We start from the raw sequence: 122,946 nt of genomic DNA, 5'->3' as shown, positions 1-122,946 counted from the left end.
GCCCCTCCGCCGGCACCGCGGCGTCCCTAACCTCCCTCCTGCCGCTGCCGGCGCCGCTGCCGCCGCAGGCGTTCGCCCCAGACACGCCCACCGCCACGCGGTCGGGCCTCCTTCTGGGTCATCTTTTGGGCTCCCGTTGGAGCACACTTTAATAAGGTTGATTTGGCTAGCCGTCTGGCTGGAGAATTTCACGGACAAAAATCATGTCTTGGAGCGATCGGAAAACTGCCCCCGGACTCCCCGTTGCACATCGTTGGGGCAGCTCGGAACGTGAGAAATCGCTGAAGTTGGCACCATTCGAGAGCAGGGTTAACAAATGCTAGAGCAGGGACCTTTTCTCCCAGGGTTTGCAGCTAATTGTTAAGAAGAAGTACGGCAGATACATGCATCTGCGAAGCCAAGAGAGCGGTGCAGGGAAAGGGCTAAGTCCCAAGGAGGTGAATTGCTGTTATTCCTAAACCCATTTTTCAGCGTAACGCCCTTATGGTTTGTTTTCTGTCCTTGCCTCGGTGCAAACCTCTCTCCTCCCACAATCTTCCCAGCTGACTTCTGTAGGGCCAGCTGTTCCCCACACCGACATACAATGCCCTAGCCCTCTTAGGGGGACTGGAGGAAGGTCAAGTAGTGGTCTATAGGATTTCCAGATACACTGGAGGATCATTTAAGCTTCCCAGAACCTATCAGCCCCAAATTAATTATTAAAAGCATACTATGGAAGTGCCTGGATGGCGCCTCTGGTTAGGCACTTTGATTTTTGGCTCAGGTGGTGATCTAGGTGGTGGGATAGAGCCCTGCCTTGGGCTCTGCGCTCAGCAGGGAGTCTGCTTGAGATGCTGTCTCTTCCTCTCCCTCTGCCTCTCCTGTTCCTGCTCTCTCTGTCAAATAAATCTTTTTTTTTAAGATTTTATTTATTTATTTGACAGAGAGAGATCACAAGTAGATGGAGAGGCAGGCAGAGAGAGAGGGGGGGAAGCAGGCTCCCCGCTGAGCAGAGAGCCCGATGCGGGACTCGATCCCAGGACCCTGAGATCATGACCTGAGCCGAAGGCAGCGGTTTAACCCACTGAGCCACCCAGGCGCCCCAAATAAATCTTTTTTAAAAAACCTACTGTGCGCTCAGTACTGAGCTAAATGGCTCAGTGGATCCAAGTGTTGTAATAAGGGTTGTAAAACTTACACAAATGCTGGGATCTTTTTTGGAAGTGATATAAAATGATAAATACAAATTGAGGAACAGAATCTTGGAAGGGCATGGTACAAATGAGAGACCTCAAGGCTTGAACTTTATTAGCCTCTAGCTCAAGAATTCTTTTTTTTTTTTTTTTTTTTTTTTGACAGAGGGAGACAAAGGGAGAAAGGGAACACAAGCATGGGCAGTGGGAGAGGGAGAAGCAGGCCTCCTGCAGGTGAGGGAGCCTAACCCAGGGCTCGATCCCAGGACCCTGGGATCATGACCTGAGCCAAAGGCAGACGCTTAACGACTGAGCCACCCAGGTGTCCCTAACTCAAGAATTAACATTTTTGGTGCTATTTGGTAAGGGCTATGGATCTATTCTAGATTTTAAATAAAATACATAGCATTACAAAAGAAAATTTATATTGAAATACAGTTAGGAAATATATGAGTGTGTGTTTGTTTTTTGACAGAGAAAGAGAGAGAACAAGCAGGGAGACAGGCAGGAAGAGGGAGAATGAGAAGCAGGTGCCCCAGAAGCAGGGAGCCCAACGTGGGGCTGAATACACAACCTGTTGGTTATTGACCTGAGTAGAAGGCAGATGCTTAACAGGCTGAGCCACCCTGGCACCCCGGGAAATAGATATATATTTTTAAAGATTTTATTTATTTGAGAGAGAGATTGCTAGAATGAGTGGAAGGCATGGCAGAGGGAGAAGCCGACTCCCTGTGGGGCTGGGAGCTGGAGGCGGGGCTTGATCCCAGGACGCTGGAACCATGACCTGAGCCTAAGGCAGATGTCTAATTGACTGAGCCACCCTGGCGCCCTAGGAAAAATATTTTAAGAGCAAATTTGTGGTGTAAATCTGTTTATCGGGCGCCTGAGTGGCTCAGTCAGTTAAGTGTCTGCCTTCGGCTGGAGTCATGATCTTGGAGTCCCCGGATGGAGTCTGTGTGGGGCTCCCTGCTCCATGGGGAGTCTGCTTCTCCCTCTGCCCTTCACGCCACTCTTGTGCTCTCTCTCCCACTCTCTCTCTCTCTCTCAAATAAATAAATAACATCTTTAAAGAAATAAATGTTTTTATTTATTAAGACATTAAGTATCAAGCTCTTGCAGCAGGTCAAATAACGACAGAAATTTTAAAGCGGTGATGAGAAGATATTCAAGAAGTCCATGATAACTATAATGTGATATGGGAGCGCCTGGGTGGTTCAGTCATTAAGCATCTGTCTTTGGCTGGGGTTATGATCCCAGGGTCACGGGATCAAGCCCTGCATCACACTACCTGCTCAGCAGGAAGCCTGCTTCTCCCTCTCCCACTTCTCCTGCTTGTATTCCCTCTCTCCCTGTCTTTCTCTCCGTCAAATATTTATTTGACAGAGAGAGATTGATATCACAAGTAGGCAGAGAGGCAGGCAGAGAAAGAGGGCGAGGCAGGCAGAGAAAGAGGGCGAAGCAGGCTCCCCGCCGAGCAGAGAGCCCGATGCGGGGCTTGATCTCAGGACAATGGGAGATCATGACCTGAGCCGAAGGCAGAGGCTTAGCCCACTGAGCCGCCCGGGGCACCCCAATAATAAATAAAATCTTAAAAAGAAAATCCAAAACTCTAATGTGATATGAAAATGCCTTTGATATATATTGGTGACAGAGTGAAAGTTATGGCTAATTCTACTGTGGTTTGTTGCCTGCATTCACAATGGGGGATAATGCTAAGTTTCAGTTTGACATTCATGAAAATAAAAATGTTTATTTTGGGGGGGCACCTTGGTGGCTCAATCAGTTAAGCCTCTAGCTTTAGCTCAGGTCATGATCTTGGGGTCCTGAGATGGAGCCCTGCGTCAGGCTCCCCACTCAGCAGAGAGTCTGCTTCTCCCTCTCCCCCTGCTCATGCATGTGAGCTCTTGCTGTCTCTCAAATAAATAAATAAAATCTCCCTCTCCCCCTGCTCATGCATGTGAGCTCTTGCTGTCTCTCAAATAAATAAATAAAATCTTTTTTTAAAGTGTTATCTTTTTTCATCTAACTTGAAAGACCATGCACTTCCATCTGGAGACTCCTTTAAATTCACTGACCACAGGATAAAAGCCCTTGGGCTGAATACCATAATTAAAGTGATTCCATCACCCAGTATTTTCTGGGATAACATTTCAAGTATTTTGGCCATATAGTCCTAAGAAATATACTCCACCTTTTCAAACCATTTATTGTGATTTTTTTTAATTTTGGAAAATATGGTCATTGGAGCTTTGCATCCCCCCCCCCAAAAAAGTGTGTGTGTGTGTGTGTGTGTGTGCATTTGATATTCCACAAACATCTATTGTATACCCTCTGCAGACAAATCACTGTGTTAAAAGTAGGGAGTATAAAATGAATGGAACACAATCTCTGTCCTCTAAGAGCTTACATTCAAGCTAACAACACAGGCCAAATATATAAATAGACATTATAAAAATGAGGTGTTAGGGAGCATTCTAGCTATATCCCTAATCTTTTGAGATTAGCACAGTGCAGCCAAGCCACCTTACAACCCTTACCTGTCACAGACCAAACCTGGGGTCTGAGCGGGTATGTTAATGAACATGCTTTTGCTTCTTAAAAACAATTAAGGACAGCAGAATACTCAAATTGAAGCTTTGACTTTTACTACTTACACCTTGAAGTTAACAGAGAATTTTTTAAGTCATCAACCCTTCTTACTGGATCCATAGATCAATATTCATCATGCTTTTTCCCCTTTTATAACACTGAGTATCTCCTTCAGACTTCGAACACGATGACATCAATTCAAAGTGCCTTCTCTTGCCACTAACAAGGACAAGCTATGCAGCCACAATCCAAAGGCACAGGCAGGGGCGAGGTAGAAAAAGACAATATAGAAAGAAAGAAAGAGGAGAGAAAAATGGAAAATAAATGCCACATGTAGCATGTTGTGGAAAGGACCTCACCAGCCAACCCTTGTTAACATTAGGTGCCAAGAGTCCTCTACTCCGCTTTACCTGAAAACTTCAAGCTTCACTTTCTTCATCAAACTTTAATTTTTTTATTATTATTCTAAGGTGCTTTCCAACACTGTGGTGCTCCAGTCAAACTGACCAGAGCTGAAAGCTGTTTCTCATTTATACTTCCTAGGATTATGCTTCTTTTAAAAAAGAACGTGCCAAGGGCGCCTGGGTGGGTCAGCTGGTTAAGCACCCAACTCTTGATTTTGGTTCATGTCATGATGGAGCTCTACTCTCTCTAAAATAAATAAATATCTCTTTAAAAGGGTGAGGGCACCTGGGTGGCTCAGTAGGTTAATTGTCTGCCTTCAGGTCTGGTCATGATTCCAGGATCCTGGGATGAAGTCCTGCGTCTTGCTCCCTGCCCAGGGGGGCGCCTGCTTCTCCATCTCCCACTCCCCTAGTCTGTGCTGTCTGTCAAGTAAATAAATAAAATATTTAAGAAGGAAGAGGAGGAGGAGGAGGAGGAGAAGGTGGTTATTTTTGCACTAGCTCGTTGAATTCTCTTCTAATTCTCAAATTCATCAAAGCCACTTTAAAATGGAAAGCATGGGGCACCTGGGTGGCTCAGTGGGTTAAAGCCTCTGCCTTCAGCTCAGGTCATGTTCCCAGGGTCCTGGGATAGAGCCCCGCATCGGGCTCTCTGCTCAGCGGGGAGCCTGCTTCCTCCTCTCTGCCTGCCTCTCTGCCTACTTGTGATCTCTGTCTGTCAAATAAATTTTAAAAAAAAACTTTAAAAAAATATGGAAAGCATATCTCCACCTTAGCAACAAGACATTTTACTGTGATTTGAACTTCTACTGTATATTGGGTGTTTCACATATACTACTGCTGATCTTTAAATGAAACCTTAAGGATAAGTGATATTTTCCCATTTTATTGAGGAAACAAGTCTCAGAGAGGTTAAAACATTTTCTCAAAGCCACACAGCTGAAACCAAGACTGGAACACAGTTCCACGTGATTCCAAAAGCCACCTCGCCAAGCTACTTCTCAATTAAGGTCTCAGCATCGACAGGTTCTTCGCTTGCAGAGGTACACATTTTTCCCAGTCAAAAAAAAAATCATCAATGTCAACCTGACAAGTTAGAAGATACTGTTTAGAGTCCCAAGCAAATCATAATATAAGATAATGACATTTTCCTTATGTGGCTTCATAATGCAATTGGAACTTGTTCTGAGAACTAACCATATCTAAAAACTGTGGCCTCATAGGGTCTCAACATTGGGAAGCAGCAGTCCTTCGGATAGGTTTGCTAGAAAAGAAAATGACTCATGAAGATTATACCTATATGGTCTTCATAATACCAGGGCACCTGGGTGGCTCAGTGGGTTAAAGCCTCTGCTTTTGGGTCCTGGGATCGAGCCCCGCATCAAGCTCTCTGCTGGGCAGGGAGCCTGCTTCCCCCATCTCTCTGCCTGTCTCTCTGCCTACTTGTGATCTGTGTCTGTCAAATAAATAAATAATATCTTTTAAAAAAATTCCAATTTAAAAAATACTAGTTAACACTTGTTAAGTACTTAAGAGATTATCTCATTAAGTGCTTGCTGTATTAGAGGCAAATATCAAAATGTATCCTCTCCCTTTTGCAGATGTAGAAACTCAGGCTCAAGCTAGAGCTGAGACTCAAACTCTGACATAACTCCAAATTCTAGTCACTCCCACTGAGTGTGGGGCCATGTGGGGCTTGAGCTCACAACCCTGAAATCAAGAGTCGGATGCTAATTGTCTGAGCCACATAGGCACCCCCAAATTCTAGTCTCTTAATCATTATGTTACACGGTCAGAAGAGAAGAATCAAAACCAATAAGGTTAAACCGCCCTCTTTTTAAGCCTTCATATTCCCAAACCTTATGTTGGAAGTCTCTGATTTTGAAGTTCTTTTTGTCCTTATTACTCTTTTTTTTTCATGGATTCTCTCTTATCCTCGGGTTCTGTTGAGGGAATATGGCAAAACTGAAAAAAGTGAGCTCTCCTTTCCAGTGCCCCAGTCAAACCCAAGAAAACAAGAATCAACTTTTTAAAAATTTATTTCCTAAATAATTAGGATTATTAGATCCGACTTAAGAGCGATAAATGCTTGGTCTCATGGAAGAATTTAACAGACTCGGCAACAACAAGATTCCTTGGCGACTCACCACCAGGAACTTCATGTATCTATCCGTTGACACTGACCTCTGTAGCCATTTAGAGAGAGAGGCACAGGCAACAGCCACACCTGCCACCCAAAGTCCAGAAATCAAATTCTAGGAGACCATTGAACATAACATTTGGTCCACTGAGTTCTAACTATTTTAAGGCTTCCCTATAGACAGGTAGAAGAGCTCTATCTGCAAGTCTTTTATGAAAGTGTTACTATAAGCTTTTAACCCAAATCAGGGGAATTCAGAGAATTCTAAGAATTATTACCCATATTTAAATATACAAGTTAAACACACCGTTAGCCAAGTTAAGAGTCAACAGGGATTGTGAATTCTGCTCCTTCAGCGTAACTTACATATGTCTTCTTTTAAAACCCAATAAAGCAGTAGGAATTGATTATAAATAGACTATGTGCATGTAACAAAATTCTCATTACCCTTAAACTGAAATATCCATTAGAAGGGGGCAAGCGTTCTCTAACTATCATTAATAATAACAAGGCTGGGGGCACCTGGGTGGCTCAGTGGGTTAAAGCCTCTGCCTTCGGCTCAGGTCATGGTCCCAGGGTCCTGGGATCGAGCCCCACATTGGGCTCTCTGCTCAGCGGGGAGCCTGCTTCCTCCTCTCTGCCTGCCTCTCTGCCTACTTGTGATCTCTGTCTGTCGAATAAATAAATAAAACCTTTAAAAAAATAATAATAATAACAAGGCTGTAATACCCTCCACTCACTTTCAAACATAGTATTTCACTAGACATCGTCACTGTCTGGACACCTTGAAATGTGCCCCGTGCTTGGCCCTGTGACTCTCCTCTCCTGATTTTCTGGGTTCTTCCTTCTAGGTCCTCTCCTCTACCCATCATTACCTACTGGTGTTCCCAGGATTCCATCCTTGATGCTATTCTCACGCTCTAGGAGGGACACCCATTCCCACGCATGGTTTACACTATCATCTCCAGGCTAGCTATTCCCATTTCTTTACCTACGGCCCAACTTTTGGTCCTGGGCTCTGGACTCATATTTTCAACTACTTGCTGGGCTTGGATCTAACAGGTTCTTCAAACTCAACATCTAGTCTCTAAAGATGGTTTTTATCTCCCACCTTTTGCCCCCTTCCTCAATGAGTTCCACCCCCCACCAATCTGGTGGCTGTTCCTCCAGTATGCCTGCCAATCATGGCCTCACTACCTTACATCGCTCTTCAGTAAATTAAGGATTTAGAACATTTTCCCCAGATATCCTGATGACTCATCCAGGGTCTTTCTCTAATGTCACCTCTTTAGCAGGGCTTTCCTTGACCACTCTCTCTAAAATAGCAGTCCCCTTCACTCTGTTCTTTGTTTTTCTTGTTATCACCAGATGCAACGTATGTCTTTGTTTATTGTCCATCACTCCCCCGCCCCCCCACCCGCCGCCAACCAGAATATAAATTCTACAACGGCAGAGTTTTCATCTCATTCAGTCTTATGCCAGGTACATAAACTGGTGCTCAGCAAATTTTTGTTAAATGACTTAACTTGTAATCTTTTTAAAAGAATTTTTATTTATTTATTTATTTGACAGAGAGAGAGAGAAAGCACAAGCAGGTGGAGCAGCAGGGAGAGGGAGGGAGAAGCAGGCTCCCCGCTGAGCAAGGAGCCAGATGTGGGACTCGACACCAGGACCCTGGGATCATGAGCTGAGCCAAAGGCAGATGCTTAACCCACTGAGCCACCCAGGGGCCCTTTAACTTGTAATCTTGATACCCATCCCAGATTCCTCCTCTTTTATGTGTTCTGGCTCCATTCGTAGCATACTCACCCACTCAACGAATCACTTACCTCAGAAATCTGGAATTTCAGAGTTCTGACTCCTCCTCACAAGTCACTCATGAAAAAATTTTTTTAAGTAGGCTCTACTTTCAATGTGGGGCCCAAACTCACAACCCCAAGATCTAGAAGAGTTACTTGCTCTACTACTGAGCCAGCCAGGCACGCCCAAATTGTTTTTTTTTTAATTATTTATTTTAGTAATCTCTATACCCAACGTGAGACTCAAACTCATGACCTGGAGCTCAAGAGTCACCTGCTCTTCCTACACAGCCAGCCAGGTGTCCCAGAAATTTTTGATAGCATACCTGGAACCAGAAAAGGAATAGAGTACAAACAGAGGCCTGCCCCCACTTCTTTTCCCATTCTGTCTGCCCTGTTCTAGAAGGGCCCTAGTGTCCACATGTGGGAGGCTACCTAACCTGCAGGTATAAGTCTATCCTATAAGCCTAGTATAAGTATATCCTATAGACCTAGGCCTAGGGTTACACACACAAAGTTTGATTTGCCCTCAAGAAAACAACCTGGAGGGCACCTGGGTGGCTCAGTGGGTTAAGCCGCTGCCTTCGGCTCAGGTCATGATCTCAGGGTCCTGGGATCGAGTCCCGCATCGGGTTCTCTGCTCCGCGGGGAGCCTGCTTCCTCCTCTCTCTCTCTCTGCCTGCCTCTCTGCCTACTTGTGATCTCTCTGTGTCAAATGAATAAATAAAATCTTAAAAAAAAGAAAAGAAAGGAAAAGAAAACAACCTGGAGAAGAAGCTTGGAAGTGAGCTGTTTGGGCAAAGAATTGCAAGGTCCTAAATACTTGGAGTTTGTGATCTAGAGAAGGGGAGAGGCGTGTGAGCTCTGGGTGGGCTTGTCCCCTTTACCCCATGAAGAAATGTGCAACTGGAGGAGAGCCAGATCAGGCCCTTTAAAGAGCCGGACTCAGGAGGCTCTCCCTGTTGTCCTGGTCTAATGGCAGTACGACCTAGGCTAAAACCCAAACTCCACTAGAGGGGATATAACTCAACAAGAATGAAGTTCAGAAAGTGTGCTTCTTCCTGCCCTCGCTAAAAACCAGATTTAAGTGCTACGATTCAAGAGCTATCCATGTGGAGATCCAGAGAAGGAAATCTTGGATCAAAAGCCTATCGGAAAATGAACATCAAAATTTAAAACTGGTTCTTCGAAAGACACTATTAAGAGAATGAAAAGACAAGTCAAAGATGGGGAGAAATTTTTGCAAATCCTATGTCTGATAGAGGCCTTGTATCCAAAACATACAAAGAATTCTTAAAACTCCATAAAAGCAAATGTTGCAAAACTTTCATGAGATTCGCAAAAGAATCTGGAGTCTCCCTGCAAAAGATTAATCACCTTTGGTTTATGTGATCTGCTTGGAGAATTCAGAGTTTGACCAAATACCAAACTTAGAGCAGGGGTCTTAAAATCCTGCCCACGCTTCCTGCATTGACAGCCTGCCGTGAACACAGCTCCAAAGTTGCCATAAAGAGTCTATTCCTAGTTAACCCTCCAAAGATGACAAAGTCTCATTAAACACAGGAACCATCAGGGGTGGTGTCTTCATGATCCCAGCTTTATCTGGGGGAGGGGAGAGGAGACATCTTAAATGGAGGACATCACCTGGGGGAGCTTTCGCCCTCTTGCATAAGGCCCCATCAGGTATGCAATGACAGAATTTCTACAGTTCTTTCATGAGTAGCCTGTGTGATGGCAAATCAGACCTGAAGCCACCAGCCTTGCTGAGGGGAAGGAAGTGTACACATACTCTCCTCTCATTTACCCAACAGATATCTGATGTCTGCCTACTCTGTACCTGAAGTCAAACATTTGCTAGCAGCTGAAGATTCAATGATGAGCAAGACACAATGACTTCAAGGGTAACAGTCTAATGGAGGAGACAAAAAAGTAAACAGGCAATTATGAAACAGGGATAAAGTGCTTTGATTGGAATAAACCCATGGAACACTGACAAGGAACATCAGATCCAGTCTTGTGGGATCGGGAAAGGGTTCCTAGAACAAGTGAGGTATGAGACCTGAAGGTGAGGAGGAGTTGGCTGGAATAGTGGAAAGAACTATTCTCCAGAACAGGTTGGAGAGTGTAGTGCAGAGAACTGAATCTGAGGGCAGCGGAGGGCAGCAGAGGCCAGAGCAAAGATGGTCTCCTAAAAAATGAACACAGGAGTTTCACTGTATGCAGCTGGCAATGGGAGGCATGAGAAGGTTTTACACAGAACAGTGGCAGGAAAGGATTTGCCCTTCAGAAAGTCCTAGTTTGGGCGCTTGGGTGGCCCAGTCTGTTGAGCAGCTGCCTTCGGCTCAGGTCATGATCCCAGGGTGCTGGGACGGAGTCCTGCATCTGGGTTCCCAGCTCGGCAGGGAGTTTGCTTCTCCTCTGCCCCTCCCGCTACTTGTGCGTGCGCGGGCTCTCTCTTTTGCTCTCTCTTGCAAAAATAAAATCTTTTTTTAAAAAATGAAAAGCACATTAGGAGGTGGTTTCAGTAAGCAAGATGTGGGGTGCCTGGCTGGCTCAGTCAGAGGAACTTGCAACTCTTGATCTTGGGGGTTGTGAGTTTGAGTACCAAGGTGGGTGTAAAAATTACTTAAAAGTAAAATCTTTAGGGGCACCTCGTTTGGTAAGGTGCCAACTCGGTTTCAGCTCAAGTCATGATCTCAGGGTCCTGGGATGGGACCCACTCTGGGCTCTGTGTTCAGCAGGCAGTCAGCTTCAGGATTCTCCCTCTCCCTCTGCCCCACCCACTGCTTGCTCACCCTAAAAATAAAATAAAATCTTTCTTTAAAAATATTTTATTTATTGGGGCACCTGGGTGGCTCAGTGGGTTAAGCCGCTGCCTTCGGCTCAGGTCATGATCTCGGGGTCTTGGGATCGAGCCCCGCGTTGGGCTCTCTGCTTGGTGGGAAGCATGCTTCCCCCTCTCTCTCTGCCTGCCTCTCTGCCTACTTGTGATCTCTCTCTGTCAAATAAATAAATAAAATCTTAAAAATATATTTATTTATTTACTTATTTGAGAGAGAGAGAGCGTGCGCAGAGAGCAGAGAGAGACAGAGAAAACGCAAGCTGGGGGAAGAATGGGAGAAGCAGACTCCCCACTGAGCAGGGAGCCCAGCGTGGGGCTCGACCCCAGGGGCCAGGGACCACAACCCGAGCTGAAGGGAGATGCCCAACTGACGGAGCCACCCAGGTGCCCTCCCCCAAAATAAAATCTTTCAAAGTATTTGCAACGACAAGACGAGCTAGAGTGTATTAATGCTAAGTGAAAAAAGTCAGAGAAATACAAATACTATATGATTCATGATCTCACTCATATGTGGAATTTAAGAAAACAGATGAACATATGGGAAGGGGACGAAGGGGGAAAAAAAGGAGAGAGGGAAACAAGCCATAGGAGACTCTTAAAGATAGAAAACAGGCAGGATTGATGGAGGGAGGTAGGTGGGGGGTGGGTTAAACGGGTGATGGGTATTAAGGAGGGCATCTGTTGTGATGAGCACTGGGAGGTGTATGTAATGAATCACTGAATTTTACTCCAGAAACCAATATTGCGCTGTATGTTAACTAAGGAAAATTTAAAAGAAGAAACACTGTAAGCAAGATGTGGCCTGGTGATGGTCTGAATGACTGCAGCCGAGCCCATTACCTTGCTTCTATCTTTGCAACTCCACGAGGCAGATAGAACTAACCCATTTTATGGATGGGAAATCCAAGGAGCAGGAAAATTAATTAACGTGCCCAAGGTCACATGGTAAGTCGTGAGAGAGCAAGTAGAGAAAGGAAGGTTGGTCATGACTGAATGACTAGTCTGCTAATATTTATTGGTTTGGGGAGGGTGCCAAAAGGAGCAGGAGCTGTTGAGTACGATATGCAAGTGTCCAGCTTGGATAACCGGGCAATGACTGAGTTAAGAAATACAGGAGGGGTGCCTGGGTGGTTCAGTCGGTTAAGCATTCTACTTTTGGTTTCAGCTCAGGTTGTGATCTCATGGGTCATGGGATGTAGCCTCATGTCACATTCCCCATTCAGCAGTGAGTTGGCTAGATTTTCTCCCTCTCTCCGCCCCTCTCCTCACTTTCTCTCACGCGCCCCCCTCGCTATCTCAAATGGATAAGTAAACCTAAAGGAAGGAAAAAGGAGGAAGGAAAGAAGGGAGGGAGGAGTAAAGGGAGGGATAGAGGGAGGGAAATAATTATAGGAGAGGCAGCTGGGAGGTGGTGGAGGAAAATGCTAAGGTCAGTTGGGGCATTGATTTTAAGGTGCCTGTGTAATTTCCAGATGGAGGGGTCTCCAAGGCAGTTAGGTGCAAGGGCTACTGTGAAACTCAGAGTGAGATCTTGAGGTTATCAGCCTCAATCTCCCCCCAGAAGGAAAAACAAAACCACCTTTGGAGATGCTGAAAATGATACAAACTTTGGGGGCGCCTGGGTGGCTCAGTGGTTTAAGCCGCTGCCTTCGGCTCAGGTCATGATCTCAGGGTCCTGGGATCGGGTCCCGCATCGGGCTCTCTGCTCGGCAGAGAGCCTGCTTCCCTCTCTCTCTCTGCCTGCCTCTCCATCTACTTGTGATTTCTCTCTGTCAAATAAATAAATAAAAATCTTTAAAAAAAAAATGATACAAACTTTGAACATGAAGCATTTAGGAAAACAGATTTTAAAATGGGATTAACTATGAAACAATTTTAGGTCACAACAAGGTAATTTTCTTCTGTTAGTTTCACTCCTCAGTGGTTTTCACTAATGACCTTTTATCTTGGAGTCCCCAACAGAGAAGCGGTAGCCCAGGCTATCATAGAGATGCGTATCTAACCAATGCTTCAAAGAATCCATTTATCCCAGGGCACAGGAACTCCTTTTCAAATAATACCAACTTTTGAAACAGTAGGGAACCACTTAGCAAATTATCATTTCAGTGCGTTCATCATCGGTATCCTAGCGGCCTGGAAGCAAAGCCCTAACCTAGCCTCTTAGAGAACAGATCCCACAGAAGGTAATCTCCTTTACAATAATGGCGAAGCATTAACATATCAAATACCTTTAGAGCAGAGGCTCCGGATGAGCCCGGGTTTTCCTTTTAGGTTTCCTCCCAGAAATAAAAACTGTTGATCACGTAGAGGGAAAAATAGAATTTTAAAAAGGGTTTTAATAAAACCTCTTTCCATTTCCAAGTTTTGGCAATAGGTATAGTTACAATTTTACTTCCGCATTTGTGTTTTTCCTCAATTTAAAGCACTTCTACTCCCTCCCTCTGCCTAGCCTGGTCCTCCCTTTAAAGAAGGTATTCATCAAAGAAAATTGCTTGTAAGTGATTTGAAAACATAGCCACACCCTAGTAATACATAATCACTGCCTTAGGCAAACTAACTGTCGTGAACAGAGAGCCTTTGACTGTTTCTGAGAGGTTATCTGTTCTGGGATCCCAATACTGGTTCAGTAGAAATTGTTTCAGCATTCTCAACAGGTACCCAAAAATATCTCCTTAAAGCAACAAAGGCCTCCTCTCATTTCTGCTTTTGGATGTGTTTGTTTTTTTCCCTCTCCAAGGCTAATGGCCACTCATAACCAAATTATTTCCATGCTCTTTTGCTATCAGCCCAATCTTTATAGGAAACTACCCAGATTTTTGCATCTTCCCAAATTTTGGCAATATCCAGAGGGCTCACCCATGTGTGAAAACAACGTACACCCCCATTTCCATGAGAACATCTGTACAAATGCATTAATGTAAAGACAGTCATGCCCATTTTAATGAATCTGATGAAATGCCATCTTAGGAATCAGTGGTGGATGACTAAAATAATTCTCAGTGTTTTGATTTTTAAAAATTATACTTTTAATTATAGAATATTGTTAGAATACAGATGTAGACACTAGCATAACTGCGACCAATACCGTACGAAAAACTGCTCTACACACTTACTTATTCACTCACTCTCCACAACCATAGAAAACAGGCACAAAGTGTTCAGGGTATGTGCAGAAGCAGCCAGAGACTGGGGAGCAGAAGACATGCAAAAAGCATTAGCAAAGAGAGTCTGATGCATAAGTTCTACACAAAGTTCAACATGGCAAATGGGCAGCAGTTGGGAAAAAAGAGAGGAAACAGGTGGTCTTGGCCCTTGCCCTTCTAATTTCCCAGCTGGAGTGTAGGCATATGGAGAGAAGGCTGGGGCACTTAGAAGCCTCTTCTTGAGCCACTCACCTCTAAGAAGCTAAAAGCAGCAGCAGGAACAGCTTGGGGTGAGGCAGAAGAGTGGGGGAAGTACTTGGGTCATGAGGATGCTGTCTTCTGGGGCCACTCCAAAGCTGATGCCCACTGTGGCTCACAGAAACAACAGGAGAACTTTGCTAGTCATTAAAACCATTAGCAACACTGACACGGGAAAAGACATACTCGAGTTGAGTCATCAAGAACATGTAAGTCATTCAACAATTAAAATATGAATACCCACCATCAGCTAGATTTTTGTATAGAACACAAAACATGCTCCCTGCCCCAGTTTATATTTCAGTAGGGGAGGCAACATAATAAAGAAACCTCCTTCAGGGAGTGGTGGTGTTACTTTCAAGGCTTTGTCACTCACTGCAGAGGATGCAGGCCCACACAGCTGTGGGTCCTCATGACTCATTTTAGCAGACTCCCCGAGAGACCACTGGCTCCCTTAACACACCAAGTCCCAAAGACCTACGGCAGAAGTATTTTTCAAATGTTACAACACTCACGATAAAGCACAGTAGGAAGAACTTGGGGGCACTCTCAAAAATATATATTCCTTACTCTAGTCCCCTCACACTGCCATCCCCAAAAGCCTGGGTAAGCATCAACATCTGGGGTATTTCTTAATTCCTATGGTGAGCTGGGATGAGAGGATCTGACACTAACAGGTTTAAATTAGGTCAACTCTCATTTTAACTACATGTTTCTGTAGACTGAGAGGATGGACATACATTCCTATCTAGGTTTATTAATTCCTTGTGACTAGGCCAAAGAGAAGATAATTCAGTCTGAGAACAGGACAGTCAACCTCTCTATCCGGTCATTGTCTCCCCCAATTGGCTGATACACAGAAACAAGTGCTTAGTTCTGTACAAAGACAGATCTTACAGGAGAGTGCACACTAGAGCACTAGTGTTTAAGTTTTTTTCCTTAGAAAATAATGAAAACAAAAGGACATTTCTCACACTGAAGTTGTCTGCAGCTCTGTCACATGATCAACATCACCCAAGAACATGCTAATTCTGTGTGAATACCGTTTCCGTTACTGGAAGAATTACAAGAATACACGTTTTACTGTACATTACACATGCCCTTATGCAAGCCAAGATGAACACTGGGATGTGGCCCTTATCAAATTCTAGAGTTAGCAGTATAAGGAGAATTGATCTTAAAGGGCAGAGGGGGAAGAACACAGAAAGGACCAGTGGTATTCCTTGGGGAGGAATTCTGTGTTTCCTTCCCTGAAGTGGTCAATTTCACTTGCTCCTTACACTCCACCATCAGTATGGTCCTAGCTTTCCTTGAAGATATTTTCCCTACAATGTTCCCTACAGTGATTCCCAAAGAAAATGAATACATTCTGATTAATGGCGAGAACAACAGTGGGCATCTCTTTTGCTAAAGTCACCACCACTGATGAGTTCCTTGGTCCCCAAACCTGTGTCTCATTTTTCCTTTCAATCTGTATCTTCAGTCAGCTTCTCCAAAGATGCAAGCTTTAGTAAAGTTAAATTAGAAACAATGAGAAAAGTTTTGATCATTGCCTTCATCGTGCAGAATCCTGCTCTCAGGAAGATGGAAAGAGACAAATGCATGAGCAACTCAAGGAAAAAGCCTTTTGAAGGGGAAGATGTGTGTGCCCAACTACTACAGAGAATGAATAGGTGTGGCAATTTGGGCAGTCTCTGGTTGTCTTTTTCTGAAGCAGCTGTGACCACCCTATTACAGTCCAACATTTCCCCTAGCATAGTTCTTTGGGCCAAGGACGAGAGAAATAACTTTTAAAGTTTTACTCCATTTCCAGGCCTGAGTATTTACCAGCATTTATCCCCTGGTCTTCCGATTCCCAGTTATTTGTGGGGTTGATTTTGATGAAGTATTTCATTAATATCGAATGAATAAAAATCATTACTTTGGAGGAGGAGATAATATTCCCAGAGTTGTGGGTCAGAATTGCAAATGGCTTATCCTCTTTGATGTTTTAACCTGTGGCCCACATGGAAATTCAGTATAGTAAAAGAAGCTCAGTCTTGAGAGAGCTCTTGGATATCAAATAAAACTGTACCTTCAAATGAATCATTTCTTGTTAATTACAGGACTTAGTCAGTATGAACTCTCTTATGTTTAATTAGAGCTGAGCTCCGGCTGAAACTCTTCTCACATTCGGTACATTCATACGGCTTCTCTCCCGTATGAACTCTTTGATGTGTGATGAGGTTGGAGCTCTGAGTGAAACCTTTTCCACACTGTACACACTCATAGGGCTTCTCTCCAGTGTGGGTTCTCTGGTGTTTAATTAGATCTGACCTTTCACCAAAGCTTCGCCAACACTCGTTGCACTCGTAGGGCTTCTCTCCAGTGTGAATTTTCTGGTGTGTGATGAGATGAGAGCTCCGGCTGAAGCTTTTCCCACAAGCATTACATTCGTATGGCTTTTCCCCAGTGTGGGTTCTCTGGTGCTGAACCAAGTGTGAGATACGGCTGAAATTCTCCCCACATTCGTTACAGTGGTACGGCTTTTCTCCTGTGTGGGCTCTGCGATGGCGCACTAGGTCGGAGTTCTGACTGAAATTCTTCCCACACTCATCACACTTGTAGGGCCTCTCCCCCGTATGGACTCGATAGTGTTTGATGAGATCAGATCTCTCACTGAAGCCTCGTCCACATTCATTACACTCGTAAGGCTTCTCACCTGTGTGGGTCCTCTGGTGCTGAGCTAGGTGAGAGCTCCGGCTGAAGCTTTTCCCACACTCCTCACACTCATAGGGCTTTTCCCCACTGTGTGTCCTTTGGTGCTGGATTAGGTGAGACAGCCGGCAGAAACTTTTCCCACACTCGTTACATTTGTGGGGCTTTTCTCCCGTGTGGATTGTCTGGTGCTGAATGAGGTGAGAGCTTCTTCCAAAACTTTTCCCACACTCATTACAGTCATAGGGCCTTTCCCCAGTGTGTGTTCTTTGATGCTGAATAAGATGTGAGCTTCGACTGAAGCCCTTTCCACATTCATAACACTTATAGGGTCTGTCTCCAGTGTGGGTTTTCTGATGTCGATTAAGGTCTGAGATCTGACTGAAGGCCTTTCCACAATGAGAGCATATATGATATCGGATGCCTGTGTGGACTTCCTTGTGAACAAGCAGATCAGTGACTTGTTGAAGAGGATAGCTTACCCATTCTTCTGCTGTTAAATCTCCCCACTGTCTTTCTGGTCTATCCCCTCTTTCAAAGGCCTCTTCATTTTCAGGATTTTCCTCAGTATTCCCAACAGGTCTTTCAGAGGCAGTCCCAAATTCTACATCTTCACTAATCTCTTGCTTTGGATTCACCTCATTCTCACTCCTGATCTCAAAATCTGTAATAAAGCACAAATAGTCATAATAATAATACTGGCAAATATACACAAAAAATTTATCTACTGTGTAGCAGGCACTGTGCTAAGTTCTTTATCCCATTATTTCAACCACCCTGAAAGTCTGGCATTATGATGATTTCCACTCTATGATGATTTAAATCCAAGACCCGGAGAAGAGCAACACTTGGTGGCTCAGTTGGTTAAGTGTCTGCCTTCAGCTCAGGCCATGATTCCAGGGCCCTGGGATTGAGTCCCACTTTGGTCTCCTTGCTCAGCAGGGAGCCTGCTTCTCCCTCTGCCTGCTGCTGCCCCTGCTTGTGCACTTGCTCTCTCTGACAAATAAATTAAATCTTAAAAAAAAAAAAAAAACAACCAAGACTTGTGCAGGCTTATAAAGTAGTAAATGGTGGAGCCATGATTGAAACCCAGGTCTATCTAATCACGGTTCATGCTCTGTGCCACTAGAGTTAATGTTTCTTTAAGAAAATTATATATATTCCTGGTGTTTTGAAAGAAAAGAGCCAGAAAGAGAAAACAGAAAATATAAGAGACTCCATATTAGAATCTCTAAAAGCCAAGGGGCTAGATATTTTATGCGTGATTGTATTGTCTGTTATGTTCTTAACTTTTCAAGTCTTCATTATTACCATGTCATAGTTACTAAGAATCTACTGGGTTACTATGGAAAAAACACATTTTTGTCTGGCTATCGCAAGTCTTTAACTGACAGGAGAGGTGACTGCCGAATGTTACTTGCTACTTTCCAGTGGCCTCCTAGTATGAGTAGAGGAGGGAAGGTTGGAGGATGCAAAAACAGCTCAGAACATTCCCGACACTAATGAAATACAGTCTGCAAATGAAAATGAAAATATATAACGACTGTCTACAAGAAACTTTCTACCAGACACTGTATTTTCTAAGTTGTGTTTCTTAGCATACTCTTCAACAAAGAGGTTAGTAGGTATGCTGGAAGAAAAGGGTCCATGGATAAATTCATTTGGTGCATGGTGCATCTAATAGCCTCTTCTTAGAAATTCACATGCCATTTAACACATTAAAGGCTCTGACAAGTCTTGAGGTAAAGAAACCTTGTAAATATTATTAACCCAGTGCCAAATTTATTTGGCAAGTTCCTGGAAAGGAACTTGTTTTTCTGTGTGTGTGCGTGTGTGTGTGTGTGTGTGTGTGTGTGTGTTCTTTCATGCTTCCATTCTTCTAACAAGTGCTACTTGGGCTGGACCATAGCCATATAAATTCACATTTCTTTAAGATTCTCACTTCATTCTTTTGTTGGATTGAGTGGAATATTTGGATTAGAGACTGCAATACATCTAGGTAATTATCTTCATTTCTAGTTACTTTTCTAAAGGAAAGATCCAAGAATCTTGGAACATCAGGAAGAGCCCAAGTTTAAAATGAAACCCCTCATAGTTGTCTTTTGTTCTGGGAAAGGCTACAGAAATAAGGGTTTCCAAAAAAGAATTAGTCTAATGAATGGCAGATGGCCTAGTGAACCATACACAGTTGCTAACTTCTGTCAAGTGTTACCAAGAGACTAAGTGAGTCAAACACCATTCAGCTCAAGAATATATTATTTATTCTAGTTACATCCATACCAAAGGACAGCTAAGAGTAGACAGGTCTGCAGACCATCAAAAAAAATTCACTTCCCTGCCTAATAGAATCTGTGATCATTCTATTCATGATTCTCCTGAACATTTGACACACTCAAAACCTACGATCAACTCTGAATCACCTCTAGACAAGTACCTGCTCCAGATAAATAAAGGATGTCAGCCAAAGCTAGGACTTAAAGCCAAAACAAACACAAAAATGTGGCTTTTTGCCCTCCCATGAACCTTAGGTCAGAACTCCCCTCAATCTTGCAGTAAAATCACCATTTACAGGGGCATTTACATCCTGGCACGCACCATTATGTTAGACCTGTTTGGTCAGTGATCTGTACAAACAGGCTGGAGAAGGGTAGATGACTCAGGGCATAAGAAATCTAAATGTTTCTAAAATGGGCAGAAACAGTTTTTCTTTTTAGACAATATGACCTGATGTTTCTACACTCAAAAGATTTGCCTGTGGACAGAACTCAAGCCAACAACCAATTAACTGCTTTAAAAATCAAACAACTAGGTTGCATTGGAAGAGTTAAGCCATTTTTGAGTCTTGAAAATGTGGGGGTGGAGAGAGAGAGAATCCTTACTTACCTAATGAGACGACGTTTCCATAATTCTCCTGCATAACATCCCTGTAAAGGTCCCTTTGTGTAGGGTCCAGAGGTCTCCATTCTTCCCGAGTGAGGTACATGGCCATATCTTCAAATGTCACAGGTGCCTGAAATCACACAATGCTTCCTCATTACTTGGTATCTGGAGGTTAGTACCAGTTTTTCTTCTTGAAATTAGAGACATGGCTAGAATCGTTGAGAAGGCAAAAGGAATTAACTGAAGAGTGGAGAGAAGAAATAAGCAGACAAAAAAAGAGATGTGGTAGAGAAGGGAGCCATTTACCAGCGGAGTACCCTGCTATTTCCATAGCCAGATGTCCCTGCCTACTCCAGAACTTTATCCTCTAGCGGTACTTTTCTCAGAACACAGGCATCACCTACATCATTCCATACCTTTACTCACAATGTTCCTCTTTTCCTGGAATCTCTTTCTCAGACTAGTGAGATCTTACAATTCTTTAAGGCCCTGTTCCAGTACCAACTGTTCTTCTGTGCCCCCACCCCCTGCTCCGTTCCACTCCTCCCTCGGACTCTCCAGCATTAATCACTCCCACTTCTTGGTTCTCACACCACGGCACTTTGGCACTTAGTTCCTACGACAAATAAAGCTGTTATCACGTCCTATTACAGTTAACCGGATGCGTCGTCTGTCTCCCTAAAGATTGTGAGCAGGCAGGGAGGGCCCGTTTCATCCATCTTTTGTCTCCCCAGTATTTAAAGGCATACAGCTGGTGCTCGATAAATGTTTGTCTGTGGCTATACTGGCCTGGTACTGAGGTTCCTGGAGGCAGAATACCGAAGCGAGTGAATTACTAATCCCAGGGAATTGCCAACAGGGATCTGCAGAGCAAAGAAACGCCGGGACAAGGTGGATAAGCAGAGGCAGGGTCCGAGAAGCCACCCCCGGCTTACCTGGGACCCAGCCATGAGCAGGGTGGCTGCCATCTCGGACTCAAGGATTCGCCTCCAAGAAGAGAGAGCAGGAAAGCAGCTAGCAGACAGCGCTAAAGGAGGCGAAAAGCAGGGCGTGAGGCACAGAAAACAGGCCCTGCCCACTCCCCAGGGCTGGAGTTCTGGCTGCCAGACGGGTGGGGAGGGCCCTGGACCCGGGCCGGGTCACTCTCCTCCCTGACCCTCGAGCGCGACCCGCCCTCTGTGTCTCCGCCACCGTAGGGTGGAGGCACTGCAGGAATTTACTAAGACAGCCCCCTGGCTCGGGCTCTCCCGGGCCGGGGGGTCAAGTCGATGCTGTCTCGGGGAGGAGGCTCTCAGCCCAGCCCACAGAACGCCTCCGCTCTCCCATCTCGAGGCTGGGCCCTTTCCGGCAGCTACCTTAACCAATCAGCGAGCAAGGCTCGCAAAACGCTCTGCCAATTAGATGGCGAACATTAGGCCCGCCTCTTGAGCGCGGCTGAGCACCCTATTACGCCTGCGCCTGTCCCCGTGGCCTGCCGGGAGTTGGAGTTCCATTCTGGCGTACAAAGGCCAGTCAGAGGCCAAAAACCAAGGAGGGAAAAGAACAAAAGGGTGAAGAAAGAAGCACGTCCTCCTAGCCAGGGCGTAGTATCTTCCGCTTTCTTCACTTGGAGACTACAGCCCGATTAAGCCAGAGAGGTTGCCCTGCATCTCCTCACGACCTTAGAAGCTTATCTTGAGTCGGGCCTTAACTTCGACTTCGGGCCTAATTTAGATGCTGGCCTGTGTTGGGTTCTTCTAGGATTGGCCCTCATTTGACAGCCGGGGCCTGAGAGGAAAGCGGCAGCCGCCCACTCCCCAGGGGAGACTCAGCGGCCGCGCTGTAACTTTGAGCTCCGCCCACGCACTACGTCTCCCAGCAGAGCCTGCGGCACTCTCACTGGCTACCCGGACTACAACTCCCAGGAGACCCTGCGCCGCGGGCGCGCTGGCTAGTGCGGTACGCGGCATGGCCAGGGGGTGTCCCGGCTCCACCGCTGTTAACCCTATAGAGGCATCCAACCTTGTCCTTCTAAAGAGGGCGCCCCTTGAGGGGCGGGTTAAGTTGCGCCCAGTAGAGGGGATGCGAAAACCCTGAGGGTATACAGAAGCGACGGTGGGGGATAGGGCGCCGACGGAGGAGCGAGTCCGGCCTCAGGGCTGAGAAGAGTCGTCCTTATCATCCCTGACGGGTTGTCTCCTAAAAGGATTTCTGACGGTTTCCTGCACGGATGAGTTCTTGGGCCTCTGAGCCCTGAGCCGGGCGGACCTTCAGGATGCTAGCAGTCCCTGACCGGCTGAAGGTGGGAAGCCGAAAAACCCAGCTGGGGAAAGAACAGACTTACCTCCTGACCCGCAAAAGATCCACTAGATCGCCGGCTCCAAGATCTGAGAGGCCTCAAACAGATTCCAAATCCGCAGGCAGAGTTCTCTGAGACTTCGGGTGTTTGGAAGGATTCTGGAGATCACTGGCAGATCCCGGATATCTCAGCCCCGCAGGTAGATTTCAAATCCGTAGACTTGGCTGCAGAGCCCAGAGATCCGTAGGCGGATCCCAAAGACTCACAGACTCTCAGGCAGCTCAGAGAAACCACAGACTCATAGGCAGATCCCTGAGACCACAGCAGCTAGCCAAGAAACACCAGCAGCAGCTAAGCTGCATTCAACTGGAGTTCTTCCGAACGGAAGGGCTTGCAGCCTTCCCTTTCCCCAGCCAGGATGAGAAAATTAGACAATGGCAGCAGAGCACTAGGGAAGGCAGGCATTCTGCGTGGGGAAGAGCTCTGAGCTGGCTGTAGCCTTGGAGAGGGAAGTGATGGAAAAAGAATATAGCAGCTTATTAGGGACTCCCACCCTCTTCAAGTTATAAATATCCCCAGAACCTTGGCTACGTGCCCAGAAGCCTGTTGTCTCTAACTTTACAGGAGACTTCTCTGCCTGGGCTGGGAAAGGGGCTTTTCTTTTGTTTTGCAGATATATCCACCCACTGAGTGACTTGAATTCTCCACCCCCCCCCCCACAACCCCCAACATGACTCCAGGCTATGCTTTTATTAGTGAGTGTCCTGTTCCCAGTGCCCAGTTATTTATGGTTAAATTACTCAAGTGTCTAAAAAGAGCTAGGACCCTACCCAGCCCTGAGGCTGGCTCTCCCACTCCCACTCCTCATCCCCAGCTGTGAGGGTAGGAATTCTTTAGATAGCTCAGAATTATACCATCCTACCCCATCTGAAATTTATTTGGGTACCACACACAAAAAAATAAAGAAGAAGAAGAAGAAGAAGAAGAAGAAGAAGAAGAAAGAAAGAGAAAAAGGAATTTTGGAAGGTCCCCAAGAGACGGTGTCCGCAGTGGGAAGAGCGTGGGGTATCGAGGTCAGACAGACCTGAGTTGGAATCCTGGCTGGCTGTCCTTTAGAAAGTGATTCAATCTCCACAGGCCCATTTCCCTTTCTGTAAGACAGAGCAATCGTCCCTCAGTTGGTGGTGAGCACTGAGTGAGGTGACATAAAGCACTACGCAGAAGGAACGCTCACATGATAGCTGTTACTATTATTTATCCTGCCTTTGGTGGCGGGGGTAGGGGGGACACTTCCAGAAAGGCCTGTGGATATTTTCACTGGCTCAGAAAATCTGGGAAGTCAGAGTGGCCCAGGAGCTGTGAGAATCTGCTGGTGGCCTTCCCCTCATGTGGTGTTTCTGCTGGAAATCCAGAGGGGATTGGAAGTTGGGCCGGTGTGGTGGATTCAAGCAAATTGGTAGATTGAGCCCAGTAGAGCAGAGGTATTTGAAGCTGCCAGAACTCAGAAAGTGGAGAAACTTCTCCACAAGGACAAGGAAGGGGGGGGGGGGGGGGCACAGTTCAGACTTTGGTGCAGTAATTGCACATTTCTAATTGGGCCTAAGGTGAGTTGAGCCCCTGAGCCTGTCAGCCCAGCAGGGCTCCCTTTTCATCCCTTCTCTGACAGATTGCTTTGTAAACTTCCTTAGCCCTTTCTCCCCCTTGCTCCAGTGCTCTAAGTCCTTCTTTGTCCTCTCACTGTTTCTTTTATTCCTCAGGCCTGCCTGGGGGCTGGACAACTCTCCCTGGGAGCCCAGCTTGGCTGCTGGCCTCCTTCTGCGAGTAAGTGCTTCTCTCTCTCTTCACCTGGGACCCTTAGAGGGCAGAGGAGAAGAGAGGCTGAGAGCAAAGGGAAAGCCCAACTGCCTTTGGTGCCCTTGGGGAAGAAGGTGGGAAAGACGGTGGGTGAGGGGCTTCCTGCCGCAGCCTTCAGCGGGACTCTGAGGGTTGGGGGGTCACTGGAGAAGGAGGTGGCTTCCTGCCCCATTGTTCAGGACTTCATTGTTTCTCAGGAATACTTATTGTATGAGAATTTTCAATAATTAACTTGGAAAGCTGCACGTGTTCCCATCATTCGGCCAACACTGAGCACCTACTGGGTACAGAGGGGGCAGCAGAGCCCCTCATCACGGAAAGGGGCCAGAAGAACCACTGGGCCAGGGTCTCCAAGTTAGGCTTTTGACATTATCTCCGAATGGGGTTATACATTATGTCAGATCCACTGACCAATTTGATCAAAGACCCTCTTTCTGTGCCCTTAAGCTTGTTTCTTATTAACAAAGACTACTATGCCTGTGGAGCACCCTACATTATTATATTTTAATAAATCCTTTAATCATCTTGTGAGCAGCACAATTATGGTGTGATTTTTTTTGTATTAGAAGCCATTAATGTATTAAACGTGGAAAAATATGCCTCAGTATTTATTTGTGAACTTGTTTTGCCATCTTATTTTCACATGTCCTAGGAGCATCAAGAAAAATCCCAGCGCCCTGGGTTCCCCTTGACCCCTACTCCGAGCAGAGCACAAGGAGTTGGGGACAGGGGGGACACACTGACGCCGGGTCGCTCGTTGCGGTCCAAGTGCCTTAGTATATGATGAGCAAGTCTGTGCAGAGGAGGGGGCGGGCAGACAGCACAGGGCAGGGGAGGAGGCTTCCCAGAGGAGGTGACATCTGAGCTGGCTCGCAGAGACTGTAGGAGTCTTGGAGGTGGAGAACGAGGGAAGGCATCCAGTCTTCAGAACAGCATGTGCGAAGTCAGGGAGGCGTGAAAGGACACAGCTTGTTCCAGGATGGCCGGGACTGTGCTGGGCTAGAGGAAGAGTGTGGGTGGAGTGGCCGGGGGAGGAAGCCGAGCAGGGACAGTCTCTTATGTCCCCTTGCCTGCCTGCCTCAGCCTTTCGCCTGTGGATCAACAGAGCTGGTGATGAGGTGCAGATGGGGGTCAGGGTGGGGGTGGGGTGGCAGACTGGGGCTGGCCTGGGGTGCAGAGAGCAGATCCACTCGCAGGGGGAGGGGGACTGGAGAGGCCTGGGAAGTTCCTTACGAGCTCCAGAGTTTCAGCTGGTTTTCTCCTGAGACAATCAACATTTTCCCCCAAAATGTAAGCAATTGCATTAAAAACGTACAACAAAGTTATCTAGTGTGAGTTAGTCTACTTAAAAGCATTGGATAGGCCCCCGTTCACCGAACGTGCTTCCTGTGTCTCTCTTCGGTATCAGACACTGCAGGGAGACAGGACACAGCCCCTCACAATGACCGTGGGGCTGCTGTGACGATTAAATGCGAGAATGGCGGCAACACAGGGGCACAGAGGAGGGCCTGGGCACACGGGCACCATCCTTGTTATGAGGGAAGTAAAACACACCGCAGATGCTCTTGAGATGAAGCCCTATTTCAAAGTGGCTTAAGAGCATGAACAGCAGCCTGGGTTCAGTCCAGATTGTCCCCTGGAAGCACTCTTTGAACTTTGGTATCCTCAGTTTGTGAAGAGTATGATAATACGGGGCACCTGGGTGACTCAGTCGGTTAAGTGTTCGACTTTGGCTCAGGTTATGATCGCAGGGTCCTGGGATCTGGTCCCACATCAGGGTCCCCACTCACTGGGGAGTCTGCTTCTCCCTCCCCCTCTGCCCCTCCCCTTGCACGTGCACTCTCTCTCTCTCTCTCTCTCTCAAATAAATAAATAAAATCTTTTTTTAAAAGTATAATAATACAATTCGTAGAGATGGAAAGCAGAATAGTTGCCTAGGGCTTGCCTAGGGCTCAGGGAGGAGGGAATGGGAAATTGATTAATAGGTAGAGCGGTGCAATTTTGCAAGATGAAAATGTTCTGGAGATGGGCTGCATAATGATGGGAATGTACTTCACACTACTGAACTATGTGTGTACGGAAAAATGGTTAAGATCGGTGCTCATTTTGGCAGCACATACACCAAAAGTGGATCAATACAAAGAAGATTAGCAAGCCCCCCTGCGCAAGGATGACAAGCAAATCTGTGACGCATTCCATTAAAAAAAAGCCCCCCCAAAAGGTTAAAATAATAAGTTTTATGTTATCTATGTGTTGTCACAATTTTAAAAAGGGGCACCTGGGGGCTCCTGGGTGGCTCAGTCAGTTAAGTGTTGACTATTGATTTCAGCTCAGGTCATGATCTCAGGGTCGTGGGATTAAGCCCTACGTGGCTAGGCATGGAGTCCGCTTCAGATGGTCTCTCTCCTTCTGCCCCTCGCCCACTGCATGTGTGCACACAGGCTCTCTCTCTCTCTAAGTAAATCTTTTTTTTGAAGGGTGCACCTGGTTGGCTCAGTCAGTAAAGCATCTGACTCTTGATCTCGAGGTTGAGAGTTTGAGCCCCAAGTTGGGTGTAGAGATTACTTAAAACTAAACTCTTTTAAAACACAAAACAAGAGAGTATAATCCTAGTAACCCAGTTCATGGGGTCTGAGGGTTAGTGGGGACAATATAAAGTAAGCCCCTCTACTCACAGTAATGACAATCGCTAACATTCACTGATCAAGTACTTCATGTCAGGTATGATTGTAACGAATCCTCACAACCCTTTGGGCCAGGTGCCATTATTTCCACCATCTTCCAGAGGAAAGACAGAGGCATGGAGAAGTTTCATAATGTGCCCAAGATACCTGGCTAGTCAAAAATTAATAGATGTTATCCATACTGTGAAACAAAGAAATCGTCACCATCATCACCATGGTAGAATGCAGCGTAAGTATTCAAGTGTCACCGCGCTGTGGGAGTTCCAAGGACCATCATTTTTTTTTTTTAAGATTTTATTTATTTATTTGATAGAGAGAGAGAGATCACAAGTAGGCAGAGAGATAGGCAGAGAGAGAGGGGAAAGCCGGCTCCCGGCTGAGCAGAGAGCCTGATGCGGGGCTTGATCCCATGACCCTGAGATCATGACCTGAGCTGAAGGCAGAGGCTTTAACCCTCTGAGCCACCCAGGGGCCCCCGGAGGACCATCTCTTATGGCCAGGGGATTAGAGAAGACTTCACAGAAGATGTGCCTCTGGGGAGAGAGGCAGTGGAAGGGTCAACAAAAGGATTAAGAGGATTAAGAGGTACAAACTTCAGTTACAGAATAAGTCATGAAGACAAAAAGTACAGCACAGGGAATATAGTCAATAACATCGTTAATAATGCTGTATGGTGACAAATGGTGACTATACTCACTTGTCAAATCACTAGGCTGTACATGTGACATTAAGAATGTTTGTCAACTTTACTTCAATTAAAAAACAAAACAAAACACGCACCTGAGGTGAGCCTTGAAGGATGGGTAAGATTAGGACAGGGAGAGGGAGGAGGAATCAGAATAGGCAGTCACAGCTGGGAAGGTCCATCGGGTTTTCAAGGACCGGGCAAGCACCTCCCACAGGCTGGAGCAAAGGGGCAGCAGAGGTCAAAGATAAGCCACCTAAGACAGGAGAGGAGCTTTGAAAGTCAAACTAAGGAGTCTGAGTTTTGTTTGGCCGCTGGAGGAAATCCAGGGGAGGAGACTGGGGCGGTGGGGAGAAAGATGCTCAGAGCCAGGCAGGGCACGGGCAGGTAAGGTAGGGATGCTTTGAGCTAGGAGGCCAGTAGAAGGTGTTTGCATCAGTGCAGGAAAAAAGAAACCCTGAAAGAATGTTGCTAGTGTTGGGGGAGGGCAGGGTTGAACAAGGGAGGGACAATAGAATCGGTAACTGACAAAAGAGAAGAGGGCAAGGGGAGGGTCCGAGATGGTTCTAGAAAGCCATCTAGCTGACAAATATACAAGAAGAGGGCACTTACAGAAAGAGAAGATGTGAGTTTAGTTTCAGATTAATTGTATGGAGAGGGCCAGCGTATTGAGAGGAGAAATCCAGATAGGCACTCCGGTGACGTAAGTCTTAAGGGAATCTTAGGGCTAAAGACAGATTTGGTAGTGTGAATGAGCATACGAGGAAAGATTTCTCACTCCATAGTCTTTCACGTTCCTGTAACCTTTAGAAAATATCTTCTAAGTTGGTTCTAAGATCTTGAATGTATTTTGTTTTCAAGGTCTTTTGGCCACGACATTACCGGCCATGCCATTGCCTCTGTGTTTCACCTTCCCTGACCTTGCCTTTTTCCTCCTGTAAGGTAGCAGTCTCCCCTCCCCTGGGAAGCCTTCCCAATGGCAGAAGTTCACACTAAATCCCTTGCCGTTCGCGCCCTCGTCTTGGACATGAAGGAGGCGATGGGGTTAAATCAGGAGTCCCAGCCAACAGGCTTTGTGCAAGAACCGTGTGACACACAGCATGGCCAGTGTGGCTGGAGCACAAAGTATGGGGGCAGGGCAGAGGCCAGCCCTGTGGGACCTGCTCCTGCGAAATGCGGGGGGGGGGGGGGGCGGGGAACGGAAGGCCTAAAAGGCAGTGGGTGTCAGGGGGGGCTATAATGTGATCAGATTTGCAATTTTGAAAAGCCTATTCTGGGCAGTGGAGGGAAGAGCATGGACTGGAGGGACTCCAGAGTGGACACAGGAAGGCCAGTTGGGAGGATATTGATGTCTGCTGATGAACACAGTCTGAGGCCTATTCATGCTTTTCTGTGTCCTTTTGTGAGCCTAGAAGTGTACTGCATAGATGTGCGGACTGGAGCCGACTTGTTCTTGCGCTGTTTTATCTGACTCATCTCCTTTGTAAATAGTAAGGTTACTGAGGGCGGAGAGTCAGGGTTTGTATTTTTTTTCCTGTGCTGTAAGTCCCCACGACACCAGGAGCACAATGGGTATTGAGACCGTGACTACTGTAAGTCACCCCATGGGGCCACCTGAAGCAGCCTGAAGTAACATTTATTGACACAGTTATAGTGATAATTGTTGCTTTTGGTTTCTAGACATTTGGACGGAGGATTCCATCATGCAAAGAAAAAGCTGCGTATCTAAACCCTTTACTACTCAGAGCATGGTTGGTGGACAGCAGCATTAGCAACACCTGGGAGCTTGTAAGAAATGAAAAATCTCTGTGCGACTGGGCGGCTCAGTGGGTTAAGCTGCTGCCTTCGGCTCAGGTTGTGATCCCAGAGTCCTGGGATCAAGCCCTGCATCGGGCTCTCTGCTCAGCAGGGAGCCTGCATCCCCCCCCCCACCCCCACCTACCTGTGATCTCTGTCAAATAAATAAATAACATTAAAAAAAAAAGAAATGAAAATCTCCAAAAAATATAAATAAATAAATAAATAAATGTGAACCCAAAAAAGGCAGGGGGCACCTGGGTGGTTCAGTCGGTTAAGTGTCCGGCCCTTGAGTTCTGCTCAGGTCATGATCTCAGGGTCCTGTGGCTGGGCCCCCCATGGGGCTCCCAGCTGGACGTGAAGTCTGCTTGGGATGCTCTCTCTCCCTTTCCCACGGCCCCCTCTCCCCACCCTGCTCACATATGCATTTTCTCTCTCTCTCTCTTAAAAATAAGTAAATAAAAGTTAAAAAAAAAAAGAAAGAAAAGAAATATCTCAGGCTCCCCTCCCCCAGCCCAGACCCAATGAATCAGAATCTTCATTTTTAACAGGATCCCGAGGGGATCCCGGCCAGTTTTAGAAGCACCTGGCTGTGTAAACAACAGGGTTCCACAGTCCCATGGGGGGTCATACTCGAACCTCAGGTACGGATGACATTTATCCATCCTGTCCAGTGTGGAAGACCGCTTATGGTTTCTTTCCCTGCCAGGCTGGGCATTCCTGGAAGGTAGGGGCTGAGCATTGCATACGGCCCCGAAGCTTCTACAGCTTCGGGTACAATGACAGGAAGCAGAAGACCAAGGTTTTGTTCCTGCTTCTGCCATTGATAATCTGTGTGTGTTTTATCTTCTGAGAGAAGATTTTCCATCCTTCCAAAGGACACGGCCCCCCAGACATGACTCGGGGAGGGCTGAAGACGGTGGCGGATTTCTCTGCACTGTTTCCTTACAGGTTTCATCTATAGGAGGAGGCACGTGATGGGTGGAAGGCGGAAGGCAGAAATCAATCCCAGGGCAGATGAGACTCAGGCATATAAGGAACATGGGCAGAAGTTACTCCTAACAGCTGCCCTGCTGAGGGAACTAAGGCAGACAGAAGCCAGCCGCCTCTGCACCAGCACCCTGTGAGGTGGGCACTCACGCCGCTCCCATAATCACAGGTAAGAAAGTGGCACAGAGAGGTTGAGTGACTTGCCCAAGCTGTCAGGAGTTCACAGGCTTCTGTACTGAGGCCATTTTAGGAAACACAGAATCTAGGAGGCTCAGCCTGGGGCTGTCAGAAGGCTAGGGATAGTCTGGGACTGAGACCCAGGACGTACCCATCAGACCTGCTCATGAGACTTTTCCAGAAGGTTCTAGATTTGCCTAAAGTTCCTCCTATCAGCTTAAAAAGCAAGCCAGTGTCACTGCAGGAGGAGCACGACAAGTCCCCTTGTGCCCTGCAGACTTCCTCTGAAGCTTGGGCCGCAGATGGAGCTGTGAAGAGCGAATCACCAGGGCCTGGGTGGGGTCCTGAGCCCCAGGATCTGCAGAACTTGGGCACTGTGGTACCCTTTGCTCAGAAAGCTTGAGCTCAAGAAGATGTGTTCCCTGCTTAGAGGGACCAGGTCTGGAGTCCTGAAAAGGCCCTGAAGTCAGCTACAAACAGTGGATAGCAGAGAGTCTGGGAAGAGATCTTTCTATACAGCGTGGGAGTCCCATTTGCCGATGCCAAGCTGGGTCCCAGCTGTTCCACACATGTGCCTCTGGGGCGGGAGTGGGGGGTGGGGGTAAGATTTGTGTCTGGCTGGTATTTTTCAACTCAGAAAAAGCTGAGGTCAGGATACGAGGGAAGGGACTCCAAGCAAAGGACTGTCAGCCTACAGTCCAAGACATGACACCTTCCTTAGCCTTGAGGCTCTGAAGTCTGAGCTTCTGCAAGAGCTTTGTCGACACAGACTCTTAACATCATACCCCAAACAGGCTCCTCTATTCGTGGATCAATTTTAATAACAGATTATTAGTTTACAAAAGAATTCTCCCTCTGATCCCTAAGAGCCCAGTCAGAGTTCAGCATTTTTCTTCATCTCAATTTTTATTTTTTCTCCAGCTACAGTGGTTTAGTGCTTTCTCTTTGTTCTTCCTCACCTTGTTCACCGAGATCCTGGCTGGCGGTTCTATCAGCAGAACTACAAAACCAAAAAGGCAATACAATTTTAGGGCTCTCCTTATGTCACCCAAGGAAGCAAGGGGTGTGTGTGAGGGGGGAGACATGAAATAGAAGGTAATATCTGGAGCCACAGAAACCAGAGTCCAAATTCCAGCTCTGCCCTCATTAGCTGTGTGGCCTTGAACCAATCACTCAAGTGGAAAATGGGATCATAACCCTGGCCAATGCAATGCGAGAGGCTAAAAGGTAATAAATAATAGGAAATTTGATGCCGGGCATGTAGTGGGCTTTTAATGCATGGTCAAAAACATCACTGTGATTATTACTAATCAGTTGGCTAGACTCTAGGCCTCCCACATGGCAATGGACACCATGTGACAATGGTGTCAGGAGTCACGTAGCTACCATCTCTAATGGGCCCTGTTGCTCCAACTAGCAGGCATGAAGGGAAAGGAGCTGGATTTGGAGCATGCAGAATGTCCTTTTCCCAACAGTAATAATCACAAGAGCTACTATTTTTTGAGCCCTTATTCTGAGCTGAGCCATACTACATCCTCATGGTCAACCCTATGAGGTAGACACTCTGTATCTCTCCAATTTTCAAAGATAAAGAAGCAATTCAGACAAGTTAAGTGACTTGCTCAAATTCCCATAATACTGGTAGGTAACAAAATCATAATAATAAGAACGGTGGTTTCTATGTGCCAGTCCATATGTGCTCAGGGCTTTTTTGTGGTATGGTTGTAAAGGTTGTGCACTGCACAAGAGAGCCTGGCCCTAATGCAAGTTGGGGCTGAAACTTAGCTCCTGCTCCGTTTGCCTAGCTGGTGCAAGGCTATGTCTACTTGGAGGCAGCGAGACCTTTTTTCAATTTGACAAAGATACCATACGACCTATCAACTGTAAATAATAAAGTTGTTAATGCTTTGTTTATATTACCTTCTCTAATTCCTCAAAACAGCTCTGTAGACTAGATATTAATACTCCCTTTTTATAGATGAGGGAATTCAGGTCTGGAGAGTTCAGATCACTTAGCAAAGTCACTTTGTAAGTTGATAAAGCTAGAATCCGAACCTGATGCCAAAGCCCATGCTCTAAACCACGAGGCCACAAAGCTGGTCCCATCCCTAAGAGCTCAATAAGTGAATAAAGGAAAAGTACACAATCATCTGACTTTTACCTTAAAAAATATGGCAAGTCTAACGAGGCCCCAGGGCTATCAAGGCTCTTAGTAAGGTTGAAAACTCAATCAATCAGGAATTTGGAGTATTGTCTTTCAGTGCTCTGAACTGTGTGGCTTTAGGCTCGCTAAGTGTTTTTCAGGAGCTCAATTTCCTGGCCTGAAAGTGAGAGTAATATTGTAAGGAGCATTTCTCATAATTGTTCGCGAACTGTGTGTGTGCATATGCAATAATCTTCACCTCCACCACGGGAGAAGGCATTACCATCACCCTTTCACTCAGGGAGGTGAGTGACATGCTCAGGGCCACACAGCGAGTAGGGCAGAGTGGGACATACGACCAGGGCTCCCAACTCCCAGCCAGTCTTGGGCTCCTTACTAAATACCTCGGGACTTCTGGAGCCCCTGCCAGCTGCCTGGAGGCCCAGACACCGCACCACGCACGTGCGAGTCAGATGGTACTGGAAACTGACATTAGTCACATGATCACACTGAGTGTTTTCAGAAGACGACGTGGCAGGAAGGAGCACTCTGAGAGGAGTCTTTGTTTGGCTCCCATGCCTGAAAACAAAACCTCTACCTTTGCAGGGGCTGGGACAGCACAGATTACAGTCTTGGGTGACGGAGGGCTCTCCCAGAGCTGCCTTATGCAAGGAGGTGACCCGGGAGGTATTTGGCGGCAAGGCCCCCTGACGGGGCTCAGCCTTCCTCTCACCCCTGGCTGTGGCAGGGTTCAAAGGAAATCCCATCTGTGAAAGCACTCTGCAAAGAGGTACGGTCCGAAGGCAGAGTGCTTTTCCTCCCCTCTGTGGATCTCACGAGGCTGACTGCACCTGTGCTCAAAGGACAGACTTGCCCAGCCTGTGATAAAATGTGGGCTGCAGGGCACCTGGGTGGCTCAGTTGGTTGAGCAACTGCCTTCGGCTCAGGTCATGATCCTGGAGTCCTGGGATTGAGTCCCGCATTGGGTTCCCAGCTCCATGGGGAGTCTGCTTCTCCCTCTGACCTTCTCCCCTCTCATGCTCTATCTCAATTAAATAAAATCAAATCTTAAAAAAAAAAAAAAATGTGGGCTGCGGCTCCCACCCACGCTGGATGCCTTCCGAAACAAAAATATGTACACGCACCGACTACCACCTGCCACTGTCTCCTGCTCTGCAGGCCCACCCTGCAAAGGACAGACAGGCTGCACACCCCCTTCCTGGCTGTGGGTATAGGACTCCTTATGTGGGGCAGCAGCTGTGGATGACAGGGAAGGGAGAAAGTGACAGACATACAGACCTTCCAGCGATTGCCACATTCATTGCATAAGACAAAAGTAGTCATGGGCTCATCAGCACTGCGTGTCTGCACCTGAGAGAGAGAAAAAGCGAGAGTTGGACCACTCCGGAATTCACCCCCATGCTCTAAGACCTGCCACGGCTCCCACTGTCTGCAGCAGTAGGTCCAAATCCCAGAGCTCGGCACTGTTATTCCCGCCCCTCTCATCACTGAGAGCTCCCCAGGGTACCCCTCCCCTCCTCAGGCCCATCAGCTCACCTCCAGTGCCCCACTGGCTCAAGCAGCCCTCTGCCCTTTCGCTTTTGTCCTTTATCCTTCAGATCGAATCACTCTTCTCTCGCCTCAAGGCTCATCTCCCACAGGAGTTATTTCCTGACTCGCCTCTGAAAATACCCCGTTCGTTGGCTGTGCCTCACTGATCAGAACTTTAGGGAGCTAGAAGCGCCCTTAAAGATCATCTAGTTCATTCCTTTATTTGTTTTTTTAAGTGGGCTCCACACCCAGCTCCCAGTGCGGGGCTCAAACTCTCGGCCCAGAGATCAAGATCTGAGCGAGATCGAGCAGGGATGCTTCCCAATGAGCCACCCGGGCGCCCTCCCCCCACCCCACCCCATTCCTTATGATGTCAGAGGTGCAAGACTTGAGGCCCAGAGAGGAAAAGTAAGTTGAAGGTCAGCGGACCCCTGGGACACTCTAATGTCCTGTTTCCCAGTTTCTCACGCCCTTGACCAAACCAGGAATATGCAGGAATCGGGCTTCCCCCAGCAAACCCCTTGCACTTACAGACTGAACAATTACTGTTCTGATTGTCTATAGCCAACCCTGGGCGCACATGAAGTGTTACTTTGCTGACACTGGGCTCTGCTGTAATGTCAGCTGGGAGTCTGTGGGGGTGGGGGACGGTAGTCGCCGGCTCCTGAGTGACCCCTGGGGCGGGCCAGGAGAGCACAGCTCAGCCCAGCCGCCTTACTGCAGAGCAGTAACACTGGAGGGACGATAACACTGGGGTTTCTCTGTGCAGAGCAAACTTGGCTAATGGGTGGTTTACTTCTGGTGGGAGGCAACACACAGGAAACACATCACTCCACATGGAAATGGGCTTGGAAGAAAGCAGGAGGCTTGCACAAACATCTCTGAATTCCTGGATGGGAATGCTTTGAGAGACTCTTCCAGAATGGCAAGGCCGGCTGTATTTCTACAGTGGCCACGAGGGCACACCGAGGGCAAGGTGCTCTTGGTAAGTTTTGCTTGCCCAGCAGATGGTAGAATGAATAGAGTTCTAGAATGACTACGTACAAATTAGAATCCAAGAAGAGTGGTGCCCCAAGCCCATAATATGGACAACCCAGAAACAGAAGGTGGTTCTTGGGTTTTAAGTCCTTCAGAGGAGGGGGTCTCCATAGCCTTCTGCGACGCACCCCCCCCCCATGCCAGGACAGTGGTCTTCAGCCTTAGGACTTGCTACATGCCTTCAACTCAGTGGGCCATGTTGGCTATATTTCAGGCAGGCAGAAGTCTCGATCTGGGTTTGTTATTACCTCTGCCATTTAGGACTGTCTTGACCACCTTGGACAAAGTTGCAAAGCTTGACCCTGTCTGGGCCTCAGTTTCCCTATATAGGAAATGAGGGAACCAAGTTTTCTATTGCTAAGTTTCTTTCCAACCATCTGTGACTCTACAGAAACCCGTGCCTGATAAGTCTGGTTCCTCCTAGTCTTGCTTCAAGGCGGGCCAGAGCTTGCTGGCCAGGCCTCATAGACCCCAGTCTGGGTGATTCTACATGCAGGAGAACATTTTCTAGAAGCCACGGGAACAGCAAGACTTGGCCTTGTCTCTGCAGCCCGGAGTTTTAGTCCTTTCTCCCCCCACTCCTCCTGAAGCTGCCTTTCCACCTCAGCGGCCCCACAGCCCCCGTCCCACACCTGGTTGTAGGTACAATTCTTCTTCTTGCATTTGCTGCACTGGAAAAGGTCAGTGGTGGTACCGCCCGTCTTGGCCATCTGGTGCTCACGGATAGCCTCCTGGGTCATGGCGTTCCTCAACTCCCTCAGCTCATCGCTGGCCATTTCCTGGAGAGAAAGGAGTCTGCCCTTCAGGGCTACAGAGTCCCAGGGACCCTGCCCCCCGCCCCACCCGGTTTCTAGAGAGCTTGACCAGAAGAGAAGGGAACATGCTGGATTGAGATCAAGGAGCTGGAGGGAGGCCTGGACTCCTGGCCTCGCCCCTGCTTGGAAAAGGCTGTACCCAGAGAGTCCACATCCTGCTTTGGGTGGGAAGGCAAACCTGTAGGCTCCGACTGGGCCCAGAGCAGGACGGTGTGTGTGGGAGAGCAGAAGGCAAACAGCTTCCGCCCCAGGGTCAATAGCTTGTGTACATTTCCTCAGATCTGGTGCTCACACCCCCTGCTGGGGCCTTAGGTAGCCACCTGAGCCCTCCTGCTTGAATTGCCTGGATTGTGACCCCCTGATCTGTGCTGTTCCCCTTATCCTTCTGGTCTAGACTTGACCCAGGGCCTATCCAAACTGCAGTCATGGCCTAGTCCATTCTGCCTGCTGGGAACCTTGACGTGCTGCAGTTGCCCTGACCTGCATAGGACCCGAAGCTCCTGGGTTCACACAGCTAACTGCTTCCCTGCGTCACAGAACATCCTTCTCTTCAAGCTCCTACAGAACATTCTCCCATCTCCCGTCCGCTGAGGTTGTTTGGGCAAGGAAGGATGGCCGGAGCTAGTGTTCAAATGAGAACCTGGTGTGGGGTAAACATTTCCATTGTCGCTATCTTTTCCTGACTCCTTATACCGTGGAAAAACGGTTTTGGCACAAAGGTTGGAAACTGCAGTGTGCTGATCGCTGCTTTGTCACCACTTTGGCTCCCTGATGAAATGTAGAGACCTCTGAATGCAAAATCCTAAGGGCAGACCTGGGGAATTTTACTAGTGCCTTTACGCTATTCTGGTCCTTGCCAATGTATAAGTCCAACCATATTCAGTTCAAGGACTAGGTCCTAACTGTGGGCAAGGGTGTACAGAAAAGTCAACCTGGGGCCATGTAAGCAAAAAGCAGCTAACTGGGGTGCCTGGGTGGCTCAGTGGGTTAAAACCTCTGCCTTCGGCTCAGGTTAAAACCTCTGCCTTCAGATCAGGACCCTGATCTCAGGGTCCTGGGAAGGGACCCCGCATCAGGCTCTCTGCTCAGCGGGGACCTTGCTTCCTCCTCTCTCTCTGCCTGCTTGTGATCTCTGTCTGTCAAATAAATAAATAGAATCTTAAAAAAAGAAAAACCCAGCTAACCTTCATTGGGGGGAAATCCAGAACCTAAGGCATTCATTCATTCGAAGCGTACTAGATGTCAATTTACTGAACGCCTTTGACTGCAATTTACAAGCTGGTGAACTGGCCTGGGGCTTACGGGAGCCTGATTTGTCGCGATCGCTAATTTCCATAGTGTAAATCCTCCTTCCATGGCCAATTTCAAGCTGCTCATGTGGGGTAATTGAGCACAGAGCTAGGAATAACCACACAGGACCACCTCTCTTGAGCTGGCTGGCAGGCCCTGACCCCTGAACTGCCCAACCGCTGCTTCTGAGCCCTAAGGATTCAGATATGCAGATGGGCCACCTGCCCCCAGGTAACGCTAATCTGGTAGAGTCGCCAGGTATAGAGCCAGGATTTCGAGATAGCAGAACAGGTGCTTAAGGCAGAGGTACACAAAGCACAGGGGGAAGCCCAGAGTAGGGTGGCTAACTGCTCCGGGGCAGGGAGTCTCATTGAAGAAACTGACACCTTAACTAGTCTTGAAAGATAAGCAGGAATTCCCGAGGGAAACTGCAGTTCTAGAGAAAGAATAGTAGACACAAAAGAACAGCTGAGAATAACACACAGTGGGAAGGGTGTTTGGGGGTGTGTTCAAGCTGGGAAATGTGGTGAGCGGTCAGATGGTGGAAAGGGGGTCTTGTGTACCAGCTACGAAACAGAACAGAAAAACATGCACTCACCAATCCATGTACCTGTCTCCGCGCTGCCTTACGGAGGAGGCCGCGTCAAAGACACATGGAGTAAACACAGCACGGTGGTTTAGTACTGTAATAAGGTGGTGCATGAGGGCGGGGATAGAGTGGGAGAGGACACTGGTCCTCTGTGTACGCATCTTGACAGCAGGAACCCCAAAGGGGAACCCCATGAGTAGGAGCTGCGTGGCTATGACGTGCCAGGCACGGGTCTCCGTCCCGGGCTAGCAGCGCACAGACAGAACCTCCTTCCTCACGGGGCCAAGGGTATAGCCACTCAATGGCCCTAAAGAACATCTCAGAATCGACTCCATTCTGGGATGTTTCTGCATAGAGAAGAGAAGAGGGAAGGAAGACTGAGGGAGGAACGAGGGAGACGTGGGACACAGAGAGGGACACCCAACTACAAGGGCATCCGCTCTCCCAGGCTCTCCCTGGTGGACGCTCCTGTCTCCTGAGCCAGAACATAGCAGGCTGTCCAGCCCCAAGCTGTTACTGTTCTTACTAGATCAAAAATGGTCTTATATATTTTTTTAAATTTTTAAAAGATCGTAATTATTTATTTGAGAGAGAGAGAGAGAGCAAAAGAGCACAGAGGGAGAGGGAGAAGGAGACTCCCTGCTGAGCAGGGAGCGAGACCTGGGGGTTGATCCCAAGACCCCGGGATCATGACCTGAGCTGAAGGCAGACACTTAACCAACTGAGCCACCCAGGCGCCCCTGGTCTTATATTTCTTACAGAAGCTTCCTGCCTGGGGCCAAAGAGGACCCGGGATGAAGATCTCCTCTCATTTGATGCCTGGACGGTGGGCAGAGGGTAGGGTCCTTGGTGCCTGGCCCCATGGAGGGCTTGCTAGGTTCTTGGCTCGCTCCTCTGGGTCTGGTCAGACTCTTCTTGGCCATGGGTCAACCAACCATCTGATTCTCTTGCTCTGTCCTAGTGAACAGTCCTCGTGTGGAGCCCTCATGTCGGGCTTGGCCAGTTACTTTGCTGGGATGTCTGGGACCTGTCTTTGTCTTAATGCAGACACTCAGCTCTATTCTGACCTCTAGCTTATGGGAACTTGCTGGGTTTGGCTCGAACCTGTGTCTATACCTTGCTCTTGGTTCTCCTGGTCCTGGTCTCCCCATGCCTTGGATTGCCTGGAAGAGTGTCTTGGTAGCATTCCTACAAGGCACACGCACAGAAGTAGGGCTCGATTCCGGGACCCTGAGATCACAACTTGAGCGGAAGGCAAGTGCTTAATCCACTGAGGCCCCCAGGTACTCAATACCAGCTATTCTGAATTAAGCCAAAAGAGAACCCTGGTCCACCTGTGCCAAGTTCCCCCATTTGAAGCTAAAACCAGGGCTTGCTCTTGTTTTGGGTATTTGAGGAAAGCAGTGAAGAGAGAAATTAATATACAACCACTACATGGTTCCCCCACCAACACGCTCGCATGCACACACACGCACAATAAATACCAAGTGCATTCCACACATTCCACACACCACACACATTACACATGACATACACCCACCACACATGCCACAAACACACACAGGCACACCCTTGCCAACAGCATCAGGGTTCCCAGATGTCCTGAGGCAGAGCCAGACTCCAGGATCCCAACGCACTGCCCCTCCCCTTGTCTGGGCCTCTCTGACTTGGCAGAGCTCGCCTGGAATCCTCTGGATCAGCCCAGGCAATCAAAGGCCACTCAGACCTGAGGGTGTTCAAAAGGTGTTTCCAAGATGTGGGTTCTGAAATTCGATCTGGGTTCGAATTCTCACCCATCACTCATCAGTTGTGTGAGGCTTCAGTTTTCCTCATCTATAAAATGGGGATAAAGATTTCCTCTTTCGAAGCATGGTGCTTGGGGTTACATGAAATGGTCAGTAATTGAGTCTATCATATAAGAATTCTGGGGAGGGCTTTACCTATTATTACATTAACCTAAACACTCATATGTATTAACTCATTCAATCTTTCACGAGATAGCTATTATTATTATTATTTTTTAAAAGATTTTATTTATTTATTTGACAAACAGAGATCACAAATAGGCAGAGAAGCAGGCAGAGAGATTAGAGGAAGCAGGCTCCCTGCTGAGCAGAGAGCCCGATAAGGGGCTCGATCCCAGGACCCTGGGATCATGACCTGAGCCAAAGGCAGAGGCTTTAACCCACTGAGCCACCCAGGCACCCCTATTTTTTTTTTTAAGTAAGGGCTTGAAGTCAGCCCTGAGACTGAGACCTGAACTGAGACCAAGAATCAGATGCTTAACCCACAGATCCACCGAGGTGTCCCATATTAGTTATTATTATTCTCCCTGTTTTACAGATGAGAAAACTGAGGCCTGGAGAGGTTAAGTCCGTTGTCCAAGAGCACACAGCTAAGTGAGAAGGGCAGAATTCAAACCCATGCAGTTAGGCACAGTTCTGAAGCTTGCAACCACTGCACTTATTTCCTCGGACAGGGTGTTCCCTTTTCCTTCCCTTACTGACCCCTTCAAGCTGGGTCAATCCTTCCCTGCTCTAAGTTCCCGGGATGGCTCTATCGTGGCACTCACCACCTCTCAATTGAACACAGTTGCAAATATGTCTGTCTCCCCAGCAGGGACTATGTTCCATGGAGACAGGGACTGCTCCTCTGCTTGGGCCCAGGATTACCCAAGGCAGAAGAGGGAGGCAGATGACCAAGCAGTGAAGAGTGGGTGTTGTGGGGCCCAAGAGTTTGCCTCGCAGCTTTGACATTTTTTTTTTTAAGATTTAAATTTTTTAAAAGTGATCTCTACACCCAACGTGGGGCTTGCACTCAGAAGAACCCTTGAAATGAAGAGTCATACGCCCCACGGACTGAGCCAAATGCACCCCTGGTTTTGATGTCTTCTAGCTGGGTGTGCAGGCAAACCAGTGAACCCTTCCGAGCCTCAGTAACCTCGCCTGTAAAATGGGAATACTAAGCACTTTGACCTCAGATGCTGTGAAGATACAACTGGACAATGAGCCTAAGGCACTTAGCACCGTGCTTAAGTCATAGTAGCCGTGTTCACTATATGATGGTCCTGAAGCCTGGAGGGATGGGGAGTCAGAGAGGGTCTGGCTGAAAAAGCCCCCAGCTCATCACCACTGTCACAAGGCACAGAGGTGGGCAAAGCCGGAGGGGCCAGGCCTCCCACCCCGCCAGACAGGGGTCCTAGCCCCACTCTCACCTCCGCCGTCATCTTGGCAATGAGCCCAGCAGAGATGGCCCCGCTGAGCACGTTCCTCCTCAGGCTGGGGTTCCTGGGGTCCTTGAGGTTGCTGATCCGGCTGCGTACCCTGTTCCGGTACTTCATGTCTGTGCTCTTGAGCTCCTGGTAGATATGTGACCAGATATGTCAAGGACCAGTGAGCCACTCATGGAGGGGCACAGAAGGATGGGGAGCCACTCCCCAAAGCCCAAAGAGCCGCAGGACCTTCTGTTCCTTTCCTCGGACTTGTAGAGGGGTTGGGCACCTAAGTGGCTGCTGACCCCTGGAGTGGGGATTTTGCTCAGGCATTTGGGGTCAACAATGCATCAGGGACGGGCAACGTTCTCCCCAGTGAGATCAGACCTTAACGAGAGCTGTTGTGTCAGGGCTCCCAGGGATGGGCCTTGGGGGTTTGTCTGAGCTTTTTGTGGGACTCTGGTGAGTCACATGACTTCTCTGTGCCTCAATTTCCTTATTTATTTATTAAGATTTTATTTATTTACTTGACAAAGAGAGACACAATGAGAGAGGGAACACAAGCAGGGGGAGTGGGAGACAGAGAAGCAGGCTTTCCCACCGAGAAGGGAGCCCTATGCAGGGCTCAGTCCCAGGACCCTGGGATCATTACCTGAGCCAAAGGCAGACACTTAACAACTGAGCCACCCAGGTGCCCTAGATTTCCTTATTTACAAAATATCGGGCTACAACAAGGATTTAGCAAGCTGCACTGCATGATCCACTAGCCTAGGGTCTGGGACATCGAGTGCTCAACACTTAGGGGCTATGAAGATGAGAACGGTGATGAAGACAACCCCAGTTTTGCAGGACCACTGGAAGGCAGGCGTCCAGCTATCAGAGGAAAACAGAAGACGAGGAGCCTCATGTTGAAGCCTCAGAGAGGTATTGCAAGAAAGACATCATTTTGTTCAATTATGTTCCCAACATATTCGAGCATAGAACCATCTCCCCCTGTGCCTATCCCCTAGGAATACCTATTACCATGCCATGGAACCCACTCTGGGAATTGCTGGTCAGAGTTACTTCTCATGAACATAGAAGGAAGCTGAGGCTTAGAAAGGATGCAGCCGTGCTCAAGGTCACAGGGCAAATTCCTGGCAGAGACAGGGTGGGAAGCCAGCCGGTCATGCTCTCTCCACTCTCCCCTCGCCAGGCAGGAAGTGGCCCTGACCGGGACAAAATGGAGCCCAGGCCTGGGGGGTCACTGACCCCTTCTGAGGAGCGCAGCCCACTGGCTGCCATGTTACTGCGAGGTTTCCCCAAACAGGACAGATCTTTTGGGGACCCAGAGCCTTCAAGCCCCTAGAACTCATCTTCCCCTTTATCTCCCACCTTCTAAGAACAAAGAGATAAAGGGCTTGATGGAGGACGGGAAGGAAGACAGGCTGGGGAGTGGAATGAGGTACCAGACCACCAGCGTTTGTTTCCAACTGGGCTTGAACGTCGAGGGGACCTGTTTGGTGGGAGGGACAATTGCTTGGAGAGAATAAAGATGAAGCTCAGAGTTTTGCTCTGTGTTCCTGAATCACTGAGATCGATGAAAACGTATTTGGTGCGGAGTTCCATAGCCCAAGATGTGCTGGTTCATAATTAAAGGACAGCGAAGGGGAGGTCCCAGGAAGTTATGCGGGAGGATATCCAGGTGGGCTTCACACAGGAGGTGGCAGGCGGGGAGAAGGTCAGACCAGACGGAGCAGGGACCTCCCCAATAGACCCGACTGAGCTCCCTAGGTAGCCCCAGAGGTTTAAAAGGGTCACTCACACCTCACTGAGACTCTCAGAACCCCTCTCCCCTGGGGATCCTGTCCCCCTCCCGCTACACCTCTTTCATATGCTGTGGGGCACCGCAGAGAGGGAGTTCCTTCCCCCAAACAACAATCTTTTGGTGCAATGGGCCCACACGACTTTGGGGGGGTCACCTCCTCTGTCTACACAGCCCCCTTTCAAAGAGCAGGAGAATGGGTCATACGGAAAGAACTCAGGACATGGAATCCAAAGGCCAAGGTTTTCAGTCAAGCTGTGACACCCAGTCGTTCCTGAGCCTCAGTTTCCTGACCTGTAAAATGGGAGCAAAAGCCCGTCTCATAGAGACTGTGAGAAGGGACAGACTAGGAAGTGTCGGCTGCTCATCACGAGGGCCTGGTACCCAGCAGAGAATCCATCTTCAGGGGAGAGAAGAGGGAGAGGCTGAGCATGAGGAATGCTGTCTTCCCTGTCCGTTCTGATACTTGACCCTGCAACCGAGCCACATGATGACATGGCCTGTCTAGCACGGCGGGTGAGCTCTCGATTTCTAGAGTCACGCTTCCTGGGTTCAAATCCCAGCTCTACCACGACTATTAGCTGCATGAGCTTTGGCGAGTGACTTAACCTCTCTGAGCCTGTTTACCTCCCTCATAAAATGGGATTAGTCAGGGGCCTCCCTTGCGGGATTGTCTCAACCTTGAACAAGGTGCTGCTCAGGAACAGCTTAGCAAGAGGCTGGCGGGTGCAAGACTTATTAAACGTTAGCTAGAATTAAGAACTCCGGTTCAGAGGCAGAAGAGGGGGCTGTCCCCGAACCCTTCCCCTCCCCCTCACTGTCCTGGGTCCCTTGCACTTGGGAGACTCTGCCACCGGACAGAGCACGGGCACCCACAGCCCTGGCACAACTTAAGGATATGATCTTCGATTTCCGACGCCATCTTGTCACAGTTGACTCCATAGTCCTTGTAATCGTCTGTAAGAGATTCAGGAAGCACAGGCGTCAGCCAGACATGACCTTGGCAGTGGAGCCTGCCCGTACCAGAGACTGGAGTGTCCTGTGCCACTCCTGAGAAAGACCGCATCTCATCTGCCCTCCTAGAAGCCCTGCCCTCCTCCGCCCCCAGCCCAGGCCCTCTCACCTTCCGCCTTCAAGGCTGCTGAGAGCATCTCCACACACTTGTCCCGCACAGAGTCCCCCGTGAGATAGCACGGTGCCAGGAGGCAGACAGAGGGGGCGAAGGTGGGGGTCAGGGGGCTGCTGGGTGTTTTGGGGGTCTCTGCTTTCGATTTGCTGCTGTTTGATCTGAGGATGACAAACAGTAATAGACATTTGGACATTAAGTGGATAAAGCTTTCCCTGAGCACCATTCTGGACGTTTTTATGGGTGATCTCGCTTAATCCTCACAACACGGTGAGGTAGGTGCTATTTTTAGGGGCTTGACATGGATCATCTCATTTAATCCTCATGACAACCCCTCGAGGCTGCTTCTCTTCTTACCTCCCCGTTAGAGTTGCATTTTAAAGTGAATCGTAGAGCTAGCTGCAATCACGATAATTTGACTCGGGTCACACATGTGGAGGCCAGAACTGAAACCCAAGCAGTTGAACTCAGGCGCCCAGACTCTTAACCAAGCGCTCTGCTCTGCAGGTCACAGAATGTTGTACCACGTGAAACCACACTATGATCCGTTAGACACCGTGCTAGCTGCTCTGTCTTCTCACTGGACCATTTACTCACTCGTTCAGTGAATGCTTAGTAGGCCCTTATTCTGTAGGTCCAGTGCTAAGAACAGGGGTAAAGCAGAAGTCAGCAAAGCTCCAATCCTCAAGGAGCTGACAGTCTAGTGACCGGTGACTTTAGCACCACTGAAGAGAGCTGGCTTTTACCCAGTGCCAGGCGCTGCAGGAATATTTTCTAATCAAATCCTCAAAGCGGTCCTAGGTGGTAGATACTGTCCTCCTCATTTGCAGATGAGGAAACAGAATTAGAATTACACCACTGAGACTTGAACTCGGGTCTGTCTGAGTCCAAAGTCTACTCTTAACACCCAAGAGAGACTGCCTAAGAAGGATCTCATTTTGAGGACGCCTGGGTGACTCTGTTGGTTAAGCTTCTGCCTTTGGCTCCCCATTCTGGGTTCCTGGGACTGAGTTCTACATTGGGCTCCCTGGGGAGACTGCTTCTCCCTCTGCCTGCAGCTCCCCCTGCTTATGCTCTTTTTCTCTCTGACAAATAAATAAAATCTTTAAAAAAAAAAAAAGAATGATTTCATTTTGGTTTGGGCTTAAAACCCCACAAGTATATATACATGTATGTACAGACGACTGGCAGGATAACTTTTCATCTTAGCAAAGTTAAGATGGGCTGCTATAACAACATACCAAAGACTGGGTGGTTTGTACCATAGATATTTCCCACAGATCTGGAGACTGGGAAGTCTGAGATCAAGGTACTGGACGGAGCTTGCTTCCTGGCTTGTAGACAACTACCTTCTTCTTCTTCTTCTTTTATTTTTTTAAGATTTTATTTATTTATTTGTTTGTTTATTTATCAGAAAGAGCACAAGCAGGGGAGGAGGCAGAGTGGCAGGCAGAGGCAGAGAGAGAAGCAGGCTCTCTCCACTGAGCAAGGAGCCCGATTCGGGACTCGATCCCAGGACCCTGGGATTGTGACCTGAGTCAAAGGCAGCAGCTTCACTGACTGAGCCACCCAAGTGTCCCACAACCATCTTCTTGCTAGGTCCTTGCGTGGCATAGAGTGAGCAAACTCTCAGGTTTCTCTCAAAAGGACACTAATCCTGTCGGATCAGGGCTCTGCCCTCATGACTTCATTTAGTCTTCATGACTCCCATAAAGGGTCTATCTCCCAATGCAGTCACTTTGTGGCTGGGGGCTTCAACACAGAAACATTCAAACAGCAACATCTTGTTAAGAGCAAGAATTATTATTATTACTAATTAAATAATTAATTATTGACCATAATAATGAGTAATTATTAATTATCTTTCTGAGGTGGAGTTATAGTAGATTTCAATCTCATCTTTGCTTATCCAAATTTTCTATATCTTCCCTGAAGAGCATATCTACTTCTGTAATAAGAAACTCTTTGGTTTTTTTCTTTAAAAAAAAAATTGATAATCACGAGTGGTCACTCTAAGCTGATGGCTCAGACGGGCTTCCTGTGTTCCTGTTCTCAGAGAGCTCCCAGAAAATGTGGAAGCAACCCGTGTGTCCAGAGAGAGATGAATGGATACACGGAATGCGGTATGGAATACAGTGGATGACCATCCAGCCACAGAAAGGAACGGAATCCTGAGATACGCTACAACATGGATGCCATGAACAGAAGACATGGTGGGTGAAATGGGCTGGATACAAAAGGACAGATACTGTGTGATCCACTCACACAAAGTACCTGGAGTCATTACATCCACAGAGACAGGAAGTAAGATGGTGCTGTGGGGGCTGGAGGAAGGGGGAAATGTGGTCGGGTTTCAGTTTGGGAGAATAAGAAAGTTCTGGAGATGGGACGGTGGTGGGGTTGTACCACAATGTGAATGTACTTAACGCCGCGATACACTTAAAAATGGTTAAAATGGCTAAATTTTATGTTATGTATATTTTGATCCAATTTAAAAAATCTGTCTAGGAATCTTTAAAAAAAAATCCATCTAGGAAGTTTAAGGAGTAAAAATAACCACACAGCTTGACATATGCAATGATAAGTAATCTGTTTTTATATAGTTGGCAAATCTTAATGCATTTGAAATGATAAAATATCTTTTTTCTTACACTGAAAAAAAAAGGTTGAAATGCACATTTTGTTATATATATTTTATCACGATAAAAAAGCTTAAAAAAAAAAAAAGAAGTACTGATACATGCAACCAAAAAATCTAGGCTGAAACTTGGACTGTTGTTGGTCCCTTTTGAGTCCTTGCAAAGAGGGTGCGGGGTGAGGGAAGAGGCACCCGCAGCATCCTGTTGGTGATCTGTGCGAATCAGTATCACAATGCCAGCCCTTAGTAACCATGCAGCCTAAGAAAGCTCAAAGAGGTCCCACACTGCAGTGCAACTCTGTTCAAGTTCCACAAGGTCCACAAATTCCCAAGGGATGGGAGCTGGCCACAGGAGGAGCGGACGGGAAGATGCATTCATGGCAGAAATGCACAGAAGCGTGAAACCCATGTTTTGCGTGGGCAGTGTTGAGGGGCTCAGGGCACCAGGGCGTGAGGCTGAGGGTGTTGGAGAGAAAGGACAGGACTTGTTAGGGGTTTGTTTAAAAAAAAAAAAAAAAAAGGTAAAAGCCAAAACCATCTTTTATTGCTTGTTTGCTATCTCTTCTTCTCCATAACCCTGACCGTGGCAAGTTCCTGGCCCCATTTCACAGATGAGAGGATGGAGTGATAGTTCCACAACTCCCTCCCTTTCAGAGCTGCTTCTACACTACTCTTGGGGTGGGGGCCAGGCGTCAAGATGCCTTCACCTTTGTCTCCTTCAGTAACCCATCAGGATCAGCCAGCCAGTCCTTAGGCCTCCTTGGAAAAACTGACATACGAGGGTTGAAGAAATTAAGGTCCCTTCCTCCACCCCAGAGTCTTAACCCACTGAACTCTTGTGGAAGGTCCTAAAGGGCTGCTGTATTTCTTAATTCCAGAGAGCACCATTCATATTGCCAGCTCGGTATCTTCTGGAGTTGTACAGTGCACAGCCTGGGCAGCTGCACCAGACCTCTCTGGAGTTATGGATGCACTTCATCCCCTCAGGAAGATGATGACGGGCTTCTGAAAATTCAGGCCCAAGAAGTTGTGTCTGAGAGTGAGGCTGACTGAGTAGCCTAAGCTTTCTAGTGTTAAAAAGCTGGGGGGACAAGAAACATCCAACATCCTGCTAGGTACTCTTCAATGTAAATTCTGCTGGAGACCTTGTTGTTCCTCAGCTTTTGCTGTTTGGCTTGACCTGGCTTGGATGCCTTCTGTCACCACAGACAACCTTGGATCACTGGGATTTTTGTATTCTCCGGAACCTTGAGATTCCTCAAAGGTTCCTAAGTGCTACCTCAGGACTGAGGCGGGCTGGGGAGGGCAGGCTTTGCTCTTCTAAGGTTTATATTTTGAATTATGAAAAATTTTGTCCAAAGGAATTTCTTAGCTTTTATTTATTTTTATAAATGCAGTTTGAAACTTTCTGTTCTAGATAAATTTACCCTGGATTTAACCAAACCCTCCCTAACAAGTGAGTGGCCTTGCGGCAGGGCACAGGGCTTGGGAATCCGAGCTCTAGCCTGCTCTCTGCTGGAGTCAGATTTCAGTGGGAGGGAAAGGTGTGGGCGAGGGAGGGCTGGGAAGCGAGTAAAGTCTAGAGCTTAAGGGGCTGCCTGCAATCAGTGGGACTCTCTCCACACCCAACCCTAGTCCTAGCCACTGGGCTCTCACCTACACAGCCAAAATAGCCCCAAAGCTGGTCTCCGGGCAACCTCTTGCCCCCCTTACAATCCATTTGCCACACAAAAGCCTGGGGAAACCTTTCAAACACTTACAGCAGATCTCATCACTCCCTGCTTCTGGCCCTCTAATGGCTTCCAGTTATTTTCAGCATAAAGTTCACCATGGCCTCCCAGCCCCCTTGACACTGGCCTCTGCTTCCTCTCTGACCTAATCTCATGGCATGCTCCACTTTGGTTCATGGAAGCTTCCCCACTGCACTGCTTCTTTCTCTTTCTTAAATATACCTGTCACTCCCACCACAGTGCCTTTGCACTCGCTGCTCCCTCCTCTGGGAAGGCTCTTCCTCCTCCAGATTTCCTTATGACTGGGCCTCTTCCCACCAGTCAGGTCTTAGCTCCAGTATCACATCCTCAGGGAGGCCTCCCCCAATCAGCCCAGTCAAGCAGCCTATCCTTGCCCTGTAACTCCCTAGCATGTGACCTGATTTCTTTCATTCATAGCACTTATCCAAGTCTAGAATTAACTTGTTTGTGTGTTTATAAGCATTGTCTGCCTCCATCTCCAGATTACAGGTTCCAGAGTATAGGAACCCTTTTGGCTGTTTCACCACTGTTTCCAGCACCTGGAATAGCATTCTGGGCCAAAACTCGATGAATCTTTGTTAAATGCATGAATATAAGATGAGTTGAGAAATTTGGCCACAAAGAGATAAAAGGCACATCCAGGAGGCCTAGATAGAGCTGAACTGGGTGGGTGACAGGTCCTCTTTGGAAAGATAGAGACCCTACTCTCTGAGATTAAGAAAGTGATCTCTCTCTGAGCCAGAGTCTGTCAACTCCCACCACCCAGGTCAGCCTATCTCCAGCCCTTCTCCAGCTGTGATGGAGCCCTAGATTCTTCCTGGTGCTGGACCTCACTGAGCTACATGCCCCATCACCATATCCTCAATGTCTAGGATTCTCCAGTGGAGACCCGACAGTGGAGCCTGGAGCACACGTTGCTTGGAAGGACACATAATAACAAATGACAGCTTCCTCAGGGGAATGCCTACACTAAGGTGGTATATTTATTAAGGACCCAAGCTGCTCCAGAGCCAAACTCCAAGGCTCAAGTCCTGACACCACCACTTTGTAGCTCTGTGACCCTGGGCTAGTAATGGGGATGAAAACAGTACCCATCTTAGAGAGTTTCTGATAGGATTCTAGTACCCAGGAGAATTCTAGTAATGAAGGGTTAGGTAATTTACCTAGATTGCCACATTAAGTGTGAGTATTATTACCAAGGATTATGTACTTACTGAGCATTTATATGGGTTGGGAACAGTGTTAAGCATTTTGTTATCTCATTTAATCCTCATAATGACCTGGGGAAGGGTCATAATTGTCCCCGTCTTACAGATCAGTAGGCTGAGGTTCAGAGAGCTGAACTGACTTGTCCAAGGTCATCCAACCAGCAAATGGCAGAGCCACACCACAAACCGAGATCTGCCTGCTTCCAAATTCTTTTCAGTACATCTCACTGTGTTTCTATAAGGCAGAAAGTTTTCCAGGGTCCCCTAACCCAGGCTAGGTTAGGCTGCCTGTTGCTTTCTTCTTGCCACCTTCCAGGCAGGGCACTCCCAGCCCCGGTCCCTCCCCTTGGCTAAGAGCTGGCTGGCTGGCTGGCCTTCCTGTCTCAGTGCATTTCAGGCAGCCAGCCTCATTTTGCTTTCAGTGCACACGATTGGGAACAGAGACAAACTGCAGGGAAGGCATCACTGGCGGGGGTGGGGGTGGGGCGTTGGATTTATCAACAGCTTCCTTCTGCTCCCCGGATGTGCCAGCGCCAGCCCCACAGCCTGTGATCTGACATCACCAAGCCCATAGAAAAATTCAACCCCACATCGGAGCGGAGGCACCTGGAGGCCCGCTCGCTGCTCCTGCGCGCCACCTCGAGGACATTGCAGTTACTATACCGATAGGAAGCCCAGCTGCTGGGTGAAAAGTCCACAATTCAGAGAGCCGGCTAGGCTCTCCATAAGGTGCAGCCTTCCTCCTTGTCACAGGGGTGCACTGCGGGGTTTGCTCCCTGATGCCCCAGCTACAGTTCCCAGAGCACCACGTTCACCCACAGTACAGCTTTGCACCTTCCAGTCCCACTGCCCGACAGGCCCTCTCCTGGCTTGTCCACCGAACTCCTCATCTCTCAATTCTGAGCACAAATACATTATCTTGGAGGAAGTCTTCTTTGACTTCTCAAGTCATATTGAGACTCTTCCTATGTCCCCATTGAATGTTACATCTTCAATTTTTTTTGTTTGTTTGTTTAAGAAGCATTTGGGAAACAAAAACAAAAAGCATTTTGGTGTCTGCCTCTATGTCAGTGATTTGCCACATGAAGGCAGAGATCATGAGTTTACACCTTTGCCTGGGCTTAGAGGCTGCAGCTGGTGGGCTCCAAATGAATTTTGTTTGCCCTACTGTGTTGCAGAAAAATAGGAATACATCATCCATATTTAAAATTGGGAGTTTCAGGGGCGCCTGGGGGGCTCAATGGGTAAAAGCATCTGCCTTTGGCTCAGGTCATGATCTCAGGGTCCTGGGATGAAGCCCTGCATCAGGCTCTTTGCTCAGCAGGGAGCCTGCTTCCCTTCCTCTCTCTCTGCCTGCCTCTCTGCCTACTTGTGATCTCTGTCTATCAAATAAATAAAATCTTAAAAAAAATTGGGAGTTTCATATGAACATGTAGATGTCCAGCTTTCCTTAAAAAATAGGAAGACATGCCATGCAGGGCCTGCATTTCCACAAAGCAACAAATAGCTGTGCTGGATAGTGAGTGCCCCCTTCAGTCTGGCATGGTCTCCACTAGTCTCCCACTGTATGCACATGACCTTGGTCCTTGGAGCATGTTAGGTTTGCAAGGAGGTGCTCAACAAACGTGCTCATTGGATGGATGGATGGGAAAGATGAAATCGAGAGGGGGAGTGTACAGATAACTGTGTGGTAGTAAATAAGGTGGATTTACAAGACTTCCTTGTATTTCTCTGGATTCCCCACCCCCAATATGGAACAAGCAGGAAAGGGCACAACTGCTCTAAGGACAAACGTATTCTGCTTGACTGACCTTCAGAAAAAGAATGTATTACAGGAGGGAGTCAGGAGACTTCAAGGTCAAAAGGCTAAGTCAGGAAAGGAATATGGAGGTATAAATCCTTACACAAATATGAAATGTTTTTCTTATAATATCACACCCAGAACTGGACTAGTGGTCAGTGTTTCCTTTTGGGATAGAACAATCCTTCCTTATGCAGGTCTGTCCTTCATGTTCCAGGACATTTAGCATCTCTGGCCCCTGCCTAGTAAATGCCGTCCTGCTCCTGCCTCTCTCCCACTGCAGACGGAATGTTCGTGTCCTCCATTAAGTCATATGTTGAAGCCCTAACCCCTAATGTGATAGAATTTGGAGGTGAGGACTTTGAGCGGTGATTCGGTTTAGATGAAGTTAGGGCCCCATGATGGGATTATTGGCCTTATAAGAAGAAAAGAGAGAGACCAGAGCTCACTGTGTGCGTGTGCGTGTATCTGTGTGTGTGCGTGTGTGTTGTGCAGACACAGCGAGAAGGTGGCTATCTGCAAACCAGGCAAAGGGCTGTCATTGGGAACTGAGTTGGCTCATACCTTGGCGTTCCCATCTTCCAGAACTGTGAGGAATAAATGTCTGTTGCTTAAGTCCATGATATTTCGTTACAGCAGTGTGAACTAAGATACCCCGTGTCACAGTCGTCACTGTGACCAAAAATACCTCTACAAATTTCTAAATGACTCTCCACTGACAACCACTGGTGCAGAACCAGGATGACCCTGGGTCCTCCATTCTTAGGCCTCACTCATGGAAGACATCACCAGTTGACCACAGAACTCTTCCCTTCAGAGGAAGGATATGGCCTCAGACTCCGACTCGAAGCCGCAGCACTCCCCAGATCTGCCACTCATCAGCAGGCACCTGGCAGCCATTTTGGACTATAGCAGTACAGCACCCCATCAATATCCCAGGCCTGTTTAATCTTCAGAAACCTTAAACGGCCTAATTTTTGTGCCTCTTCTTTTCTTTCCAGTGGTAGCCTCACTGGTACATTAGACCTAAAATAACTGTGCGGCTCCACACATAGTCTCCTGGAAGCCAACACCTTTACCATTCTAGCCTAGTTGCCCCGGCATCCAATATGGCCCCCAGACATGACTTACTAGCTTTGATCCACCTCTACGTCACTTCCTCCTGCTCTGACCTCCCCTTGGACCACAGCTCACACTCCCTCTTTCAGTCACAATCGCTCCTTAGCCACCTGATCAAGGTCCGTGGCTTCAAATGCTAGATCCATACTAATGAGTCTGAAACTCAGATTTCCAGCCTAGATATTTTTCCTGAATTCTAGCTTGGTCTACCCTAAGTGCCTTCAACTTCTCCATCTGAATGACTAGGACACGCCTGAAACCCAACACATCCCCACCTCAGCTCTGTATCACCTGCTGCAGCCTGAGTTAGATGCGGTCTTCCCAATTCAGTCTTTGCCAGCCCTCAAGAGAAAAGTCTTGGAGTCATCTTGACTCTTGATATTCTCCAGTATCCCTCCCCAGCCTGTCAGGAAACCCACCGTCATTTCTTGCCTGAATTATTGAGTAGCCTCCTGGCTGGGCTCTCCTTCTGCCCTTGGCCCTGACAGCCCATTCTCAGCACAGCAGACGAAGGCATTCTGATAAATTCCCTCGCAGGGCTCCTGTTCGACTCTGTCCTCCAACTCTCCCGCCTCACTTTTCCACTCCAGCCCTGGCCACTTCACCGCCTCCTGACCCTGCCACTCAGGGTCCTGGCTTGGAATGACCCGGAGATCTGCATGGCTCATTCCTTCATCTCTTTGAAAGGTTTGTTCAAAGGTCACTGTTCAAATGACCATCCTTCCCAACCCCCTCACTCTGCCCTGTTGTCTCCACAATGCTTGTCACCTTCTAAATCATCACCTGATTTATTTATTCTATGGATTGCCTCTCACGCCTTGTTAGGATATAGGCCTCATGACTGCAGAGATTTTTCTTTTGTTCATTGCTGTGTGTATCCTTGGCACCTAGAACATTTCCTGGCACATAGTTGCCTCTCAATAAATATTTGATGAATAAATAACTTGCTGACTTATGCTATTTTGGGTAACTAAAATACAGAGATCCCACTCCAGGGATAAGTTCTCCAGACCTCTGTCCTCACTGGGTTCAACTTGACCTTGAGAATGTTCCCTAGATAGTGTTGGGGCAATAGTGACTGGTCAGCCACCCCCAGTGAAGGAGCCATCCCTCTGATTCAGGGTCCCGTTCAGTCTTCCTGTGTAGGTCCTAGAGTCTGCAAGGAACATAATATACAAGGCTTTCTGCTTTCCTCTGCCCCCAGGCTGTTTCTAGAAAAGCAGAGAGGGGAACACATGCTGAACAGCACCTCTGGGATGGAGAAGCCCGTGGCTTCTTTTACCTTTCCATCGGTGGCCTTTTTGGAGAAGAGCTGGCTGAAGACTTGGAGTCCACAGAGTCTCTCCTGAAAGAAGAGAAATTGGAGATGAGACTCTTTAAGTTAGCACCAGGACGGATCTCAAGAGCTCAAAGTCTGGGGAGAAAGCTTCTGGGAGCCAGGCCTGCTGGGCTGAGAGTAGTGGAACCCACCTGGACCACAGCTGCCTGGAGACGAAGCTGCAAGTCGTGCCGGCTGGACACCTGCCCCTACCCTCCACTGAATGAAGCAATCAAGGGAAGGAGGTCTTATACGTGCCATGTACATTATGTGTGTTATGCATGTGTTACTAAAGGTTGTTTTTTTTTTTTTTTTGGAAAGATTTTATTTATTTATTTGACAGAGATCACAATCAGGCAGAGAAGCAGGCGGGGGGTGGGGTGGGGGGAAGCAGGCTCCCCGCTGAGCAGAGAGCCCAATTCGGGGCTTGATCCCAGGATCCTGGGATCATGACCTGAGCCGAAGGTAGAGGCTTTAACCCACTGAGCCACCCAGGTGCCCCTAATGGTTTTTTTTTTGAAAGATTTTTATTTTTTTTTTTTTAAGATTTTATTTATTTATTTGACAGAGACCACAAGTAGGCAGAGAAGCAGGCAGAGAGAGAGGAGGAAGCAGGCTCCCCGCTGAGCAGAAAGCCCGATGCGGGGCTCGATCCCAAGACCCTGAGATCATGACCTGAGCCGAAGGCAGAGGCTTAGCCCTCTGAGCCACCCAGGCGCCCCAAAAGATTTTTAATTTTTAAGTAATCTCTATAACCCACACTTGGGCTTGAACTTACAACCCTCAGATCAAGAGTCACGTGTTCTACCAACTGAGCCAGCCAGGCACCCCTACACCTTTACTTTGTGTTACTAATTATTATTCATTAATTCTCAGCAGACTCCCCTCCTCCTTGCTGTCAGGCAGGCCTTGGCTAGCTGGAGTCCATGGAGACTGGCATTCCTGGGACTGCCTATTCTCAGGAGGAGCCAGGGAGCCGGAAAAGATCAGCTTCAGCCTCCCCTGCGGGCACCTTACTTAGGAGAAGTGGAGAGAGGCACACAGGCCTTGGAGATAGTAGAGCTGTTAAGCTGACAAATAAAATGGTGCATAAAATTAGATGCATACTATTTCTAAAGTCATACAAGAAAAGCAATGCCTAGGAGGAAAAAAGATTGAAAGAAAATGTGATCGGGGCTCCTGGTTGGCTGAGCCGGTAGAGAATGGGACTCTTGATCTCGGGTAGTAAGTTGGAGCCCCATGTTGGGTGTAGAGATTACTCAAATGAAAAAAAAATCTAGGGGCACCTGGGTGGCTCAGTTATTAAGCATCTGCCTTAAGCTCTGGTTGTTATCTCAGGGTCCTGGGATAGAGCCCCGCATTAATGCGCCCCATCTCAGGCTCCCTGCCAGCGGCGAACCAACTTCTCCCTCTCCCTCTGCTCCTCCCCCTGCTCCTGCTCTCTCAAATAAATAAAATCTCTAAAAATAAAAATTTAAAAAATCTGGGGAAAAAAAGGGAAAGAAGGAAAATACAACCATGGTTACAGTAGGGTGATAGGATCAGAGGTGAAAATTTGTTTCTATTCTCCAAAATGCATGTAGTTACATTCTCTTTATATGCCATCTAATACGTTTCCCACTTTTAATGGTTTTATGAAATTAATCTGTCTGTAAATTGTAACCATCACTCCTCTTTTCACTTACCCAGGCTGCTTTTTTTTTTTTTTTAAAGTAATTTTGGCGCCTGATCTGGGACTAGAATTCATGACCTTGAAACCAAGAGTCACATGCTCTACTGACAGTCACAGCCAGGTGTCCCCCGAGACTTCTTTTTATGTCCAGGGCGGGCATCCCCTTCTAAGGTACTACAAAATGTTCTTACCTACTATGTATATTATCCGACCAGCCCCCACATAAATTCCACAAGCACAGAGCTTGGTGGGGTTTGTTCACTGTGGCGGATGCTGTCCCTGCAGAGTCCACATCCCCTTAGGCACTCACTCTCCCTGTGCACTGGGACCCAAGGACTTGTGCTGTGGGGTCCCCCAGACTGTGCTCGAGAGAGTTCTCTGTGTCAGCGAGTGCCAGCTGCCAATGGGCCAGAAGTGCCAAGGAGTTAAGGACCCCAGGAGCAGCCTTCAACCAGACACAGAAATTGGTGGATAAACACCCCAGCATCCTCAACCCTCAAGGGGGTGAACCGAGGTGTGTTTTCCACATCACCCAGAATTCCCCGGCCGGATTTAAGCCCTGGTTGTCCACAGCACCAGCCTGCCCACTGACACACCCTGGGCTGGCTTCCTTCCCTTCCCCATCTCGCTTCCCTCACTCTTCTCTCTGCATTTCCTGAAATCACTTCCCAAGTAAACCCCCTGCACTTGAACCTGCGTCTCAGGGTCTGCTTCTGTGGAATCCAATCTCATGCCTGGACGGGCTTATTCCAGGCCAACAGAAGACCTTCTAACACAAAACGGGTGCTGTATAAGTATTTGTTGCCAAATGCAGTGGAATTGACCAATGCAGAAATATAGGGGCTAGGCCTGACTATCCTGTGGGCCAGACTCATTTGGCCCCAGATCTTCACCCCAGCTTTAAACACAGGGGAGGCAGCAAAGAGAGAGAGGGAGGAGAAGCAACCCCTCTTCACATGTCCCTCCAATCTCTCACTGGACCCTGGGAGTTCCCCTGCGGGGTTCCCCCCAACCCTGAATGCCCCATGGGGACGGACAGGTGCAGGCCCGAGTGGGAAGCTGGAATTCTTGCAGTAGAAGAAAGAAGACGTGAGCCTCAATCCCTGAGACTCCCCATTTTCTGGCCCTTCTTCATTGCCTTTCTTTTTAGAGCAAACCAGAAATATTCTGCAATTACTGCAAATGATCATTACGAAAAGTGTTTAGGAGCAAGAAAAAATGCTTAGAATACAATAGGAAGATACACAGGGACGTAATTGTCTACTCTGCCGATAGGAATGGAAAAATTATGTATATTAGTAGATCAGGACTGGGAGGGAAGAAGATGTCCAAAAGCTGTTTCATTTGTTGGAAGTGACACACTGTGGACAAATATTTTTCGTTTTTATTTTATTTTTTAAAAGATTTTATTTTTGAGTAATCTCTACACCCAATGTGGGGCTCGAGCTCACAACGCTAAGATCAAGAGTTTCGTGCTCTTCTGACAGCCAGGCGCCACTCATTTAAATTTTAAATATCACTAATGTGGATAGTGTTTATATAATAAATAACGATAGTGAATCATCATTAAGGAAACTAAAACAAAAAGTTCACCAATTGAATTGAAAATGGACCCTTGCCAACTTAATTTTCCCCACGAGGTGGGGAGACAACCTACTCATTCCCTGCTTGGCCTCAGTGACAACTTCATTTCCCAGGGAAAAGTACTCTTGATTTTGGCTCAGGTCATGATCTCAGGGTCATGAGATTGAGCCCGTGTCAGGATCCGTGCTGGGTGTGGAGCCTGCTTAAGATTCTGTCTTGCCCTCTCCCTCTGCCCCTCACCCCTCTCTAAAAAAAAAAAAAAAAAGATGAGAAGAGTACAAATCAAAATATGAACAGTGGTTATTTCTGTTATTTTCTTTTCTGTTTGAGTTTCTAAATTTTTTACACTAAATGTGCCTTACTGTTGAAATAAATATATGCATTTGGAAAAGTTATAAAATAATATACAGCGTATAATTCCATGTTATTGACAAAATAAGCATGCAAAAAAGTCTGGAAGGATATATATGATTACGTAAATGATATATGTATTTATTATGTATGTACATATGTGTTTAGAGAGTGTTGGGGGGAGGGGCAATGGGAGAGGGAAAGAGAGAATCTCAAGCAGACTCTGCACTGAGCACAGAACCTGATCCGGGGCTCCATCTAACAACACTGAGATCGTGACCTGAGCTGAAATCAAGAGTGGTATGGTCAACCGACTAAGCCATGTAAGCACCCATAAATTTATATATATATATATATATACACACACATGTATATGAATATATGTATAATATATATTTAGTAATTTTTAAAGATTTTATTTATTTATTTGACAGACAGAGATCACAAGCAGGTGAAGAAGCAGGCAGAGAGAGAGAGAGGAGGAAGTAGGCTCCCTGCTGAGCAGAGAGCCCAATGTGGGGCTCAATCCCAGGACCCTGGGATCATCACCTGAGCTGAAGGCGGAGGCTTTAACCCACTGAGCCACCCAGGCACCCCTAATATATATATTTAAACACAGATTATTATACATGATTATATGTGCTTATCTCTAGAGAATGGATTTTTTAAAAATTTTCTTATTTGTATTTTTAAAAACTTCCCACAATGGGCAAGTATCTACCTAAATAGAATATATATAATATAAAATATAAAATGAATATAAAATAAATTAAAACAATAAATATAATTAGAATTATTACAAATAAAATATTTTTTATTTTTACAAGGGAAAAAAAACTCTGAGAAAATGATGCCCATTTTTTGGACCACTAAGAGACTAAGGGTATGAATAAGTAACCGAGTTCAGTCCAGAACTTGGCTTTCTCATCTCCAATCATCTTCTTAATTAAAATCATACAGATATATTTTTGTTTTTTTAAAAAATGGTTTCATTATTTTTTCTTACTTAAAAATTAGTACACATTTATTGGAGAAAAATAAGAAAGACAGAGATTTGCAAAAAGAAGAAGGAAAAAGCCTCAATCTGATCACCCAGATATAATCACTGTTACCATCCTGGTATATATCCGTCTCATCTTTTCTCCTATACATACACATAAAATTCACTTAATTTTTTAAACTTATTTTTTAATTTTTTTTTTTTTTTAGTAAACTCACCACCCCAAGATCAAGAGTCACATGCCCTACTGACTGAGCCAGTCAGGTGCCCCTCACTTACTTAATTTTTATAAAAATGGGATCATACCATATATACTATATCATACCCACAGCTTCTCCTAATACTTATTGAATATTTTCCCACATCATTAAATTTTTTTCTACCCAGCATTGCCTCTCCATGGAGGCCCTACCAGCTTTTTGAACATAGTAAAGTGGTTTTTCAATGTGTGGGACTGTTCTGTGCTTGGAAGGATACACAGGATCCTTGCCCCACAGCTGTTTGCACAGCCCAGACTGGGAGTAGCGTGGTAGAGGTATGTCTTCCTTCTGGGTGAGACCTTTTCTTCTACAGCATCATTCCCTAAAAGTGCTTTCTGCAAGACACTTGTTTTATAGGATTATAATAAACATTCATTTTAAAATGGCTCAGAGATTAAAAATGTTTCAGAAATGCCAGCAGAAATATGTTACACATACAACATTTAGTCTTTATGCTTTAATCTGGTTAATTCCTTTTTTTTTTTTTTAAGTAATCTCCACCCCAGTGTGGGGCTTGAACTCACAACCCCAAGATCAAGAGTCCTGTGCTCTTCCGACTGAGCCAGCCAGGTGCCCCTAACCTAGTTAATTCCTTAAAATGAAGACCTACAGTGTCTATATTGGGTAAAAAGTTATGTTCGTTAAAAATATTGCTATATCGGGGGCACCTTGGTGGTTCAATGGGTTAAGCCTCTGCCTTCGGCTCAGGTCATGATCTCAGGGTCCTGGGATTGAGCCCCGCATCGGGCTCTCTGTTCAGCGGGGAGCTGCTTCCTCCTCTCTCTCTGCCTGCCTCTCTGCCTACTTGTGATCTCTGTCTGTCAAATAAATAAATAAAAATCTTTTTAAAATATTGCTATATCATGGGTGATATTATCCATAAAATACCTACCATTATCCACCATCAGATACTATTCAGTATTATTTAAAACTGCCTCCTTACCTATCAGATGAACAAATGCAGATTCCTCCCCTGCACCCAGGGATTTAAGAGCTCTAGTCACATAGGGAACAGGTCGGATTTATTTGTACATTGATGAAGACTTTTTATCTGCTATCATGGATAAGGCATTTGGGTCTATATGAAGTCATGCAATTTGGGGGACCCTGGTTAGGTGGGCAAGGGGGAATGGGCATGGAGTTGAGACAAACAACTCTTCTCAGCAGAAGCCTGGGGGTCTGACAAAGATGCGATCCTACTCGGTCACATAACAGCTGTGTGGTCTTGGAAAAGTCCCTGCTCCCCAACCTTCGCCTTCCTCCTCACGAAATGGAAATGTTGAATAGAGAGGCAACAGAACACTTTACATTCTGTGTGGTTAAGTGAATTCCTAGCCCCATTTACCTGGAACCCTGACAAGGGCGGGATGTCAGCTGTGTCACTAGGCAACGTTGCTTATAGCAAATGAGCCCTGACTGGTAAATTACATGCAGGCAGGAAGGGCTCTGAACGCAATATAAATAATTAGTGGAAAACCATAGCTTTGGGGGGCTGCGCCAAGGACCGTGAATCCTGCTGGGATCCTGGCAGCTTTGTCTTCTCCGTCAGGGGTTCACGGCCTCCTCATTGTGGACTCATTACCCTGTACCTGGGTAGAACTCAGAAGAGCTCTAGAGGCTGTGTGGTCCCCTAGCAGATGAGAAAGGCCTGGGCCTGCCCCGCTGGCACAGTGTGCCTCCTGCCCCAGCGTCCTTCTCGGTAAAGTCAGTGACAGGGATGGCCTATTTGGGCCTTGTGGGTCTGTCTGATTGAGCCCAAGAAGAAGCCCTCAAGGGGGTCCCATAGGAGGTGAGAGCAGCAGCTCCTCCCAGGGCATGAGGATTAAATAAAGTTATAGAAACAGAGCCACTGGCAGAGGACAGGACAAATGTCACCCCCTTGTCTCCATCCCAGAAAAAAAATACCTGTCTTTGGGCTCTTTGCCTCGTTTTTCCCTTGGTGGAGAAAGATCTGCCTCTGGCTTCCAGTCGGAACAGTCAAGCCCTTTTTCCTTCTTTGCTTTGTCTCTCTCCTCTCCTTTTTCTCCTTTGGGGGGTCCAGGGGAGTCTGAAAACGAAAGCATGGCATTGGTCCCAACTGCGCTCTATCTCCGCAGACCCCCACATGACTTCGGGGAGGGCGGAGCAAAGGGCAGGGACCACGACAGCAGCACATGCCCCCAACACACCCTTACACACACACAGAAATACATTCACACACGGATGTTCATGCAACATGCACACACGTGTGCAAACCCGTGCTCATACGGGGATAGAAAGACATCTGCATACAGACCGTATTTATACAAATGCGTCTATACAGACATGTGCTCTTTATAGAACATGCAAACACATGGAAATACATACATAGAGGCACACGTGTACAAATGTGCAGAGCGTGTGGGCCAACACTGGCATTCCCCGCTACGAGGCCCCCTGTCACTTCTTAAGTCATTTGACAAACATGCACTGAGTGCCTGCGGTAAGCCAGGCATGGTCCCGACCCAGGAGAAGGGAGAAGCACACAGCCCAAGCCGACTTTGACTCCTCTCACCCAGCAGCCGCTTCCAGTTTTTGATGAGGACTTTGGCCAAGGACACAACCTCCTTGTCTGAGCAGTGCTTGCGGACCCCATTGACGGCCACTCCAATCCTGGTTGTCTGCAAAGCCAGAGGGTCAAGGGCTGGTCTTCCAATGGGCCCCCGGGACTGGTGACCTTAACTGGCAAGGCCCGCCCCTGCTCAATCCCCACACCGTCCCCCGCCCCAGCCTCTGCAGAGGCCTGGCCCCGAGCCATGGCTGATGTTGTGACCCTGGTCCGGCAGCACGCAATGAAGTCCAGGCTCCAAGGCCCGGCCCCCTGCCCCGATGGTGACCATGGCTTCGGTGAAAAACTGCCGCTGAGGACCCCTCACCACGTCTACCTCCTGGCATCTCTGAGTTCAAGTTTCAGCTGAAGACATAGGTCTGGTGCCTACAGCTTGGGTCTGTGCTGGTTTTCTTCAGGGCCGAGAACTTCTGGTAATGCTTGGGGGCTGTTTGGGCAACACAGGGAGGATCTAAAAGTGGGCAACTTTTCCTTTCCCCTGGATCACCGGCCTTTCAGATCCCATAGGCCCAGGGATGCCTAGGTGGCTCAGGTGGTTGGGCCACTGCCTTCAGCTCAGGTCATGATCCTGGAGTTCTGGGATCGAGTCCCACATCCGGCTCCCAGCTCTGTGGGGAGTCTGCTTCTCCCTCTGACCTTCTCCCCTCTCTATGCGCTCTCTCTCTCAAATAAATAAATACAATCTTAAAAAAAAAAATAAAACAGATCCCATAGGCCCAGGGGCTTAGGAATTGGGGTATTTAAGAAAGCAAATCTGTCCTTCTCACAGACCTAGAGGGCCTCCTGCTCTTGGAGGGTACCCGGCCGCCATCTCAGTACCTCAGTCTCCACCCTCAGAGCTCAAGACCTTTCCCGCCCTTGGCCCTCCCGTCCCAGACCCCTCCCAGACCCCACCCTTCAAGGCCCCCCCCAGCACTTCCTCTTCCCCAGAAGGTCTTCCCCATCCCCCAGGGACAGCCCCCCACCCACCCCCCCCAGGCTTCCCATCCCCGCCCCACCTGGAGTAGCTGGATGGACATCTGACAGCTGTTCAGCTTCTTCAGAAGGTCGAGGGCCGCTTCCTGTGGGATGCCACGAGGTGAGGACGGGGGCCATGGCTTCTGCCCCAGGCCCCTTTCTGACACTGTGTGGTGTTGCGGGAAAGAGGGGTGCAGGAGGTAGGGGAGATTGCTCAGCTCCCGGATAAACGTAGCCAAGTGGTTGAAGGATAGGCAAGGGATAGGAAGAAGGAGAGAGGGAAGAAGTTCTGCCCCTGACCAGCTCCCTAACTTCCTCTCCCACCACCCAGCTGGCCTCGTGCCCTCCCTGAGCTGGGTCCCAGCTCTAACCACTCCCCTTCCCCGGGCCTCCTTTCTGCTGTTCCTTCTACTGGGCATGCGCTCTCCTCCGCCTTCTTGTCCTCTTAAAGTAACTACTTCATGGCTTCTTGTTACTGCTTTTGCGTCTGCAACCTCAGCCCCCTGCTTGCCAACTATGAGCTCCTGCAGGGTGAGGACCTTGCTTTTTTTTTTTCTTAATAGCTTTAATAAGATATAACTGATATGCAATGCGCTGCATGTTTGATGTTTGTGTACACCCGTGAAACCATCATCACAATCAAGAGAAGAACATAGCCGTCATCCCCCAAAGTTCCCTTGTGCCCCCTTGTGATCCCTCCTGCCCTGCACCCCAACCCCAGGACACCAGTATTCTGACGTCAGTCTAGATGCATTTGAAAGGATTTTATATAAAGCATACTGCAGGGGCGCCTGGGTGGCTCAGTCGGTTAAGCCACTGCCTTCGGCTCAGGTCATGATCCCAGGGTTTGGGGATCGAGTCCCACATCGGGCTCCTTGTCCAGCAGGGAGCCTGCCATTTGGCCTGCTTGTGCTCTCTCTATGACAAATAAATAAATAAAATCTTGTAAAAAAAAATAAAATGTACTGTGATAGGCTTTCTCCTTGACTCTGCATAATTGAGATTCATGTATGTTGCTGCATAGATCAATAATTCTTTTTATTACTGAGTCATTTCCCATCGCAGAGATGTACCACAACTGGCTTATCCATTCACCTGCTGGTGGGACGTAGGGGTAGTTTCCAGCTGGGCCAAGGAGCATTCACGTACAAGTCCTTGTATGGACATATACTTTCATTTCTCTGGGGCAAAGAGGACTGGTTTTTTTTTTTTTTTAAAGATTTTATTTATTTATTTGACAGAGAGAGAGAGGTCACAAGTAGGCAGAGAGGCAGGCAGAAAGAGAGGGGGAAGCAGGCTCCCTGCTGAGCAGAGAGCCCGATGTGGGGCTCGATCCCAGGATACTGGGATCATGACCTGAGCTAAAGGCAGAGGCTTAACCCACTGAGCCACCCAGGTGCCCCCAAAGAGGACTGTTTTAGTCTCTGAAACCTCAGGGTTCAGCACACAGCTCGGCACTCCCTGACTGAACTGCTAAAGCAGAGAGCAGAGGTGGGAGAGGTAGAAGGAAACAAAGGACCTCAGATCTGAAAATCTGCTGCCCGCCAGGCCCCGTGAACCCCTGCCCCATTTCAGCCTTCTCCTTCCTACACCCACTTCCCAGAGGTCATCCCTGCCTCCTGTCCTGAGCTCGGTCCCCTGGGAGCGCCAGCTGACTGTGTCCTGCATGCCCCTTGCCCTGGTCTCAGTGTGTGGTTTCAGCTGCCAGCCCCTGCTGGCCAGGCTTCCTTGCCAGGACCGTGTCCCAAGGGCTGCCCTCAGCCTCTCTTGGAACTCGGTCTGTAGTACATTTTTGGAGGCGTGACCTGCGGACGTGCAAGCATGTACATAAACGTGTGGGCAAACAACTCTGCGTGCAGCACTAATCCAAGGCTTCCTGGGTGCTGGGCCCTGCCCTCCGTCCTTCACCTGCCTTTGTCCCTTTCACTCTCACACCGGCCCTGTGAGGCACATACTATCCCTAGCCCCCTTCTTACCAAATTACTACCCCATTTTCACAGATGAGCCACCCAAGGAACAAAGAGATTAAATACTTTGCCCCAAGTTGCAAGACATTGACCTGGGATTCGAACTGAGGACCGTCGGCTCTAACCACGATACAAACTGCTTCGAGATGGACACGTAGCGACCTCGGAGTGTACGATTACGAAATATGAGTAGGGGCAGTGGCCTGTTGCTCAATGTTTAACGCCCAGTTCTCAAAGAAAAAACCACCTGATCTGTGTAGTGTTTGTCAATTTCTATCATGTCAGTAGTCCTCCCGTGGCCAGTTTCAAGCTACCAACCGCTGTCACTGAAGTAAAGGAGGGATGTGCAGAACCGTGCATTATACGCCGTTTCCACCGTATTGATGTGATCCGAGCGAATCAGCTCTAGACCCCCGTGATAGTGAAATCAAGTTAAACAATTAGCAGTGATGGCTTTGGAGAGTTTGTTACCTTTGTTTTTAATATCACTTATTTAATTGTAAGTATATCTTTAATTTTTAAGATAATGCTCTACGTAGGGAATATAGTCAATGGTATTTTATTATTTTTTAGAGATTTTATTTATTTCAAAGAGAAAGAGCGAGCGCAAAAGAGAAAGAGAGAGAGAGAGAGAAGCAGACTCCCCACTGAGCAGAGAGCTCAACGCGGGGCTCAATCCCAAGACCCTGAGATCATGACCTGAACCAAGGACAGATGCTTCACCCATTGAGCCACCCAGGCGCCCTAAGTCGATGGTATTTTAACAGCATCGTACGGTGACAGGTAGTGCCGTACAGAATGTATAGAGCTGAGGAATCACTATGTCATACACCTGAAACTAATGTCACATTGGCTGTCAACTATAATCAATTAAAAGAATAAAACAGCGTCTGTATTTCACAGCCAGCTTGGAAAATTCCTGAAAAATCAATAGTGGCTGTGGCTGCAGCTCACCACGGGGCGTGTGTCTCTGTGTATCCCACTGTACCACTGGGGGGTGATGGAGAGAAACTGCCAGGAACCCTGAGCGAGAGCTGCCAGCTGTGACTCTCCTTGTACAGGGCTGTGGTGTGCGCCCAGCTGTAGCTCTGGTCCCCGCGTGGAGCTGTGCACGTGCGGCTCTGAACAGCAAGTCTGTGTGTCTCTGTGGAATGATGCCCATATTACAACCTCCGAGTGGGTCAGTGTGGCTGTCTGAGGGTGGTTCTGCGGCACACACATGTGTGTGTCTTTCTGGAAACATCATGGCCACTGTATCTGGCACGTCGGTGCCCGTGGCTGTGTCTCATACGCAGTTATGTGTGTAGATGCTTGTCTAGCTGTTGCGGTGTGTGGCTGCGTGTGTGCAGCTATGTTTGTTGTGTGTGATTGTGTGTATGTGTCGCTGTGGCTGTCGCTGTGGCTCTGTGTCTGAGGCTGCTTCAGCCGGATGCTCACAGCAGCTGACAAAAGCCCTTAGTATGTTGCTGGGACTTCGGTAACTGGCAGCAAACCCCAGGCCTGAGCTGCAACGTGGAGGATCCGTCTTGTTACAGGAAATGTGTCCTCCTCTCCCTAACCGCTGCTGGGCGGGCCCCACTTTTGCTCCCAGAGCAGGCCCCGCCTCTCCCGGCCACAGGCCCAGAGCTTGTGCCCACCCAGATGCTGCCAAGAGCCCAGGCGCAGACGTGGCCACGAAGGAGCTCTGTGCTACCGAGACCTTGCATCCAGATGGGGCTCTTTCCTGGACGGAGCTCTGGGTACTTTCACAGGAATCCATCCCCCAAGGGACACAGTTTCCTCTTCCCATTTCACAGAAGAGGGCACTGAGGCCCAGAGAGGGAAAGCCTAGAGAATGGTGAGCCTAGGACCATACAAGGAGTGAGGGGGAAGCCCAGGGCAAGTCCCCTCCTTCTCAGCCAGAGCTCGACTCCCCCCAAACTGCTTTTCCCCAGGTGTCCCACCACCCCCACCTCCAGCCCAGAATCTGCCGGCCCAAGCCTGGGGTTAGCCAGGGACAGGTCTATGAGGCAGGATTGAGCTCAGCAGACAGGGGCCTGAGCTCCACCACTTGGAGCTGGGAAAACGCCCTCGGATGCGAGGCTCAGTTCCACTGATCTTGGAACTGGGTGGGGGATCCGGGAACCGGGTTGGGGGAGGCTGGGCTTGTAAGGGTGACAGGCTCCCAGCACTCCACAGGTTTCGTGTCCCGCCTTGCTGTCCCAAAGGAGGAGTCATTGTCTAACTCTTACTAAACATCCATGCAAGTGCTCCCAAAGGCCTCACATCTCTTCCACACTCACCACTGCCTAAAGTCACTCCTTCCCAGGAGGTAGATAATCTTATCTCTTCCCTCCACGTGAGGAAACTGGCAGACTCTGGCCTTTATACGGACACCCACTCACTGTGCCTGCTCTAGGGCTGCTTGACACAGTCCTTGGTTCTGGTGACTCTTCCTTTTTCCCCATTCTAAAGCTTTTCTTAGGAGCCATCCCTTTCCCAAGCTCCTAGAGTCACAGAATGGGCTGATAAGCCAGGTCAGGCTCCAGCAGGGACTATTGAGCTCTCAAGGGCTAAGTCGTCCTCTCTTCCCTCTCCAGGTGTGCTCAGGCCCTCCCAGACCCAAGGCCAAGTTTGCTCTGACCAGGCAACCTGGTGGCCACCAGCTTGAGGCAAAGATCATGGTGAGGATCAAACATTAACTTGAAGTTGGCCTGAGAGCCGCAGGCCGCGCAGGTAGGGCCGTCAGTCTGCATTCTCCTCTGGGTCCGGCTCTCCCCTCCAACCCTCCACCCTCCGGGGCCAGGCCTACCGCCAGTCCTCCTTCCCTCCCCGCCCCGAGGGCCCCCGAGGGCGCGCAGCGGCTGCCCTGCACCTGTTCGGCCCCGCCCGCGGGGGCCCCACCCTGCGGCCAAGTTAAGGGAAAGTTCCAAGTAGAACCGCTCCTGGCGCCCGCAGGCTGTGAGGTTGTGGGATCTGCGGTCCCTTGCCTAGATCCGCTCCCCGGGTGAGGGATGGAGGCGGCTCAGCACCCTACATCAGCTCAAGTTTCTTTGCCCCTTCTCGGGCACCCAGGATTTTGCAATCCACACCCCCCGCGCCGTTCCCCCTTCTCCCCCGCCCCGCTGTCGCCACCACTCCCTGGACTTTGCCTTGAGTCCCCGGACTCCGAAAGTCCTTTTCCAGGTCCCGGTCTTTTCGCTCGCTTTCCCGGGCCCTGCGCAAGCCACCCAGGGCCCCTGAACCCCGCTGGTCCAGAGAGGCGTGCATAAGCCTCTTCTCTGCGGCCCGCGCGATCCTGCCCAGCGCCCTGGGCCGGGCACACGCCCACCCCGGGAGTTCGCAGCAGTCCCCAAGTGGCGCTGCGTCCTGCGCCAGCCGCGCCTCCCTCGGGCCCTGGCGTCCCGCACGCGCCTCCCGGGCGCCCGGCCAGCACGCGCCCCCGGGACTCCTGGCTCGCACGCGCCGCGCCTCCTGGGGGCGGGGGCCGTGGCCCAAACTCTGCGGCCTCACCGTGTTCTTCCTGGCCACCATCTTCTCCAGCTTTCTGGCGATCCTCAGCAGCTCCTCTTCCTGGCCCATGCTGGCGCGCGACGCCCGCCGGGGCTAGGGGCGCCGGGGCTGCGGGAGGTGCAAAGGCGGAGGGCGCGCGACCGCGCGGGCCCCAAACCCACACGACGCACACGCCTGCGGGGGCGGGGCTCTCCCCCCACACCCCCTCGGCCCGCCCGCCCCGCAGCCGCAGTGGGGAGGGGTGACGTGCACTAAATATAGACTTCAAGGACTCGCCCGGGCAAAGTTTGCCCGCGCCGGCGGGTTTGGCCTCTCGAGAGGAACGAGGCCGCGCGAGAGAGGGCCCTGCGCCTCGGCCCTTCTGCCGAAGCGAGGTTTGGCAATTGGGGAAGCCGTGGTCCCCGGACGCAAGGGGCTGTCTCGGCAAGCAGGGCGCCTGAGGGTGCCCCAGCGCTCTGGGAGGAGTCCTGGCTCCAGCGACTCTGCACGGTCGCAGCTCCGAGCGGGCGGACCTAGCTCCGTGCCTGCGCCCAAGTGCAGGCAGCTTGCAGCGCTCGGCTCATATTTCGTGCGCGGCGGTCAAATCCAACTCTGCTCTACCGGGGCCCGCTCATTCGTGCACACAGCCTGTGTACACGGGTGCACCCAGGCCCTCTGGTTCCATCGATTTTGTTGGCTGCAGTGAGATGTTGCGTTTCTTAGAAGCTCCCCCGAGTGCAGCAGGCAGGGCTATGCCGAGGACTGCTCTCTGTGTAGTGACGACTTGGGAGATTCTTAGGTGCGCCAAAGTTTGAGAAATACTGATCCGGGTGGATGGGTGCCCCTAATTTATTCAGGGTCAGGCCACCTGCCTCCCCAGTGGGATCGGGTCTGGGGTGGGGGGGATCTTGGATGAAAGGAGTAAAGAGAACTGTGCCCTCACAACTGCGCACCCATCTGTGTTCCCATGGAAGGACCTTCTTTCCAAGTGTCTCCAGCACACTCAGGAAGAGTCCTAAACTGGTGAGCATAATTAATACAACATTATCTTTTTGCTGGAAGAGGTGCTTAGGGACCTGGAGGGGAAGCATGAAAAGTGGTCAGTGCGTATGCAGAGGGGGGGACACAGTGGCTTGGGGTGTTCAGTGTTAGAAAACTCCATCCCAGCCTTGGTGACGGCTCATCTGGCTTCTAACTGCTGCTGAGTGAGTGACCTGGGAGTATGGTAAGAAGGAGTGAGTTTATCTTCATTCAACAAATGCATTTTGAGTGTCCAGGACTAGTCCCAGCAAACTTGAGGTACAGTCTATAGGCAGGAGAAAACCTAAGGGAATTTGGATGCAATCAAATATATTATCACAAGTGGGGTGAGGGTCAGGAAGAAGTAAGGATGCTTTAAGGACACATTTGAGAGGACCCGCACCAGTGGAGGTTTCTACCCTGAAGAAAGGAAGTTTAATCTTTGGGGCAGAAGTGCGGGGTGGGGGTTGGGCATGGGAAGGGACTATTCACATAAGGGAGGAAGAAACATTCATTCATTCATTCATTCAACATGTATTGAACACCTACTATGTGCCAGACAGTTCTAGCCCTGGGCACCCAGAGAGGAACAAAACAGTCTTCCTGGAGCTCTGAACGTGCAAAACTTAGGGATGGGAGTGGGCTTAGTGTGTCAGGGTTGGAAGAACTAAATATTGGCGGGGCTACAGCTTAGAGGTTGGTTTTGGGGGAAGACAGGGCAGAAAGCCAGAGGTGAGTGTGGTCTGACCACACCAGCATTATGGGCCACTTTTAGGAGGTTAGACTTTGTTTGGGATGTGCGGAGGTCTCTTGGTCAACTCCCAAGCAACCTCTGGGTTGAAGGGACAGCTGTCTGTAGTTACTTAGGGTTGCCTTTTTTTTTTTTTAAGATTTTATTTTCAAGTAAACTCCACACCCAATGTGGGGCTCAAACTTATAACCCTGAGATCAAGAGTCACACACTCCACTGACAGCCAGCCAGACGCCCCAGGATTGCCTTGAAAAAAGAAAAAAAAGCAGAGCTGATCCCCCTCAAAGTTCCACAGAGTTCCCACGGTGAGTTGTATGACAAGACACCTACATCACTGGGGCTCAAAGGACCCTAAGAAAACATCAAGTCCAACCTCTTCATTGTACAGACGGGAAGACTGAGGCTTAGAGCAGCCCAGGGTTGCACTGCTCAACCGTATCAGACACTGTTGGTACCCGCCGTATTCCCTCTACCTGCCCTCACATGGAGGTCACAGCAGGCTGTTCCTGGACGCACCTCCAACACCTACCCACATCTCGGGATGAGGGCTTCAGAGCAGGCTGAGGTGCTTAGAAACGGACACTCCCAGGCAGGACCCCTCAGCCAACGAAACACAACAAAAGAAGTGGTGGCAAACACACCAATTTTTTCACTTTCAGTGGGAAAACTCAGAGATTTGTTCTTTTTTATTCTTTTTTAAACCAATTTCTATGCCCAACATAGGGCTCAAACTCATGACCCCGAGATCAAGAGTCACATGCTCTACCGACTGAGCCAGCCAGGTGCCCCGAAGACATGTTCTAATCAATAGTCTCTGGAAGGTCCTGAAGATAAGCCCTAGTTCGCAGGAGCCCCTCATTAACAGACCCCCTATTGCTTTTTGACCCAGTATTCCACTCCCTACTTCCTCTTTATATTTCCTGGGATCACCTTGCAAACTATAAACCCCTTGCTTCCAGAACTTTGTCTCAGGAGACCGCAAACTGAGACAAGGGCTGTGGTCAACCTAAAATGCTGGCCTTCCGGCTCCCTGGCCAGCACCCTTCCTCTGCACCGGGGTTTTTAACCCACGTACTGTTAACATTCTAGTTGGGATGATCCATTATTTTGAGGGCAGAGCTGTGAACTGGAGGGTGGTCACCAGGATCTCTGACCTTTAGCCACTAGATGCTAGTAGTACCTTCCAGTTGGCAACCGTCAAAAAAGGTCTCTATGTTGCCAAACATCCCCCTGGGGGCAAAACCACCCCTGGGTGCAAACCCCTGTTCATGCCACGGTCTTCCTTAGTAGGTCCAGAGAAAGCATTCCAGGCCCTAGGATTCCCACCCCTTCCCTACTGTTCTTCAGATCCCACAAATGAAGCCACTGAATTTAATGCAAAAAAAAAAAATCTTTTATTAGAGATGAGTGAGATAACAAGTCTGAGATGAACAAAACCAGATGCTGGAGGCCCAGAAGACTACCCCATTGGGATCCGTGGGATCCCAGACCAGGCCGGTCTCCAGCATACACAGCCCCGCCTCCCAGGCCAGATTGCTTCATTGGCCATTGGCACTCTCTGGCCTCTCCTGTTTGGCCTGACCCATCCCTGCCAGGGCTCAGCGCCGGGTGCCCATGAAGCCGCCTTAAGAGACTGATGATGGCTTAGCTGTACCTGTTTTCTAATATGGGGCTGAAAGTCATGGTGACACTTCTGGGACTGGGAAACAGAATCTGAGCCCTTCCTTCCCATTCCTATTATTCCCCTTCCTCCTTTCTTAGCTCTTTCCTCCCCCAAGACTGGAAGGCTTCTGAGTTGACCAAAGGAAAAGGAGAGCAGGGAAGATCAATCATCCCAGACCATCCTTTCCCTCCTGTTACATCAAGGACAGCAGGCAAATGGGGGGCTACTCTGAGCCTGCTTCCTGGCTGAGGAATAGAGCAGAGGTCCCCAGGAGGGCTATGCGGTTCCTCAAAAGGAGTGCTAGTGCTTATTTACTTAATAGCCGGTACAGCACGAGCAGTGGCCAACCAGGATGGATGCAAGCTGCAGACAATGCAGCGTCCCATCGGTATCAGGCAGCTGATTGCCTGTCTGTCCCTGGGCCCGGGACCATCCCCTGGAATCTAGCCCTGCTGATTCCCAAACCCAGCCTTTGGGACCAGTGACCCAGCAAGGGACCACATCTGCAAGACCCTTGTCTTACTTGTGTGGCATCTGGACGTAGAGAAAAACGCAGTAAAGTACTAGACTAACAAACGTCCAAAAAGACGGCCCCTTGGCTGGCAGAATCCCTGGTCTGGATGATGGAGGTGGGCTGGCCCTACTCTTATGGAGCCCCCAGACTGATGGAAGAAAGATATTCTGGTCTGATGAGAGACTGAGGGTTCTGCAGCTAACGGTAGCTCATGAATACTCAGACCCAGCTAATGAGCTCCCGGGGTGGGGACAGGATAGAGGGGAAGGAACTGCCATCAGCCCGAATATGGAAGGGCCCCGTATCCTTGGAGGGGGCACGGGCCCACGGCAGGGAGGAAGGCCAGCCACAGAGGCACAAGGTACAAACAGAGCAAGACCTACGGTAATGGAGAACTCAGTTCCCCGGTCTTGTGGGCTCAAGTCCTAGCACTGAACATTGGGGTCCCACACGGGCGCTAGTTCTGGCATGTAAGGACGAGCAAGGAGCTAGTCTTGCAAAAGCTGTGCAGAGTTTCCAGGAGAAGCCCTCTCCTGGAGTCCTCTCCTTCAGTGAAGCCAACCTGGGGAGAGAAGAATGAAAATGGACATGTTCCGAGTACCTATATTACATACCACCTCAGTTCCACCACCGTCCTATCATGGATAGATGACATTATCCCCATTTCACAGACAACGAAACTGAGGCTTGAAGAAGCAAAGCCACTTTTCCAAGTCCTCCATGTCCTACAGTCCAAGCTCTTCTTATCACACATGTGCCACCAACATGCATCTGCTAAATGCTGGGGGCGGATACCTGGTTGTGGACACAGATTGGGGTCTGGCACCTGACTCTGATGGACTGAGGATGACGGTTCCTCAGAGAGGCCCAGCTCCTGCCCCTGCTGTCTCTGACTCCCAGCACAGCAACCACCGCCACCCCTGAGGGATCCCCAGGGGAACCGTGGCTTCGTGCTCAGCCCAGCTGGCTCTGTCCTGTGCCCACTCCCAGGATCCCCAACTAACTATGGGTGACTGTGAAAGATGTCACGATTCAGCAGGGAGAGGGCGGATTCAGGGTGACAGCTCTTGCCTTGTCCCTGTCACACGCCTCTCTGCCTGGGAGTGGCCTGTCTGGGAGGATTCAGGAGACTCTCCTATACAAGGGGACAGCTGGCAAGCCAAGGGCTGCTCTCCAGCCACCCTAATCCTGCCTCATCTGTAGGGAAGTGAGCCCCCAGTCTGGCTGACACAGGTCTGCTCATCTTCCCCTGGAGAGAAGCCCCAGCTCGGGCCCCCTCACCTCTGCCGTCCCTCAAGACCTGGGCTCTCCCCAGCTTCATGAGTCCCGGGCTGGAGGGGGAAGGGGGCACACCAGCGCAAGGGACTGGCCGAACTGTGGCCACCCAGCCTCCTATAGACTCTGGCCATGGGCAGAGGTCCCTATGACCCCACCCCACCCATCTACTGTTGACCAACTCTGCCTCCCACATGTCCTGCCACCACCCCTCGAACCACAGTCCCAGAGCTCATACCAGCATGTTCCTTGTGGGCAGAGGCTGCCTGGCTGAGGGACAGTCTTCCAGGCTCCAGCCCACCCCGCCGATACGAGCGAGTGCTCTCGGAGCTGGAAGGCAGGGAAAGGCCAAGATGACCTCATGCTGAGAGCCTCTTAGAGCGGGGACAAAGAGCTCAGGTATCGGCTGGGGACTGAGACAAGCGGGGACAGTGTCCTCCAGGGTCCTGGCTGGGCCCATCACAGGCTACAGAGGCCTAGAACTGGAGCTTTCCTGTGTCTGCTCTCCAGACTCAAGACCAAAAGCGTTGAGTACAGGGAAGGGAGGACTGGATTGTGGGTTGGCAATGGGACATGGCAAAGATCCCACCGAGAACCTCTAGAAGAAGCCACACAGGTGGGACTCAGCCTTTTCTACCCCATCTGCAGCAGTGTGAGTTCTAGGCTCCTTCCCAGCCCTTCAGGCTAGACTCAGGGCAGGTGTGTGAAGGGCGAAGGGTCCTCTCACCCCCCACTCGAAGGCCAGCGTGTTGTGTTAGTTGTGGGCCTCGGAGCTGGGAGGTGTCCCAGTCTTTAGGCAGCCACCATTTACAGGTGGGGAGCTAGACGATGTACATAGGGGTCAGGAAAAACTTGCTCAGCGGCAAAGCTGGGCTCTTACCTGAACCTGACTGGGGGATACATCTCTGCAGGGGTGCCTCCAGATGTCAGGCTGGGTCGGGAGGGGCCCTCCTCAGAGCTGGGTAAGGTCTGGCTGGGACCCGCAGTATCCACGGGGTTTGTGAGGGTGGAAGAGGTGGAGGCTGGACGGCCCAGGCTCTCAGGGGCCCCGGAGGACTCACAGCTCAGGCTGGGGACTTCAGAACGATCTGGAATCAGAAGTGATAAAACCTGGGGCGCCTGAGTAGCTCAGGGGGTTGGGCCACTGCCTTGCTCAGGTCATGATCTCAGGGTCCTGGGGTTGAGCCCCACATCAGGCTTTCTGCTCAGCAGGGAGCCTGTTTCCTCCTGCCACTCTGCCTACTTGTGATCTCTCTCTCTCTCTGTCAAATAAATAAATAAAATCTAGAAAAAAAAAAAGATTTATAAAAAAAAGAAGTGATAAAACCTGTCTTTATGTCTTACTCTGTTCTCAATGTCGAAGCAGTCCTTGGCCTCTAGGGCCTATCACAGCTGCCCCCACTGCCACGCCCCCCCATCTGGTGTTCCCCTCCGGCTTCTCCCCACTCTGCTTGGGTCTCATGGGCTAGTGACGCACTGTTCTTGCTTCTGCTACCCTGGGTCCTCACTCTGGACTCCTCTGCTCACCTGTCAGGCTCAGCTCAGGTGCCGACAGGACAGGACGCCCTCCTCGGCCACCCCTCGGTCCCAACAGGACACGCTCCCTCCTTCCCCTGAGCTCCCAGAACAAGCTTCTTCATTCAGTCAACAAACAGTTCTTGAGGCCAGCCAGGTGCCGAAATACTAGTCCCAGAACACTCCAATCCCTGTGCTTTTGCGATTTACATCCTTCGTGGGGTGGGGGTGGGGATTTACATTCTGTACCGTCGTGTCTGATATTGTAATGAATCACATTCTGGCTGTTATCTCCCCCACTAGACTGCGTCTCAGGCACCCAGTGGATGGTCAGTACGTGCTTCTCTGCCTTTTTACTTAAGCGTAGCATTGAGGAATCTGGAATAAGACAGACCTGGGTTGGGATCCCACAATCGGGGACTTAGCTGTGGGATCTTGGACACGTGACTTAACATCTCTGTTCCTTTACCTGCAGGGGGTAGAGGATAGCCTCTACCTGACAGGTGATTGCGAGGGCGGGAGGGGGGCGTGGACTACCGCGCACAGCCTTAGCTTAGCGCGCCAGCACACAGCAGACCGTCAGTGAACGGTACAGGGAGCACTTTTCCGGGTGGCTGGCCATACCTCCGCTGGCATGTCCTGCACGCCCTTGGACCATGGTCCGAGAAGGGTTTTTGACCGGCAAGGGTGGGGGGCAGGCCTCACTCTGGCTCTGAGGGGCAGCTGATCCCAGGTTGGCGATGGTCTCATAGGTTTTATTGCTGAGGTCGACCCTCCCGCTGGCCCAGCGGGCCTGGGCTGGGGGCTTCAGAGGAGAGCGCTGCAGGGGCAAAAGAATGGGAGAAAGGATGGTCTGGTTCCTCCAGTTCAGCCCTGGCCCTCCCCCTGCCAGGCCCAATCGGGCTCCTTCCATGGACTAACAAAGGCCCGAGAGACGGGGCCGGGACTCACCTTCTCTTCCTCGTCCTCCTCACTGTCAGAGCCAGGCTCAGGGGAGATTCCCCAGTTGTAGTCCACGTGCAGAGGGAAGGTGAGGGTCCCAGCCTGGGCCTGCTCCAGCTGCCAATAACAAAGTCCTGGCAGTTCAGAGGGTCAGGGGCTCGGCAGAGAGACAGACAGGGTAAGGGGCTTCCCCTCCTTTCCTAGACCTCACCAGCTCCTCACATTCCTTGTGCTGCTTCTTCCTGGCTATGTCCAGAGCTGTCTCTCCTGCCTCGTTCACTGTGAGGGGTAAAGCCAAGGGTCACGGTCAAGGTCAAATGCATTCTAGCTTAGAGGTTACGATGGGCCTCTGAAATCAGATTGTGTTTGAATCTTGGCTCTGCTACTTCCTGGCTGTGTGATCTTGGGCAAGTTACCTAGTGTCTCTGGGCTTTGATTTTCTTATCTATAAAATAAGTGTAATACTTGTAACCTCCTGACGAGGCTGTCGTGAGTACTAAAGGAGTTACTATGCCGGTAAATAGTGGCTATTATAATCATTATTATTTGCGTTCGGCTAGTATTTACTTGGTTAGCTACTTTCAGAAACATCATTTTATGTTCTTTGCAGGTCTGCCAGGTCAGTGGTATTATACCCACTTTACACACGAGGAAGCTGAGGTTCAAGAGATGAATGGACAAATCCCAAGGTCACAGAGGTGGTCAGAGGCAAGCCAGGATTAGAACCCCAGTCTGTCTGCAAAGTCTGTGCTTGTTACCCACTCCCTTGGTCTGGGAAGAGGGCAGGAAGTTCCACACCAGGGGCAGGAAAGAATGGAAGTCTGCTGGGGGACGTGCTGGGAGCCCCACCTGTGCCGAGCGAAGCTCTCCCTTTCAGCAGCAGCTTGAGGCAGTCAGGTTGGTTGTAGAGAGCAGCCCAGTGCAGAGCGCTGTTCCCGTCAGCAGCCTTGGCATCCAGGTGACCTCTGTCGGGGGGAAGACAGGGAGGCAGGAAGGGGAACAGACAGGGGAGGAGGGTCAAAGTCAGGGAGAAAAAGAGGGAGGGGGGAAGGGTTGTGGAGAAGAGAAAGGAACAGGACGGGGGGAGAGGAGGATGAGGAGGTGGGCAGATGGGCAGGGACGCTCTCACCCATTCTGGATGATGAAGTCCACCAGGGGCAAGGAGGCAGGGCTGGCGACTCTGATGGCCAAGTGCAGGGCAAGCTCTCCAGGTGCCTGGGTACATGTCCACACCTCTGAGATTCCCCCAGTTCACCTGCCCCCAACCCAGTATCACCCTTTTGAACTCTTGCTGCCCCCCCACCGCGACATCTCCAGATATAAACCTGCCAGAACCCTGAGAGAGGAGACTGCGGAGAGGGAGTCTCGTGTTTGCGAGGAGAGACCCTTCCTCCATGCTGCCTTCCGTGGCTCTGCCTCCTCTTGCTCCCAGTTACACGTGCTTCCCAAATTCGGTTCTTAGCCCCGGCCTTGCTCTCTCTGCTCCTCTCTCTCGCTGGTCCCCTGAGAGCTCAGCTAACCTCAGGCTTTCAGCTCTCACTCATGTGAAGGCTGTTCCAAATTCTTACCTCATCTAAGTGCTGCACCCTCACTGCCCACTGGACAGTCCCACTAAGATATCAGACAGTTCAAAGACGACATCCATTGTTCATCTACAGTCAGCAACTCCTGCCAATTTAACCTTGCAGATGTCTCTGACACCCTTCCCCTCCCGACTCCCTGGCTCATGGGGTATTTGCTACCAGAATCACCAAGGCAACAGGCTTCCCTGACCTAATCTGACTCACCTTTACCCATGTCCAAGGTTAGTCAAGGAAAAAGAAAGATACTAACATTTCTTGCACGCTTAGCATGCGCTTGGCCCTTTACACTCCATGCTTCATTCTCACTTCACCCCTGGGGTGCTATCATCCACTCATTTCACAGATGAGAAACGGAGGCTCAGAGAAGTGAAGTCACCTGTTCTAGATCACACAGCTAGGAAAACACAGACCTGTTCTAGATCACACAGCTAGGAAAACACAGAGCCAGGACTCTGGCCCAGGTCTGCCCCACGGAAGTGCTCTGTTCCATTTACCCCATTTACCCCTCCAACAGGTGGGGTTTGAACAGATGTCGTGGGTGGGGGGCAGAAGAGAGTGACAGCTGGTCCTGGAGAAGGACTGGGGAGTATGAGAGGGGGTGGGATATAGGTGGCCCTTGGAGGGGGTCCTCACCTGTCCCTCAGGCCCAGGCAGCAGCTGTCCAAAGTCCTGCCCATTAGCAAAGGCCTCCAGTACTGACAGGAGGTCCCGGTTGCAAATGGCCGTTCGGAGTCTCTGAGGCTCGGGTGTGGACCGGCGGGCAAACCTGTGTTCCACATACTTGGCCACGATGTAGTCCCTGCGCGTGCTCCTGCCGAAGTCAACCACAGTCTCAGAGCATGGGCCGTTTCCCCTCAGCTGACCCCTGGAACCATCCCAGAGGAGCTACGGATCTACCCCCCGCCCCATGTCCTGTACTCTTCCAGATCTGCGGCTCCCTTCTCCCTAGACTTCTGGCCCAAGATCCTCCTGAGACTACAGGAGCTGGAGAAGCAGAATCCCCAGCCAGGACGCACGGCCCGACCCCCATCTGAGAATCCCCTTACATGTCACTCTCCGCTGAGGGTTTAGGGCCGCCTTGTGCGGGCAGCTGGGCCTCCATCACCTCATTAAAGCGCGTGTTTCCGATGTTCAAGGCCAGCTGGAGTCGCAAGAAAGCGGAGGGGTAAGACGGGTGCTTTAGGACAGCGCCCCTGGAGGACGGAGCCTGCAGAGGCCGGACCCCGACCCTCCCCTTTCCGGATCTTAAGGATCCTGCCCCACCTCGCCCCGCCCGACCCGAGCGCAAAACCCTTGGGCAGAGCCAGTCTGCCCAAGCTCTGCCCCGACTAAGCCACGCCCCAACCCCCCTCTGGCCCCGCCCCGCCCTCACCAGCAGCTCGGAGGGGCCCAGAAGGTCCAAGGTGAGGGACTGCATGCGCGAGAAGCGCACGCCCAGCTCGCGGTGGACGCCCGAGCACTGGATGCAGGTGAGCACGCCCAGGTTGGTGCTGAGCCACGTGGGGTCTGCAAGAGAGAGCGGCTCGTGCCTGGAGGCGCCGGCCCTTCCCCTCCGCCGCCAGCTCCCTCCTCTCTCCCCACCCCTCGCTGGCCCACCTGCAGCCCCGCAGTCGCAGCACTGGCCATTCCCGGACCTGCTCTTCACCTCGGCGATGAGCAGCTTCGTGAGGTCCTGGGGTTCCCCGTCCAGCCCGGCGCCCCCGCAGGGTCCCGGGCCACCGCCGCTGGGCTCCGCGAGGAAGGCACTGCTCAAGGCCTCATCCTTGCTGTTCTGTAACACTGACACCCACCTACGGAAAGGGTGCGAGGGGGCATGGGAGTGACACCCGCATGGGTGGGGACACCTGGCTGGGAGGTAGATGAGGCTCCCCTGTCCCCACCCCCAGGTTGTCTCCAGCTGGGAGGGGAGTGGGGAGAGATGGGGGGGGGGGCTTCGCAAGGGGGGAGGGTGGTGTCACTCACGCCTCACACTCATGTTCATCTTCTGCCTGGAAGTGGTATGTCCTGTTGTCTGTAGGGAGAGGGGGTATGTTTGGCGCAGAGAAATGCAAGGAGCCTTCACCCAGCTGGTGGGGTCGAGGTGGAACTTTGTCCCCAGTGTCAGAGACACTGACCCAAGGCTCACACCTAATTCCCCTGTATCAGAAAACAGAGTCCTGGACCAGGTCCCTGGCCCCACCCGTCTGACCTCCAGCCACAACTCTTCATCCCCTGACTCATACACCCCTCACTTTCTGGGGCTCCCTTCCAGACTCTGCCTAGCTGGGAGCTGGGGGGCGGATAACCATGGGCAAGGATAGTGGCTGGCAGCATGAGCTGTTTCTCAGAAGTCACCTCCAAAGGAGGATCCTACCAAGGCCCTCCTCTTCCAGGACCACCCCCCCAACCCCAGTTCAGAGACAGGGTATACTCCAAACCTACTGCCACCACCCCACATGGGCCCTCAGCCTCCTGTCTAGTCTCCCTGCTCCCCCCCTTCCTCAACCTGTACCATCCGCCAGACTGTTGTGCCCAAGGTTCTGATCTCATCAGGCCACCCCCTCTTCAGGACCCTCTGTGGCTCCCTATTGCCAGAAAATAAGGTCTGAAACTTTAAGAGGCATTCCCAGGCTTCATGTCACACCACTCTCCTCTGCGAACTCTGCACTCTGGTCAGCCTAGTCAGACCTACTCTCCTACTCCCGTGCCTTTCATCATGCCAGTCCTGTCTCCTGAAACGTCCTCCCCCAAACTCAGCGATCTCTGTCCTTCAAGGCTACACTCAAAGGCTCTCTCCTCCAAGTAGCCTTTCCTGATTGCCACAGCAGGGCAGGCCTTCCCCTCCTTTATCTTTGACAGTGCTATATCTGTACCACTCTTCTGAATACTCCCCATCATCTTACTGGATCCCCACATCACATCCTTGCCAGAGAGAGCTGCCCTAGAATGAGATCTAGGTCTTTCTTAGCCTGCACTGACCCCCACGTAAAACCTGGCACCAAAGCCTCCAAAGAATGAAGAGTGAAAATGTGAAATAATAACTTCCAAAGCTGAATTACCCAAATCTATTTAAATATACTTTACAGAAATAATCATACTTAATGTGGGATGAAGGTACATTTTAATATTTAATAGTCTGTGGAGTAAAGCCTCTAAAAACAGCATCCAGGGCCTCAGGTGTCTGATGCCTGCAGGGCCAGCCGTCTGATAAACACACTGGGGACTGGACACGGGGCCCTAACTGAAGCCTCCAGGGAGCCGGCAGGTCTCTTAGAGATGCGCTGGGCAGTTGTGGGGAGGAGATGGGGAGTACTCACGGGTCACCAGGTCAAAGCACTTTTTCTCCTCAGGGTTTGGCCTCACTTGGCACGTCAGCAGGGTCAGCTTCACTGGGGGCCGGTTTATCTGTGGGAATTTGGGGAGAGAGAACACATGTGCTCCTCTGGGTCTTCCAAACTCGCAGGCCTCCATTTTCCCAGTCTATTAAATGGGCATAATTGTCCTGTTCCGGTTCATGTCTTCCCGCTTCCAGCGCCTCAGGGATGTGGAGTGTGGGCCAAGATTAGGTTGAGAGCTTTGAGTCCCAGCCTTCCTCCCACAGGGGGTCTCCAGGGATCTGGATCCAGGTTTGGGGGCCAGGGCTGGAGGGAGGGTTTGACACTTGTTTGTTCAGAAGTGAAGAAAGGACCTATCGATCGTGCCCCCTCCAGGCCTCACCGTGCTGTGGGAGATGGTCAGGCAGCCATACTTGACTCCACACTTCCTTTTCTGCCAGACTCTTCGAATTCTAGAGCCCAGAGGGATAGAGAGACACTGACCCAAGGCTCACACCTAATTCCCCCATTATCAGAAAACAGAGTTCTGACCAGGTCCCTGGCCCCACCTGTCTGACCTCCAGCACACCTCTTCATTCCCTGACCCCTACACCCCTCACTTTCTGGGGCTCCCTTCTGATGGTGGAGACGTAGTCTTGCCCTGAGGTACCTCCCAGTCTGATGGGGGAAACAGAGCCCCCACTCTCTGGGAATCCTGACTCTGAAGGGAATCATGACCCTGGCCTTCTGAGAGCCACTAGTCTGATAAAGGAGACACAGCTCCGGACTTTAGGGAACTCCCAGACTGAGAGGAGGATCAGGCTCTCGACCACAACAGCTGCATTACGATTAAGGATAAAGCAAGATAAATATTGAGACCCCCCCCCACAAATAAAATTGGCAAACCCACGATCCAAAGCTACTTAACACTTCTACAAGAAGTAAATATTAATTAGTATACCAAAATTATTATTCTCTGATAAAAACTGATTAGTCAGGAGAAATGGGAACATCCCATGGAGGCTTTGCATTTTATTTTATTTATTTTTTATTTATTTTTTAAAAGATTTTTATTTATTTATTTATTTGACAGACAGAGATCACAAGCAGGCAGACAGGCAGGCAGAGAGAGGGAGAGGAGGAAGCAGGCTCCCTGCAGAGCAGAGAGCCCGATGCGGGACTCGATCCCAGGACCCTGAGATCATGACCTGAGCCGAAGGCAGCGGCTTAACCCACTGAGCCACCCAGGCGCCCGAGGCTTTGCATTTTACACACTGATTTTTTTTTTTTTTTTTTAACACCAGGGAGCAAGGCACGGTCAACACTTTCATTTCTAGGCATACTCAGTATATTACAGAGGTTCAAGGGAAGGGCACAGGGATGGTCTAGGGCATAATAAGTGCTCAATAACTGCTAGCAGCTGCTTTTATCCTTTTTCAAATCGGGAACAACCAGTGACTTCTAGGAGAAGTTCACATGCTTAGGATTCGGAGGATTTTGCATTGCTAGAGTGGAGGGTCCTGGAACCCGCAGAGTCTATGTAAATGATGAGAATGGCTCCCCCCGGCAGCTCCCCCAACTGTCATTTACTGGCTGTGTGGCTTTGGGCAAGTTAGTCAAGCTCTCAGGGTCACTTACCCGTCACTCTTCTTGTAGAGAAAGCCCACCTTCTCCGTCCCAAACTGCTTATTGCCTTGGTGCTGATGGATGCTGTAGCCCCCGCCACCGCCTCCCGAGTTCTTCCGGCTCAGAGTCTCCTGTTCCTCCGACATGCAAAGGAGACCTTAGGGCGTCTGGGTGGGCAGAGCCTCATTCTGCAGGGGTCCCTCTCTCCCTCCCTCCACAGCGGGCCTTGGGAGAAGGCATACACTTGGGGATGATTCGCGGGGGCTGACCTCTCTGCTGTCAAGCTGCAGTGTCCCACGGAGGGAGTCCCGGAGCCGGATCAGCTTCTGGAGCTCCTCCTCTTGGGCTTGACGCAGCTGTGGAACAGAGGACCCCTCCGTCAGCCAGCGGACAGGTCAGGCGCACGGCCCAGACCAAGACGAGCAGGGGCCAGCTCTCCCCACCCTCAGGCTCCCCCTGGAAAGACAGGGGCTTGACCAGGTCCCCAAGGCCGAGGCCCAACTTACCGCATGTACAGAGGCTGCCAGCTTCTCGATGAAGGGGGACAGGCTCTGAGCAGCCTTCCAGCCATCTTGGAAAAAGCTAAGAGGTGTGAGGCCCAGCAAGGGATGAGAACGATGAGAAAGAGAGAAGCAGGACGTGTGGGAGAAGGTGCTCCAAGGATCGCGGGGCACCTGGGGCAGTGCTCTCTGTCCGGCGGGAGCCCGCTCTCTGGAGCCCAAGTTGTCTGGGTCTAGATCCCACTTACTAGCTGGGGGATGTTAGTAAACCTCAGGCTTAGTTTCTGAGGAGAAAATGGGTTGCTGGGGATTGAGAGGGAGCCAATGTGTAAGAGAAAGTACTTAGCGCCTGATACACGGTGAACACCCCCTTAAGGGAAGCTGTACAAAGCATCACCAACAAGGCACAGAGTCCTCGAGGGCCTGCCAGACCCTGGGGAGGGGCCTTGTTTTGTGTTGCCTGAAGGGTTAAGGAGCAAGGACCATGGTGTGGGGGGTGGGGACAGGGCAAAGACCTACTTGTGCTGGGCGTGGAAGAACTTGATGAGGCTCTGCAGGAAATCGGGACCCTGCTTCAGCTGGCTCTCCCCGGCTCTCAGCAGATACTGGGGAAAGAGCAGGGCCAAGCACGCAGTTGTGAGCAGAAGTGGAATCTTGGGGGCCAGGGGGCTGCCGTCCCCATCCCGGGCCATCACTGAACCTTGGTGCCATCCCTCTGGGCCAGAACCTGTGACTGGGCCCCCCTGGGGGTTCAGGAGACGAAGGCAGGAAGACGTACCCACCCCGCACTCACCCCTGCAGCATCCTTACCTCACACATGTGCAGCTGGAAGATGCGCCGCTCTCTCTGAGTGTCCTGGGCCACCTCCCCAGGCGTCCCTCCTGTCACCCGGGCCCGGTCCCTCTCCTTCTCCAGCCTGGCCCTAGGCCCCAAGGAAAGAGAAACCTGAACAACTCTCACTGGGGCTCCTTTCATGTCCCACCACCTCCCCACGCTCCTCTCTGCCACGAGCACACGAGAGTGAGGGGGCTTCCCGTGCGCCAGCCGTGTGGCAGGGTGGGTACAGCGGTGAACGAGGCAGATTTGGGAACCCACGGGTTGGTGGGGGAGAATGACGTGGATCTGATCCCAGGCATCAAGAGAGTCACGAAAAGCTAAAATGGGGATCTGACCACGGGCCGCTCAGGAAGCGCTACTCGAGGTGAGAGCTGAGGTCTGTGGAGTTGCCAGGAGGAAGCTAGGAACATCAGACCCTGTGACGGCTGGAGGCAGGAGGCCTCAGGGCTCAGGAGTGGAGGCGGAGAGGTGGTGGTTCCCGGTAAGGGACAGAGGGGCCAGATCACACAGGGCCTGGTTCAGATCATGTCAGGGTTCCCAAGAGCAGTGGGAAGGAATGGAAGGTTTTTATGCAGGAAGTGATGGGCTTAGATGAGGGCCAGGTGAGGTCTGGGGTGACCAGTGTGATTTTGCTGGGAGGGGTTTAGGACCACATGGCTTAAGGGATCACCAAGTGCCTTCATGCTCTGAGCCACGGAACCTCCCAGGTAAAGCTTAACAAACCCGTCTTTTCTTTGTGAGTGAAGACGGGGCCTCTTGGGCTTGCAGCTGAGAGCAACCTGGGCCTTGCCCCCACAGATCTCCAGGGTTGGCTGTTATCCCTCTTCCGGGATGGGTGGATCTGTGTGTAAATGATTTCCTGGAAATCCCACACCCAGCAGCCCACCCACTCTCAGCCCGGGAGTGTTTCCACATCTGGGGCTGGGCACCTGTCACCACAGTTCCTTTGTCAACGAGACATCTTGCTCATCAGTGGTGATTTCAAGTAGGTGCCAGCCCCAAGCAAAGATGGCTGTGGGATACATGACAAACGTCACTCCCCTCCCCCCTTTGGTCTCCCCATCTGCAAAATGGAGATCCTTCTCTGTACCCAAATGAGAGAGAGGACACAGCAGACTCAGCACACAGAAGACCCTACAGCTATTATTATCACAGGTCCCTGTAGGCCTTAGTTTTCCCATCTGTAAACTGGGGAAGCAATGGCCTAGGCGGAGTTCATTCTGGCTTTAAAGTTCCAGGCCCCACTGAGGTCAGGCTTCTGGGGTAGTGTTTATACTCTGAATCTGTCCCTGGAGACCCAGAGAGCAGCTTCTCAACCCTGGAACTACAGATACTTTGATCAGATGATTCTGATGTGGGGGGCTGTTCCGTGGATGTAGGATGTTTGGAACCTCTACCCACAAGGCTCCTGTAGCCTCTCCCAGTTTTGACAACCAGAGATATCTCCTGGGGGTGATGTGGGGGTGCAGAATCACCCCCGACTGAGAAACTACTGCTCTAGGGTACAGTTCTATAGGTTTTCTAGAAAAAATTTCTTAGGAGTGACTCTTTTACATTTCCCTAAGACTTGATGATATCCCGAGAGGGAGTCTATGACAGGGTAGTGGAGTTAGGGTGGGGATGGACCCTATGACCCGGGCCTCCTAGGGGATCATGACAGATGCTTTTTGGGGGATCTGAATGAGCAGCAGAGAGAGGCGCTGGCTAGGACAGCAGGGTGTCAGCAGTGAGCCTGGCAGCTTGCTAAGGAGGGTGGGAGACAGAGAAGGCAGAGCTGCTGGCAAGGGCAGGGGTATCTCCCACAGACATTGCTACCACATCTTTCAATAGTAAAAAATGAAAAACAAGCTAAATGTCTATCAGGAGGAAGTAGTTAAATTATGCTATGGCCAGTTACAGGAATACTATGCAACTGTTAAAAAGGATGAGGAAGCTCTGTATGTACTAACACTGAGAGACATCTGCTCCAGAGTAAATGGACAAAAAGGAAGCACCATAGCACAGTGGCTAGAAATGCACAGTCTGGGTTTGAATGGCAGCTTTCTCACCTAATTTTTATAAAACTTTCCAAGCTTTATTTCCCCCATTTCAAAAACGAGACAAATACTGTTTTGTTCTCAGATGGTATAATGCATGGTACCGTCCCTGGCCTATGGTAAGTCCTCAGTAAGTAGCAGGATTATGATGATGCTAGCGATATTGACGGTTATGGTAATAACCCCTGGTGATTCCTTTATTTTTTAAAATTTTATTTATTCATTTGAGAGAGAGAGCAAGCAAGCACAAGCAGGGGGAGCAGCAGGGGGAGAGGGAGAAGCAGGCTCCCCACTGGGCAGGGAGCCCAACTTGGGGCTCGATCCCAGAACCCTGGGATCACGACCCAAACTGAAGGCAGACGCTCAACCAACTGAGCCATCTGGTGATTCCTTTAGATAATATGTGTGTGTGTTAGCACAGGGTGCTTCCTTATTTATTTATTTAATTCGGGGTGGGGGCTACTGGCTCTAGTGGAGATTAAAGGACAGAAGCTAGGCAGTTCAGGATGAAAACAAGCTATAAAGTACGCTGCACGGTTTTGTGAATTACCATAGCTCTGTTCCTCCGTCTCCGCTAAGGTAACCTAAGAAATTTACCCTGCCAAAGCTGACCTGGTCACCTGAGATGACCTGCCAACCTCAAACTGCCAGCTGGGGAGTGCTTTTTATTCTCTCACGCCCTGGCCAGAAGAGAATACAATTCCGATTCCCTCAATGTCCTCAATGGTTCACCAGTGGTTTCTAAACATTTCAACCGTTGGAAAACTTTTATTTCCTTCGAATGAAGTTGCTGCAAGAGAAGTAAAATGAGTAGGGAGTGAGAAGCAGGGAAAATGCTAGTTCCTGAGGACACTGAGAGAAATGGAAAGGGGACTTGGGGGACAGTCTCGTATTCAGATGGGGGGTGGGGGGGCAGCGAGGAGGACGGCGGGACAGGAAAGGAATCAAAACGAATCAGTATCTGCCAGCCTGACCCCTTGAACAGCCTCTCCTGGGATGCCTCCTCCCCTCCACCCCCACCCAAACCAAACCACCTGTCTTTTCTGCCACCCCAGCGCTGACACCATCCCCGCGGCACCATCGCTTTGTATTTCCGTCACTTATCGACCCACCTCTCTTCTCGCTTACAAACCAGTGGGATCCACAAAGCAGGGACTGTGGTGGTGTTTTTTCTCTTACGTCTTACCTATAAGTTGGGGGCAGTAACAGCCCCTTTCCCTGCCAAGGGGAGTCAGTCTGATGATCTAAAGAGCTTATCACAGTTCCTTGGACAGAGGGAGCTCTTAACTGAGTACAGGTATCAGCTGCTATTATTACTAATTATTATTTTTAAGCACTACTGCTATGCCGGGTGCTCTGCCAGACCCTTCACGTACTAACACGAGAACCCTGTGGGGCAGGATTCATGACCCCCTTTTACAGTTGAGGAGCCCGAGGCTGAGACGGGTCACAGATTGCTCGGCTGTTAAGTGCTAGAGCTAGGACTTGGATCCAGGTCTGATGATAGAGCCTTGGGGACAACACTGGTAACCAACACGGTGCCTCAGATTAGCTCCATCCCTCCTGTCCTGCCTGGTCTCCCGCCCCAGTTGGTGACAGGTACAGTATCTTTTTTTTCTTTTTTTTCCCAAACGTATTTATTTATTTATTTTTTAAATGTTAATTCCAGCATAGTTAACATACAGTGTTATATTAGTTTCAGGTGTAGAATATAGTGATTCGACAATTCTATACATTGCTCAGTGCTTGTCACGGCGCGTGATTGATTGATTGATTTGAGAGAGAGCGTGCGGGGGAGGAGGCAGAGGGAGAGGGACAGAGGACCTCAAGCCAACTCCTGGCTGAGCACGGAGGCCCATGTGGGGTTCAGTCCCATGACCCTGAGATCATGACCAAGCCGAAACCAAGAGTCTGCCGCTTAACTGACTATACCCCCCCCCCAGGCACCCTGTAAGTGTACTTAATCCCCAGCACCTATTTCACTGCCCGTGCCCCTCCCCCCCACCATGGTGTCTTTTCTGACAGGTCACAGTGAAGGATCGTTTTACACAAGATGAAGCCGAGCCCTGGAGAAGGGACGTGATTGTCCCAGATCCCAGTCTGGTTGGGGGGGAATGCTAGGAGCCGAGGGTTTGGCTCCTGCCTCTTGGCCCCTTGCTGTGCTATTCTGGTCACGGTTCTGGGCTTGGAAAGATGACCACTGAGTACTTGCTGATGTGCTTCACAGCCATGTAAAGAACATTACATGTAAGTAGAACATTAGATGTTCTACTGCATCTCCACGCCAACCCTGCCAGGTACCACCGGCCCTGTGTTTCAGATGAGGAAACAGACCTGCACGTTAAACAACGGAGAAAAACTTGGCCCCTGCTCAGGGCCCGGGATGCCTTTCTTTGCAGCTCCAGGCAGAACGGAGAACCCACCCTCCTCTGTGACCAACCAGGAAGCGACTCCTGGTGGTATCCGACAGATGCTGTTCGTGGCCTTTCCAGCTGCTGCCCAGACCAGTGTGGGAGGAAGAAGGTGGAAATGCACAGAAACGCAGGGCTCACCAATATCTAGCCATACCTGAAGCCCTCACAGAAAAGAGTGTACACGGACACCTGTGCCTGGATGTGGAGCTCAGCCTGTGTAGCGCCCATGGCAGAGGCCGGGAGGCCACAGAGCATAAGGACTCAGAGAGACCACCAGACTCAGAAGCCCTGGGGTCCAGTCTGGGCCCCGGTGATACCTCACTGGAGAATCTTCACAGAGCCCCTCTCCCCACCAACTGCAGCGTCTTTTCTCGAAACAACACCTTACAGGCAAGAGCAAGATGGAACTCTGATAAAAGCAGAACTGCCTGGAGGAGGCTGGAAGGTGGGGGTTATTCTTTCATTTGGTACACGGTGTCCTGCGAGGCTGCGGGCTTGGTTAAGGAGACTCAGTAAGATGCAGGCCATGTGACGACCCCACATCCAAGCCCAAAGACAAGACTGCCTGCGTGTGCCCATCCCTGGGCCTCTTGTGAGAGCAAATGGCCATGCCCATCACAGCTCCCGTGACCTTCGCCCCGGGGTCTACATGCACAGCTGCAGTTTAGACGGGGATACTGCTGGCACAGGGTTGTGGGGGGGGGGGGGTCCTGGCCTTCCTTCGGCTTCAGGAGATCCCCATGGCCCTGGGGCTGGAGGAACCATAAAGCTCCAGGATCTACTTAGAATGATCCTACACAAGCAATAATTATGGGTAGGAGCCAAGATCTCATTCCAAGGATGCTTCCCCAAAGGCAGGGAAGACAAAATACGTTACGAGTCATGCATATGTTGGCACCCATTTAAGTGACGTCGTATAAGAATATGTAACAATGTGGAAAGATGGTCATGATGTATTTTTAAGTTAAAAAAAATGTATGATTATTATGTTCTCAGTTTTGTAAAAATATTTCTTTATGCATAGAAAAATGACCAGAGGGGCACCTGGGTGGCTCAGTGGGTTAAACCTCTGCCTTCAGCTCAGGTCATGATCCCAGGGTCTTGGGATTGAGCCCCACATCAGGCTCTCTGCTCTGCAGGGAGCCTGCTTCCTCCTCTCTCTCTCTCTCTCTGCCTGCCTCTCTGCCTACTTGTGATCTCTGTCAAATAAATAAATAAAATATTTTAATAAAATGATCAGAAGGCTGTTACTACTTGAGGCTCGGAAATTAAGAATTTTCCTCTTGGTTTTGGTAGTTTTCCCTACCCCCATGTTTTTAAGTGACAAAATGACAGGGTCCGCTCATACTATGTATGAATATACAAAAAACAGAGAAGTAGTGTCAAGTCCCCACATTGCCCGAATTCTCTCTCTCTTTTTTTTTTTTTTAAGATTTTATTTATTTATTTGACAGAGAGAGAGATCACAAGTAGACAGAGAGGCAGGCAGAGAGAGAAGGGGGAAGCAGGGTCCCCGCTGAGCAGAGAGACCAATGCGGGGCTCGATCCCAGGACTGAGATCATGACCCGAGCTGAAGGCAGAGGTTTAACCCACTGAGCCACCCAGGCGCCCCGCCCTAATCCTCTCTTAAGGATAATTAAAATGTTTTCTTCTTTTGCATCTCCTTATTTTCTAAGTTATTCTCAATAGACACATACTGCTTTCGCAAAGTGCAAGAGAAACAAAATTTTACAAACAGCCACCAAGTGCTCTGAGGTGTGGTGAGCCTGGGCGGGCCCTGGCAGAGTCCTGCAGACAGAGGAGTCTCTCTCAGGGGGAACTGGCTCCTTCTGTCCCCATGATGGCCCCGTAGCTGGTGAGAGGTCCAGTGTCTGGTGTGGTGAACCCAAGAGGCCTGGGTATGACCACAAACTCCCTTCCCTCCTCTATGTCCACCAAAATGTTTCGAGACACCACCTGGTGTTGCAGAAAAAGGATCAAGGAGCACGAATCCCAATCCTACCTCTGCTTAGCTGTGTGGCCTTGGGCAAGTGACTTAACCCTTCTGAGCCTCCAATTCTTCCTCTGACAATCGGGACGCTAACCCCTCCTGCACAGGGCTGGGTGCTTGTGAGGATTAAGTGGCTGGTATGTCAGTGATAGCTTTTTTCCATCCCTCTGCCCACATCTGGCACCACTGAGCAGATGGGCCTCTGAGAGCAGCATCTTGAGGTCCCTTCACAATTGCCTCCCTTCGGTGGTCTCGCAGCCCAGCCCCTAGACTCCCATCAGGCCTGGGCATAAATCGCCCCCTATGAATGCCCCTAGAGAGTGAGAGGCCGTGCACTTGTGGATGACATGTTCGGGCAGCATGGAAGTTCTCCCCAGTGTCTAGCCTCCTGCTGCAACACCGACATGATTCCCCTGGAAACCCACCCTGACTGTAGCCACTTACATTTTGGCTTCATAGTCCTTCCACGCCTTCTCCAGCTGCTTTTTGGAATCCTGTGGTTTAGAAGGAACAATGTGCCCAAAGGGGCGCTTGGAGTCGGGAATCCACAGCACACTTTGCTACCTTTAAGGCAACTTTGCGCTTTCATGCTCCCCTATGCTGCTCAGAGCCACAATCCAACTAACTCCAACCCTGGGAGCCCTTACTGTAAACCCCGCCCCCCCCCACCCAAATAGACCCAACCAGCCCCGTTCCCAGGGTTGAGCCCCTTCACCCACCCAACCTCCTCCCATAGCTGCTAAGAATCAGCTGGGTTTGGTGGGCCCTGGCCTGAAGTGTGGGAAGATTTTGGGGTCTGCCCTAAGTCCTCTCCCTCAGAAGACTGAGATCACCATGAGGATGAGGATGGAAAGACAAAGGTCAGACTCGTCCCCTAACTTTACCCCACTCCTTCCTCCTGCCTGGTACTAGATCATCCTCTCAACAGGAAGGGTACAGATAGAGGGACATATGCACAGAGAGGCTACGAAGCCTACTGAAGGCCACACAGCAAGCCAGTAACACCTGGCTGATCCCTGGCCTAGTTTGCCTGGGACAGCTCACACCCTTCAGAATTGCCCCATTCAGCCCAGGAGGGGGTAGGCAGGAAGCTGCCTGGCTGGTTTGGGTGGTTCCCAGGTTGGTGACTGGCCCTAGGCAAGAGGGAAGCCTCTGGGGGGAGGACAGCGTCTCCCCTGAGCCTTTTGGGACAGATTTCTCATGCAGATTATTCTGTCACTTTCTTTGAGTTCTGCTCTGCCTGGAGCGGGGGAGCTGCCAGGGCAGGGACTAGCCAAGCATGAGAGTCAAGAGCCCCAGAGCCCACCCTGGCTCTTCCGCCAGCCAGCTGTATGAACTGTAAGCAGGTTACCAAACTCCCTGAGCCTCGGGTTTTCTCACCTGCAGAGCGGGGACGACAGTGCCTACAGAACCTACCTTGTGGGGCTGCTGTAAGAGTAGCCTGAGCTACCTCACATCAGGGCCCAGACACACAGTAGGTCAGCCATCCTCGGCTGACCCCAGAGCCACGTCTTCCTGTCCTTCCAAGAGTCCCTAATATGGGGTCAGCACTCCCACAGTGACAGCCTCATTTGACCTGCGGCTTCAGCCCAGCCCTGCCTCCCCTCTGGTCTCCTGCCCACCCCTTTCTCGCTCCATCCCACCACCGTTGGGCACCCCCGCTCCCCAAATGGGAACTCACCTGTCGCCCGTCCCTCAGTTGCCCCTTCAATAGACTGTCCAGGGGGAATGAGACGATGTTGTTCAGGTTTTGAACCTAGAAAGAGCAGAGACCCCTCAGACCCCACCCTGGCTGACCATCTTTCCAGCTCCAAGAGGCACAGCACTGGGAGGCCAAGAGGGCACTGGGGGTAGAGGAGGTTGGGGAGAGAGAGAGGCGAGGGAGGAGGGGAGCGGAGTGGCAGAGGGGGTCTCCCATAAGAGCTGTTACCGCCATCCCTGACTAACCGGCCTCATCACCTCCCAGCTCTAGGAACATCCACGGTCAGTCCCATCTCCGGCCCTTTGCCTCCAGCATCCTCACCTGACCCCTCAGACCCTGACTCTGAAGTGCCCATCTGTCATTTGTATGTGGTTAGCTCCTCGTCTCCCCCATCATGTGGGGAACCCTTTCCCTGTGGTCACATGGGGTAAACACAGGAGCAGAGCTCATCAGGGTACCCCATCCCTGGGCCGTAGTGACTGTATCAGGAACATGACTCAAGCCAGCCAATCAGGGTCCTTCCTGCAACTTTCTGCCAAAGTCATGGGAGAGAGACTGTCTTTCTTCTGACAGTATTGTCAGTCTGGGTCTGCTGGGCCACCTTGCCCACTGAGCAGACACAGAAACTATCTAAGAGAAAGAGAAGAGGCCTAAAGTCAGTTGCATACCTGGATTTCCCATTACAAGGGCCAATGAACTTCCGGTTTAAAAAATCCTAGTTTGGGGGCGCCTGGGTGGCTCAGTGGGTTAAAGCCTCTGCCTTCGGCTCAGGTCATGATCCCAGGGTCCAGGGATCGAGCCCGGTATCGGGGTCTCTGCTCAGTGGGGAGTCTGCTTCCCTTCTCTCTCTGCCTGCCTCTCTGCCTACTTGTGATCTCTGTCAAATAAATAAATAAAATCTTTAAAAAAAAAAAATATTCTAGTTTGAAAAAAAAAAACAAACCTATTTTGAATAGAATCTCTATCATCTGGCAGCCCCAACTGCCTGTCTGCTATTTTAGCTTACCTTTTAAGTACAGCTTGGGTCTCCCCTACTCCAGGAAGCCTTCCTGACTGGCCCCACTCATGGCCTATGCTGACCTTCCCTTTTCAATTTTTTTTTTAAGATTTTACTTACTTTTTTAAGAGAGAGAGTGCACATGCACACAAGTGGGGGGAGAGGAAGAGGGAGAAGCAGACTCCCCCCTGAGCGTGAAGCCTGACTCGAAGCTCCATCCCAGGACCCTGAGATCATGACCTGAGCTGAAGTCAGATGCTCAATGGACTGAACCACCCAGGCGCCCTGTGACCTTCCTTTTTCCGAACCCTGGCAGTACCGGGCCTCTGACCCAACTTGCTGGGTCCTTGAGTTTGTGCCGCACAGCTAGACATGCTTGGTGTTGTCCCACATCTCAGTTCCTGCCTCCCCCAGTAGACTGTGGCTCTCTCAGGCACGGCCCGACTCTTTCCTGTGTCAACAGCCCCCAGTACAATGCCCAGGACAGAGGAGACCCTCAGCAAACCTTAGTTTGACCAAAGCAGTGGGAGGAGAGATAAAGACAAAAGCAATCTTTAACTCGGTTGAACTCAAACACCAAAGACCTACATAGAGGACAGTGTGAGAGGCAGTGCTACGCAAAGAGATATAATAATCACAGACGCAAGAGTAACAAACCCTTACTGAGCGCTTCCTCGGGGCTGGGCACTTAGCTAGCATGAGCCTCATCACAGCTCTGCAAGGTGGGTACATGACAGACATGGAGGGAGAGAGGGAGAGAGAACACGGGGTGGGGGGGAAGTCAGACAAGAAGAATGCAAATGGGAGGTCAGAGCTGGAAAGGGAATTGGGTCATTGGTCAAGGTCAAGGGAGACTGGAGGTCCAGGGCAACCCTGGACAGAGAGGTTCATTAGCTCACTTGATTTGTCCCGAGCCTAGGCTAAGGGTGGCTGAGAAAGGAACAGGTCCTCACCAGGTTCTTGAAAAGTGCAGCCACCTCACGGGTGAAGACGGCCAAGTTCAAGAAGCCAGTGGACAGCTCGTGACTGTTTTGGGACAAGTGGCTGTTGCCTAAGGACTCTACGGCCTCTCGGTACTGCTCTTCATTCTCCACATGGCCTGTGGAGGTAGGGAAAGGCAGAGTCAGTTCCATGCTGTGGCTGGGGAAGGGGCTGCTTGGCCAGCCTGGGCATCAGGCAGGCTCACTCACCAAGGCCGGAGCTGTGGATCGCCCGCACAGCCTTCTTTATTCTCTGCAAGATGGCCTGGTCTCCTTCCAGCATCTGGAAGCAAATGCACACAGAGTTCAGGGATGCTCAGCTGGGAGGGGTGCCTGACTCCAGGATCCCACCCTCCAAACACACATATAAAGTTTCTTCCCTCGGGCCCCCCAGCCCCCCTCCAAACAGGAACAGACCACCCTCTTCCACCCAGACCACACAGGACACCAGAGATCCATCACAGCACTCCAGGAAGACCTACAGACTTTATCTCCCCAACTCCAACACAGGCCAAGTAAATGGAGCGATTCCAAGGCACGTGGCATAGTCGGGGGAACGCCAGTCCCCGGTTTGAATCCTTACCCTGGCACTACCTAGAGTATCGATCGAGACAGAACTGCTAACTTCTCTGAGCCTTGGGGGCTTTGTCTGCAAAAGGGAGACGATACTACAGGCTCCCGGAGGTGCTGATAGAATTAATGATTTGACAGATGTATCCAAAAATGCTTAGCAAAAGACCAGAGGAGAGAATGCAGACACATCTTTGTATTCTCGAAGGCACAAACAGAAGAATGCTTGTTCCTTGAATCCCAGGCTTGGTAAGCAGAAGAGGCCACAGTATACCCCGACTGGAAAGAACTGGTGGGACAGCACCAGGCAACCTCTGTGGGTTGCAGCAGATGGGGAAGTCCAGGAGATGTGACGGGGAGAAGCAGGTCTCACAGGCGCTAGGGGGGCAGGCTCAGCCAGAAATCCAAACCTCCTCCTTCAGTGCGGTACAGATGCTCCAACCTCACGGACCCCTGATGAAATGTTGGTGAAGCTGGGAATTATAGAACATCAGGGCTGAGAAAGGGTGACAGAACCACCCCTGAGGAGACTGAGGACTGGAGAGGGCAGGGCCTGGCCCAGAGCCAAAGAGTGGGGCAGCCTCGGAGCTGGGCTTCCGTGTCCCTGCTCTAGCTCGGTGCTCCACCACACACCCATCCCCCGACCCCCGCCACAGCCCCACCTATTTTGTCCGCTGACTGAAAAAGGGATCAGAGTTTATCTCCAAAGAGTTACCTTCAAAGTGACAAGTTAGCAAACACGTTGGGAATGGTTTCTCCAAAGATTGAGCACAGGAGGGCACGCACCCGTCAGAGCTCGGAGGCAATGCGGAATGTTCTCCGAGGCCTTGGGCATGGGGGAAGCCTCGGGAGGGAGAGGGGTCTGGTTCCGAAGCTCTGCTCTAGTGCCCAGATGCTGTGTGACCTCCAGCAAGTTGCTTCCTGATTAACTATCTTTACAATGGGGGGAAATCATGCCTCCCTCTCAGGGTTATGAGATTGTATGTATGAGATGAGGCACAGAGAGGGCCTAGCTTGGTGCTGAGTGTGGCCTCAAGGAACAGCACCCGTGGTCATTATCAGTACCTGCGGCTGGAAGGGTCCGCCGAACTCTGAGTACGTTTCCTACAGGGACTAGAAAGCTAACATTCTCTTCCCTGAATATAGATTTCATGTTTGGGACATGTGGCTTTGGGACAGTGGACGCCCATCCCAAGGCTGAAGGAAAAAAAGTCAAGGAATTAGGGAGATGGGGGAACAGGAGGCCGTATCTGAACCGGCTAACAAACTCAGACACTACCAGAGAAACAAAGACATGAGGAGAGAACTAGGACATCACGATAGTTCCCAAAGACCCAGCGGGGGACACACGCATTCGCCGAAGCCCTTGATCCCCACCTTGAGACTTGATAGGGAAAGCGAAGACATGATTAATTTAAGGAGCTCTGACTTTCTCCAACAGTGCGGACCACAGATACAAATGAATTCCAAAGAGACTTAAAAACTCCTGCAAAGGAGGCGCCTGGGTGGCTGGGTCGGTGAAGCCTCTGACTCTTGATTTCGGCTCAGGTTATGCATGATCTCAGGGTCCTGGGATCGAGCCCTGCGTTGGGCTCCACATTCAGCAAGGAGTCTGCTTCTCTTTCTCCCTCTGTCACTCCCCATCCCTCATGAACGCTCTCTCTCAAATAAATACATAAAAATAAAATCTTTTAAAAAGGAGAAAGCTCCCTAAAAGGCAGATCCATGTGCCAAGCACACAGAAAATACTCACTAGTTGTTTACCTAAAGGAACATTTTGCAAAGTCCCGGGACATGGATCTGCGGAGTCTGTGTCCCTGCTGTAGATACTTTTGGGGGAGCCTCCCCACCTCACGATACCTGTTCTCGGAAAACTGCCCTCCTCCCCTCTCAAAGGGGGTCCTTTATTACCTTGTTTGTCTGTTCTAGCCAGAGTAGACGGGACCAGGGTGATACCTGATCCAGGCCGGCCCAAACAGCTTCTCTCTCCAAGGAACTTGGAATGGGGCTCTGGGAAGTTGGCTAATTGATCTGAAGTACTCAAGCTGGGACATCTTTCCCACCATGCACAAAGACAAAAGAACAAAGCAGATGTATTCTGCCCCCAGAAAACCAGAGAAGGCTGCTCTGGTTTCTGGCAAATCTCCAGATCCTGCACCCCAAGAGGCTTCTCCACACTTCCTGTCCTTGGGTCTTCATGAAATATCCTTGAATGCACCCAACAAATTCCCCTTCATGCTAAGCTGCTCTGAGAGCATCTCTTTTCCCTGCAGCACAGCACAATCTGCTGGTTGGCTCTCGGTGTCCATTCTCTCTTCTTCCTTAGCAGTTAAGAATGCTGACTTCTGGGGCACCAGGGTGGCTCAGTGGGTTAAGCTTCTGTCTTCGGCTCAGGTCATGATCTCAGGGTCCTGGGATCGAGCCCCTGGGATGCTCAGCGGGGAGCCTGCTTCCCCCTCTCTCTCTGCCTGCCTCTGCCTACTTGTGATCTCTCTGTGAAATAAATAAAATCTTAAAAAAAAAAAAAAAAAAGAAGAATGCTGACTTTTCAGATGGCAACTCGGTCACCCCAATACAGGCTACACTTCCCAGCTTACCTTGCAGCTGAATGTAGTCTAGGACTACGTGCTGACCTATGTCATATAATGGATATTTTACTTGTTAGCTTCCAGAAGTATTCTTTTTTTTTTTTTTTTAAAGATTTTATTTATTTATTTATTTGACAGAGAGAGATCACAAGTAGTCAGAGAGGCAGGCAGAGAGAGAGAGAGGGGGAAGCAGGCTCCCCGCTGAGCAGAGAGCCCGATGCGGGACTCGATCCCAGGACCCTGAGATCATGACCTGAGCCGAAGGCAGCGGCTTAACCCACTGAGCCACCCAGGTGCCCCCAGAAGTATTCTTAAAAGGAAGGACTACCCACCTCTTAAAATGGCCAAAATCCAAAACACTGACAACACCAAATGCTGATGAGGCTGTGGAGTAACCAGCACTCTCAGACACTGCTAGTGGGAAAGGAAAACGGTACGGGTGCTTCGCTAGACAGCTTGGCAGCTTGTTACAAAACTACACATACTCTTACCATCTGATCCAGCAACTGCACTCCTCGGTATTTACCCAAGTGAACTGACAACGTGTTCCCATGTAAAAACACGCCCATGGATGTTTATAGCAGCTTTATTCCTAACTGCTAAAACTTGGAAGACAAGGGAATATTACTAAGCACTAAAAAGAAGTGAGCTATCAAGTCACAAAATACGTGAAGGAAACGTAAGTGTGTATTTCGAGGAGGGAGGGCACCGGGCTGGCTCAGTCAGCAGAGCATGTGACTCCTGATCTTGGGGTTGTGGGTCTGAGCCCCACTTTGGGTGCAGAGGTTACTTAAAAATAAAATCTTTCACAAAATGTGGATATTACTGTGTGAAAGAAACCCAGCTGAAAAGGCAGCATAGTGTCTGATTCCAATTATGTGACATTCTGGAAGAGGCTAAAGAATGGACACGATGAAAAGATCAGGGGTCACCAGCGGAGGGCGGGAAAACAGGTGGCGCACGAACGGTTAATAGAGCCATCCTACTATCCTGCCTGATGTTGAGAGTGGACACTAGGCACTGGTCAAAACTCAAAGAACATACACCACCAAGAGTGAACCTAACTTAACTACGGATCTAGGGTGACAATGACGTGTCCGTGTCGGTTCATGGATTCTAACAAAGGTACCACTCTGGTGTGGGCCAATGACAGTGAGGGAGGTTGTCTGTGGAGTAGGAGATATATGAGAACTCTGTACTTCCTTTCCTTTTTTTTTTTTTAAGATTTTATTTATTTATTTGTCAGAGAGAGAGCACAAGCAGAGGGAGAAGCAGGCAGAGGGAGAAGCAGGATTCCTGCTGAGCAGGGAGCCTGACGTGGGACTCGAACCCAGGACCCCACGATCGTGACCTGAGCTGAAGGCAGACACTCAACCAACTGAGCCACAGAGGTGTCCCTAAAAGTGTTCTAAAAAATAAAGTTTGTTTTTTTGTTTTGTTTTGTTTTGTTTCCTGAAAAAAGGGGAGGAGTGTCTGGGTGGCTTAGTCTTTTAAGTATCCAACTCTTGATTTCTGCTCAGGTCGTGATCTCAGGGTCTTGAGATCAAGTCCCATGTCAGGTTTAATGCTGACCATGGAGCCTGCTTGAGATTCTCTCTCTCCCTCTCCCTTTGTCCCTCCATTCCACCAGAACTCTCTCTCTTTAAAAAAAAATAAAAAAAGAAAGAAAGGAAGGAAGGAAGAAAGAAAAGGAAGAAAGGGAGGGGTAACCCTCTGTCATACCGTTCTGGTGAGAATGCATGTGTGATGGCTAGAGCTCGGGCAGCCATCTTGAACCGTAAGGCAGAAGTCATGTGCTACAGATGGTGGAAGACAAAGTAGTGGCCTTGTCCCCAGTAACTGGGGAGCCACCCCGTCAGCCCTGGACCACTCACCTGCAGACTTCTTTCATACGGAAGAGAAATACATGTCTGTCTTCTATGAGCCACGTTATGCTAGGCATACTCTTGGGACTGAAGCTAGGAGCTCTAGCTGGTCCAGGCAGGCAAGTCACCTAAAGACTAACAAACTGGGGCACCTGGGTGGCTCAAGCCATTAGGCGTCTGTCTTCAGCTCGGGTCATGATCTCAGGGTCCTGGGATCGAGCCCCACATCCAGGGAGCCTGCTTCTCCCTCTCCCACTCCCTCTGCTGTGTTGCCTCTCTCACTGTATCTCTCGCTGTCAAATAGATAAATAAACAAAATCTTTGAGGAAAAAGAAAAGACCAACAAACTATCACTCGATGCCCTTGTCAGACATACATCAGGAAATGACTTCCTGGCAAGATACCATTCGTGCTCGTACCAAAGTTCACACAGTCATTCATTCATTCATTGATTCATCTTAGTTACCCAGTGCCTGCTCTGCATTTGTACCCTATGTAAAAGCCACAGTCTCATCTCTCCAGGGAAATCAGTATCTAAGGGGAGAAAGAGCCGAGCAAATAGATCCCTTCAATTTGATTAGAGCTAGTAATGGAAGGTGGACAAGACACCCGGGAGCCCAGGGGAAGCAGAATCGCATCTGCTTAAAAGGAACAGGGAAAGCTATAAGCTGTGATGCTTGACTATGGGGACGGGACAGGCAGGAAAGGGACTAAGAATGCACTGTGAGGTGGTGTGGGGAGCGCTCCGTATAATGGTAGGATCGCTAGAGGAGGGAGGGCTCCGGGAAGAAGGGGAAAGGAGAGGAACATGGTCCGTCTGTTCATTCATGCATTCATTCATTCATTCATTCATTCCAGCAAGGATCTGCTGGTGCCCTGTTTCAGCCATGCATGGCCCCTTCCTTCAAGAGGCTCCCAGACATACAAACATGGAAGTGCTCGACGTGGGCACAAAAGGGGAGAATTCTAATCACCCTCGTCTCCTTTTTTTTTTTTTTTAAAGATTTTATTTATTTATTTGACAGAGGCACAGCGAGAGAGGGAACGCAAGTAGGGGGAGTGGGAGAGGGGAAGCAGGCTCCCGGCCGAGCAGGGAGCCCAATGCGGGGCTTGATCCCAGGACCCTGGGATTATGATCCAAACCAAAGGCAGATGCTTAATGACTGAGCCACCAAGGTACCCCCCTCTCTCATCACCCTTTTCTCAAGAAAAAAAATCTGAACACCGTTCATACCGGGGTTTAAATGACTGATAACATCTATCCACACTCTATGATACAACGCAGCAAAGACTTAAGCTAAAGAAATATAGTTTTAAGGAGAAAATCCTGGTCATAGTGTGGGGATGGAAAGGTATCTGGGGAAAGGCCCCACAGTTTCCAGAACTCCTGTGATGGACTGTAGGACGAGAGAGGAGTCACAAGCTGAGATTCTAGCCCTAGTCTACTCGAAACGACCTCCCTGGGGAACACTGACACAGCAGTTTTCCAAATCTCCTCTTGCTTAAAATAGGAGAAAAACACTACAATGCAGGGAGAAAATCCATTCTCCACTTAACCTACAGAGTTCCTGGTGAAGCTTACGAGAGATCGCAGACCTGGCAGCACGTGCCAAGGCTTGGGACATCTGGAAAACATGAGTATGAATCTAACTGTGGTTTGCTTCCTGCCTCTGCAGGAGATCAGTCCTCATTCCCCAGGTCTGAGGCTGGACTGGTTAGAAAAAAACAAAAACAAAAACAAATCAGTCTCTGGATGCAGGTGGGTCTACCTAATCCTCCAAGTGGGGTCTCTGAACCAGCAGCGACAGTGTCACCTGGGACCTTGTCAGAAATGCAGGGCTTCAGCTGAATCAGGAAATCCAGGGGCGGGGCCCAGCAATTTGGTCTAACAAGTCCTCCAGGTGACTCTGACGCATGCTAAAGTTTGGAAATCGCTCCCTAATTCTACCCTTGAGACGCAATAAATCATCACAGCCGAACTATGGGACTGGCCCCAAACTACCTGGTTTCGAATTCAGCTCCATTTAGGCACTCGCTGTGTGACTTCTCTGTGCCTCAAGGTTCCCATTCCTGAAATGAGGATGACAACAGTTTCCACTACAAATGGTTGTTGGGGAGACGGAATGACTTCACCCAGGTAAAGTGCTTAGTGCTTAAAGCGCTTATTATTTGAGAGCTGGTGATGTTACCTATTCCAAAATTAAGCTGAATTGGGTTAGGAATTTCTCAACCTTCCTGGAGCTGATTAAAGATCCTCTCCCCACCCTGCAATGATCCAGCTCAGCACGACCCGTGAATGACAGGTCCCGAGGGGCCACTGGGCAGTCACACAGAAACTCCGCCACAGGGCAGACAAGATGGTACATGAGAATGCCTGGGCTGTGCCAGGCACGTTTCTAGTCACCCTTCCAGCATCACCACTGGCATTTTATAGATGAAGCTGCTGGGGGAAGGAGCGTGTCCAGGGACGGTCAGGTCACATAAATGCCAAAGAGTGGCAGAGCTGTCCTTGAAACCCAGGTCTGGCCACATCCAGGGCTGATGGTCTGTCCCACCAAGCTGCCCCCCAGACGTTCAGGGACATGGTTTCTTTGATCTGGGGACTGGCTCTGCCTCTGAATCTGAACCCCAACTCAAGCGGCTCTACCATCCCCTCCCCATCCTTCAAACAGGGACAGGGCAGGTAGAGACCTGTGCCAGAACAACAGGGTTGACAGCGGTGCCCAACGACAAATACTCCACAGGCTAGGCTGCTGAAGAGAACGTAGAGTGTACAGATTGGACCAGAGGAGGATTTCCAGGCCTGAGTAGGAAGAGTAAGCGACCCTTCAAGAGAGTGAGCTCCCCAGCACTTGGAAGTATTCAAGGACTTCAGGTAGTAGAGCACGATTCAAACTGGAATTGGATTTAGTAGTGATGGCCATTCATAGTTCTCTCAAAGCTTAGAGTCAATGGCTCCACACGAGAGCCTGGGCAGGCATCGGGCAGAGGCGGGGGAGACGTGCCTAAACTTGGAAAACTAGCTGGAGACCTTTGGGCAGCCTTGCCTATCTGGCCCTAGACAAAGCCTGAATTCCCGCTGGTGGCACTGCCCTTTATGCCCCTCCCTCCCCCGGCATGCTCCCCCTTCATACCTCCCCCCACACACATACACTGTGCTCTGGCTCTGATTTGTGTTCTCTGCAGGCAAAGGCTATATAGATGGCAGCACTAGGGCCATGCCCAGCTGGCTTGCTTGGAAGGGGCTTTTGCATGCCCCCCTCTTGGGTTAAGATTCATCAATAGGACCCATTCTTCATTCCTGTGATTTCCCAGTGCCAGCTGTGGTAACCATGGCGACTCAGCGGAGGGAGCAGAGCAGCAAAAGCTAAGGCCTTGGGAGCTGCTGATTAAATTTCACCATTAGACATTCACTCCTTGGGACTACCAAATATGGCACAGAGGCATCGCTTCTGTGGCCTCCTTAATCCATCTCAGGATTTTTCCCACTGACCCTGGATTTGGTTCATTCTGCTAGGACTACTCTTCAGGTAGCTTCTACCAATTAAATCAGAGTTGGCACAGGAGATGAAAACCATTTTCCATCTTTGCTTTGGACCATGATGTTGTCTCCCAAAGGACTAAATCACAGAATAGTAGCGATAATCTAACATTACCTCCTCATCCTACAGACTGTAGAGCAAAGGGTCGGATGAGCTTCCTGCCCCAAGTCTCATAGGAAATACAAACTGAGGAAAGAATAGAAACCAACACTTTTACAGGACTTTACAGTTCCTAAAGCAGCTTCACATCCATCCTGTAAGACGGACAGCATCCCAACAAGGCAGTTGCTGCTTTTGTTCCCATCTGGCCAAAGAGTCAGTGAGGCTCAGAGAGGTGAAGGGAGTTGCCTGAATTCACACAGCCACAAAGTAGCAGAGATGCACGGACCTAAACTGGGAGATGCCATTTCTAGTTCATTTCTAGTCTGTGGACCCCAGACCCTGGACGTCCACACAGTTCCTACCTGGGCCCCACCAAGCTGCACCTACAGGAAGCACCAGAGACCAATTTTAAAAAGTCTCCCAGGTTAGCATGACCACATTCCCAATCTGTACACAGCTGTTATGATCAATAAGACACAAAAGTCTTTAAAAGCATTGCGTCTGGATGGCTTGGTCAGTTAAGCGTCTGCCTTCGGCTCAGGTCATGATCCTGTGGTCCTGGGACTGAGCCCCATGTCAGGCCCCCTCCTCTTCGGGGAGCCTGCTTCTTCCTCTCCCTGCTCATGCTTTCTCTCTCATTCTTTCTCTCTCTCTTTCTCAAATAAATAAATAAGCATTCTTGAATTCATGGTAACTTTTTGTCCTTTTCCAAATTTCTCAAGCAATGCTAAAAGTATGACTTCATGGGAAGGTCAATGAAACTGACATTAAAAAGAGGTCCCTCTGTGAGGGGGCAGGATCCCGGCTCCTTTGAGCTTTCATATCCACAAAGAAGATTAAATTATATCTACTACATATTAAATGTGAAAGTTAAAATACTGCATTCTAAAGAGCAAGCCAAGTTACACTTAAAACATTTAATGAGGGGTGCCTGGGTGCCTGGGTTAAAGTCCTGCCTTCAGCTCAGATCATGATCCCAGGGTCCTCGGATCGAGCCCCGCATTGGACTTTCTGCTCAGCAGGGAGCCTGCTTCCTCCTCTCTCTCTCTCTCTGCCTGCCTCTCTGCCTCTCTGTGATCTCTGTCTGTCCAATAAATAAATAAATATCTTAAAAAAGAAAAAAAAAAACATTTAATGAGGAGTGCCTGGGTGGCTCAGTGGGTTAAAGCCTCTGCCTTCGGCTCAGTCACGATCCCAAGGTCCTGGGATCGAGCCCCACATTGGGCTCTCTCCTCCACAGGGAGCCTGCTTCCTCCTCTCTCTTTGCCAGTCTCTCTGCCTACTTGTGATCTCTGTCTGTCCAATAATAAATAAATATCTTAAAAAAAAAAAAAACATTTAATGAGGGGTGCCTGGGGGTTCAGTGGGTTAAAGCCTCTGCCTTCGGCTCAGGTGATGATCCCAGAGTCCTGGGATCGAGTCCCACATCGGGCTCCCTGCTCGGCGGGAAGCCTGCTTCTCCCTCTTTCTCTCCCCAGCCTTGTGTTCCCTCTCATTGTCTCTCTCTCTCTCTCTTTCTCTCTCTCTCTGTCAAATAAATAAATAAATAGATAAATAACTAAAAAGAGTGATTTTTTTAAAAAAATTTAATGAAGTGATATATAAAATGCAAATACAATAAAATACAAAACCAAAAAAACAACCACACACAAAATCCCCAGGGCTTCTCATTTCTACATCCAACTACTAATGTACGGGAAATGCAGATGGAGAAACTCGTGCAGCCACACCTGGGGAATGCAACAGTGAGCACAGACCGTGTGAAACTACAGAAAAAGCCACCGATCTCCTTAACAAGGGGATTGCAAAAAAACGAAACCAAAAACAACGGAGGAGAAATCATTTAAGAGGAGCAAAACACACACCGACAAAAGGCGATGCACGGACCTTCCTTTGCTTTTGAGAACATTTTTTGGAATTTAAGCAAAACTTTGGCATTTGCTTCAAAATAAGATGAGAGTCACGGAAGCGGGTGGAGGTGTGGTCAGGGCAGGACTGGGTCACGTGCAAATGGGGTTGTGCATCATTTTGTTCTGTCCCCGTGACCATTCCAGAATCTCTACAAATTCAGGAAAAAGTGAGGGCTCGTCGATGAAAAATAAGATTGAGGAAATAATAATAGTTGGGTTAGTCTACTTCTGGGTATGTTTGAGAATTTCTACAGTACAGAGTTCATAGAAGACGACCAGGGGCCCTTCCTTCTTTCCCCCTCCCCCTCTCCCTCCCTTCCTTCATTTTTGGTGTGGAGCCCAGTACGGGGCCCGAACTCACAACCCTGAGGTCAAGACCCGAGTTGAGATCAAGAGTTGGACGTTCAACTGACTGAGCCACCCAGGCACCCCGTCCAGGGATTCATATATTCAGAAAGGTAGAGAACCACTGCACTAAGTTACTGCAACGAGCCCTTGACACCTTAGTACGTTCAAACTGATTCTTTTCAGTGGACAGCTAGCTGTCTGGACACGGCTTTCCACAAGGGGAACGGGACGGAAGAGTAGGTTTGGAGAAGCTGGCCTGAGGGAGCCAGGGGCCTTGGGTGCAGGGCCAATGGAGGGCAAGGGATCAGGCAGGAAGGGGTAAAGGCTGACCTGCTGGCTAGAGGCAGGTTCCATGCTCTGCGGCCTGATTATAAAAGGACACGTGGTGGAAAGAGCACAGGATGTGGAGGCAGGTCTATTCTAGACCAAATTTCTCACTGGCTCGGAGACCCTGAGCAAGGGTCTCTCAGCCATTGGCTCTCTACCTGCAAAATGGGAATGACAGTCGCCGATGCTCCAGTCACCCCCCATTGAGAATTAAATCCTGTTAGACTGGGGAAGTTTGCAGCCCATGCAAACGTGAGCTGTCCTGCTCATGTGAGGCTCTAAAGTTTGCTTTTTCTCGTCCACCTGTCTAACCACCAGATCCAGAGCCAGGCAGGGAACCCCACTGGGCCCTTCGTGGGTGGCCAGCAAGGAAGGGAAAGGGCGGGACTAAGAAGTATTTCCAGCAACCCAGCTCCAGGGCAATCCGAGCTCAACTCCACACCCTCAGGGGTGTGTGTGCTGGGGAAGCTCAGATTTGCAAACCTGCCCCTTTCCACCCCGTGAGACAGAGGGAGGAGCTGGGGTAAGGTCTCTAGCCAGTCACGGCACAGAGTAGGAGCTCATTCACACGTACTGAGCATCGAGCTGTCCCTAAGCCCCTGCATGGATGCTGGGGAGAGAGGGATGTCTGCTTGGGCCCTGCCCTCACGGTGCCCAGTGTGGGAGATAGGACACGGTCTCGGATAGCTACGGAGACCCTTGGGGAGCACAGAGCAGGAGAGAAGCCTGTGTGGGGACACAGACAAAGAGGTACCCACCCCACGCTGAGATGAAGTGATGCTTCTTCAGGGCCCTGAAAAATAAGGAGACATTAGTGGAGCAAAGTGAGACAGCGGAAGACGACTTTAAGAGAGGAGAGGTGCCTGGCAGAGTCCCTGGGTAGGAACGCTTCCCACATCTGGGGACCAGCCAGGAGCTTCCTGCAGCAGCACGTCACCAGGGGCGGGGCAACAAACAGTGAGGTCTCAGGACCGAGAGGGCCCAGAATGACCCCCTGGGAGACCAGGGTCACAGTGAGAGCTGAGCAGATGCTTCTAGCACTACTGTATGCCAGGCTGTGCAGCAAGCATGTGACATACTTTTTTTTTTTTTAACTTTTATTCATTAAGTCATCTCTACCCCCAACGTGGGGCTCAAACTCACACCCCCAGGGTCAAGAGTTGCACTCTACCCCAGGTGACATGCTTTGTCCCATTTCATGGAATCCTGTCAGTGACCCCAGAAGGTTTTACAGATGAGGAAACTGAGGCCCAGGGAAGTTTTGGCATTTGCCCAGGCTCATACAACTGGTAGGTGGTGGAACTTAGACTTAGACCCAGGGTGTCAGGCTCTTTTAACCAAACCCTTAGGTTTTACCCCACAGCTGACGGGGAGCACCCGCAGGGCTCTGGACAAGAGAGGAGTGACATGGTAAATTCCGATGGCAGAAAGATCAGCTCCAGGGCTTGCCTGCAGACCCATGTCCAAGAGGGAAAAAGGGGCGCAGACGCATCCACCAGGCTTGACAGGGTGAAGGGGAACACAGCCTGGCCCGACCCAAAGCCGATCACACACGACAGGAAGGACTCAGACTCCAAAGTCCCAGAATGAGTCTACTTACTAACGTGAATCCAACCATCCATCCCCCCTTCCCACTGAGGGACCACTTTGGGCCAGACACTTGATGCTTCCCTCATTTGTTCTTCCCGGCGGCCCTGCGAGGTAGTTATTATCCTTCCCATTTTACAGATGAGGAAACTGAGGCTGGGATAGATGAGGCAACTGGCTCAGGTGCCACAGGCAGCTCCAGGAAGGGTAGAGCCCGGAGTTTCCAGAGCCTTCTCGCATTATCATGCTATAGCAGACCATGAGCGAGATCCCACCTGGCCGAGCCTGTTAGCTCTGTCAGCACGACTGTGAACATTAAATGAGACCGTATTTTTTCTAATGGTGGATGTCAGGCAGCTTGAGAGGTAATGCAGTGACACTCTGAAGGAGGGGAAAGGGACTGAATTTTAGGCCTGCCTCAGCCACTAGCCCCTCTGGGTCTCCCTGAGCACGTGCTGCCCTTCTGTGCCTCAGTTTCCTCACCTGTACCCCTTAGAGTTGAGGAACATGAGTGCTAATTCCCCTTCTAGGGGATGCTCTGGGACCCCGAGTCCTGTTAATCATATCCCACAAGGCTGCTCGAACCTCAGGCACCAGAGAGAGCACATCTCCAACTGGTTTTCATCTGGGTGGGCAAAGCCCCCAGCTCCCAGAACCCAAGAGTCCAGGCTGGGGGAGTCAGAAGGAGGTGCCAGGGAGCAGGGCAGGGCTCTTTCCAGTTCCTCTCTCCTTGCCTGCCTGCAGCCTCTGTCCTAGCTAAACCGCAGAGCCTGGGAGGCAGGACCAGGGGCCCAGCTCTACCCCCACCCCTGCTGTGACCTCGAGCAGTCTCCTTCCCTCCCAGACTGACTCCTCGGCTCCCATCTGGAGTCTGGAACGAAGGGGCTGGGCGGGATGCGGAAGGCTCCTGCCAGCTCTGACATTTATTATTTCAGGGTCCCTCAGCCTCTCGCTGTTTTCCTTCCTGCGCGGCTGGAGCCCGTGACTGGCCGGGGGCCCCCTCGGTTGGGCCCCTGCATCTGTCTCCCCGGCCAGGGAAGCTGCTAGGCCTCACCAGCTGCCCCTTGCAGGGTGGTGGGAAGCGGGGAGGAAGAGGGGTTGCAGGAAAGGAGCCGCACCCTCCACGTAAGCTGAGCCCTCTGTAAACCCCAAGTTTCCTGGCTGGGATTTTTCTCGGGAGACTGCTAGGCAGTGATGAGCTAAGAGAGCGAGAACTCTGCCGGACCGATCGCCTTGGATTCCCAGCTGAATCCTGGCCCCAAGCCCTGAATTCCACCCAGCTCTGCAGACAGCCTGGCCTGCCCTCCCTGAATAGAGGAGCCAAGAGCCCCCCGCCTCCCATTCTCTGGCTCCCTTATTGGCCTGGATGAGTCCCTTCCCTGCACCCAACGGGATATCCATCACGGATCCCATAAATGTCAGTCCTACCCAGCTCTGCAATTTCCTCAACACGCTAGGCTGTTGCCAGCCACCAAGCCTTTGCTCACGCTCTCCCCGCTGCCTGGACAGGCCCTCCCCCGTTCCACCCTAGACGCTTAGTCTTCCCAGACGCTGCTTAGGTTACTTCCTCCCTGCCTCAACAGAACTTACCCCTCCAGAACCCATCCCTCCTGCCTTTATGTCTTTTATCCGGGCATTCATGGCCCTTATGTACCACACGTCTGACTTCCCTCTGGGGCTGAAGACTGGCTCATTTGGCTTTGCATTCACAGCCCCCAGCACAGGGCCACGGGAGTAGCCACAAACGTTTGTGAATGAATGGATGAATGCTGGCAAGGCCCTATGGGAACAAAGAAAAAGCAGCAGGAGGTCAGGACTCCAGCTTTCACATCACACCGTTCTGAGGTCCAAATTCTCTTTCCAATAGTCTTGAATTCCCTTTGGCTGTGTGACCTCAGACAGATGACTTCACCTTTCCGAATCTCAGTTTCCCCATCTGTAAATCCCGGTCAATGACGTGACCTGGAGCAGGTTGACTTAGTTTCTCAGTTTCTCCATTTCTCCATCTGTCAAATGGGATAATAACAGCATCTACCTCATAGGACTGAATGCAGTCAGGTCTTTCGGCCTATAGCCCAGCGCCCTGCATACAGGGAAGGTGGCAGCCTAGCTCTCCTGCCCAGCGAACTCGGCCCCACACTCCCAGGCTGCCAGGGGAATCACCTGGAGCACTTCAAAAAGCGAGCGTACCAGAGCCTCACTTGAGACCTGCTAAATCATGTCAGGCATGACCCATGGGGTGAAAGGTCAGGCCCTCCCAAGGGCTTCGAACTGCCAAGTCCAAACCCTGGCTTTGCCACTTAACGCTAGTAGAGTTGCCAGGTTTTGCAAACATAAACACAGGACATGCAGTTACATTAGAATTTCAGATCATCAATGAATTAATTTTTTAGGATAAGTATATCCCAGATATCACATGGGCATCCTGGACGTTTTCTGGCGATCCTGTTTACTGAGCTGCTCATCTCTCTGTGCCTTCGCCTCCTTTATGGGGATTACAGGGATTGGATTCAGGAAGTGCGCACAGCACTGCCTGCTGTGTTTGCCGTTCCTATTTTTACTGCTTTTAAAGCAACCCAGATGACATGGGAGAACCATGCGAACATGACACTAAACGAGAAGAAGCCAGACCCAAAAAGGCCACATATTGGAGGATTCCACGGATATGAAATATTCAGAACAGGCCAATCCAGAGGGACAGAGAGTGGCCAGGGGCTCAGGGAGGGGAAGCGGGGAATGACTCTCAGGAACACGGTATTTCTTTTGGGGGTGAAGAGATGTTCTGGAGTAAGAGGTGGTGTTTATACAGCACCGTGAATAAGGACCACTGATCAGCATGCTTTAAAATGGTTAAAATGGTGGATTTTATCCCAATTTTAAGAAATCCTCCTAAAAGCAACCCAGGGGAGGGGACGTGCAGTCAGTCTCAGTAAATGTTTGCTGAAGAAGAATGGTTGAGAGGCAACAAAGAGCAGAGCTGAGGGAAGAAGCTGCCTTGTCCAGGACTGGGCTGGGCTCTTCACTCCTGGACACCTGGAGGGGACACAAGAGTCCTCTTTTGGCTCTGGTGCTAGGACGTCCCAGACAATTTTAGCGCTCACTCATAAACTCTGTTGCAATGATCTCATTTTCCCTGTGTGGCTCCTGATCTCTTTAGCTATCCTATGCCCAGGGGGGAATTGTGCTTTTAGTAAAAGGGACTTCTAAAAAAGTTAAGTATCAGGGCACCTGGGTGGCTCTGTGAGTTAAGCCTCTGCCTTTAGCTCAGGTCATGATCTCAGGGTCCTGGGATCGAGCTCCACATCAGGCTCTCTGCTCAGTGGGGAGACTGCTTCCCCCTCTCTCTCTGCCTACTTGTGATCTCTCTCTCTCTGTGTCAAATAAATAAATAAAATATATTTTTTTTAAAGTTAAGCATCTGTCATGTGCGAAGGATATGCTAGCGCTTTATCTGTGATCCCCTTGAACAACCCCGTGACAGTGTTATCACTGGCAGTGATTTACAGATGGGGAAACTGAGATTCAGAAAGGTGAAGTCATCTGCCTGAGGTCACACAGCCAAAGGGAATTCAAACCCAGGTTTGTCTGACCTCAGTCCCCGGACTCTCTGCATAGAGCTCAGCCTCATCCCTGGATGCTGTGGGTTGTCGATCAGCTTTCCATGGGCCTAAGTCCTTCTCCTTTCCAGACAGGGCCTTGTCCTATGGTCTCCGTGCCATCAGAACCTACCTTCCCAACCTTACAGGGACATGCCAGGGCTTACCACAATCATCTTCACCCCCACTGCTCATCAGTCGCCTGGGGAACTTCTGAACTCCTCACCTGACCAGGCTTCACCCCTGGGAGATTCTCATAAAGTGGGTCCGGGTAGAGCCCATGGCAACTGAAGTTCTTAAAAGCTCAGTCAAGGTCAAAGCCATCTGAGTTGGAGAACCTTTAGCAGCTGTTCCCAGGTCAGCCTCCAGTACGCTCCACAGTGAGGCCCACTCTGACCCCAGTGAGGCCCAGTCCCTACAATGTTCCCTGGACAGAGGGTTCACAAGGCTCTGCCCCAGAGCCTGGGGAACTCACTATTCCTCCACAGACCTCAATGCCTCATGTGCTCTGGACCCAAGCACTAGGCCCACTGAAAGAATCTTCTAGCAGTGTGCCTAGGTGATTCAGTTGGTTGAGCATCTGGCTCTTGGTTTCAGCTCAGGGCATGATCTCAGGGTCATGAGATCAAGCCTCGCATTGTGTTCCATGCTCAGTGGGGAGTCTGCTTGAGATTCCCTCTCCCTCTGTCCTCCCCCTGCTCATTCCCTCTCTCTCTCAAATAAATAAAAATCTTGAAAAAAAAAAAAAGAAAAAGATCTTCCAGCAACAACATCTGTCGAAGGACTAGACTACCAAACGGCCTTCAGGGAAAGCACTTTCCTCCTGCCATGCCCTGCAGTTCCAGTGTCTGTCCTCAGACCTGCTTGTGTCACCTCAGTGTCCCAAAACAGCTGAACATGAGGCAAGGAAGTGAACACTGAAGACTGAAATTTAGAGAGAGGGGGAGACTCTACAAGACTGAGCCTGAGGCAGACACTCCAGGAAGACCCTCTGCCCTTGTCCAGAGGTAGGTACGGGAAGAGGATGGTTCAGGCCGGACTACGTTCTAAGCCCATCCTGGAAAACCCTCTTGGCGCGGGTCCCCAGCCATCATCCCATCTCAGCTCCCCATCTCAGGAGAACTTCTCATCAGCCCATTCCCTGAATCGGTGCAGGCCAGTACAGAGGGGAAGCCGGCACTGGCCCGGCTCCTAACCTGTTCATCGACTTCTATGTTGCCATGCTCAGGCGTTGTGTCTGCCATTTTCTTATTTTGCCTCTGGACATCTAGGCAGCATCTGACTGAGCTGAGCATGGCTCCTTCCTGGAACATTCCTCTCCAGTTTTCTGGGGCTCTGCACCCTCTTGAGTTTCCTCCTTCCCCACTGGCAGCTCCTTCTCAATCTCCTTCATTAGCTACTCTTTTCCTTCCCAACTTCTTGGCCCCGGAGCTCCCCAGAGCTTGGACCCAGGGCCCTCTTCCTTCCTCTCTCTGGGGGATCTCAACCATTCCCTCAGCTTTAAACACCAGCTAATGCGATGTAAGCCCACGTGGTCCATGGACCGCCTGCAAGAGCATCTCCTGGGACGCCGATCAAAATGCAGATTCTCAGACACCCTCCTGCCCACCAGCAAACCGGCCAGGGACACTTGCCACTTTTCGCCAGTCAGCTTGTGAGTCTCCTTCTTTCATCTACGAAACTACTTGCAGTGCAAGTCCTGGCAGAGCTTGCCTCTGGCAAAAGCTGCGAAGTCCAAATTCTTGCTGTTCTGGACTCCCTTGCAGCTAGGGTCCAGGTGCGAGCTGGGCTCGGCGGAGCAGGCACTCGCTGCAGACTCCGAGTCGGGAGCAGAGACGTAAGATCTGTTCTCCTGCCGTCGGCAAGAGCCACGAAGGAGCCCTGTCTCCAAGGACAGCGGCAGCAACGAGCTGTGGCATTTAGCGGTGTCCTCGCCAAACTGGCTCAGCGGAGTGATTTTGGCTCAGAGCCTGGCTGCCACCTCACCCCAGCTCTCCAGCTTCCCAGAAACTGTGTGACCTACTGAATATTCCCTTTCCGTGAACTGCTTTTTTGTGTGAAGCAGCTCAGGTTGGTTTCTATCGCTTGCAATAAGAGACCTCAGAAAGACACAGCTACTGAGTTAGACTCTCTGAGAAGGCCAGCAGGTGATTCTCACACAGATACAAGTTCAAAACCCGCTATCTCAACTCTGACAACTGTCCCTCACTCCTTTCATCTCCAGACTCATATACCCGAAATAAACTCATAACCCGAAATAAACTCATACCCGAACGCCTTCCTGACCTCTCCACTGGGGTATCTTGAAGACCTATAAGGTCGTACAAACAGGATTCCTGACCCTCCCCCAAACCTGTCTCTCCCCCGGATTTCTCCTTCTTAGAAAAGGGTCAATGGCATTCTTCCTTAGGAATCTGGGAGCCTTTCTTGACCACTCCCCTACACGCACTCCGTCAACAAGTCTCGATGTTAGTTACTACTTACAAAATACTTCTAGAATCTGTCCACTTCTCTCCTCCACCAATCACAGCCCTAGTCACGCTTCCATCATTCTCTTCCATGAACAGCTGTAACAGCATCCTTGGGTTTTCTCCTGCTCCCTCTGATCTCATCTCCACAAGGCAGATGATAGGACCTTTCTAGAACGGAAACTGGATCATGCTGCTTGCTTACAAAAAAGATAAAATCCAAACCTGCTGCCAGGGCCTACAAGCTTGAGAGCCCCTACCTGCTTTCCCAAACTCATCCGATCTTGGTCTTCCAACACCTCATCACTAAGCTGCTGTCCCTCTGGCCTCATTTCGGTGTCAGAGATGCTTTAGGTTCTTTACTGCCTCAGGGCCTTTGCTTAAGCTGTTCCCCCAATCTGGAACACCCTCACACCACTATTCTCTAGTATGCTCCTTTTTAGTTTTCCTCTTTTATTTATTCATGATCCAACCAATATTTTCTGAGGACCCACAATGGTGTTATGGTAAATACCAGGGGTACAGTGGTGAGATTAGATTCTTTTCTCATGGAACTCAAAATCTAGTGAGTAATCAGATTTTAATAACATCATTATATAAATAAATACAAAATATATCTCTGATGTGTGCCACAAAGGAGGGACATGCAGTGCTATTAGGGAGAACTGGGCTAGAATAAAAGCAGAGAAACAAGTTAGGAGCACGAGGGGAGAGGTGATGGTGGGCTGGACAGGGTTGGGATGTACAGAAGTGAGTAGGCTGCAGAGATATTTACAGAACTGGTGACCCTTGATGATGCAGGATGCATGTGGAGGTACAAGGTTTCTGGCTGGTGTGACAGTACAGAGGGAGGTTCCACTCCTGGAGAAGGGGATCCTGGAAAGGCCAGCCTGTGTAGGAAGTCACAAGTGTGGTTTTGGACTCATTGAGATGTCTAAGTGAAATGGCCAAGCAAGCAGTTGAACATGAGGGTCTGGGCTGGATATACCAATGCATGAGTGAGTCGCTTAAAGATGAGAGAGGACCGAAGCTGAGGGTGTGGATGAGATTGCCCAGGGAGGGGCTAGCACGCAAAGAAATGAGGGCCCAGGACCAAGCTCCAAGGAAGGCCTTGACCAGGAGGATGAGCCTTCATGCCATTCATCACAACATGCAATTACCTACTTTGTTAATCTGTTTACTAGCCGTCTTCCCCAGAAGATTTGAAAGCGCAATGGAGCAAGGCCTCTATTTCTTTTAATAAGCAATGTGTCCACCCAGTGCGTAACACAGGCCCTGGCACCGAGCAGTCCCAAAGGCCTTATGCTGGCTGCTGTGTCCCTTAGCAGAACTGGCCTCATCCATTCCTTGGACAACATGATTGGGTTCACTGGTCCCCCGTGTCCAGCAAAAAGCCCAAGTGACAAATTGGCAGTCATGGCCTTCCAAGTCATGCTACACCCTCTAGATCTCCATCTTTTTTTTAAAAATAGGCTCCACGCCCAACACAGATCCCAACTCACGGCCTGAACTCACAACACTGAGATCAAGATCCAACCTGAGATCAAGAGCTGGTGGCCCAACCAACTGAGCCACCCAGATGCCCCTAGCTCTCCATCTTTTTAATTCCACTAAACCTGAGCTTTTGAAACTGGGGTCCACCTAACACCTGGATAGCCAAGTAGGCAGAAAACAGGATGAGAACTGTGCCTCTCCCTGGATCCTAGATTGTGCATAGGAGGGGTGGGGACTTTCCAAGCTCTGCTCCTCTTCTCTGGGAAGTGTTCCCTCCCACAGCACAGGTCTCCGTAGCCATGTGAAACCAGGGGTGGAAACCCCATTTTCTAGAACCAATCCAGAAGCCGAGCCAGGCCATCAACCTCTCCACCAGGAACCAGGAAGTGGGACACAAGGCCAGCGTGGTTACCTTCAGACACATGAGGTCACGGGGATATGGGGCTGAAGCCGCCTTCTTCCCCAGACGACTATGTGATACCTTCTGGGACCTGTGTGATGACAAGTGAGCAGATGTGCAGAAAGAAGCAGAGGCAGGGCAGCCAGAATGATGAAGCAGTTCCCTTTGTTTCTGATGACTTCCCAGCCTCAAGTGAGGCCCTGATGCGGTCTACTATTACTTAACCACGCTTAGTCCCCTGAGGCACCTCTAATTCCCTAAAACAAGTTTCCCTTCAACATCAGCAGCTTGAGAGGGCTTATGTTTCTTGCAAACAACCTCAAAGATTACATAATTTTTATTATTTTTTGTAAAACAAATAAAGACACAATAGAGCAGAATACAGAAGTCACAAGAGTATTAGCAACAAAGTTCTTTCTAAAACAAGATTAAAAACAAAAGCAAAGTCACAAAGGACAAGACAAATCTGACTCCAATAAAACGATGTAATATAGAACATGATACTAATCGAGGTAAACATTCCTCCTAATTACCACCCCCTTGCGATAATGTATTTTCTTTGAGGTCATATGTTGGGAAACACACACATTTCCACAGCAAATACCTCCAGGGAGAGTATAAGGATTGTGAAGCATGATCAGAGGTGAATTCTGCCTTTTCTGTTATGTTTTTATATGTTTTAATTATAAATGATTATGTCCTTATACCACTACATGTTAACTATCTAGGAATTAAAATTTAAAACTTAATAAAAAATTATCATGTCCTTTGTGCAATTAAAACTTCACTGACCTTCAAATAAATATATGAGACGCAAGCCTTCGAAGATCTCCTCTTCGTGGAAGACTGCTTTTATCTAATACCTTAGCAGGAGATACACGCTCAGTAGTAGTTTGAGATACACAATACTGCATGAATTCTTAGCATCAGTCAAAATAGTTTACTTGGTCCTTGTATATGCTCTCTTCCCACATCTCCAAATTCACTCACGTACCCTCTCCACTGAATGAAGGAGTTCCTCCATTTCTCAAGACCCATCTGGAAGTCACCTCTTCCAGGAAGCTCTCAATGACTGCACCAATCCTCAATGTTCTCTCCCCCCGACCCCATTGACCTCTTATGGCATCCTCCTGTACTTCTTTTTTTTTTTTTTTTAAGATTTTATTTATTTATTTGAGAGAGATTTATTGAGAGAGACCACAAGCAGGCAGAGAGGCAGGCAGAGAGAGAGGAAGAAGCAGGCTCCCTGCTGAGCAGAGAGCCCGATGCGGGGCTCGATCCCAGGACTCCGAGTTCATGACCTGAGCCGAAGGCAGTGGCTTAACCTGCTGAGCCACCCAGGTGCCCCTCCTTCTGTACTTCTCTCTAGGCACTCAGGACAGACTCCTGGGATTCCTACTCGTCTCCCTAAGGGAGGCACATCTCCCAACCAGCCATCAAACCAGAGCAGCATCTCTATGTCCTTGGTGCCTGGCCCAGAGATGGCATGGAGAACTGGATAAAGAATATACTTAGAGTCAGACATAGCCACTATGTGATAGTGGTGACTAAGGCAGTCACTAGGTGACTGCCTTAACCTTCTTGGGTCCATTTTCACCTGTGTTCCTGTGATTACTAGTAAGATGATGACTGTAAAGGGGCCCAGAACAGGAAAGAGGTGGTTGACAGAATGGTTTATTTGTCTTAATATTCCTTCACATTTGTACAGTGTTTCACAATTAAAAACAAAAAGTTTAGGATGCCTGGGTAGCTCAGTCGCTAAGTGTCTGCCTTCAGCTCAGGTCATGATCCAGGGTCCTGGGATCGAGCCCCGCATTAGGTGCCCTGTTCAGCAGGACGCCTGCTTCTCCCTCCCCCCCACCCAGTGTTCTCTCTCTCACTGTGTCTCTCTCTGTCAAATACATAAATAAAAATCTTAAAAAACAAACAAACAAAGCTTTAACAACCTAGAGAGGAAAGCAAGGAAGGATTATTAGACCCATTTTAAGGTTAGAATAATTAAGGTTCAGAGAAGTTACGTAGGGAAAACAGGCATTTGGACTTTGGAAGGAAACAGAATAGGACCAGGGATTAGAATATTTGGGTGGCAATATCAATTCTTCTATTACCCAGAGGAAGGAGCTCGGCAAGTCTCTTGTTCTTTCTGGACATCAGTTTCACAACTTAGATGAGAGTTCCTAGGTGACCTCTATCTTAAATGGCTGCTCAATGCTGACATTCCAGTTCAGTGGCCTGCCAAGGGTCCTTCCTAGAGGACCTAAAGAGTCCTGCAAGTCCCAGCACAGTGTCTCTAGTTACTCCCAGGGAAGCCATAGGGGACTGGAAGGTGTGCTTTAAGAACCAGTTGCATTTTAATTCAGCCAAATGGAGCCTCAAGCCAGGGGGTGGGTTAGACATGCCCAGAATGGGGGTACGGTGGAGCGGGGGCGGGGGGGAAGCTGGGGGGAAGGGGTGTGGGTGGATGCCAGCATCAAACTGCATGTAAATATAAACATGAATGCAAAATCAAACAGGAAACCTCAGGAAAGTCCAATCCAAAGGTCAGATGCTAACTATTCGGACACTAAAACACTGAAGAGGAAAGCTGTGTTTGGGTGCCACAGGCTTTCTGCTGCGAAAACAAACCGTCACACGGACCAAACCAAAGTCCTAAAGGCAAACGAGGCTGGATTTTTGTCTGGCCTGAACTGGGGCAAAGCTGAGTCCTGACCGGAGTCTACGACAGCCTCCAGACCCGTTCCAAGGGGCGCCCCCCCATACTCCCTCCCACCCGCGCTCATTCCCCAGCACACACAAGTACTAACACACACCAACCCAGGCAAGGCCAGATGCACAGGATAAATGGGCATTTCTGTCCCTGGAGAAAGGTTCATAGTACAGTCCCTTCTCCGGCTCCTGATCTAACATTTTAATGAACAACCCAGAGAGGAGGGTGAACTGTGAAATCCCTAACGATGCCAGTGGCACTGAACTCTTCCAGGTCAAGGAATGTGAAGCCATGAAGACGAACCTCTGGCAGCACTCTCCCATCAGGACGACAGTTGCCCTGTGAACCTCCCAGAAACACAGAATCCACATTCATAGTGCGGGGACTTCAAGTTACTGGTTCTGCCTGAGGAAAGAGGCCGAAAGGTCATTGGCTGCTGCTGCTGCTTCTTCTTCTTTTTTTTTAAAGATTTTATTTATTTATTTGACAGACAGAGATCACAAGTAGGCAGAGAGGCAGACAGAGAGGGAGAGAGGAGGAAGCCGCTGAGCAGAGAGCCCGATGTGGGGCTCGATCCCAGGACCCTGAGACCATGACCTGAGCTGAAGGCAGAAGCTTTAACCCACTAAGCCATTCAGACGCCACGGCTGCTTCTTATTTTAATGAAAGCCTGTAGCCCTACTATGTGCAACGTACTAGGCTAGTCTCTGTGAGAGAAATGAGGACAAACAAAAGAGAACCGGTCACCGTCTAAAAAGGTCCATCAATCAACCTGATAATCATTCCATTTATAAAGATGCATGCTTTACTCACACTGACTCATATAATACCATAGCCCTGTGAGGTAAACATTATTATCCCATTTTATAGATCCCAAATGTGAGGCTCAAACAGCTCAGGTCATACACCCAAGCTCACACAGCTGGCAAACTGCAGGGCCAGAATTTGAACACAGCTCTGCCTCTCGCAAAGTCAATGCTCTTCCCACACTCCTCTAACACCCCTACAGAGAGATGCACAGACTCTGGGATGGGGGTTCAGCCTGTCAGGGAGAGGGGGAGAAGGAGATACTCCTCAAGACACTGGCCCAAGACACTGGGCCCAGGCCCAACAGTATTCTGAACTATTGAGCTTTTTATTTGCCACACAGTGGGCGCTCAAGACTCTCATGGTGAAGGCTGGAGATGAGAGCTCCTGGTAAAGACAAAAATGCCACCCAATTCAGGGCATCCTCTGAAAGGGAGGTGCACAACCCCATTATTCTCCCTTGACCCAAAGCCGCAGGGTGTCTGCCCTAGAACAGTCGGGACAGAGGAGCCCCCCCACCACCAGCGTGCAGCAGGTCCGTTTGGGTGGGGGGTAGGAATGAACTCCGGTGCAGACGGGAATGGGGTGGGGCAGCCTGAAAGGGCGAAAGAAAAGGCCTGGGACACGTTGCTGGGAAAGACAAAGAGAAAAGGGGAGGGGAGGGGAGACTACAAACTTGCCAAGAGCCTGGCCAAGGTGAACCCCGGCTCCTGGCGCCTTCTCATTCGCATTCATTCCACAAGCGCCGGCCAAATCTCAGAACCCGCAGCCAGGGGGAGGGGGCCTCCCTGAAGCTGCGGAAAAGTTAAGTTCAGACTGAGGCAAAAGGCCTGTTTTCCAGGAGGGGAGTGACTTGGGGAACAAACTCGTGGGGCTCCGAAGACGAAAACCCAAACAGATGCAGTGAGGCGCTGAACAAACATGCATGCGACGGGGCAGATCAACACGAGCACTGGGGTTATGACCCCGACCTGTGAAGCCTGTCATCGAGATGACCTCAAGCCCCCATTCCCCACCCCCCCGCAGCACAAAAAGTCCCTCGGGGCCCCTCTCCGGACTCGACAGTGAGGTCGCCGATGTTTGAGATGCATTCGGTTCTCAAAAATCTAGAGAGGGGTCAGGTTTCTGGGGCGCGGTAAGAGCCATCACGGTCACGCCCGTGAAGGTCAAAGCGAGGCCCTGCCGGGACCCCCGAACCCTCCCGCCTCGGCCCCCTCACCTCCTCCCGCGCCAGTGCCGCCCCCCGGCACCGGGGCATCTTGGCGGCAAAGGCACTGGCCCCGGCCGGGGAGCTGAGGTCCTCCGCGGTGACGGCCAGGAACTCGGCGACGCTGAGCTGCTCGGGCATGGCGGGCGCGGGGCTGGGGCGCCGGGACTGCCGGAGCGGGGCGCGGGGGGCGCTCGCTGCACGGAACTGGGCTGGCCTCACAGCCCACCGCGAGCGCCGTCGGGGCCTCCGCACGCCCCGCCCCCTCCACGCCGCCCCGCCCTCGACTGCCCTCGCCCTGCACAGCCGCGTTCCCTCGCGTCCGGGGAGCCTAGAGCTTTCCCACCCCGCCGGCCTTTAGGCCCCGCCCCCGGCCTTCCAGCCTCCCCCCGCCCACCTCCTCTTAGGCTGGACTGCCCCGCCCAGGCCCCTCGCCGAGCTCCCCAGCCCCACCCCCAGACCTCCCAGCCTGAGAGCTCCGCCCCTGACTGACTGCCCCGCCCCCGGCTCCCTATCGGACTCCTCCGCGGGGCCACCAAGCCTCAGAACCCGGGAGCTCCGCCCCTCACCGGGCTCCTCGGCCCCGTCCCCAGGCCGCCCATCCCTTCAGAGCTCCGCCCCTGACTCACTGCCCCGCCCGGCCACCGGGACTCGGGGCCCCGGAGCTCGAGACCTCACCGGGCTCCTCCGCTCCGCCTCCAGGCCTCCCAGGCCCTGAGAGCTTTGCCCCGGACTCCCTGCCCCGCCCCCGGCCCCACGCCGGGCTCCCCTGCAGGGTTCCCGGCCCGCCCAGCCCCAGAGAGCTCCGTCCCGACTGCGCCGCCCCGGCCTGCCTGCGAGCTTCTCTGCCACTTCTCCCTCTCGGGCTCTCCACGGCCACGCCCCCTTTCGGCCCTCTCCTGGGCCTCCCAAGTTTGCTACCCTCCCGCTGCGCGGGCGCCCCACCTCCGCGTCCCTCCTGCCTGCGCCCTGTGTCTTCTCTTATGGATTCGTTCCCAGCCCTCGTGACTTTGCCCCTTCGGCCTCATCCCGACTCCGGCCCCCATCTCTCCACCAAGCCCACCTGGTCTGGGCCCCCGTCTCCGCTCCCAAATGCACCACTCCCTTGCGCCGCACGCCCAGCTCTTGGCCTCCAGTCTGCGCTCCTCCGGAGCCGCCCACCCGCCCCTTGGTTCGCCGTGGGGTTTGTGTGGCTCGTTGCCCTTGGGTGGCTGTGTGATCTGAAGGCGGGTACATTCCTTCCTGGAACCTCAGTTTCCTTCTCTGCGACGTGAGAAGTCTGATGCCCACTAAACTGTGAAGTTTCGAGGAAAGAACCTAACACGTGCGCGTACCGAATAAGCTCTGAGCAATCCGTTCGCCCTTTGCGGACCCTCTCACCGCGCCCTCACTCTTCCTGGGCTCAGTATCGTGCCTTTCACTCCTCAACCCTGCTCACTGTCCGTACTGGGCTGAAGACTGCCACTCTTCCCAACTGTTAACCCTTACCTCTTGGAAACCACGTATTTCCTTGGGCGGATGAGGAATGGGGTTCAGGATAGAAATCCACTTGGGTTTTGTTCTGGAGCCTGAAGTCCTATGGAAAGGATTTATTCAGGTTTTAAAAAATTAATTAATTAATTAAAAAAATAAATCAGGGAAGCCCTGCGATGAAGAATATTGGCTTTGGAATTTCATAGATCTGAGTTCCAATCGTGATTGCTGCTGTTGACCGGCTGTGTGCGGCTGAGCAAATTGCTTACTTCTCTAAACTTGAAGTTTTATTTTTCTTTCTCTCTCTCTCTCTCTCTTTTTTTTTTTTTTTTTTTTTTGAGTGGGAGAGAGAATCTTAAGCACATTCCAAGCCCAGTGGGGAACCCAACACGGCTGATCACACAACCCTGACTGAGGCAAAATCATAACAAAGCCACCCAGGCTCCCCCAAACCTAAATTTTCTACTCTTAAAGTGGCCGGCTTAGTAATATTTTACTCCATAAGGTGATTGAGACTATTACATACTTCACATAGGAAAAAAAAAAACCCACTAAAAAAAAACACTAAGATATCACCGGCTGAGGACATTATGAGTCTTTTTTTTTTTTTTCTTTTGGTGAATCCATATCTCCTAACTTCTCTGTAAGGAGCATATACTACTTGTAATAGAATTAAATGTTGAAAAACTGTGTACAGTCTGCTGGAGGAGACAGGACAAATATGCTGTGAAATACAACTCAGTCACCCTTCAACTGACTCGGGTCTGTTTTCAGCAGGAATCCCTCCAGAGTTATTTCAAGGTCAACGAGGATCTCTCTCTTAAAATGCAACCAGCACTTTTCTTTCTTGACCTCTAGAAATATTTTGCACTATTAATCACTCCCTCCTTCTTGAAACACTCTTTCCTTTGAATTTTGAGAGAATTCTTTTCCTTGGTGGTTTTCCTCCCTCCCTGGCCGCTCCACGGGGCCCTTTCTCAGATGTACTTTCTCTGCATGTATCTTAAATGCTGGAATCATTGGGAGCTCCCTTCTAGACCTTTTGCTCTTCTCACTCTGCCCAGGCTTTCTGGACACTTTCATCCATCCCCACCAGCTTCCTTCACACCATTAATGTGGATGTTTTCTGTGTTAGCTTCCTATCGGGACTGTAACAAATTATTGCAAACTTGGTGGCTGCAAACAACACACATTTATTCTCTTGCAGTTCTGGAGGTCAGAAGTCTGAAATGAGTTTCGTCGTGTGGAAATCAAAGCACTAGCAAGACTGCACTCCCTCTGAAGGTACTCGGTGGGCATCCATTTCCTTACCTTTCCCAGCTTCTAGAATTGCATTTCTCACATTCTTTGGCTTATAGTCAACTTACTCCATCTTCAAGGGCATCTTGCCTCTGTGTCATATCATATTGCTTTCATGTCTGTGGTCAAATCTCCCTCCGTCTCCATTTTATAAGCATTTTTGTGATTACATTTAGGATCCGCCCCAGATAATCCACGATAATTTCCCTATCTCAGGATCCTTACATTAATCACAACTGCAACATTCCTTTTGGTATATGAGATAATATTTATAGGTTCCAGGGATTAGGACCTGAATGTCTTTGGGGGCCATTACTGAGCCTACCACATCTTCCAAGGCTCTAGCTCCAGCTCCGACTCTTTTCTGGCTTAAGATCTATGTATCCGGGTGCCTGGGTGGCTCAGTGAGTTAAAGCCTCTGCCTTCAGCTCAGGTCACGATCCCAGGGTTCTGGGATCGAGCCCTATATCGGGCTCTCTGCTTAGCAGGACGCCTCCTTCCTCCTCTCTCTCTGCCTGCCTCTCCGCTTACTAAAGATCCAGTGGCCCATGGGATGGTGCATATCTTACATGCATATCTCACGGACAGACCTCTCAAACTCTACGTTGTCTAAAACTGAACTCACCATCTTGTACCCTGCCCCTGGCCCTGGCTCCTTCTCTGTCCCTGTCTTGGTAAAAGGCATCATCTTGCACCACCACAGGGTAATCCTCTCCATCTCTTTCCACCAACTTCCACTCAGTCAGGTCTTATCACTGTCTCCTAATGTCTCACCAATATGGCCACCTTCTCCTTCTCCAGACCAACCCCAGTCCAGGCCAAGCTACCTCTCACCTCCTCACAGGTCTCCCTGCCCCCAGTCTTGCATGTCTGATCTGATACTGCCCTGCTTAGAGCTCTCTAATGGTCCGCATTGCTCTCTGGGTGAAAGATGAGCTTTTTTTCATGGCTAGCTGGTCCTGCACGATCTTGTCGTTCCTGCCATTTACAGCCTTATCTCTCACCCCAACCCTCTGTCCCTGACATCATCTGAGACCTCTCGCTATACCGCCTGCTGCCTGTAATACTCCCCAACCTCTTTTCAGCTGCCCACATTCAATGTCACTTGCTTCAAGAAGCCTTCCCCAATGTCCTTTTGGAGATTCCCACAGGACGTGCTATGCCCTGCTATAACACCTCCCACTGTGCACTGTACTCACTCGCTTGCCGATCTGGGTCTCTGGCCCACATGTTTATTTACTGAGCACTTACTACGTACTGGTCACAATGCCAAGGGCTACAAGCAATAATTTGCTCAGTACCCCCAACAACCCAGGGAGGCAGGTAACATTATTCTTGCCATCTCTGTGTGGTAGGTGGGAAAACTAAAGCTTAGAG

General features: G+C 50.0%; 3 protein-coding genes and 1 non-coding gene across 6 annotated transcripts; 1 reads left to right on the top strand and 3 right to left on the bottom strand.

Moving 5' to 3' along the window:
• Positions 1–13,948: 13,948 nt before the first annotated feature.
• ZNF436 (zinc finger protein 436) lies at positions 13,949–22,359 on the bottom strand. Of its 2 annotated transcripts, XM_032361531.1 has the most exons (4): positions 22,248–22,359; positions 20,860–20,951; positions 19,928–20,054; positions 13,949–17,708 (listed from the first exon to the last, which is right to left on the bottom strand). In XM_032361531.1, exons 2-4 carry the CDS (start codon positions 20,890–20,892, stop codon positions 16,456–16,458), a joined length of 1,413 nt encoding a protein of 470 aa, XP_032217422.1. In that variant the 5' UTR covers positions 20,893–20,951; positions 22,248–22,359; the 3' UTR covers positions 13,949–16,455. The 2 variants fall into 2 exon arrangements, with proteins under 2 accessions (XP_032217422.1, XP_032217423.1); XM_032361532.1 differs by lacking the exon at positions 20,860–20,951 and having other exon boundaries at positions 22,248–22,340.
• Positions 22,360–26,153: 3,794 nt separating this feature from the next.
• Positions 26,154–26,261, top strand: LOC116568346. The gene has a single exon (XR_004276565.1). It is a non-coding gene; the product is annotated as a U6 spliceosomal RNA (small nuclear RNA).
• Positions 26,262–31,187: 4,926 nt separating this feature from the next.
• Positions 31,188–67,907, bottom strand: TCEA3 (transcription elongation factor A3). Of its 2 annotated transcripts, XM_032361533.1 has the most exons (11): positions 67,662–67,907; positions 62,244–62,306; positions 61,192–61,297; positions 60,564–60,705; positions 53,756–53,818; positions 43,954–44,117; positions 43,731–43,787; positions 41,030–41,184; positions 35,754–35,900; positions 33,832–33,903; positions 31,188–31,389 (listed from the first exon to the last, which is right to left on the bottom strand). In XM_032361533.1, exons 1-11 carry the CDS (start codon positions 67,728–67,730, stop codon positions 31,381–31,383), a joined length of 1,047 nt encoding a protein of 348 aa, XP_032217424.1. In that variant the 5' UTR covers positions 67,731–67,907; the 3' UTR covers positions 31,188–31,380. The 2 variants fall into 2 exon arrangements, with proteins under 2 accessions (XP_032217424.1, XP_032217426.1); XM_032361535.1 differs by lacking the exon at positions 62,244–62,306.
• A 3,481-nt stretch (positions 67,908–71,388) lies between these two features.
• ASAP3 (ArfGAP with SH3 domain, ankyrin repeat and PH domain 3) lies at positions 71,389–119,666 on the bottom strand. The gene is given in 27 exon segments (XM_032301906.1): positions 71,389–72,114; positions 72,117–72,150; positions 73,102–73,149; positions 73,151–73,193; positions 73,744–73,951; positions 75,003–75,198; positions 75,330–75,437; positions 75,532–75,599; positions 76,170–76,285; positions 76,450–76,535; positions 77,537–77,714; positions 77,950–78,044; positions 78,276–78,409; positions 78,500–78,693; positions 78,866–78,914; positions 80,200–80,287; positions 80,600–80,669; positions 81,835–81,953; positions 82,092–82,178; positions 82,329–82,404; positions 82,842–82,927; positions 83,133–83,244; positions 90,045–90,094; positions 91,282–91,356; positions 93,253–93,398; positions 93,490–93,562; positions 118,810–119,666. Coding segments are annotated over 27 exon segments (2,706 nt in total). The 5' UTR covers positions 118,939–119,666; the 3' UTR covers positions 71,389–72,076.
• Positions 119,667–122,946: the final 3,280 nt, after the last annotated feature.

This window comes from Mustela erminea, chromosome 10, assembly GCF_009829155.1.
Source record: "Mustela erminea isolate mMusErm1 chromosome 10, mMusErm1.Pri, whole genome shotgun sequence".
NCBI classification, from domain to species: Eukaryota; Metazoa; Chordata; class Mammalia; order Carnivora; family Mustelidae; genus Mustela; species Mustela erminea.
Note: the sequence above shows the minus strand (reverse complement) of the source record. Positions and strands in the feature narration are given on the sequence as shown.

Coding starts and splice junctions, on each gene's coding strand:
- ZNF436 (XM_032361531.1), bottom strand. CDS start 20,892: ATGGCAGCCACCCTGCTCATGGCTGGGTCCCAG. Junction 20,055..20,859: donor TGCTCATGGCTGGGTCCCAG/GTAAGCCGGGGG, acceptor GTGTGATTTCAG/GCACCTGTGACATTTGAAGA. Junction 17,709..19,927: donor TGGAAACGTCGTCTCATTAG/GTAAGTAAGGAT, acceptor GCTTTATTACAG/ATTTTGAGATCAGGAGTGAG.
- TCEA3 (XM_032361533.1), bottom strand. CDS start 67,730: ATGGGCCAGGAAGAGGAGCTGCTGAGGATCGCCAGAAAGCTGGAGAAG. Junction 62,307..67,661: donor TGGTGGCCAGGAAGAACACG/GTGAGGCCGCAG, acceptor GGCATCCCACAG/GAAGCGGCCCTCGACCTTCT. Junction 33,904..35,753: donor AGAATTGTACCTACAACCAG/GTGTGGGACGGG, acceptor TCTCTCTCTCAG/GTGCAGACACGCAGTGCTGA.